General features: G+C 33.6%; 1 protein-coding gene across 1 annotated transcript; it reads right to left on the bottom strand.

Moving 5' to 3' along the window:
* Positions 1 to 22,675: 22,675 nt before the first annotated feature.
* LOC129233059 (fructose-2,6-bisphosphatase TIGAR-like) lies at positions 22,676 to 91,386 on the bottom strand. Its single transcript, XM_054867140.1, has 6 exons — positions 91,292 to 91,386; positions 77,575 to 77,612; positions 58,683 to 58,801; positions 45,443 to 45,517; positions 33,443 to 33,553; positions 22,676 to 23,783 (listed from the first exon to the last, which is right to left on the bottom strand). Exons 1-6 carry the CDS (start codon positions 91,321 to 91,323, stop codon positions 22,857 to 22,859), a joined length of 1,302 nt encoding a protein of 433 aa, XP_054723115.1. The 5' UTR covers positions 91,324 to 91,386; the 3' UTR covers positions 22,676 to 22,856.
* Between the last annotated feature and the right edge of the window lie 39,352 nt (positions 91,387 to 130,738).

The raw sequence follows: 130,738 nt of genomic DNA, 5'->3' as shown, positions 1-130,738 counted from the left end.
TGTGCCGCAGCGCTGCCCACCGGCAACAGACTTGACCCGTAAGTTCGCGCACTGGGACAAATGTTTACAGTGCTCGCAGAACTGTAACACTATCATTATTCACACCATTCGTTTTCAGCTAACCTGCTTACACAACCGTAATAATTATTTGTTTTAACTCATTACTGAATATATTTTACAAGGTAGACTATCTTCAAACAAGAAAAATAAAAGATAAATTTATGAGTTTTGAAAACATAATGTAACTAATAATTTTCTTGATTTATTGGGGGGGGGGGGGGGGCTCGGGCCCCCTCAGGTTCCAGGGAGTAGGCGCCACTGTCATGTAGATATAGTAAATGAATAAGAATACCATCCACGAAAATCTGCACTGGATTTGAAATGTAAGAACTAAAATTTACAGTTATGTGCTGAGTAGGTATTTATTACGGAAATACTGAACAAATGGGAGTCATAAATGTTAAATATTTAGAAGAAATTAAGTTAGTGATCAATTTGCATGAGGAAAAATCAAAAAGAAAAAGAAAAGGGGGACAAGATTAAATTTAACAGTATCAAATCCTTTTCCAAACCATTATTGAAAGGAGATTACTCATTTTCTTGAAAAATAGTCACAACCCAAAAACTTTCAAAACAGGAAAGCTTCTTCGATTTGGTCTGCACATTTTTTCACCTTTCGTTTTTCTCTTTTATGGCCCATATACGATGTTTGTGTTTGTGTAAATTATATACTATTTCTTATTGAGATATTAAGTCAAGAATGTTTAGGAAAACTATGATGAAAAGTTGAAATTTCAGAAATTATTCTGAGTGTCGATCGAACAACAGATATTTGATGGAGCCTGCTTTTTCCAGAGAAGAAATCCTCTTTATTAAGTGACTAAACCGAATCAGTCGTTAATAAACCGGTAACTTCAAACCAAACTATACAATTACAGCAAACGTGACAGATTTAGGTAAATTAAAAATTTTTGCTCACACATAGTCGAATACACTATGATTTTTCATTTATCTCATAAATAAAAATAAAAAGACATATATAAATGTTTTTCGTTTCAAAATAGCCAAAAAATCGCTTTTATTATTATTATTTTTTTTTTCATTTTATTAGAGAATGGCATTCACAACAACAAAATACAGACCGACAAAATCGAAAATTGCGAAATGCCTCAGTGAAAAGCTGAAATTAGCAAAAGGAACGCATTCAAACCCTTCTCGATGGGGATAGTCGATTCATTGGGCCCTCGGGAAACATCGTTATCAGACTTTGAAGAAAGGAGGAACTCGCAAGTGGCTCGCGTTGGGAAAAAGGGGAGAAAGCTAAAGTGATTTATGGTAGAGTTAGGAAAAGTGCCAGACACTGGTATTTTTCAGATTTCTTACTTCAGCGACATCTGCATGAGGAAGTTGGAACTAAATGTCCGTAGATTGAACAAGTTTTTAAAACATCCACACTTTAAAATATAAAAATTGATTAAAATGAACTTTAAAAATTATCATTAAGACCCTCAAAGTCTTATGAATCATCGATGACTGTTTTTTTTCCCAATAGTATTACAGGATTTGTAGTAGGAAGCTAAGTTGCTCAGTTTTTAGTGCGTGTATGGTTGCTATTCTGAAACCGTCGCCAAGCGAGATTTTCATTTAAAATTAATTTAAATTATAAAAACGCAAAATTTTTCTACAATATTATCTCAATCCATTCTAGACTGAAAATCACGTCGTATGCAACAAAGATCGGGAGGCTATTTGCTGTTGATTTTGATTACGGGAGTAGATTGATTTTCCCTTGGCGCCAATCTCTTGGGACAACAGCCTTAACAACGAACTCTTCTTCCTCCCCTGCAGAAAAAAGGGCTTCAGGCTTAATTACTAACTTTCAGCATTTTAACAGCGAGGGGAGAGGACTGAGGAGACAACAATTTGCACCATAAATGCAGTGCCATACGCATTGGTGATTTACTGCCTTTGCAGTTACTCAAGCATGTTTTTCGCCAATATTGCCTCGCCAAACTATACCTAAAAGTTGGCTTTTTTACCAAGAAGAAATTCCGAACAAGCATATGAAGCGTTTAACATAGTGTTAAAGGTTCCGGTGCGACTTCAACTTTCTTGAAATCAAGACACAGTTCTTGAGAACACACAGGAGATTTATTTACACTATGTACAGGAAAGATCATTAACAACTGCTAAATTAATCATCAGCAATTAAGCAAATATCAATCAACACCGTAAACTCAATGGTTACACACGTATTTACATCGAAATACGAAAAACAGCACAGTGAAATGCCTCGCAATAAACAGAGCTACTACACTCTCAGTACAAATTCTCAATCGAAACTGACTCGTTATCATGCGTAACGGCTTTTTATAACATCAAAAAGTTTCCCCAGTTTCCAAATGCTTCTAGTATCTTCTTTTCATTCACAAACCTTATCAATTAAAAATAGGGGACCGTATACTTCAGCCGAATGTATAGGGGCTGTATATTCATTACAGGAAACTATTTACAGGTTACGTTACTACAATAATTTTAGATGAAAGATAATTTAGTAAATGCCTAATTTAGCTAGATTACGACAAGTTAATCACAAAAATAATTACTATTTGCAGAATTTGTAACACTGCCCCCTTCCTAAGGACTGCACGTCCCGGGCAGTACAATCCCAAGAAATGGTGTCAAACTTCTATCACAAGTTTACAAATATACAGATTAATTAATAACTAACAGATACAGAAAACACAATAATAACAAGAAATATTGCTAAACATTAAAAGCAAAAATTATCTACAACTTTTATGTTATCAACCATGGTTGTTTACGTAATACTCATGAACTATGGCCATAGTATGGGGCTAACCAATCATAATGTACAACCCTGGGTTTTGCATTAGGTGATTTTTGGATCCTCACTACTACGTCATTCAGTCGGTTAAGGACTTTGTCGGATGGGATTCCATAACCAAACCTTGTTGCCTTCGTTGAATTCATGTCCAGTAGACCTTTTGTCGTATCGGGTCTTCATCTTCTTCGCCGCGATATTGATTCACTCTCGTGCGAAGTTATGAACGTCTTCCAACTGGGCCTGGAGATCCTGGATGTACTCCTCAGGCGATGCAGGCGCATCCGGAGGACGACCGAAGGCGAGATCACAAGGTAGCCGTAGCTCTTGTCCGAAGAGCATCTGAGATGGGGCATATCCGGTAGTCTCGTGGACAGCACTGCGGTAGGCCAGCAGGAACAAAGGTAGCTTCTTGTCCCAATCCTGTTCATTTCTGGATACCATAAGCAAGAGATTATTCAGGATTGTGCGGTTAAATCTCTCCACCATGCCGTCCGATTGTGGGTGTAGTGGTGTTGTCCTAGTTTTCTCAATTCCCGAAAATTTGACATAGGCCCTTAAACACAGCAGAGATGAAATTCCTCCCTTGATCGGAATGAATCTGCAAAGGTGTTCCATATCTCGAGATCCAATGTTGGACTAGAGTCTCTGCTACGGTGGTAGCTTCTTGATCTGGAATGGGATACGCTTCAGGCCATTTGGTGAAATAGTCGATGGAAACAAGAATGTATTTGTTCCCATCGGCAGTTCTTGGTGGTGGACCCAGGATGTCGATCCCGATTCGTTCAAAAGAAGCTCCAACTTTGTACATATGTAGCTTCCCTCTGCTTCTTTTCTTCGGTCCTTTACAGGCAGCAGAGGCATCACAAGGATGGCACCACTTCTCCACGTCATCCTTTGCCTTGCTCCAGAAGAAGCGCTCCCAAACTTTATTGAGGGTCTTCAATACACCAAAATGTCCTTCGGTCACACTACTATGTATTTCTTTCAGAACATCTGAAACCCTTGATTGGGGAAGTAGTAACTGCCACCCAGATGTTTTGCCGTCATCAGATTCCCATTTCCTGTACATTACGCCGTTCCATAAATGGAGTGAGTTCCATAAAGCCCAGTATCTTTTTGTTGCAGGACTGAAGATGGAAACATTCTGCCACCTTTGTCGCCGACTGTCACTTTCCATGAACTCCAAAATTGGTTTTATGCCTGGGTCTTCAAGTTGATCTTTTCGAACTTGGTCATCACTCCATGGATCAGGTTCTGATGATGTTGGAGTCACTGTCACTTGATAGGCGGTAGGGCTAGTCGTTCCATACTGTTTCTCGATTCGGGAACAATAGTGACAGTTCTCAGGACAGGGTCTCCTTGATAAAGCGTCAGCATCACCGTGAGATAACCCTTTTCCGTGCTTGATCTCCATGTCATATTCCTGGAGCCGCTGTATCCACCTGGCTATCTGGCTTCTGGATTCTTGAAGTTCAAAAGCCAAGTTAACGAGACATGATCTGTGCGAAGCAGAAACTTTCGGCCGTAGATGTAATGATGGAAGTGTTCTACAGCTTTCACTATGGCCAATAACTCCTTTCTGGTGACGCAGTAATTTCGCTCTGGCTTTGATAAGCATTTGTTCCAGTAAGCGATGACATGTATGTTGCCGTCTATCTCTTGGGATAAAACAGCTCCGATGCCCTCCTGGCTCGCATCAGTGTCGAGGATGAAGGATTTTATAGGCTGAGGATATGAGAGAGTAGGCGTTGATGTTAAAGCCTCCTTCAGTCGTAGAAATGCATCTTCGCATTGTTTGGACTATACAAACTTTTGCTTGCTGTCCGTCAGCTTATGCAAAGGTCGTGCAATGTTGGAAAAACCCTTCACAAACTTCCTGTAGTACGTGCAGAGCCCCAGGAAACTTCGCAGCTGATGGATGTTTTCGGGACGACTCCAACTCTTGACCGCAGATACCTTTTCTAGATCAGTTTGTACACCCTCAGAAGAGATGATATGACCAAGGTAGTTCACTTCCCGGCGGAACAAATTACATTTGGACGGGCTTAACTTCAGATTGGCTTCCTTAAGCTTTTGCAGCACTTTCCTAAGATTAACCAGATGTTCTTCGAAGCTGCGTACCACGATGATGATATTGTCTAAATAGACCAGACAGGTTTCGTAGGAGAGTCCTCTTAACACTGTCTCTATAAGACGCTCGAACGTAGCTGGTGCATTGCAGAGGCCAAAGGGCATCACTTTAACAGGGTTCATACCCTTTAGGCAGAAAAAAATTCAAGCACTTTTCAAGTACTTTTCAAGGTAAAAAATTTTGTTTTCAAAGCAATATCATAAATTTGTACTAAAAATATTGTGTGCAGATTTCATTTACTACAAACACATAGAAATAAGGCAATAATACAAAAAAGTATACGAAAACAAAATTGCTTTTTCTACAACGAGAGACGCTTTGATGAAAGATCCACTGCGTTGAAAGTTTTTCTGAAAATGTTTGAAAAGTTTGGTCATAAAGAGAAGCAGATACCAAGAGGTTTAATTATGAGGTTTTTCAAAGGCTGCAGCAGTCAGAGGTTTGTATATTTTCTAGAATCAGCAAATTAATACTTTAAAAAAAAAACCTTTCATAAGTGCTTTTAACTTTTTATGGGAAGAAACTAAAATACAGAATTCAATGGCATTGCCAGAGAGGAGTTTTTGAAGTCACTCCCCCCCCCCCCCTTCCTGGTTTCAACATTCATTTCCAATAGTTATACAGTGGTTTATTACAATATGAGGGCGGTTAGGACAAAAACACTACCCAGAAAGTTATTTCAGTTTGCACTATTAAGTTCTAAAAATATTAGGTTTGCAAATCATTTATAAGTATGCAAATCAATTATTTGTATGTATGTATCAGTTGTTCAGCCAATAAGGCATTTCAACTGTCCTCGAATAAATTTAAAAACTAGGAAGTAAGAAAAGTTTATGAAAGTCCACAGTCCAGTCTCTACACCTCAAAATATACAAAAGCAGCTTAAGCAGTGATAAATACTCTGAATGCAAACTTGAGCATATTCAGCTTTTATTGATTAACTTGCAATAGTCAATAAATGTGCAAGTTCAGATTTATAGAGCCATATTTTGAAATTGAAAAGATTCACAAGAAGTTGACATATATTATGACAAAAATAGTTTTATTTTGAGAACAAATGGGCTATAGTTGAAATTAGAATTTAAATTTAGAAAGGCAATAAATAATATTCAGGTGTGTTTGCAATTTGTGAGTTCATAAAAAATTACCTGAAATTTTCAAAGAGCAAAATGGGGCGAGGGAGGGGGGAATAATTTTTAAAACTAAGACCCCTATTACTTGAATAGACATATGTACAACAATAACTTTTGCTATGCATACAATTCATAAAATAATTAAGTCAAAATATTCTGCATAGAAATACCATTCCAGTGCCTATTGATAACCAGCAACAGGCACTGGGCCTAGTTAGGCTGGTCCTGGTCAATTTATTAGATCCAAATGAAGATCAATGACCCTCCTTAAGCTATTCACCCCTTTGCTGATTAAAGCCTCTTTCAGTAAGCTGCTCCAAGTACCCACAACCTTAATAAAGTAGTAATTTTGAACATTTGAGGAAAAGGGGAAAATTGGAGATGTAGGGAGGTAAAAGCATAAAAACGAACACCACTGGATTTCAAGTGAATAATCATAACACAACCACCCTTGTTGTACACCTTAATTATTTTAGTAGACATAAAAAAATGATGTACTTATAAATAAAATTCAACTTAATAAAATTATATAAATCAACTTTATATTTAAAATAAACTTTAAGTTAATTTGTTAGGTGCTCAACTACTGAAATTTAAATTTTTTTCAAAAAATCTGTTATGACCAAAAATTAGGTAAAGATAATTTAAATTCAAAATCGCAAAAATAAATAAGCAAATAATTAAACAAGACCAAGATAAATTCTTTAACTCTTTAGTTATTAAAATAAAAAATAAAATAAGCGAAACTGATGTAGCAGTGTCAAAATAACTACTAATTGCCAAAAATATAAAAATATTTACAAAATGCAAAAGGATTGAAATCTCAAACAAGGGAAGCAAATTAATTTTAATGTTGTCATGTTTCCCATAAAATAAACTTATATTTTACTAAAATTAAACATAAAATATGCTAATCTAAGGTAGCAAATATGAAAATAACATCTGATTAGTGAATATATTTAAATATTTGCAAGATGCAAAAAGATTAAAATTTCAAACACGAGAAGCAATTTTTCGCGAAGTCCGAGTTCGTTCGACGAGGCATGTTTCTCATGAAATAAATTTATTTGTTTTTTATTAAAATTAAACAAAAAATATACTAATCTAAGGTAGCATATGCGAAAATAACATTTGATTAGCCAAAATATTTAAATTTTTGCAAAATGCAAAAAGATTGAAATTTCAAACACAAGAGCAATTTTCCGCGAAACCGGAGTAAGTTCAATGTTGTCATGGTTTCCAAATTAATTTCTTTGTTAATTAATGAAATTAAACAAAAAATAAACTAATCTAAGGTACCATATGTCAAAATATCTTCTGGTTGTAAAAAACATCAAAATATTTACAAGATGCAAAAGGATTGAAATCCCAAACACGGAAGCAATTTTTTGCGATGTTGCATACTGAACACGTTCAGAAAATTGCATTGGTGAAATACTTTAAAACTTTTGAGCACAATTCGCTGATTTTTGAGAGAATTTAAGCACTAAGAAACTTTTTCAAGATTTTAAAACTTTTTCAAGGTTTTCAAGCACTTGAAAATGAACTTTCTTTTTTCAAGCACTTTTCAAGGCTTTTCAAGGGCGTACGAACTCTGTTTAAACTGCCATGAGCCTTGTCCGGTTGTAAACGCTGTCTTCTCTCTGTCATCGGGTGTATCTCAACCTGCCAGTAGCCGCTCTTCAAGTCCAGGGTCGAAAACCACTTGTGTCCGGAAAGTGTGTCCAAGGTGTCGTCTATCCGTGGAAGAGGGTAACAGTCTTTCTAGGTGATTTCATTCAGCCGTCGGTCACACAAAATCTGGTGGAGCCATCTTTCTTTCGGACCAAGACGATGGGAGAGGCCTAAGGACTGGATGAGGGTTCGATTACATCATTCTCTTTCATGTCTTTCAGGAGGGTCTCAACCTCTTCCTTCTTGGCGAACGGTAGTCGTCTTGGATGCTGTTTAATAGGGGGGTGTTCTCTAGTGTAAATCCTATGCTGCGTTAAATTCGTACAACCAACATCCTCTGATGTAGATGAAGACCAGATGCTTGAAGTCGTCCACCAATTGTTCTGCTGCAGTTCTTCGATCTTTCGATAATGGCGCACTGCCAATTAACTTCGATGTCAAGGACTCAGAAGACACAGTCTCGGGGAAATTGATTCTTCTAATGATGCAGTTTACTGGAGTACAAGTTGCTAACACTTCACCTTTCCGGATATTCCTTGGCCTTTAACTCATGTTGGCGACTCTCACAGGAATTACATCCTTAGAAAGGTCCACAAGCGTAGATGCTACCAGCACTCCTTTTGGGTTATTGTTTAAGTTGGGGTATTCAATGAGTCCAAGTCGAAAACTATTTCTTTCTTCAATGGAGCCAGGTATTAATGATTCTGACCTTGAGGGAATCGATAAATCTGTTTGGGCTATTTTTTGATGAGCGGATTTTACATCATTTTCAGCGTTGAAGATGGCTATGTCTTCTCTCATCGAGTGCAGGTTATTAGTCTTGAAGTCCAGGGTGAAAGTCCAATCCAAGAATGAAGGGGTCCGTGATATCAGCGACGAATGCCGTATGATGGTAGGTGGCATTCCCAAACACTATTTCCAAGTCCACTTTACCTTCAATCTTGATTTTGTCACCTGTCACAGTCTGGAGACTTACGCGTGGCAATGTCCACAACAGTTTCAATAAAAATTCACAAGCCACATCTGTCCTAATTATTGTCACATTGGCTCCAGTGTCGACAATCAGTCTGCAGGGATTACCATTTACATGTGCGTAAATGAAAAGTCCATTACTGCCGCTACTAGAAGAGGAAATCTGGTGGTGGTGATTTCCTTCCCTCGCGTAGCTTGGCGAGCCGGACAACTCCTTCGCAGGTGCCCTTCACTACCGCATTTTCAGCACTTCTGCTCGTTTCTTTTGGGCTGTTATGCTGTTCAGATGTCTTGCCAAGTCACCGAGTTGTCTCTCAAGTTCAGCGAGGTGGGACGACCTGGAATCAGACTCATCAGCTTCCTGAGTCCGGATTAGATGGTGATCCACACGGGTTGCTTCTTGGGCGGCCTCGTATCTCATCACATATACCAAAGCGGATTTCAGGTTACATTCGCCATCTGGAGGGCCTTCTGGATTTCAGGATTTCGAACTCCATCGATGAAGTAATTCAGTGCCAGGTTGTCTCGAACATCCGCAGGACAGTCGCAAAACGCAAGATGAGAGTCTCTCCACGTCCGCCACTAGCTCTTTCAGGTTTTCCACGGTTTTCTGGAAACGGGACTTCAACAGGAGTCGGCTGAAATCTTTCTGGCACTTCTCCCCGAAGCGAAGCTCCAACGCAGATGTGAGGGCGGCGAAATCCAGGCGCTGGCTGTCCGGAAGGGTTTGAAGAATGTCCGCTGCATCACCTCTCAGGGATGCTGCAAGATGACAGGCCTTGGTAACCGAGTCCCATCCATTTGTTTCGGAAACTATCAGAAACTGGGTCTTGTACACTTGCCACGAGGATTTGCCGTCAAATGCGGCGAGCTTAATTGAAGGTCGAGTAGCCGAATACACAACGTTAGCAGCACCGCTTCCAAGCCTCACCAATTTCCTTTCCAGGTCTTTAAAGATGTCTTCTTTAAGTTGATGAAATTTTCTATCTTCTTCTTCCAATTTATTTTCTACAGCATTGCATTGGCCTTCAACGGTACTCAATTTTTCTTCGATTTTATTTTCCACTGCGATGAATCGGCCTTCAACTGCCTCAAACTTTCTAGACCAAGAGCTGACCCCCCAAAACGCGATTTATCTCTTTCATGGCTTGTGGCCGGCTAAAATAATAAAAAAATGCAATAAACTTTATCTCTAATGCCCCCCCCCCCTCCCACTAATTTTGGGTCACACGGCTGCGTGGGTGGATGAAAGGTCAAAAAAAAAAAAAAAAAAAAAAAATATTGAAGTGATGAGTTAAATGGCTAAAAATTGTATACTAACATTAAATTAATAAGAAAAAACACGTAGCGAATTTCCCCCCCAGCTATGTTGGGGCGAACGTGGTGGCCCCCAGGGGTAAAGTATCGATTATTAAACTAAAAAAAAATGATCACTTTTGTGGGGGGGAATTTTACAGGGTATTAGTTTCATTATTTTGATTGCCAAAAAATATTCTCCCCCAGTAACTATGGGTCAATTTGTCAAAAAAATTTTTTTTGTTCCTCTTTATTTGGTCCAAGTCTAGTATTATTCGAACTTACGCATGACTGTTTAAGTTGCAAACCCCCCCCCCCCCCCCAAAGTTTGAACGTTTATTCGTTAAAAAAAACTCGTAGCAATCCCCCCTCCCACACCTATGGAGGGGGTTGCTACGCGGTGTGCAGTTTTACAACATGGTGCCCCCCCCCCCAGGGGTGAATTATCGATTGATTAAATAAAAAATGATCACTTTCGTGGAGGAAATTTTACAGAGTATACATTTAATTGTTTTAATTGCAAAACAAAATCTCCCCTCCCCAGCAATTATGAGTCTACTAGCTGCATTGCCCGGTGTTGCACGGTCTACCTCAAAAATGTACGTGTATTCAGCGTTCAAAGCATTTTATACACTTATATAAATTTTCCCGTTTTCATTACATTTCTTATTGCTGCTCCACTCCTATTAGTCAAAGCGCAATGTTATATAGCCTATAGCCTTCTCAATAAATGGACTATTCAACACAAAATGAATTTTTCAGTTCGAACCCGTCGTCCCTGTAGACCAAGAGCTGAGCCCCGAAAACACGGTTTATCTGTTTTATGGTGGGTGGCCGGTTAAAATAATAAAAAAATGTAATTAAAAATTTTGACTCTAATCACCCCCCCTCCGCTCACTATTTTTGGGTCACACGCTGCATGGGTGGATGAAAGGTCAAAATAAAAGAAAAATAGTAATATGACAAGTGAAATGGCTAAAAATTATATAATAACATTAAATTAATAAAAAACCACGTAGCAAATCCCCCCTCCAGCTATGTTGGGGCGAACGTGGGACCCCCCCCCCCAGAAATGAATATCGGTTGTTAAAATTTAAAAAAAAATGATCACTTTCGTGGGGTTGGGGATGGGGAACTTTACAGGGTATTTGTTTCATTATTCTGCTTGCCAAAAAAATCTCTCCCCCAGTAACTATGGGTCAATTTGTCAAAAAAAAATTTTTTTTGTTTCTCTTTATTTGGTCTGAGTCGAGTACTATTCGAACTTTCCCATGACCTCTTAAATTGTAAAAAAATTGCAATTATTTTTTCGGTAAAAAAAAAGAACACGTAGAAAATCCCCCCTCCTCCAGCTATGTTAGAGCGAACTTGTTGCCCCCCAGGAGTGAATTATCGATTGATTAAATTAAAAAAAAGAGATTACTTTTGTAGAGAGGGGATATTTTCTCAGAGTTTACATTTGATTTTAGCAGGAAAAAAATTCCCTCCCCCCCACAAAAAAAAATGTTTTTATTTAAATTAGAAATTTGGAAATATTTTTCAAAATGAAAGGAAGCAATTCAGTGTCCGTACATCTGCTTCTACCATTGTGTGCTCAGCATGAAAAGAAGGAAGGGGAAAGTACACGCCTGTGATGATTTCTTCTTGCTGTTTCGAGGGCAGTTTCATCAATAATCAACTGTAGCCAACACAGTGAAGTCGTTACAGCTGTTGGTTTTTCTTTTCGGAGCACGCTGTACTGAAACTGAAAACGTAAAAAAAATCCTTTTTTCAAAATTTGTTTTGATGTTTTTATATTATGAGTGTTTTAAAGGGTAATTTTAAGTGTAGCCAGCCACCAGATAAAAGATTGAATGTTTTGACAGAAACTTTATTTGAAGGAATAAAAGTTTCAAAGATTCGAAAACACTGAAAACTGAAATTCCGTGATTTAGATTTATCCGAGTTCTTAACAGAAGCAGATTTATATCATCGAGATTGCAGGAACATTTTTATCAAACTAGATAGACACTATCACAACCAATATGTTGAAGGTAAATAAATCTATATGAATTACCAAATTATTATTTTAAAAATTCATTTAACACATCGGATTAACGCATCAAAATTTACAAGTAAAAAAATCGTTATTGCAATTTTAACATAAAATCACTTTTGTTTGTGAAATAAACTCATAATTACTGGGGTAGGGGGAGATTTTTTTTTTTTTTTGCAATTAAATGTATACTCTGTAAAATTTCCTCACGACAGTTATTTGTTCTTTTATTTAATCAATCGATAGTTCACCCTGGGAGGCACCGCGCATCGCGTAGCACCCCCACCCCCCACAAATAGATGGGAGGGGAATTTGCTACGAGTTTTTTTAACGCATAAGTATTCAAACTTTGTTTTTTGCAGTTTAAGCGGTCAGGCTAAAGTTCGAATAGTACTCGACTCGGACCAAATAAAGAGGAACAAAAAAAATTTTTTTTTTGGCAAATTGATCCATAGTTACTGGAGGGGGGAAGGGGGGGAGATTATTTTTTTTTTTTTTTTTTTGCAATTAAAACAATAAAATGTATGCTTTAAAATTCCCTCCACGAAAGTTATCATTTATTTTTAATTAAATCAATCGATAATTCACGGCTTGGAGGGGCACCGCGTAGCAACCCCCTCCATAGGTGGGGGGAATTGCTACGAGTTTTTTTTTTAATGAATAAACGTTCAAACTTTGGGGTTTTTTTGCAACCTAAACAGTCATGCGTAAGTTCGAATAATACTCGCCTTGGCCCAAATAAAGAGGAACAAAAAAAAAAAATTTTTTTTGACAAATTGACCCATAGTTACTGGGGGGGGGGGGGGGTATTTTTTTTGGCGATCAAAATAATGAAACTAATACTCTGTAAAATTCCCCCCCACGAAAGTGATCACTTTTTTTTTTAGTTTAATAATCAATACTTTACCCCTGGGGGGCACCACGTTCGCCCCAACATAGCTGGGGGAGAAATTCGCTACGTGTTTTTTCTTATTAATTTAATGTTATTATATAATTTTTAGCCATTTAACTCATCACTTCGATATTTTTCTTTTTTTTGACCTTTCATCCACCCACGCAGCCGTGTGACCCAAAATTAGTGGCCGGGATTAGAGCCAAAGTTTTTTAATTATATTTTTTTATTATTTTAACAGGCCACCCGCCATAAAAGAGATAAATCGTGTTTTGGGGGCTCAGCTCTCGGTCTATTCCTTCAATAGCATCAACTCGATGCTCTATCTCATTAAATTTATTTTCCATCACAGTCTTTACCGAAGTAAGATCGTTTTTAATTTCCTCTTGGTTAGAAGCTAGGTCATTTTTCAGCACCGTTAAATCACTTTTCAATTGTTCTTGATTAGCCGCCAATTCATTTTTCAATTGTACTTGATTTGCAGTCAATTCATTTTTTAATTGGTCTTGATTTGCCGTAAAACTTGCAGTCACTTCATTTTTTAACTGGTCTTGATTTGATGTAAAACTTGCAGTCAAATCACTTTTTAATTGGTCTTGATTAGCCGCCGTATCATTTTTAAATTGTTCTTGATTAGCCGCCAAACTTTCAGTCAAGTCACTTTTCACAGCATTAATTGCTTCCAGAAGTTGTTTTAATTGATAATCCATTGCGCAAGTAATCACCATAAAAATAAAGTCAAAATTTTAAGTCTTGTAAAAAAATGTCCAAAGTCACACTTACTCCAAGAAAGTCCTAAAGACGCCCCACGTTGGGCGCCAAAATGTTAAAGGTTCCGGTGCGACTTCAACTTTCTTGAAATGAAGACACAGTTCTTGAGAACACACAGGAGATTTATTTACACTATGTACAGGAAAGATCGTTAACTGCTAAATTAATCATCAGCAATTAAGCAAATATCAATCAACACCGTAAACTCAATGGTTACAGATGTATTTACATCGAAATACGAAAAACAACACAGCGGAATGCCTCGCAATAAACAGAGCTACTACACTCTCTGTACAAATTCTCAATCGAAACGGACTCTATCATGAGTAACGGCTTTTTATAACATCGAAAAGTTTCCACAATTTTCCAAATGCTTCTAGTATCTTTTCATTCACAAACCTTATCAATGAAAAATAGGGGACCGTATACTTCAGCTGAATGTATAGGGGCTGTATATTCATTAGAGGAAACTATTTACAGGTTATGTTACTACAATAATTTTAGATTAAAGATAATTTAGTAAACGCATAATTTAGCTATATTACGAAAAGTTAATCACAAAAATAATTACTATTTGCAGAATTCGTAACAATAGGTTTCTATTAGAGTGAACGATCTATATGAGTTCTAATATCGCTGGTACTAGCTCTGGTAGGTGCTGCTATACAGCATGATTTAGAAAAAAAAAAAATTGAAAGCCCACTTAGGACCTTCTCTTATCTTTACACGTGTTAAACTCAAAACTTGAAAATGTCCACTTGCATCCTTTTGCTTTAAACCGCCTCATATCTACCTTTTTGTTGAAAATAATATTACCTAAGTACTTTTTAATTTCTGTGTTATCTGCTCCAGTTCAATGACTGAATAGCAGTGCTGGTATTTTTTTTCACTTCTCAAAGGAGAAAGAAAAAACATGTTTGCAGCATTAGTTTCACCAAGATGTATTTTAAAAATATATATATATTTTTAATTTCAAACGTTTAGTTTCGTATCTTTTGTTTACAATATTTGCATTTTTTATTGGTTGGTTGTTCTGCATAAAGAACCATACAAGGCTCTTTTTAAAAATAGTTGTAATTAATTAACAAATGCTATACCAAATACTTGAGAAATACAATTTAGAAATATATCACGCAATTTTCAGAATTAATGAACTCTAAAATGTTCATGGTTTAAAATAATTAACAATTAAATTCTTAATTCTAATCATAATTGCAATCCCTTATTTTTCATTCCCTTAATTATAACCGTAATCTATTACATTCTACAGTAATTGACTCCAAACCTGGTGTGGAGTTAAAAAACAGTGAAGAACTCTTACTAGATAAATATTTCCAAAAGATCTAATGACATTAATTAGCAGCTTCAAAGAGATAATGAAATTTCTATAGGTTACCAAAATCTAGAGTCATTTACTGAAAAACCTGATTTTAAGCTATTAAAAAGAAAACTTCATCATTTTTCCAAATTATCCAGCTCCCGATTACTTAAATGGATGCAAAATTTGAAAATATATTTTGAAATTGAAGATGTATGATGGAATAATACTGCAAATACCAAAGATGCCAATAACTATTAGACATGATTAAGAAAGTAAACAAATTCAATAGTAGCAGATGTGAAAACATATATATATATATATATATATATATATATATATATATATATATATATATATATATATATATATATATATATATATATATATATATATATATGCTTTGGTGAAAGCCAGAACTAATGTCTAATAGTCCTGGCTTTTAAAGTGTGAAATGAGTTTTGGAAAAAATTGCCCTTCTATAAGCATTCAAAAAACATTGTTGTTTGAATTCATAGGTTAGAAAAGACACCATGCATGTAAATGTAACTCAGAAAAGGAATAAACATAAGCAATGCCACATATGATTTATTTTATTATATAATTGTTTTTAGTCAGTGAGAAGATTTGCTTATGAATTCTTCTTCTCTAGGTTACATTAGCAAACAGTGCTTTCTTTTTGCCCTATACCATAAGAGTAACACCCTTTTAATGTTTGTAGAGAGACTTTTTCAAAATGTGCTAGCCCATTTATGTTTCGTGAGCAAACACAATACCTTTTTTCATCAGAATTATTTGAATTAATTTGCACTATCCCTTGTTAGACCTGTCTCCATCTTTTTCAAATCACTTTGTAGTATGGGACCCCAAACTGAACTGTACCAAATCCAACTGTATTAACAATAAAATAGATATTACCAACAGATTATAATCAGAATAATGAATATTTATTAGTAAAGACTGCAACATATTTTTACAATACAAAGGAAAAACTGCAACCAGGACTTTTAACAAAGATTATAAAAACAATAAACTACAAATTACTCTCATTTTGCAAATGATTATGAAATACATTAACAATGGTTTTTTAAACTATATTTGATTTTATGCGCAATCAAATCTAATATAAAATTTACCAAGACCAACATTATCAATATTTTAAAAACACAACATACATCACAGCATTGCAATATCAAAGCTTACATCACATAAAAAATGTTTTACTTACACATTATTTAGTAACTATAAATTAATTTTAAAAAAGAAAGTAATGTTACTATAATACATTTAATAAAAAGCTTTAATTTAAACTCATTAATGCATAATATATTTCAATTTCTAAAAATGCTGAAATCAAATTTGTAACATGATTCAAATTAAATGCTAAAAGCAACACATCAAATATCACCCTGGCATTTTAAGAAAAAAACCGATTGAGTTATAGTTCATTTTACGGCAATAAATGTATTTATATATATAAAAAAAAGATGCTAAGAGCCAGTGCAAGAAGTTTTTACACGACATAATTGCTAATTTCATTATATTTGCACCTAAAAATTGCATATATGAGTAGGAACCACTTATTAATAATCAGTGGATTCTGTAATAGTGACTGTATAATATTTTCTGCCCAAAATAATGCAGGAAGAAACACAAGGCCGTTTCATTGAAAATTTAATTTGAACAAAACACTGCATTAAATACACAATGTAGAAGAAACTAATACATACAAATAAAAATGCAATAAGTTATCACTTTAAGAGGAAGAGATTTGCAAAAAAAAAAATAATAGAACTGTGCATGGTCCAAAATTATAAAAATCTGTACATAATTCACAGCTCAACCTGAGACTTCTGTTGTAAAGACATTTGCAGGACTAATATTTCAATTAAAAATAAACGTAAACCACAGCTAGAATTTTTCCTTTTTTGGGGTGTGGATTCATAAAAGTCATCATATATATATATTAGCATACAAGGATTCGCTACATGACTAAAAAAAGAGGGTTGTGTGTGTGTGGGGGGGGGGGGGGGGGCTTAACTCCTATCCTTTCCTCTAACCCTGAGCAAGAATATTAAAATTTTGTTTAGTGATTTTTCAGTGGTTCAGAATAAGCCATCAAAACTTTAGGATGTTTACGTATAATTTTTATAATCAATACACAATAGTGCCAAAAATTATAACATTGATTAATGCAACTTAAAAAAAAAATCAAGCATTATCTATTATAACATAGGAGGTCTGAAAGGAAAAAAAATACAAGAGAAGAAACAACTGAACATAAATTTTTTGGTACTGATTTCAGAAATAATGATGAAAAATTTCCATCAGGTCATGTTTTCAGTGAAAATTCAATTTTATGAGGATTTTTATGTACATTTACCATTAAAAGAACTTTCGGTCTTGAATTTCTTCTCTTCTTGCCAATCATTCTTCTATAGTGAAACCTATAGAATACCCCTTTGTGACAGCTCTCCAACACTGTACAGTAATAAGTGGAAACTTCATCACAGAAGCAATTTTAACATTTGCTTGTCTCTGTATTTTTCAGGAAGCATGGATTTGAGTTAAAGATGTTGGAAAAATTTACAAGATTATTTTTGCAACACATGAGGTGAAACAAGTTTTTTTTAAATCACATGAAAAGCATCACAGACTACGTAAGACATAGATGTTTTGCATATTTTGACCTAAAACTTGTGACCAGGATAAATCGTGGTCTCTCAATGTCTGCGTGCAGTGTTTCAATGATCAAAGGGAAGCTCACAGGGAAGAAGACAGCTTTAATATTAAGAATTCATATGATAAGCAGGGAACCAAAAAAACACTCCAATTAATTGTTACTTTTGTTCATGCTATTTCCATGGCTAAACTGCAAAAACCAAAAAGTTTAAGGTTCTGATACCGAACATAATTTATCTCAGCCTTATTCTCAGGTTTAACCTAATGATCTTACCACCAAAAAAGTTTTGTTATTGCATCTGCATATAAAATTAATTAATAACTAAGTTTCTTGAAGCTACACCGAAAGATGGTGATCGTTTTGAATACTTGTGCAGGAAGTTTCCAGTTGTTCCCCAAGATAAGCTGAAAGAGAAAATATTTGCTGCTCAGAATTTCACAAGTCTTAAGAAGGATAAAGAATTTGAGACAAGCATGGCAACAAAGGAAAGGGGTTGCCTTCAAAGGGTCATTAGTAAAAATCTGGGTAATTTCAAGGATTCAGACTATGCAGGAATATAATGACTATGCTGTACAAATTCCAAGCGTTGGACTGCTCAATGACTATTATGAAATTATATTTTCCTTTATCTGTAAATGGAATTTTCACAAGAAAATTTAGGATCAATGATCAGTCTGTGAAGCAGTGGTTAAAAGATTTGACCAAGACATCAAAGACATGGAGTGCAAAGATGGTGCAGGAACATGCTCCTCCAACTACTGTTGTACACTGGCAAGATATAGATCTGAAACTGACCACAAAAGAAGTTTTAGTGAAAAAGGGTAGGTAAATGATAAATAGATTTTTTCTTCTGTTTTTTGCTGTTTAACCTATGTTTCAAACTATCATGCAGACTATTTTCTCCTCTTGCTCAATCGTCCGTTTTATGCATGTTACACTGTAATAAAAACGGATTAAAGTAGTATGTTGGTAATTTCCTTCTAAGAATTGCACCATAATTCAATATAAAAAGTTTCATCTCAAGGGAACTTTGTGTTCGTCTCTGGACCAGAGGCGGGTCGTGGTAGTGATCCATTTGAAACAATAAAAAATAATCAGCTGCTTAAGAATCAATGTGCATCACCAAGAATAGGATATTTTCAATATACTTAAATGAAAAAGCTCAGTGTTCGGATTATACATGCAAAATTGTTTGAGGCAATTCTTTTTGAAGCATGAATTTAGATAAAAATGGAAATCTATTTTACAAAAAATCCTGACTTGATGGCGAAAAATGGATGACTTTTTTGAAATCTGCACACCAAAAACTATAAAGATCAGTTGAAACCTCTTTTGTATCTTTCAAAAACTTTACTTTTGCAGACCTGCGTAATAAACAATTTAAGAAATATTTTGAGGAGAACTAGTGCACTTAAGTGAAACAACCTTTACATGTATATTAAAATAAATAAATTCAAGAAAAAAAAATGGCTTGCTTAAAATAAAATAGGGTTGATCACAGTTATTTTGCTTTTGAAAGATTGTAGCTTAAAAAGCATTTTGATATGTTTGCACTGGAATTCAAAATGTATTTAAAAAAAAAGTCACTTATTGCAAAATTATGATCTTAAAGAAAACATAATAGGCACAAATTCTTAAAGATTGGAAAAAAAAAAAAAGCAAGCACTTATTACTTTTTGATCATTTATATAGGTTAGTAAATTTTTGGTTTATAAGATTTCATAAAATGACAAAAAGTATATGCTCTAAAAAAATCAATTTGCTAACAAAAGCATAAAAATTATTGGATGAATAGAAATTCCAAATTTTTATGTCCACTATTTACAATGCAAGTGCAGAATCACAAGTTGCATGGGATGTTATGTTAGCAGATATTCGTTTAACCTTATGTTAATCGATCGCACCTGACAGGCGCATCCCTACAGTACTTCCTCCTCCTCTGGCGTCAATTGATGCTTCCGGTAGCAGAGCTTCATGTTATCTTCCAAAACCTCCAATCATTCTGAGTTCATTGCACTGCTGAGCTTCGATCGAACATGTCCATGTCAGTTGCAGCAGTTCCATTTACCTCTCAAGTGTTGCAACGAGCTGGCGTTAATTATTATGGATATAATATTTTTATGAATTATATAGTTTCCTTTTTTAATCTCATTTTCTGCAATTACTAGGATGCTTTTGGAAAGTCCCAACTCAATAGTAAATGCAAGAAATTTTATAAACACCTGGCAGGGAACAGCAGTATGAGGAAATTCTCCTCAGTACTTTGCCTTCAAATGGCAGAAATCTCGAAATCTTTCTGAGACACAGGAAATGCATATAAAGTAACACCCGAGCTGAGAAAAGAAAATAGAGCAAGCAATGCAAAACAAAAATAATTGAAAAAATACCAAGTATAATTGAACTACTTTTTAAAAAGTTAAAACTGAGTCATGTTAATACATTTTGTAAAGAATGTTCTGCTTTTAAAAAATTGTAGTTCAGAAAGTGTTGAATCCACACACACATGCAACCTCTTAAATATTACTGTTCTTTTACCCATATAAAATTAGCATAAAACATTCCTGTACAATGCTCTCAAAGTTCTAAAAATTTATCGTCATTTGGGAAGCCTTATTTTTAACATAAGATTAGTTGTAACACAATCTTAAAATAAATTTCACCAGCTACAAATCAGTGAATACTTGATATCTCCTAAGAACTATAAATAAATAACAAAATTAAATATTTAAGCTAGAAAAAATTTAGCTCAGTTTTCAAAAAGCCGGAAACACCTCACAAGTGCAATGTGAGCAACAGTCTCAAAAAGTGCGTAACCTAACAGAAGGTTAAGTATGACATACTTTACGTTCCCGCCATACTATTAAAAGGGGCATTCTTTGTACCATAAAAAATGTTATTACTACTCAAGTGTCATTTCTTTATCGCAATGAAATTTTATTAAAGTTATGAGCTGTCACAATTGCACAATGAATACCACAATTTTTTTTCAACAAGTACTTCATCAAAAAATGGAAAGCATCATTAAAGCTCAATGATATCAAAAAAAAAAAAAAGTGCTGCAAATGTTTTTCAAAATAAGTTCTCGAATTCTTTCTACAAAGTAACCTATTTTATAAAAATATATAATTCATTTATCAATGAATGATTAATGCACAAAAAGATAAAAGTACTTAAAATGTTTGAAACAGATGAAGGACTGTTTGGCAACTGGAAACTCATAATGGCATAGCAGGGAAAAGATGATACAAGCACATACTATTTATCTATGATTTTTTTCAGAGTTCAAAGGCACATTTTAGTAATCAAATGAGATGTACTTGCATTTTTCATGCTTGACATACTTGCATAGAGATTGAGTAATATGTGAACACATATTTCATGTTTATAATGCAAGGCATAACTAAGAAAAAATAATTTTGATGTAGCTGTAAAGCAATCAAAGCACACACTCCTTTGGAAGCAATAATATTAGCAATAAAAAAAGTCAAGTAAAAAAACAATCATATCCTAATTTTTTTTCACCTCTTTAATCTGGGACAATGGAGAATTAATATTGCAAATCAAACAATTAGTTAGATTTTAATTTTTGATAATATTTCAGCAGACCAATTATGCTGCAGACAGTAATATAAAATTAATAGCATCAGTGTAAATTACACAATAGAAATCAAGCGTACAAGGGTGATTGTGCTTAAGTTTAAGAAACAAGTGGAAAGTTGCCACAGTAAAATCTTAACATTGTTACACTGTAACTGATTTTCTTTCCATTTCCTAGAACTTAAAAAAAAAAAAAAATGTCCTAATACCACTATCTAATTACCTAATCTACATTTCTACAAAGAAATATAGATAAAACCATGTATATTTTCTTGAAGAAAAATGAAAATTCTAAAAATTCCAGTGTCCCCTGAAGCACAACCACCCCAATTCTTATGCTTAAAACTACCATTTTCACAGCTTACAGCAAAATATAGCATAAAATAACGGCATCTACTTACAAGTTTGTAGCTTAGTGAAATCTACAAGAAACCATTAGAAACAAAGTAATTTCACAAGAAAACATAACAGTGGCCATAAACTATTTTGTTTAGTAGTGGATTAGGAATTGATTCACCAAGAAGCTTGTACAAAAAATGATGTGAATCACTAGAGGAATTTTTTTTTTTTTTTTTTGGCAAAAGTTCTTTCTTTGCGATAGCACAAGTCTTGTTTAAGCACATCATAAGCCATTTTATCAAAATCCCTAAACAGTTTTAAAAATTTGAGTGCTGGGGAAATAACATTGCATATAAAATCATCACAGACTAACAGAATGATAAGCTGCATTTTTCCATCATTCATTCATAAGTACACATAACCTTAATGCACATTCACAATTATATGAATTCATTTTTACAGCACCATCAATTAAAACTATTGAAACATTTTAATGTAACACCTATAATTTCAAAACTATACAGAATATAAAAATAGTTACATTAAAAATCTTAGGCAAATATCTAAAAATATTACACTGAAATCTAAGAGCAGATATAAAGTAGTTGAGTATAACAGAAAAAGAGAACAGGAAAGGAAAAAACCTCATTTAACAATAAGGCAACTAATATTTTACAATTTCTTTCACTACTCATTATGAAATGTATTGTCCTTTCAACATATGGCCACTGGAATTATATTTCTGAAAAATTGATGGTTAAAAGACAAAAAGAACAGTTACACTAATATCATATTGTTACTTTTTCAGCATTAGAAACTGAAATAATAAAAAAAAAAAATCATTAAAAGCATTAGCATGAAGCACACTTCAAATATGAAAGAAAAAGCCAAAGTAACAAGGCTTTCGGTGAGACCACATTAATTTGTACTTTGACAATTGTAGACAATAAATACTAGATTTTATGTGCAATATGAAAAGCTTAAAATATGTGAATGTGCATTAAGTTAAAACTATCATTATGATATTTACAATAAAAAACACACAAAGATTAACATCTTTTTACCAAGTAAGTAACAGTATAAATCTATCAACCTACAACACACCCAATTTTGCAGTCAACTGCATATTTTTGATTACATCCAAGTACTTATTCACAAATGAGGTAATTAAAGTGCAACCTCATTAGGGTTGAGTACATTAGTATTGAGTGTGTTGACAGAATATGATGGTATTAAATGCTGCTTATCATGAATTTGGAGACATATAATTTTTGGATGGCGATCATGCTCTTCCAAAGACACAGTAAATTTCGATAATCCTGCATTTGGGCTGATGCGAAGAGCTTGCTTTTTACCACCAGGCACTGAACACTCCAAATCTTCAACAAAATGGCGAAACAATTCACGAAGCCAACCACCATGACTCACTACAAGAATATTGGCCACAAGGGTAGGACCACTATCTACATCATCACATGAACTACAGACAGATAATCGCCGTTCATGTTGAACATCGCCATCTTGCGAAGAATTAGAAAAGGCAGAAGAAACAATGAAATTCTGATCAACTAAAGGGGACAAAGACACATTAGGGCATTCAATATTAGGCAAGTCACTTGTGCTTGAAATTATTTGTGAACGAATGGTATCATCACTAAACATGATTGAAAATTGTCTATCATCATGATCATATTTTCTACGACAGCAGTAATTGCTTTGGGCCAAATTTTCTTCTTTCTTGACTTTTAGCATAACCTCCTTTTGCTGAGAAATATCGCTTCCATTTTCAATGAAGATATTTTCACTCTTATCAGAACTTTCATGCTCAGGATTTGTACTAAAACTTAAATCTTCCTTTTTTTGTGATTCTGTCACATAAATTTTGCTATTAATTTTGGTTTGGCACTCTACATTTTGAACCATTTCTACTTCACTGCCTTCCCATTTTCTTTTCTGACCCATTGATTTTCCATTTTCTACTGCCCCTTTCATATTAACTCCATTAACAGCAGATTCTTTTACTGCTTCATATTTACTTTTCTCTTTAACCATTTCACATAAATCATGGAAAAAAGAAACTGCTCTTTCATAAACCTAAAATATAAGAACATAAATAAAATAAAAAACATAATGAAGGCATATGCAGTGCTTCAATGACCTCAGTTTGCAGAAGATTTTGGAGCACATAAAATATTATTTTGTAATAGTCTTGGATTAGAAGACATTCACTTTATTTAGGTGTAATTCTATGCAATAATGAACCAATTGGCTGTGGCAATTGAGTCACAGATTTTAATGAAAAGTATTATTAAAGTAAATCATGGACGGCTCAGGTAAAGTATAAAATTAAAAAAAAAAAATGTTGCTCAGTTAATTTAAATATATATATATATATATATATATATATATATATATATATATATATACACACACACACAACACACACACAGTAAGTGCAGCTTAATGTAATCACTTTGAGACAAATACAAAAATGATAACAGCAACCCAAAAGAATCCACAAGATAAAATGACGATTTTTTTTTTCAATTGAGAAACATTTATTTTACCACTGCAAAATAGAATTATAATGAGTCAACTAAACACAAATGTAAACTATAAATTACTAAATTAGCAGAATGGAAATATCAGAATAACTCCTGATGAAAAAAAAGGAAAAAAAATATTTTTTTTTCAATATTGTTTGAAATGTTTTTGTCCCAGCAAATTGTTTATCAAACCTTCATACTAGTGTTGTTTAAAAAAATCATCAGTAGTGCCTGTATTGCACCAAAAAAAAAGAAAAGAAAAATTAATTTGAATTTTGACATCTTGAATTCAAATTATGTTTTTCGCAATCACGAGTGTGTGTATGTAGGCGTGTGTGTTTGTGTGTGGTGTGTTTGTGTGTAGGGGGTAAGTGTATGTGTGTGTAAGCATGTGTGTGTCTGTGTGCTGGCATAAGTGTGTGGGTAGTTGTGTGTATGAATGTGTGTGTGGGGGGGGAGGTTGTGTATGTGTAGGTGTCTGTATGTATATGAGTGTGTATGTGTTTGTGTATGTGTGCGTATAGGTGTATGTGTGTGTATGCGCGTGTGTGTAGGACATGGATGCAACCTGGGGACGGCTTTCGCTATAGGAGCAGCATCGTGAGGACCCGGTCGATGGTGATGGTGTGGAGGGTGGCGGTGGGAAAATAAAATGATAGCACGCCAAAAACAGTCAAATAAAAGCAATAAGCAATCGTGATTGCTCAAAAAAAATTCTTAGACACGTAGCACACCTCTCATTTCTGTTACAGTTGGAGGATTTTTTATGTAATCAGCATCACTTTCATCTTCATCTTATGCAGCTTCATTGTTTTCTTTTACAATAGAATAAGATGCAACTTAGCATACTTCATCATCACATATAGTTGTAGCCACTTTGATGTTTTCATCTCTGGATATCCATTCAGCCAAGTTATGAGTGATGTATTGCCTGATTCTGGCTGTGCTGCTTCGTCAAATGAGCTAGTTGCACCTTTTTAAGTTTTTGGTTCCATATTATAGAGCAGAAAAAAACATGAAAAACCATAAATATTTTTCAATTATACAAGCTCTGTGAGAAAAGTTATTTATGTTTAAATTTGACTCAAAAAATTGAGCAAGAAAACATGAGGAATTAATATGGCCGCTGCTGTGATGACACTATGCAATATGGCAAGTTTGCTTATAGTAGAAGACCAATGCAGTTTGCATTTTATCTTTGTGGTTTTACTTCTCTCTATTGATCAAACTTTATTACATTTAAATTATCATAGCAGGGACTAAAAATAGTAGTTATAAATATCTACTTGTCACTTCTTGCAAAAATAATGCCCCTGGAAAGATTTATTTTAGTGTTCCAAAGCATACTACCAGGGGTTGGAGTGGTGATCTCAAAATTATCAGGACATAATTGATAAAATTTTAGGACATTTTTAGGACAACAAATACAGCACAACCTCGATATCTTGGGATGAGGGGGGGGGAGAGTTGAGATATCGCACTTTCGAGTTAGCAAGGTTAAAAAAAAATTACACTAGTAACTCTCACAATTACACACATGTACGCTATATGCATTTATATATGCACTATGGGACCACTTTGATTTACGATCAATAAAGTAGTCTTCAATATTTTACTAGATTTGAAATTTTATACATTGTCGAAAGTGCACAGGATGAGATTTTGAAATGAACAATAATTTCAACTTGGTTTTTTCACCTAAAAATTTAAAAATTCTAGTTTTATCTTCAACCAGTAGCTCTTAACATTCAAAACGTTTTCAGCAGCCCTTTTTGTAGGAGTTAAAAAAGCAGAATAATGAAAATGAGGAAAACATTTTCCATTTTCGCTTGAAAACCGACAGACGAAAAATCGAACCCCTTTCCTCAAAGTAGACAACATGTTTGACAAAAATGCATTAAGATTCTAAACTCTGGGGAAAACACAGCACCCCCCTCATACCAACACTCCCCTATTATCTTGCTCCAATCCCCTATTCACAAAATTTTGAAGAAAAGGGAAGAAAAACGTCAAGCAATTGTCCCTGCAACTGGTTTTACTAGAAAAATTGCCAAAGAAAAACAACAATTGAAACTTGCTTCTGTGCAAAATTTTTGAAATATCAAGGGTTTCGAAAAATAAATTTCGAGAAAACTATGGAAAACACACAGGGGTTTTTTTATAGAAAATGCAGGGGAAATTTCTTTTTCGAGACATCAAGGGTTTCGAGATAAGGAGGTTTGAGATATCAAGGTTTGACTGTATCAAATTTTTTTAAAACTTAAATGCAATTTATAAGCTTGATTTTCATAGCGGAAGATAAAACGTTTCAAATTCAATCTTGAAAAGAGCAATAGAATGCATTCAATCTTTTATTCTTTAGGACAGTGACCAGTATGAAGTAAAAATATACATTACATACCAGTAGGATAAATGTATGTCCAACTGCTTCTTTACTTGCCTTGTTGTTGTTGAAAAAATATGCTTAATAAGGAGGGAGTAAAAGTAGGGAACAAGTCCAAAATTTATTACGTACTTTACTTTCATCAGATAATTTGATACATTTTGATCAAATATGCCTGTAAATTACAGATAAATCATTTAAAGATGCAAATGAATAATTGTTTTATACCACAACTAAAGCTAAGAAAACCTCCGCTTACGAAATTTTATCTTGGAGTGAATTTGGAACAAAAGCTTTGAATTGCTTCATCATATCCAATTTGTTTTCAGTAGAAGACAAAGATCATGGAATTTAAAATATAGCTTGATTTTTCAAGCTACTTGTTAATGTCTTATGTCTATCGGATTCAGCATGAGACAATACCAGTGAAAATCCTTGATTATCAGTATTGGAAAGATAATGTACAAACAGAACAAAATGCTTTAAATTCATCCTTTTCTGCACAGCATCATGTGCTGATTTCGCATCTATTTCTGTCTGCTTTTTCCAACCACAAGGAAGAGAATTTTGTATTCTGTGGCATTTTAATAAAATAAATTACCAGTTACATTTTTAAAGCAAAAAGCTAGTGACTTAATTTAAAAATTATAAGTGTAAGAAATAATCTAACTTCACTGAACAGAAACACAAAGCAAACTGACTCTTCGTACTGGAAGAACAAACTAATGCTCAGACTACAACACAAGCACTATAGAAATAAATATTACTTCCCACCTGGAGACAACCCATTTAAATTTTGCTCTAAATACATTTTTTGAACCAAGTGTTTATGTTTGGGTTCTTATTTTGTATCTTTTTTGCAGAGGAGAACTTTGTAACTCTTGAAGCAAGAGTTACAAAGTATAGATAAAAGTTTTATATTGAGCATATGTTTTGGTTAACTGCATCCCTCCCCATCTCAAAAAAAGAAAGAAAAAAGCAGCAGCAGCATAGGTTTTTCTTTCTTTTTTAGAAAAAAATTCTCAGGATCTACGAAGTTTATTTTGTCCTAAAATACAGGCATTTTCATCATGAAAAGTTTCAATTTTAGGTTGAATTTCATTTTGCTACGCAAATAGGGAATAAAATATGAAAATTTTAGGATTTCTAGGACAACTCCTACCCTTGATACTACAAAACACAAAGCATTGATGAATGCAATAAGAAGGGATGAGAAAAAGAACAATAAACTATCAAACAAAGCTCTCATTGGTGTTGTGAGGATCACTTTTCAGCAAGTATACATGTTCATCCTGATTTTCATGTTAAATATGAAGAAATAGTTCTTGTTTTTGTTTTCTTTTGTGGTGTGAAAATAAGAGGAAAAATTTTTAGCAGTAAAAATATCAAATTTGGACTAATTTTTTATGTTATTTAATAGGACAGTTATTAATTTCTAGATTTATAGCAAAGGTAAAGCAATGGTGAATGCACTTAAACATTTAATTGACTTTTATCACTCAATTTAGCAAATTATACAGTTCACTTTTAAAAACCATAGACGTCAATTCATCTGTTTTTATACCTTGTACACTGGCAGCCAAAATTATAAGGATAAAAGAAAACTCATCAAATCTTGGCAGCATTTGGTCAAAGTTATACAAATTTAACAAATGGAAATTAATGGTAAAAGGAACGTTTTTTATTACTTCTATTGGAAATATATAAGAATTTTGTGTTCATAGAATAAAATTATAATTTAGACACCCCTGTTATATGGACAAAATTATAAGAACTATTACATTAATTTGTGTGTTCTATAAAGCAAAATTTGGCTTGTTTTTTGTACTGCACACACACTATATAACAATATTAATGTTTAGTAAGCAATTGGGGACATCACATTCTATTTTTTCAGTCATGTCGCTAGCTACTAAACTTAACGTTAAGTAGCAACAAATAGAGTTTTCTCAAAACTACCGGCAAATAAGAACCACAAAGACAAACAGGTAGGAAACCTGCTGTTTCTGTATGTGTGAAACACATAATAAGACCAGCTTCCTAAAAAAATTAAACATCAAAAGATATTAGAAGGGAATTCAAGTTACAATGCCTTTCTCGAACTTTCACCATGTTTTACAAAAAGAGAAAAAGTTTCATATGAAACTAATGTCATGACCTAATCTTTAAAAAGGTCAGAACAGACTAAGGGTTGAGTGTGCTAAAAATACATTGTTATAGGTAAAATGTGGGATAATGTGATCTTTTCTGATGAGAAAAGTTATTAGAATGGACTCGACTGTTTTTGCTACTTTTGGTATGATCTCTATAAAGGGAAAAAAAATTATCATAGCGTACATTTGGATGCAGCTCAGTAATGGTTTAAGGAACATTCACAAGTGGTATTTGACATGATAGACCAGGATCCCTCGCCCTTTTTCATTACTCATTACTAACAAGCTAATTTTCCGTTAGTAGCTTCTTTTTGTCGAGACGCCCAACATTAGCCAGTATAAAAATTTTGTAAGCGGTAGCTAACGGGGTAATAAGGACATAGTTATAAATATTCAATAACAGCCAAATCAACAAACTGTTTTTTTTAAATATAATTCTCATAATAATTATCTAAATTAGCCGGGGGAAAAATTGTCCAACAAAACGCACGATTTAATCAAAGATGTCCCACTTTTGCAACATGTACTATTTACGAAGTCATGAAATATAATTATTAACCAGCTGAATTTTTTTTTTGGTCAGTTAATATTTATACAATTTAAGACACACATTGTCCTACAAATTATGTGGTATGCTTTTCTGGTCCGACACTCCAAAGTTGTAGTACAAATCCCAAATATAAAAATAATTACTATCAAGTTGAATTTTTGTGAGTAGTTTCATTTCAATGAAATGCCCAACAGTTTCCTTTGCAAAAATGCTCAATTGTGGTAACTAAGAGGAGCAGGTAAATAATATGTTGATTTGATGATAATAAAAAATGTATTAGTAACTGGGGTTTTTTTTTTTTAATTCTCAAAATAATTATTGATATTAGCCGAAAAAATATTTGTCCTACAAAATTCAAGATTTTATCTACGAGGTCCCCCGTTTCTAACATGTATCAATAATGAGGTCATGAAATATAATTACTAACCAGCTGAATTTTATTTGATCAGTTTAATATTTATACGATTTAACACCCACATTGTCCTACAAATTGTGTGGTATGTTTTGCCGATCCTCCAATGTAATTTGAAATTCATACAACTGAAAATAGATTCATTCACTACATTTTACAATCAAAGTTCAGGTATATTGGTACACATGCGCACATAATTGTTAACTGTGTATCAGGTATTTTACGCTGGAGCCGACCATAACCGTGCTAAGTTATTTTATGTTGACCACGTGTTTATCGCGCTGAAATAATTTCAATTACTTTGTGAATTGCTACAAAATAATGGAGTGTTTTTTATGCAATATATTGTGCGACAACCCTTGCTTTCGAGAGAAATGCGAAAAAAATAAAGACATTTTCGCAAGATATTTTTGCTTTCTTGTCGAAATTTTCTATCAGCTCGAAAGAATCAATCACAAATATTGTAATGTTGTACTACCAGAAAATTGGAATGACGACACAATCGGGTATCATTCCTTTTGCTATAAAGAATTTAGAGTGAAATCAAAATATTTATATTATGAAAGGTAACTCGATTGACTATTTTTTAATTTTATTTTTAAAATATATGAAAAATAATTTATTAAGTAGAAATTTTCACACAATTATGTAAAAAAAAATGGAGTATTTCCATGATAAAATTATTGTTTTTTTTTTTAAACAATCACTTTAGTAAGTACATTATACTTTACATATTTTTCTAAAAAAATGGAGCATAATGCATATAGTACAGTAAAATTAGGCCAAAAAGAAAGGCCAAACCCAAATATCCAAAGAAAAATGTTGAAACCTGTTGCAAATTACTTCTTACCCTTCCCAGCAAAAAGGGGTAAAAAATCCCATCACTTTGCTTGTCGGGTTTTGGGGGAAAGGGGGGGGGGGGGCGAAATAATCTTTTTCTTTTAAAATAAAAATAATTTCTATTACTTATAAAGTTGATTTATTTCAATAAATATATTTTCACTTTACGTTCTGTTTCACATAGGAAAACGAAAATAACAATTATTGTAGGACTAGTGATATATACCTGTTTTCTTGTAGGACATTGTTTTATTTGGGTACAAAACACACTAATTTATCACTTGATATTAGTGTCCTACGGTTACTAAAAAAAAAGGGTCCTGTGGTATTGACAACTTTGGAATGTGGGACCAGAAAAGCATACCACGCAATTTGTAGGACAATGTGTGTTAAATTATATAAATATTAACTGACCAAAAAAAATTCAGCTGTTAGTAATAATATTTCATGTCTTCGTAAATAGTACATATTGCAAAAATAGGACATCTTTGATCAAATCGTGCATTTGGACAATTTTTTTTTTCTGCTAATTTAGATAGTTATTATGAGAAACAATCAGTTAGTTATAAATATTTGATAACCGCCAAATCAACAAACTATGTCCTTATTACCCCTGTTAGCTACCACTTACAAAATTTTTGTACTGGCTAACATAGGGAGTCTCAACAAAATGAAGCTACTAACGGAAAATTAGCTTGTTAGTAATGAATAACGAAAAAGGGCAAGGGATCCCGGTCTATGAGTAATCACTTGAAAACGCTTGGCTGGAATTGTGGAGCTGCTGAATTTCGCAATTTTGTGGAGCAACTCCACAAAATGCGGAGTAGTTGGCAACCCTGGAACATTGATGAGAAATAGATTTTTTTAAAGTTAAAATTTAATGTCATACGGGCAAACCAAAATTTTGACCCTAAGACAGACAATTTTTCGTATCAGTTTCATAATAACAAAGTAAAAAATATGATATTAACTCTAAAACCCTTTTAGAGTTAATATCATATGTTTTTTAACAGTGTATGGAAAAAAATTAAATTCAATACTTTAAAGTTTGTTTTACATCAAAACAGAGTAGCATTCAGTTCAAGTTTAGTACCATGTAATATGGAATTCGTGTTATAACAGTCCAAATATTCGGTTTGTCTGCCGAATATGCAGCATATCGAATACTAATCGAATATTTGGTGCATCTCTATGCAGAACACTTCCTGTTGTTTCATTCCTACAAAAAGAGTGCATCGCTATTGCAAACCATAAAATGATACACAGAAAGTTAGTCTTGTCTTGGTTTGCCCTCGTATTTCTGTAGATTGAGGAACAAAAAAGGAGGAAAAATTGAAAGTTTATAAAAAAGCGATAACAATAAATGAAGGCTGATTACAATATCAGACTTTTTTAAACAAGTAGTAATATACAACTGTGTCAGACTTTGTGATTCTGATAGAATCATAACATTAACCATAATCACACTAAGCAGCGCCTACTGCATATATAAGTTAAAAAATAGATCACATTATATTCTCTAGAAAAATCTTGATAAGAATAGTTCAAAGAAAAATTTGATTGGAGCTTTTAATAATTTGAGGCATCGACAAATATCGAAAACTTGCCAATACACTTCAGATTTCAAATTATGTAACTTACTATAGATTATCCCAAAGTTCTAAAATCTTTGTATAATATGAAGTCAAAAAACAAAGCTGATTTTGAATTAACAAACAATTTTAGCTACTTAATTAAAAACACAAAGAATTTTAATGCTATAATTAATCTAAAAAATAAAGATTTCTTTGTGAAATGTGATTACAATAGGCAAATTAATTTAGGACAAAGAGTACAGACAAATGTACTAATCCTATCACTACAAACAATTTGTGCAAATAGAGACTGCTCCTTCTTTACCTGTAGGGTTGTTTATCTTACGTAGCCTAAATTGCCTATAAGAAAAATTCAAGCAATGTCAAATAAATAACCCAAGAGGCAGCAAAGCAATCTCTATTAGTGAATCATACTGCAAATTGAGGTACAATACTTTTGCATAGAGAAAAAAAAGCACAGATAATCCACAACAGCATATAATCTGCACAGCATTAATTTTACATTTCTAATGGATAACCTATAAATAATGTGCAAGAACTTATGGTAATTTCATTAGCTCTTTAATCTTGTCAAAGACGATGCCACATTCCCGGGTTCTATCTCTGGGAAAGCGATAGATGTAAGTTTTAAAAGAATCTAGTAGGAAAGTCATATCTAAGCTAGACTCCTACTGTGTACGTTTATAAACTTTGCTGATCAACTTTTAACTTTCAACTAGGCATCTATGTTAAAATTGTTACATTACTAATAATTTATGAATATAAAATAAAACAGGAATATTATGTTATTTACATTACATAAACGATATATTATTATGCTACATAAATATAGTATATTACTTTTGACTGTTTTCAATAATAAATGAGTAATATTAATATGATTAATACATATAATTTTTATATTACAAATCTTATACTTCAAAAAACAAATATCAAAGTATCATGATATTTTCAAAATAAAAATCGATATTTATTTTGATTTCAAAATATGTATCAAAATAAATATATAGTGACATATGTTGGCAAACCCTGATGCAAGTGCTATTGATCTTAAAGCTATTGCATACAGTAGTATTGTTTTTTACCTATTTTGAGGATTATCCGCAAATTCGCTTGGTTACCGTACCACCCCATTCTGTGGATAAATTTGGAGTTAACTGCAGGAGGATGTAACAAAAAAAAAAAAGTTTTGCTGCAGTTCGGTGCAGCCATAGAAGCATTGCATGAGACAAAAACCAAGTACATTAATATTTTAAGAAGTATATGAAATAAACCTGTTGTATAGTTTCTCCACCAGGAGGAGTATAGTGACCAGTGTTCAGCTTTGATTTTTCTGCAGCATCTTTCAAGTACTTAAAGCTTTTGCCTTCAACAATTCCAAATTTCTAAAATATAAAAAAGAAAAATAAATACATAAATAACACTAACAATAAGTAGCATGATAATGAGTAAGACCTGGTTATCAAAAATTTTATTGTATACTAGATTATTTGAAGCTAGTTTGAAACAAAAAACAGCACATAGAAAATAAATTCAGCTAAGATAACAAAGTACTGAAAATGAGAACTACCACAAATCTCACTACAGACTCTTAAAAAACTATTACATACATCACTCCCAAAATGCTCAACAATGAAGATCAACATTGTGACTTGACCTGGAACAAAATTCTTGGATACATTTACTGGGATCAAAGTGAATGTTCCTTAATTAGATCTGGCCTTTTTACAAAGGTGTCTTTAAAGGAGATACTATTTGTTTTAAAACAAATAATTGGGTGTAAAATCAGGGTTCATACTCTATTTGGATAAAAAAATTCCATGACTTTTCCAAGACTTTTTCATGACTTCATAAAAATTTTCATGACCTTATCACACGAAGAGAATAGTACCATTTAATGTCAACCTTGCCCATTTTCGGAAATGGGCTTTAGAATAACTTTTACGTGAATACCACTACCTCATTGGAGCACTTACTTGTGAATGAAAAAAATGAATGAATTCTTTGTTTAATTTTACGCATTGTCTCACTTGCTTAAGTATTATCGTAAGGTTTTGGAAACCATACAATTAATTCAGTAGGCATGCCATCAAATACCATATCATTTTAAGTGAAGGATCCGAGTTATCCCACTTCCACCTATCACAGAAATTGTGGTAGTCTCCCACCATCGGAATTGAAAATTGTCGTTGTCCAATCGAATTCTTCGAATTAGCCATCATACACCGATGGAAACAAAGTTCTCTGATTATTTTTCAATCATCTACAATACTGTGGTTTTGCACACTGGTTGCTTTGAGAATCTAAAAAATATAATACTGGAGGTTGCAGAAGATCGAAACATCATCAGAGAACTTGGTTTACGCCGGAGTAAGGCGACAAATTTGAAGAATTCTACTGGACAACAAAAGTATACAATTCCAGATTTAAATTTCCAAGCTGAGCGATTACCATGAACTCATCGATTAGCAGAAGTGGGAAAACTCGGCTCCACCTTTTGAAAAGGAAATTTCAGAAAAAACTTTGAAGGAAACGGTGCTTGATGGTGTACCTACAGAATTGTATGGTTTTCAAAACCTCACGTCATACTAAAGCAGTGAGACAATGGGTAAAACTAGACAAGAGAAGAGTCAGATACAGTTTATTGTGTAACCAAGAGGGATGAATTTATTTGAGCCAGATTAGAATCCAGAAATCTTACGCCACATGACTAAGGTCGAACATTGTCAAAAGTCAAGACAATAGTTCAACTTGCCTGTCAACCTCCTTATTGTAGTCAATGTAATTACAGTTTGAGGGCTCAAAAACCATTCAAATTTATTTAGCAACTTCTTTTGTTTGGCGATGTGCTTTACATGGGCTGTTGCAAGATACATTTATATTTTCAAATTTTTATATTTGAAAATAGTGGCAAACCAACTTTTTTGTACTAGATAAGAAATGCTTTTAATATTTATTCTTTAGGTATCTATGTGAGGATTATTGAAAATTAAAACAAATTTTTACAAATAATAACTTGTAACACTTTTCCTCAAAGTATGGCAACATCACGATGCGATTCAATTTTGGAGCTATATTGGTCAAATTCAAAGCAAGTATGGAACTTCAAACTATAGTTTACAATGAAAACTATCTTATGCGGTTCGTAATCTACACAAAAAACTTACTCTCAAGTGATATTACATCAAATTTTAATACTCTATGAAATTATCATTTTTTCCAGTTTTTATTCAATAATAGTCAACCTCAAGGAGCGTGCGGAATCTCAAGATATTTTTTGCTATCAAAATCCTTTTGCATGACCAAATATCTCTACAAAAGGCAACTATTACTTAGCATTTATCAGATTTTGATTTTTTTCTCTCCATCTTATTATACATGCACTAATGTATTGGGAATGGTGCTAACTGTTGACTTCGTTGACAATTTCCCTCATTTGCATATTGTTGCCTCAGAGCAATACTAAGACATCTAATCCTAGGAATAACTATAAGATATCTTACTGTTGCTCTGAGGTGACGATATGCTTCTGTTATGGTATATGGCGTTATTCTTGAAAATAACTCAGTTTTCTGCACAGCAACATTTCTCATGATGAAAACATCCAACCATTAATGCTTCCCTGCAAAAATGAGCGTGAACCACCAAACAGAGTTTACATTTTTGATTTAGCATACATGCATTGCTTTAAACTTATATTATTGGGAGATTTTTAAATTCTTTTTGTGCCACCTCAACATGTGGAGTTTTTTCATGCATAAAAACAGGTAAGTACAATCAGTGTTCACACTGAACTATCCGTAGCTAGGTATTCCATTAATGGAAAAATTAAAGAAGAAAAAGAAAAGGACAAAAGGTCAAAATGCTTACTTTTTACATGTAATAAGTTAAGAAGGGCGAAAAAAACAGCATTTATTACTGTATAGCACATTTTTCTTCTTACTCATATCTGTTTAATGTTTGATTTTTAAAGCTAAAACTGAAAGGAAAACTTTGTCTTTAAACCCTAGAGTGAAAATATGAAAAACCTAGAATACTCTTGAGTACAACCACCCTTTACTTCTATCAAGGAAGCCTTTTTTTCTGTAACCCCAACTTGAATGCAAGCTAGATTAATGCATATTAGAAATGTACAGTAATTTGAATATTTAAACATTAATGTTTAAGCATGCATTGGATACAAGCCTTTTTACCTTAATTTTAACCCATTAAAATCATTTTAAGATCCGTTAATTACTCATGCTGGTCATTCTTCAAAAAGTGTAAATTTTCTGTCACATGCCTTTTAGTGTAAAAACTTTAAGGAACAATTCATTTAACATTGCTTTTTAATTTCATCAAAAATATGTCGATTTAAACCTGCCAACAATTTAACAATTTTTTTTATTTTAAAACATGTGAATTTTCACTTCTCTGGCATGTAACACACCTGGTGTGACTGTTTATGTTACTTAATGTAACTTGTTTTATTCCTTTCACAAGTGTCTCAAATACTACTAATTGTTTAAGATTATACATATTGTGTTTTAGTTCGTTTTAGTAGGACAAGTAATCATGTCACACAATAAATTCTCACCTCAGTTAACTCAACAAAAAACGCCATTTCTCATTAACACGTGACAGTAATGACAACACATTTTATTTTCCATGATACAAGGGAGCCCCCTTATTTTTTTCAGTCATAAAGAAGTTGTGATGTTTCTATCGAAAAACAAGAAGATAGATTTTGTTTGAAAAACTAAGAGTGGATATTGCGATATCTCACTTCCGTGAATTTGAATTTCAGAGATGTAAATTAATGTAAAAAAAAGTGAACATGTTTTAAATATGTTTAACATGTGCAGATTGTAGCAACAAAGAAAAAAATATTTCCCTGAAAAATGTATCCATTAGGCCTATATTATTGGAAAGTTCCTCACCTCTGTGACAGACCTTATCAATGTCATTATATATGAGGTGAAAATAAATGATGCAGGGAAAATACATCAACATTAGGCATTTTTATCAAAATTATAAATTGCCAGTATATTCTCAAATTTACTAAATACTATTTTTAACACACATTTGAATTAAAGAATAACTAAAAAATAAGTCATACTTTAATTAAGAGAGCTTAATATTAGATTCCCACTAATCATTTAAATAGCTCATTGTTTGCACAATTAACAAAATTACTACTTTGATAGTAAATTAGCCTTTATTTTTAAACATTAAGAGTTTTTTCTTTTTTTTATTTCAGTAAACAAAGCATTTTTCTTTTCTTTTAAATTTATGAGTAAAATGATTGGAACTTAACTGGGCCATTGTTTATGTTTACTTCTAGTAGGTAACACTTTCATGTAAGAATGAAAAAAAAAAAAAAAACGTTTTGAAATATTTACGTTCAAAAGTTAATTTTCTAGAGAATGACCCATATCATATTTAAAATCTGAGAGTAAAAGTTAGACAACTGTAGTTATTTCAGGGTTTATACTAATTTTTAAAAGTGAAATTTAAGGACTTTCTAAGGACTCTTAAAAAAATTTTAAAGACGCATCAAAAATAGATAACTTTAGGTACACCACTTCAAAGTTTTCCAGTGGGCAAATCGCTTTATACATATTATATATACACATGCACAAATGCATAACATGTAGATTCCAAAGTGCAGGGAGAGGTGCAATTGACTGTGATGATCCATTATGAGTGAATTATATTTTAAAATGAGAGAAAAAAAAAACTGAAAATCATGCAGAAAATGGATGATATCAAAACAGTCCCTAGAGTCCATGACATTCCAAAATTCAACAAAAAATGGTTAATTTACCAGTTTCAAATACGATATTTTTACCCTATTAATTATGTTTGAAATAATTGGACATCAATACATTGCACATATTGTTCTAAAAGCATAGTTTTTTTTCTCAAATTTCAGTTTCAAAAAAGTTCAAAAAAATGGGGATAGCTGTAGAAAATTAGTAGTATATTAAAGCATTACTTTTTAGTTTTTTTTTAGCAAACATTATTGGAGCGAGGCAAATTGAAGGAAAAGAACTAAAATCTCTTTTTAAGATAAAACTATTAAATAACTTAAACTACGGTTTTGTTATAGCTTTTCGTTTGTTACTAACATACCATTTTGTACAAATTTGCTGTATTGCACCATTTTATGCCAGTTTCATTACTTCTATACAAATGTGATTTTAAAGAGAGGCAGCCATTTCTAACCCCTATAGAAATCATGAAATTCTAAAACATTTTACAGGCTGTAAAGCTTAAAACCTTTAGAGATTCATCATCAGAGACCATGCCAAGTTTCAATACAATCCAAGATTAGGAGTTGGATCATTTTTTAAATTTACTTTTCATTTTTTCTAAAATAAATTTAAGAAATAAAAATATTATTGAAATAATGAATAAAATAAGCAGATATAAAGTAACATAAGGTGAAAAAACCTTCCAACAACAAAAATGATTGAAATATTTTCAGATTGCCTAAAGATTGAAATCTTAAACAAGGCAGGAAATTTTTTGGCCAAACACATGTTTGACGTCTTTCACATGTTTACCAAGCATACCATTTTGATAGATATCACGGAGGATGAAGATTTTAGGGGGAAAAGAGAAAAATAAGAAAACTAGTTAATCACGTTAAAAACAACTTTTTGACATTAAAAACCAAACCCTGGCTGTGAGCAACTATTACCCTTATAGCACCATGACCAAAATAAGACGCTTTTGTGACCCTCGTGTGCGTCACAAGTGAAGTTGTCGACAGGTGGCTGCAACTTGGGAATATCAGTTTGTGGCGAACATACACAGTGTGACGACACTTGACAACAAAATTGCAACCCGGGTCACCCAACGCCCGTTCCGTGACCATGCACAGTAGTCACAGCAACTGTTGCGACCCGTCTGTGACCTACGTGTGAAGTTGCAGCAATGTTGTGACGCTTTTGTAACCCTCACATGCGTCACAAGCGATTTCGCAAACAGGTAACCTCAACTTGCGAATGTCAGTTTGCGGTGATGTACACAGTGTGACGTTGCAGTGACGACAATACTGCAACCCATGTAACTGAGTGCCGGTTTCCCGACTCACATTGAAGTCACAGCGACCGTTGCGACTCTGCTATGACCTTCATGTGAAGTTGCAGCAACATTTATTCATTTAATTTAAAAAAAAATTAAATTAAAAAGAGGGCTTTACATGCATTTGAAATCACTGATAGTTGAGCTTAACAGATTAAGTCCACACTTTAAACCATTACACTAGGGAACCCATCTTCCCACACCGGGGATCGAACCGTGCCGCCCGAGTATAAGCCAAGAATCCTAACCACTAGACCAGCTGGGAGTTGTAGGAAACAGAGGAACAAGATATGAGGTGCTGACTTTCACGAGGCAGTTACATTAATTAGTCGCATCTACGTCACGGTAACCACCCTTGTAAGTCACAATACAGCTTTACCGCGATGTCATAGAAAGGTCACAAGAAAATTGACCTTCCTGGCACAGAAGTCACGCAAGTTAGTCGCATCCACAATGATGTGGCTACTCCTGTACACAATACCTCAACGTCATTGAAAGGTTGCATGAAACTCACTGTGACTGCGTTTAAAGTCGTAAATCCATCACCATGCAAGTGACTGCACAACTGTTGGATTTTAAAGCTACCACAACAATTAGTGGTAATGAAATAGTCGTAGGTGAAAAAATATGAATTGTTTTAAATTGTTTTGCTGGAAGAAAAAGAAAATAATTTAAAAATAGATGTAAATAAATTCTTAAAAATTCTGTTGGGAAGAGAAACTATTTTAATAATTGTTGTGATAACAAAAAAAAAAAAAATAATAAGAGCCGTTTCTATGAGCAGATGTCCCTTATAACAGTAAGGGGACCACAGGTCAAAAACCTTGACTAGGCAAATCAAACCGTACAGAATAACAATGAAGAATGTTTTTCAGTGAATGGAAAAGTTTGCGATGCTTGACAAAAATAAATTTCAGAAAGTAATATAGGGGTGAAACGCGTTACCAATAAATGTGATACCAAAAAAAAGAAGAGAAAAGAAAAAGGTCCAGAGTGGGATTCGATTGTACTATCTCTGGAGCACAAGATCGCGCCTTAACTAACTAGGCTAGCGGCGGCTGGTCAAGAGACTGACATTTTAAACTCATAGGGCGCCTAGGAGACTCCATGGCAACTTTAAATCAATTTTTCTCATAATTTTCTGAGTATTGAGTCTTATTACTTTAACTAACGTAAGGTACTAGCGGTCCTCTTTTGTTGGCCTAGAGCCATTAATTTTTTTTGTTCTTGGAGAAATTCCTAAAGTTTTAGAAGGTTTATAAAAATTTCCAAAACTTACTTCCTTCTTTTTTCGAACTTAGAATGTCATCCCGTTATTTTACCGGCGCACAAATTGTTCCCCAGAGTCAATATTCCCTGCATGCGTTTGTTGACCCACCACGATGATGTGACGTCATTGTAAAGATGTTGAGTAGATTTTTGCTGTTTGCATATGGGAAACAATTTACTGGAACTTTAATGATACTATTTTAAGAAATGTTTCCTACTGATATTTTTGGGGGGATTTTTTTATTCAGTTGTTGGGGAATGTGAATTTTTATTTACACTTGTTAATATTTTAATGTTTTGACATATTTATTGTTCAATAAAATGTTTATTTAATTGTTAAATATGTGTCTGTATGTCCTTTCTTCCCGAGCAGATCATTCCACAAATTTTCAGTTGGGTTTTGCTTGCTTAAAACCTGCTTTTATTTCTTTGAACTTCGGGTTTTGATTGAGTTATCAGATTGAATTCCCAACATCTTTCACCACAAGAAAAATTGACGCAAATCTCCGACCCCACGGTCATGCCGTCTCCTTGTCAGCCGTGACATGTTGCACTATTAGGGTACTTACACTAGTGCTATTCCGTTAGTCTCTTGCCTCATGGCTGCCCGATGTCCGAGTTCAAAGGAATATATGCTCGTTTCGTCACCCCAGAGGCGGAAATGCAGCAGGTTTATCAGTTGCACTTTGTTGATGGGTTAAATTATGCAATATTAGGTTATTTGTTTGCTCGTGAGTTGCTTTCTAGTGAAAATCTAACAAATTTTGGCTATTGCTAAATACCCTACATTCCATATGAGAAGTAATTTATCAAAAGGGAACAAATCCACTGTTAAAAAAATTCATTTTATGACATTTTCTAAATCTTTCAAATGACCTTCATCAAATCACCTACTCTCAAAAAGTCCAAACGTGGAAAATCCTATGTTGTTTAAGGGTAAAGTGCAACTTTTTGATCAAAAGGTAACAAATCCATCCCCTGCATGTTTTATTTTGAACAAAGGAGGACGTATCTTGAAAGAATCTGTAGTACGGAGACTTTTAGATCCAAAGGAACACTTGTCAAAAATCCTAAAATTTTAATCCACTACTTTTAGGTGCATGTACTTCAATAAGAGAATATGAGAAGGTGAAATATTCGAGTTTTGGTGAAATTGGAATTTTCAACATTCATGTTTTGGTTCAAAATGCATATATCTAAAATTAAAATGGCGATATCTCCTTGTTTTTTTTACTCAAACATTTCTTACTCTGGGCCATGAGTAGTTGTGCTTTTGTGCTCAATTCTGTACCCAGAAAAGCTGATAAAACTATTTTGCGCTTACTCCACAATTCATTTTTCTCACATCCTGAACATTTTCGGAAAATGGATATGTTCCCTTTTGATAAATTAGTCCTCATACATTAGCAATTGCATATTAGGGTATTTAGTACATCTTAAGCTTTTCATATTTAAAAAGTATCACTTTAATACTAGAATTACAACGATCTTTGTATACCTAGAATTACGGCCGGGGTCATTTTGACCCTTTGAAAAGAAATCTGCTTAGTTACCTACATAATGTTATATATTTGCAAAAAAATTAGTTTAAAATAAACATATTTATACAGTGGAAAACTTTTAACACGAAGCTTAAGGAAGCAAAATATTTCATGCTAAAAGATTTGTATTAAATTGCACAGTATACTGTCCATGTATTTTTTTTTTCTTTTTCGTCAAAGTGGTCAGAACGACACCTGCCAAAACTTCTAGGTTTAGGTTCCTTTAGTAAAGGTTTTAAAACAAATACCATTTTCTTGAATACTTTATATTATTACACAGCACAATGATTTAGGAAAAGCCATGGAAGGATTACGCTACTAATAAAAATACGGAGGAATAGTTAGCAAAAAAAGTTTGCTTCGACCCCACCCATAATTCTAGTGTTAAAGTAATATTTTCTCTGACAAATTAATATCAGAGAAAAATGTATCGTTACGGGTATAGTTTACATGCTCTTTTGATAGCAGGGCAGTTCCATGTCAGATCAATCACCTTCTTGACCTCACCATTTCTGATTTCAATGATATTTGATGTGAGTGACATGCATGACAAGATAAGTAATCCTGCGAATTTTTAGAATTCTACTTTAAAATTTTATGAAATACAGGGCTGTTAAAAAACTGAAAAAGAGCGAAAAAGAAACGAAAAGTTGTGACATTCAAATGACTGCAACTTCTCTCCTTAGTAGAATAAAAATTAAAAAACCATTATAAAGCTAAAGAATAGAGCTTTCTATTGATATAAAACATGACTTGCTTGTGACAAATTTAAGCTTCAAGGTCATTCACCGTGACTCTTGACCTTGAATATCTCAAAACATGCCTCTTAAATTTCTTCATAAAAAAAAATTATAGCTGTAGCATTATTCTTTTGCCACACCAAAATTTAGACTGGGATCGCAATCGCAACATACTGAAAAAAAAAAAAATCAGGAATGTTAGTATGTTTTGCATTGTGCAATTCCAGATGTCAGGTCAGTCACCTTCTTGACCTTCTCATCCTTTTCGATTTTCATGAAATTTCGTGTTCAAGGACACATGACAAAATAAGTAATTCTGCCAATTTTCAGAATTCTACTTCAAAACTTTTACGAAATACAGGGCTGTTAAAAACGTTAAAAGCGCGAAATAAACGGAAAGTTGTGACATACAAATGACTAACATCTATCGAAATTTGTCGAATAAAAATTGAAAAATCACTGTAAAGTTAAAGAATAGAGCTTTCTATTGGTATAAAACGTGGCTTTCTCATGACAGGTTTAAGTTTCAAGTTCATTCACCATGACTTTTGACCTTGAATATCTCAAAACAAAAACCCTTAGAATTTCTCCAAAAAAAAATATAATATAGCTCAAAAACATTTCTTCTACTACACCAAAACTTAGGCTGGGATCGCAATGGCAAGGTACTGCAAAAAAATCCTAATTTACATATTTTTGTTACATGTTTTACATTAATTCTGTTCTAACAGTTTTATTTTTTTGGGTGCATTCTTCAAAAGTATGCATATTTTGACAAATCAACAGGTTTCTTCACTAAGATCTAGAATATGACAGAACTTTTATTTGATAACCATAATTTTTATCTGTAATTAGCAACAAATCTTGGAAATAAAAAACAGCAACTTTTAGCCTATGACAAAGCTTACCGTATAATGGCAGAGTTTTGTTCAACAACCAATGTTTGAAATTCTATCCCAAAATTAATAAAAATATTTGTTAAAGTACCAAGGGACCGGCTAAGAGCTTCAAGTCATCAACAGTTCGAGTTACAGGAAGATGTATGTAAATATTCCCGAGTTTTTTTTGCAGTGCGTTGACATTGAAATCCCAGCCTAATTTTTAGAAGACAAGTGTTAGAGCTATAATATGTATATTTTTAACACTAGAAAGACGGAGGGGCCTGTGTGGCCCCTCGAGTAGTTTGTTGTTTAATAACTCGGATAATATCTAACGGAACTTAATGGAATTTTCTGACTTTTCGTTATATGACACTATTTGAATGCTTGTTTAATCATTTAATCATTCGCCTCATAGTACTGTTAATATTGATCCTTATACCTAGAAATACGGGAGGGGCCACAGTGGTCCCTAAGCATTTTGACAATTAAAAAATTTATTTTTTTCCTTTCTCCTAATTGTTGTAGCATAAAAAAATGCCATTCACTCTAGTTTAACCTGTAACTTCCTCTTTATGCAGCCGATTGGATATCCAAATGCTATAAACAGTACCGACTGCTTACCATCCTAACGGTGGCCATTGCTCTTAGAAAGGAAAACTAATTCAACCTTTTGCCCAGTATAGAGAGAAAAACTAAAAATAATTAAATACTAAGTTTTTATTTAGTCATGAAAGAAGGTGTATCAGGCATGTGGACTCCCTCAGGAAGAATTTTTAAAAGAATTCACTCCAAAAATGGGTAGGGGCCACACTGGCCCCTTCAGTCTTTCTAGGTATACAGAAAATGTCAGTCGTTCTAGTGTTAAAGAAATACTAAGGTGGCGTGTTTTGAGACATTTAAGGCAGAAATTCACGGTGACCCTTGAAACATAAATCTGTCATGAGAAAGCCATGTTTTATACCAACAGAAAGCTCTATTTTTTAACTTTACAGTGGTTTTAAATTTTTATTCTACTGTAATTAGGATAGAAGTTACAGTCATTTGCATGTCACAACTTTCCGTTTATTTCACAATTTTAACGTTTTTAACAACTCTGTATTTCGTAAAATTTTTGAAGTAGAATTCTGAAAATTGACAGGATTACTTTTTTTTCATATATGTAATTTACGCGAAATTTCATTAAATTGAAAAGGATGAGGAGGTCAAGAAGGTGACGGACCTGACATATGGAATTGCCAAATGCGAAACATGTGAACATTCTTGATTTTTTTTCAGAACCGTGCCATTGCGATCCCAGTCTAAGTTTTGGTGTGGGGGAAGAATAGTGTTAGAGCTATAAAATATATTTTTTTGAAAAAATTCCAAGGAGGCATGTTTTGAGACATTCAAGGTCAAAAGTCACGGTGAATGACCTTGAAACTTAAACTTGTCATAAGAAAGTCATGTTTTATATCAATAGAAAGCTCTATTCTTTAGCTTTATAATGGTTTTTTAATTTTTATTCTACTATAATTAGGAGAGAAGTTACAGTCAATTGAATGTCAAAACTTCTCATTTTTTTTCGCACTTTCACTTTTTTAACAGCCCTGTATTTCGTAAAATTTTTTAAGTAGAATTTTAAAAATTGGCAGGATTACTTATCTCGTCATATGTGTCCTTTACACCAATTGTCATTAAAATCAGAGATGGTGAGGTCAAAAAATTATTTTTTTTTTGATTGGTTTGACATAGAATTACGCAGCATCATATGATATGCATTAGATATTACTTACCCTTTCTCTTAGTCTTCTATCATGCAACAGTGCTGCTTTGAATGATTTGTTCTGTCGTATGATACTTTCTGCAGTCTACAAAGCAAACAATGTTTTTAGGAAAATAAAACTGCTTTCAGTACATAGCAATGATACTATATATATGTAGATATATATTTAAATGCTCATTTTTCTGTTAAAAATAGGTATCAATTATAATAAAAATTTGCTTGACTATCTGGAACAGTGAATATAAGATGTCTAGAAATACAAATAAATTAATACAAAAGTGATCACCAGTGACAGGCTCTATGTTTGGCTGGGAAGGTTATCAACACTTTATCAAACCCCAAACAAAATCCAGAACCTTTTTAACCACCTCACGGCAAGTACGTATTTTTTTTTAAAAATGAAGGGGTCATTAAAAAGCAAATATATGTAGAAATTTGAATGAAATTTTTCATGAAGACAATACTTAATCTTTGCAGAACAAAATAAAAGATGCATGTCTTAATTGTTCTAAAAGTGTAAAATTACAAACAGAGAAGAAATTTTGCAGATAATCCAAGGTGGTGTGAACCCCAATTACTTAAAATTCTATTCTAATACTCCACTACATACTCGCAACTTTTTCTCTTCAGAGTGAATGCTAGAAATTGGTTGAAGATAGGAACTTTTCTGCATAGAAATAATAATATTCCTTCAAATGATTCAGTATCTCTGTTTTGGTTTATCACAGATTTTAACAGAAGGACTTTCAGTTTAGTAATGACCTTTGCTTACAGACTGCTTCAGTACACCTTTTTGTACCTTGTGCCGGCTCAAGATACATCACAGTATTTCGAAACAAAATGAGGTTTCATACCTAACGTAATCAAAATATTTAACTTTGAACTTAACAATACTTTGGTAAAGCAGCAGTTACAAAGTTAATATTGCAATAAATTTCAAATTCACTTTTGAAACTTTTTCAGAAGATTAGAAGTAATATGGAAAAAACAGAGTCTATATATTTTGAAGTTGAAGACTTAAGTGCTGTTCTGGTAAGTTGCATCTGACATTGACAATTTTTCGGGTAATAGGTAAGAGTAATTGGCGCTGAACTGAGTTGAGTTACTTTCTTAGTCATTTTGCAAAAGTATTCCAACTCGAATCTTGGGCAATTACCTTTTCCTATTACCTGAAAAAGAGATAAATACAGTCAATATTAGAAGTCCAAGAAGACAAGAAGTTACCAAAGAAGCACTATAAGTTCAATGTAGACTTTGTTGTCATGCAAAACAAATGTACTTTTACCTAACGACCCAAAAGCAAAAACAAACAAATCTTATCTCATTTTCACTATAGAATAAGACATTCCAAAATTTAGAATTTGAAATTTATTTACATTTTATCTTTCTTTGGTTCCAATGCATCAGATAGATTTGACAACTTTCTAACAATATTAAGAGGTAGGGGAGAGCGCCTTGGGACACAGTTAATTTTAAAGGATCTATTTTTAGTAGCCATGTTTTTTGTAATCTCTAAGAGTAACCTTCACCACTAAATGGTGCCATAGTAACAATCAGCATCAAAAGAGTTAAATTGATGATTTTGTGAGAGAAAGAAAATTTGATGACTCCAAAGTAAATATTTTCTTAGTTTTAATTTCATTTTCGGTCTCTGTATTTGTAAGTGTGTCAACTGAATTTTATTTTGTTGTTCAAGAGAAGTACTTTAAATATTTTGGTTATATAATGATTGTGCACTTAGATTGACCACCATTTTGGTTTTTCTTAAACCACCCTATGATTGTACCTCTGGACAGCCAAACCTATTTTACCATAGGATACGTCCCAAGGTACATCATATGCATGGTTCTTAATAATTAAGCTGGGAAACATGGGGAAAATGTTCTAATATGATGCAGTTTTTTTAACAAATTTAGTGTTAGATAATAATTCATTATTTATGATTCGTTATTCATAATTTAATCCATTACCATGAAAAAAATTTTTTTTTTGTTTTTTGGTGCAAAATTGGTTTAAGTATATGGTTGTTTCCTGAATCATGAAAAGTGTTCCATAGTACAACAGGGTGTGTTCTAAGGTACAATAGGATGTTGTACCTTAGGACAATTTAGAACTCTTACTTGAAATGGCTGGCAAATATTTTATCTTTAAACTGTCTAAATTTAAAAAAAATATATTGTAGAGACATGTTTGGATATTTTAATGTGACTTTTAGATTTTAAATTTAATTCAAATAATTGGTGTTAAACATTAAAATATGAAAAGCTTTCCAAGGTACAACACTCTCCTTTAGCTTAGAGCAGATAATGTTTGCATCACAGCACAACAGAATGGATTGGCAAAGAACCCAACTAATCAAAAATAGGATAGCTACCAAAAGTAATTATGTCAATTAAAAAGAGAGTGTACAAAATCTTTGTAAATGTGTCTATTTACGTCACTCTAACTTCTCCAAATGCCAGAGAATTGACGATTAAACAAGGGAACGATAGATTTGTAACTTTTCAGACATCATGTTTAGAAGTGTTTTGTTTCCCTATGACTTAAATGAGCGGAGATATTCATTGAAACTTCAATTCTCAGCAACATTTCATGAGCTTTAAAAGTATGACCGTCTGCTGTTGGAATTGTGCCAAAGTTGGTAGAAAACGAAGCTGCAGAATACTTGACCTTGGTGGAATAGCTTCTGGTTCAAATGGTAATTTTTATTAATGCACTGCTGATTCAGGGATGCCAAAGTCATGGCAGAGACTGCACCATTGAAACTTTTAGTTTTGTAAGTATTTCTTTTGCTTTTTTTTACGGGGGGGGGGGGGGGCTTTGTGATATTTGAGAGGGATGCAGCATTGTTCTTGAGAGCAATAGGCATTCCTGCGCTGATGTATTAATGTTTTGCAGCATCACGCAGCAAAGCCTCCCCCCCCCTCCCCAAGTACACCTCAGAAGTACTTTGGTTCTTCCGGAGAACAGAGATGCAGTCTGCGGCAGGCAGGTTGCACAAGCAGCTGCAGGCAGTGAGATTAAGGCAGACACCGAACTAGTCGCCCTAGAGGCTGGTTATTATGGAAAATTAGTAGTTGCCACTCACCGTGGTAAACTAACTTGCAAAAGTGGCAATTAAAAAATATGTCATTGATTACCACTTCTGCCTAAGGTCACTTTCAACTAACTAGCACATTCCAATGTTATCATATTTGCACCCCCCCCTCCCTGTTCTGAGTTTATCTAATGTATTTCTTTTCCCCACCACTAGGAGAGGAGGGAGAAATTCAGATGCAAGATTAGGAATTCAGTTTTTTTCACTTTGAACCCTGCCACCTGCCTTCCAAAGAGAGCCATTCGCCAATCTGTATCTTCCTGACCCAACACAGGCGTGCATTTTTATGTTGATTGAAAAAATACCTGCTCAGTGATCAGGCAGTGGAAAACACAATATAGAAGAGGATAAATTCACTTGTAAAAATATTTTTTCATTTACTTACTTTGAATAATTTTTTTTATATAGAGCTGATTGTAATAATCACATTATAACTTCATCATTGAATCCATAGCTATAATTCAAATTCAATTATTTTGGGAAAAAAAAAAAAACCCTCTAGTAAACATTGCATTTTCTCCTTTCAAGTTTTTTTGAAAGCATTTGCTTAATAATTGATTATTATTTGAAACACACTAATAAATTAGCAAATGGGTGAGAAAAAAAACCAAGTGGATGAGAAAGTGGTTCTGCAGATGAAAATGTTCAATAATTAATCCTATTCAACAAATGCCAGTTAATGATACTTTAGTGCTATAATAATGAATAATTTAATTTTTTATATCCTTGTTTAATTTTATTCAAGTTTATGAAATGTGCATGCTTTACATAAATTCATTTTTCATAAAATTTTGAATAAATAGAAATATGTCATGCAAGATTTGTTACCCATCAATTATAAACTAAAAGTATTTTACATGTACCTTCTAGGATATGCTCATGAATAGCTGAAAGGTTACAATTTTATAGAAAACAATGCTTAACAGAGCACGCCATGGCAAGGAAAGTGACAACTCAAAATTTGGAAAAACACGTACTAGCTATGGATTTTGAAGTTCAATTTTGATGCTCTTTCCTTCCACAAAACTCCCAAAGCTCGTTTACCTTGCACACAATGAGCTTGCGTAACTGGTGCACAGTGGCATAAAAATGATATAATCAATTAATAGAGACACATCATTAAAAGTTCATAGTTTAGAAGTAAAATTTTCAAACTTTAAGTGTGCATTATTAATCAAGGGAACAAAAGCTAACCCGTAAACATCACACTATCAATTGTTTGTGCATATTCTAACACTTGAGACTAAATTGCTTAAAGCTACTATTGCACAAAACCTTGATTTTCTCCATTGCTGCATTTTTGGGATGTGTCACTTTCCTTGCCGGGATGCAATGCTATGAGTCTCTTTCACAATATGGAAGAAATTTGAAACAGCAGCAAATTTAAAAAATGACTGCCAATAAAATTGAGTATACTGGGCGCTGGCTACTAACTAAAGTTCCCAGTTTTCACCTATACAGCTAGTTATGTTACAAAATTACTGTTCAATATAGTCCTTAAGAGTATTCATAAAATACACACAAATAAAAAAGTTTTTATAAAATATTGCAGATTTGTAAGACTGGAAATTAGTTGACAAAGTGTCGACTATGTGCTCTGACACAACAAGCATCAGCACTGTTAAAAGCAGCAGCTTCTGTGATTTACTAGAACAAACATTAAAGAAGCAGCCTTTTTCGTGTGTCAACACCATAGAGCAGAAATACTAAAAGAGGGAGCGATTACAACGTCTCAGTGAGAAAAGCTTGAGGCAAACCTGTGCCGAAGTCACATGACTAGTTTGGGAGGGTAGTTGTGTTCTGGCATGCAGTCGCTCTGTTGGTGTTAAATATTTATTAGACGACGACGCTAGTAGGAGCTACAAACTCAATCTATATCAATTGCACTACAAATTAGCACTGAAAATCTTTTTTTTTTTTGCAATTTGGAAAACAATAGTATTTTTAAATTTAAATACTTCAAAGAGCTAAAGAAAAAAATATTTTCTTCTTGTTACCTTGGATCTTTGCCTGTCCCGCTATTAGAAGTCAGTAATATTTATGAAAAAACCTGAGCAAAATTTTTTCAGAAAAGGCCAGTTTTTTTAAACTCCAATTAATTTTCATTGTGATGTGTAATATTAAAATATGTATTTTATTATAATATGTAAGTTTCATTCCAAGCATTTTTATAAATTGAAAATATATTTGCACAATGCAAAGGCTGCCACAAACGTATGTATTTTATGTACAAATATTATTCATTCAAGTAGTTCTAGTGGTTCCAATACTGGTAATTGGAGCTATTTTGTAATACCAGTATTTGCTGGGGTAGAATACCGGTATTTTCGATATTAGCAATACATAATAGTTTTTAATTAAATAGTTTTTAACTTAACTAATTATGGATATCTACTGGGATTTTCAAGATAAATTTCTTTTTCGATGAGACAGTTCCAAAATCAATCTATTGAAGTAAAAACTTGGCTTCAAAAGCAAATTTATAGACTACCAGTGAATAAAAGTAGCAAAAAGATTACAAAATGATATTTTCATCACCATATGGTGTGATGAATCGCACTTTCGCGAGTTTGTAACTCATTTTTATTTTCTCCATTTAATAGCCTTGGCCTCTAGTAAAAACTAATTTTAAGTGTAATTACAAATGTATTTGTGCTATGAAAAAATTCTAAAAATCAATTGCAGCAATTCATTATGATTTTGTTTTTAACATTTGTCTCAACTATACTGAGTCTTGAGAAATATTTTTGTTAGTATAACAAACAATTATTTGTGGTCACTGATATTAGCGTGCTGTTCGGTTTCACTATTCAGCTATATACCAAGCGAGATTATTATGATATCTTGAACATTTGCAGTGAGGTAAAGCATAATCAGTTGAAATATATTTTCAGCAACTTACATAATTATAAAGAATTTAAATAAGAAAAGGAAATAAAAAGGAGCTAACAAGTTCAAATTCATCGTAAATATTCAAACAAAAGGGTTGATAAAAAGCAAACACAAACCTATTCTGACAAAGAGGAAATCGTTGAAAACGATAATAATACTGAAAAAGAAGTGTCACTCGAAGAACAGTTACTATATATATTAGTAACTGCTTAGCTAAAAAAACTACCACAGTACAAAAGAAATACCCACACCCATAAAAATGATTTTTACAAAACCAACAAGTTAAAGACCGAATTATTTGAAGATGAAGGACTTCCAAGCAATTACAGGAGGTGTATCATGTATTATTAACAGTACCATTGGCCTGCGTAAATTCAGAAAGAATATTTTCAACTGCAGTAAATTTTTTCAATTAAATGAGTTCCAGGCTTAGTGACAATAAAATAGATGCATTATATTTCTTGCTATTATTGACTTTTCATTAGTCAAACCTCGTTAACACGAACTCGCTTGACACGAATTTTCGCTTAGCGCGAAATAAATGCCATTCCCTGTCAGATAAAGTTACAAATTAGTGTTAGATCAATCACTTAACACCAAGAGATTTAGACGAAATCTTACATAAGACAAAGAAAATTTTAAGGTCTTGAAGAAAAAAGTGAAAAGAAAAAAGAAAATTACCATGCTTTTATATGAAATAACTTTCGAAAGTCGAAAGATCTGCACTTGAACGCAAGTGACATGGATGGCAGCGAGAAAATTTCTCTCCTTATGTAGGAAAATCGGGAAAAACCACGTCGTTCAAGAAAGTACGAACTTTAGCTGTAGACTATGTTTACAGTAAAAAAATGGGATGGACAGTGAAATCTTCAACAAGTGGCTGACAAACCTAGCTGTAAAATTTCATCATGAAAAAGAAAGTCTAATTCTGGACACCTGTTCTGCCTGTTGGCATAATTAAAGTTAAGTTTAAAATCCAAAGGTTAAGATATTTAAACTAAGCCAACATTAACTGGCCGTGTAATGTCAAGTTGGAGACAAGCAAAAAACATGTTTCAGAAAAATACATTTATAAAATATGACTAGAATTTTTATAACATCCCCATAAAATACACCCCCAAAATATCATAACAAAAGTGGTTCCAGTAAATAAAAGAAAAATGTCACCAATATGTCGATGTAGTCGCTGGCTGTTCCGAAGGATCTACTCGAAGACACACAAAAGGTCCGCCGGATCACACTTCAGGAATGTCCGTAATGGAAAGGCAACATTAGACAATTCGTAGATCGGTAAACATCTCAGGTAGACACATAGGAACTCACTTCCCCGGCAATATTACAGGGGTCTGTCCAGGATTTTTCACAGGGTCCGTATTTTGTGAAAAATCAAATAATTTTGTGAAAAATGAATAAATTTTGTGAAAAACCAAAAAATTTTGTGAAAAACCAAAAAATTTCGCGAAAAACCAAAAAATTTCGCAAAAAAAAAAATTTTTTTTTTTTTTGTTAAAACGAAATTTTAGAATTTAGAGATGGCACAAACTGCATCAATTAAACTTAAAGTTGAGAATTTTTCCTCTTCTACGTTGAGAAAATCGTTCTGGATTTTTTTTCTGATATTTGACGGGGGGGGGGGGGGGGGGGGGGGGGCATCGCTCTTTCAAGTACCAATATTTATCTACCATTCTACATTATGTTAAATTATACTAGATATATTTCTGTACAGTACTTAAAATAATTGTAACAAAAATATAAATAAATAAAATAAAATTCAAAATAGGGTTCAGCATTCAACTTTTTGACCCAAGACACTCTTAAAAAGCACAGAATTTGGTTTAAAACTTCTAAATTCCGTGATTTTAACAAAAATAAAAAAATATTTCAATCGTTTACCTCTTAACAAAGCGTAATAATCATTAAAAATTCGAAAAATCGGATTCCCATAGCGGATGCAAAGAGATCGCAATTCTCAAAGTGAAGGCATCAAAAGTATAAAAACAGCTTGTAAAAGAAATATTTTTGATAAAATTATTTTTAAATTGCATTTTAGAGTCCTATAATAAACATATCATTAATATCTGTGGACACAGTTGACCCAAAAAATAAAATAAAATAAACCATCTATTTAGCATTTTAAGTTTTGACTCATAACAGAAAATGGAATTTTGCTTTAAAAACTTGAAATGAGAGTTCTAACAGAAATAAAGAGACTTTTCATTTATTTGAATCCTAATAAAGCAAAGTTAGCTTGAAAAAAGAACAAAATGTGATTCTCATATCGGATGTTAAAAGATTGCATTTTTCAAAATGTAGACATCTAAAGAAAAAAAACGGTAATTAAAAGAGTTTATTTAAAGTTAATCATCCTTGTTAGCATCGAAAAATCAAAACCCATATAAATTTCTCCCAAAAAAACAATTAAACATCGCACCGCACCGTAAAAACGCAAATATTGACAAGCTGGCAAAATGATGAGAATATTTTCTAATCAAGTCATTATAAAGGTTCAACGCCAGACGCTAAGTTGTGATAATTTTGAAGTTGGTAACACTATCTGAAGCGATCATATTTTTTCCTCACCCTTACTATCCCTTTGCAGTTCTAAGTTCATTTCGCAGATATATATTATTATTGTTTATTAAATCATAAGCGGAGAAAAGTGCTTACCAATGCTTTTTCAGAAAAGTTTACAAAAACACCACTGCTAATTAGCTGTGATAAAACAAACAACCATTATATTTATTTGGCAGTAGCCATTTTTTATCGCTTGCAGCATTCCAAGAGTGCCGATATTTTTTTTTTTTTTTTCAAAATTAGCCGATTTTGTGTAAGCTGATCCCTCTACTTTGACTTAAAAAAAGGTTCCAAAAATTATCGGTTTATACACAGAAATATGCGTTATTTTGCTTTCAGATTTGCTCTTTCAATAAACAATTTGACAGATCCGATCTTGTTTATCAGAATTTTGTGAAGGGTCCGTTTTGTTTGATCGGAATTTTGTGAAAGGTCCGTTTTGGTTGATCAGATTTTTGTGAAGGGTCCGTTAACGGACCCAAATATCCTCTGGCCAGACCCCTGTATTAATTAGCCGGACACAACACAAATGTTTCTTCACCTGGACTCATACTAATTCCAGGACTTGGAAGATTTAATTTCACATACCACAAAAACCCCCGCAAGCATCGCGGGGAAAAACCCCCCCCACACGTGAGCCGGACTAGGCTTCACGATCAAAACAACAACTGGGGATCGTTGAGAGAAGAGAAGAGAGAGTGATCGCTGCTCCTGCTCCGAGTGCTGCCACTCGCCACATTATATATGTTTCATCAACCAATGAGATTCCACGCCTCGATGACGTCACCACACTAACTTCTACTTCGACCATCACTCATTTGTTTATTCCACTGCCGCGAATATTCGTACTCCTCTCCATAGCACGTGCGGTCAACAAGTGGAATTAATTCGAATCAATCAGGTGACAACTCAACTCTTTCTGAATCGACACATCGGGACATGCAATCTTCGATGGTTTCAGTAAACAATCGCCATTAATTATGGCGTGGGGGAATCGTCGATTGAAGTGTTAGCACCAACTAGTTGACAAGTTCTACTTTTACCAGACTGGGCTTAAAGTAGGTACACTTAACTTAAAATTATTTTCTTTAAATTATCGGCTGTGGACCGAGAATAAAAATAAAATAATATTTATGCCAACACTGCCCATGTATTGGTTTAAAGGCTAAAAGCAATAAAGTGTTTTTTACCCGTCAACACTGCAGCGAAAATCCAGTCTTGAGATCAAGGAAAAATCAGATGTTTGAAAATGCATGGTGATAGAGAAATGGTCCAAATAGCCATTGCCTCTGTTCCGAATTACTTGTGTTTCTTACTTAAATATAAATGCTTGGGTATACATTTTTGTACAAAGGTACTTCGGTTAATATATTTTCTGAGATACAAAAACAAAAAAAATTGTCTGCTTAGACAAAAACCAGTAAACATGGAAACCCGTCAATGCGAAATTCGGTTAACATGAAATATTTTGGCGTCCCCTTCAAGTTCGTGTTAACAAGGTTTGACCGTATGACATTTGTTCTTCATTTTATGTTTCTTCTCAATAAGTAAATAATGCACCTTTTGCACAAAATAATTAAATACGGCAAGAAAATATTATATTTTTGAATGTTTTTAAGGAAATTCTAATACCTGTACCAATACCAGTATTGCAAGCCCTAGTTACTACCCATGAAATATAAGCAATTGAAAGAATAGTCAGAAAACTTTGTGACTGGCAGGGTGAAATTACTACACTTGATCTTCATGTTGTCATGTTTGTTTGATTTGCTATTTAAGCTGTCTGCTGTTCACTCCCCTTGATTTTACCGAATATCTTTACATCCAAAAGCTCACTATTTCGCATTGAAAAAAGGACTCCTTGAAAACACACCTCTGAAACACATGTACGCATTTATCTGCAACTTTGTGCGATAAAACATTGTTTTTATCTTCTTTTATTGTTTTAACTAGTTTACGTAACGCGCAAACTTCTCTGAGTCTCAGATAGTAAATCCTGGCAATATTTTTCTGTAAACCCCCCTTCAAGAATCAGATTTCTTCTACCCCAAGATATGCACCATGCTCAATTCAGGTCACAAACACATTGCACTGTTTTATAAAATATGGAGGTTTAATTGCCAATTCACCATTACTTCAGCAGAAGAAAAAGGGATTAAAAGATATGTATATTTACTGCTTGTGTGTATTTAAAAGCTTGAGTGACAGCCTCTATAACTCAAAATGCACCATATGAATTCTATATTTCAGAAAGTACAAAAAAATTGACAATGATGTCGGCAAAATGGCATAAGATAAATCAGCCGTTTGGTATTTATCAACGAAATTGTGACCTCAGCTCTTTTTGACAATCAAGTGCCACACTGTATTAAAAACATTTTAACACAATTATATGCAGTCATTGCTGTAGTTACAAATATGTGCATTCCCCTAAACCCCAAGGTGACTTCCCCAAACATTTCTTTTCATCTACCAGCACTAAATAACCCTAATCACATGAAGCTTTTCTACCCCAGAAAAAACCTGCTTTAAACCACATTGCAGTTATTTTCCAGGTAAAGGTAGATCTTTCTTCATCCTGCTTTACCCAGAATGTACTGCGCGGAACGAGTGCTAGGTATTACCGACGAGTAATACCTAGCACTCGTAGATAGGTATGAGAGCACTTGCTAGGTATAGCCGCTAAGAATGCTGGACAAAACCGTTTTCTCGGGTGCTATGTCCTACACATGTGAAGGGTGAATTTTCCAACTGATTTTTCTGGAGATGGAGCAAGGATATGGGAGATAAAGCTTGATCGCAGAGAGATGACAGGTGACCTTGCAACGGAAACACCGTTTATATCATTTGCAGAGGCAGCAATTGGGACTGAAAAGTGTGTGTGTAGGAAGGGGGGGGGGGGGGGCAAAAGAAAAAACGACAACTAAAAGCCGAATTTTGGCGGCAGCAAAAAAAAATTAAAGAAAAAAAAAGAAAAAATACAAAATTTTGCTAAGGATGGTTTTTAGAGCATATGAGTGGTAATTGATGCAAACTTTACAGTTTTACTCACATATTAAGATTTTGATGAATTATGTACACAATAACTTTCCATAAAGAAACACTTAGACATGAATTGAATTGGTCATTTTAAAAAGGGGTCAACTCATTTTTTTAAACTCACTTTATGGCGATTTCCCACCCCATTAACTTCAACACATTAGTTTCATGTGAAAACGACTCAAATCTATTTTTCCGAGGTAGTTTGGTGTAAGACTCCCCACCAGTGTACATTTTGAAAAAGAGTCATCTTTAGGAGATGACCCCTTTTCATAATGAGCTCCTCCATGTTTTCGCACACCTCAACAACGTGAAGATTTTATCGTATCCTCCTCAAATTCTAAAAAGTTCAATGTAAAGTATGTGACACATCAGGATGTAGCAGATTTTAAAAATTGGTGGCCAGATTTTAAAAAGAAAGATCAGTGAAGTAGAAGTTACTGAAAAGGGGTTTCCAAGGAGCAAAAGTTTTTTTTTTTTTTTTTGCTGTAAACCACTTTTACGAGTTTGTGTTTACAAATCTTGAACCTGGTGTTGCAAGGGCAACACCATTCATTGATTTCTTAGTAGAAGAAATGTTTTGCCTTTTAAAAAATACAGAAATGCCAAAGCTTTTTATCTTAGACCCAGCAAACAATCCCGCTCATCAGGAGAAAATTCTAATAAATGAAAAAAAAAGGATTTAAAAAAATTATATCAAAATATATCAGATGCTCATAAAAATATCTAGCAGAAAAAGTACGATTGGCCCGCTACATCAATCGAAGAAGCAGCTGAAGAATTTTGGTTAGATTTTTTTTTGTCATTTAAATTCCTCTTTTCATTTTTCACTTTAAAATTCAATATTTTGTAAGAATAAACAATGATTAACAATTTCCAGGCTCATTTGTTTTGAAAAACCTAAGTTCATTTTGAAAACGGGTCATCTCCCGTTAAAAAATGTTTTTACACAATTATTAAAGGAAAATTTCGGGATCGTGTCAATTTCAAATAAGTTTCATCACATCTTAAAAGAAAAATTAAATGAAATTTAAAAAATAGGGTGAATATACGTTTTTTCTTTCCCTTGAAAATTTTGAAAAAATGGAGTTGACCTCTTTTCAAAATGACCAATTCAATCAGACTTTCATTATTTACACCAAAGTATTTTGAGAAGTCACAAAAATTTGGTAATAATTTCATTAAGCAAGTATGGCTTGTTTTAGGTAAACTGATTTACTAATATCTAAACCACCAATATATAAACTATAAGTTACTGCTCGTGCTACATAATATTTCTTAAACAGATATACAAAGTAAAACAAATAATTATGATCTGAAACTTTTGCTTTTTTAAAAATCTCTAGTTTTTTTTCTCCTAAGTTGGAAAATAAAATAAATAATTGAACCATAGAAAGTGCCTGCCCACCCCCCCCTAATCAATGCCACCAATCATTTGTAATTGGTAAAATCAGCAAGAAAGCGCCAAGTAGTGAGAGGCGCACTCTCGCTAATCCTATCTATTACAAAATAACAACCTATTACAAATGATAGAAATTAAGTTTTTGCTTCAAGGCCATCTGCCATCTCTTTATGGTCAAGCTGTAAAAGTCTCACGTTAAAGCAGCTAATATAACACAGTTAAGGAAGTAAAAGCATGTAGAGATACCTGCATGGCTCTTGCAAGATCACTAGCATACACATGACTGTACTGCTGGTACTGTAAATGTACACCCAAAAGTTCAGCCTGTTTGAGTCCTGCTTGGGATAATGGAACATCTAATTGACCTGAAAACCAGTTTGAAGAAATCATTTTTGATTCTAAGTAAGAAAATTGTACTACAGTCAAACCCCTCTATAGCGAACCCGGGATATAGCGATCTCCCGGTTGTAGCGAACCTTTTAATTGGTCCGAACTGAAGCCCTATGTCATTAATACAATTCCATATGCTTATAACGATCCAGAAACACGAAAAAATCGGATATAACGATCCTAAAATGTCTGATTTTTCAAGTTCTTCTTTGCACATGCCCCAATGAAATTCATTAGCGATTGTTCTCTCAGCAAACTCCATCTTCTACAATTCTCAACCCTTTTTCTAGGAAATCTCTAGTCCAAACCACATTCCTCATTTATTGTTCCTTGCAAGAGAAGCTGCTTCTTCAGGAGGGGGGGGGGGCGAGCCGGTTTTCAAGCTCCCTCAATTTTCTCAACTGGTTTTAGTCAGAGGACGAGATTATTGGTCACTCGTGCGTTTGCTCTGATTTTTAGTTTAATTTCCACTGCGGATAATCGTGTGAACTAGGTAGAAATCATCATGGCCAGGCGAAATAAAGGCAAAGCATTTTCTGTTGAAGAAAATGTGCAATTAATTCGCAAATTAGAAAGTGGCGAAACCTAATCCTCACTTTGCAAAAAATTTTCGCTCTCAAAATCTACTGTAGCCACTATTTGGCAGAACCGTGATGCAATTGTTTCTGCCTATGAAACAAACATAAACGGCTGTAAAAAAAATGCGAAAAGCAGTAAGGGAAAATGTAGACGAAGCGTTATTTAAGTGGTTCACTCTGCAGAGGAACGGAAATGTACCGATAACGGGAGCCATTCTGCAGGCAAAGGCAAATGAATTTGCCGAACATTTTAATGAAAAAGGGTTTGTCTGTTCTAACGGGTGGTTGGATAGAATCAAGAAACGGCACAACATAACGAGTGGAAAATTTGTGGGTGAAGTTGCAAGTGTGTGCTCTTCTGATGTGAAGGATTGGATGCAAAATGTGTGGCCGGACATCATTCGAGATTACGACGAAGAGGATATTTTTAACGCTGACGAAGCGGGCTTATTTTATAAGCTGACTCCAAATCAAACATTGAAGTTAAAAGGTGAAAAATGTGTCGGCGGAAAACACTCCAACACACGGATAACCACTTATTTGTGCTAACATGACTGGCTCTGAAAAACGAAAGTTGATGGTTATTGGAAAATCGAATAAACCCAGGTGCTTTAAGAATGTGAAGAAACTCTCTCTAGTTTATAAATCAAACAAAAAATCTTGGGTCCATTTCTGCTGCAAAAGCAGCTGTAAATATTTTGAACAATTTTTTTGCGACTGAAAACATTGACAAACATATTGTGGATTCTTTTGCAGTAGTTGAGAAAAAAATTGATATGTATATAAAATTCAAAAGTTTTCAACCGAAAATAACGTCTTTCTTCCATGCTACTGATAAATAAAAAAAAAGTAAAATTTTAATTTGCTTATTATTGAATAAAATATAGTTACTAGTTATTTCTAAAACTTAATTTTATTACCCTAACTACTAATTAAGTCATTGTGCAATTATGATGATTATTATTGTAAAATATTACTGAATTTTGACTATTTTTTGGAATATCGGATGTAGCGAACCCCCGGTTATAGCGATCTCTCAAGTCGGTCCGTTGAGGGGTTCATTATAGCGGGGTTTGACTGTAATACCATGCTGAACTAATACATTCTTGAAACATTTAATTTTATAATTGGTTTGGGCATTATAAGAAACATGTTTAGCACATTATTTGTTACTAGCTTATAATCATTTCATTAAAATATAAATTTATTGTAGAGCACTTCAAAATTTTATTTCTCAAAGATAACACTTCCAAGGTATTTGCTACATCTTTTCATTTTGTACAGCAATATCTACCATGTGTATTAAAAATAAATAACTTCCATGTTTGAGGTTTAAGATTTAAATTCATATAGCCTTAAGTCTTTTTTCTTTTAAATGAGCCTTGAAGTTCACAAAATTCCATGTCAATTCATCCAGGGGTGGACACCCGAGGTTCTCAGATCTTGAAACTTCGTGAGGCTGTTCTATACATGGATATAAGAATAACAAAATTTTTATCTTAAGATGGCTATTACTTTTTGAATGGCAGCACTTTAAAATTTTCCCAAAAACTTGTCCCGTTTTGCAAAAATCGCAAAATCCAGCAACTGTACATACAGTTTTCACTATAAAAGATTTATTTTTCGAGATAGAGAGTAATTTTTTTTTTTTTTTTTGTATTTTGATTGGTATTGTACTGTGAAGTCATATATAATTAGATTTAATGTTTAAATCAGTTTAAATAACTAAAAAAATCTTTAAACAGCAAAATTTAGTTTCATTTCGGACATTGACTTGTGCTCAGAAAGTGCTAAATAGCATTTTTAGCCCTCCAAAACTTCCAAAATCCAATATATTCTCGGAAACTAGATTAAAAGTGGTACAAACTTATGCAATAAAATTGGTTCGGTTTGGAGTTTTATTCAAGTTAGTGATGATCAAAATATACTTTTGAAACGCACAAAAACCTACCAAAGGATTTTCTACTCTCTACTAGATTAAAAATAAAATAAATAAAATCAGGCACTCAGCACCATCAATGCATGTTAATTAGATAAATCACAATGAAAAAAAAAATTAATATATCAGCTTTTCTTTATACTTATTTAGAACGAATGCTGAAGTTGGAGAACTCTCAACTTTTGAGGTTGGGTTCTTCTATCACTCATCAGATAAACAGAGAAATATCGGTTTTTAAGGGGGAAGTGGATGCATTTATTAGCTCTTAGAGCAGTCAGCTTCATCTTCACAAGTTTTAATCATGTTATAAATTAAATTCTTACAATTTTTTCACAACGGTTTTTGTTAGTCCCAACTACTTTGTTTTTTTTCTAAGAAATTTATTGTCATAAAACCAACTTACAAGTTTCAGAACCATACTTTATCTTATAGATTAAGAACATTTTCTCCCTCTACTGTACTCAGTCACTTGGTTTTGTCTTCACTGGTTGCTTGACAATTGTCCACGTGAAGGTTGGGTAGACTAAAGCTGAATCTTGATTACTGTCTGCTTGTGTGACCATTGTTTTCTTCTATTATCTTTTTTTTTTTTTTGAACAAAAGTTTTCTGTAGTTACAACACAAAATGTGACTGGGTGTCAAATTCATGTATTTGTTTTTTTAATACACTTGAACCTCCAATGGGAAATTTATTTCATCTATGATGGTTTACCAAAACTTTATTTTTTTCTGCCAAGCAGAAAATGTTACTTTTAAAGTTAACATCATCAGTAAGAAGTCTAATTTTTAAATTGCTAATAAATTAGAAAGTGATTAAAGGTGAAAATAAAATTATTTTAATAAGTGATTATTTTGTATTCTATGCATTAATGTTTAAAGTTGAAAAACAAAATATGCTGTCGATTGTATTGTTAATAAAACTATAAAGGTTAAAGTTTACAAAATTTCGCCTTTTTTATTTGTCTTTGCATTTTCTGACTTGTATGACATTTATTGAATATTTTTTATTGTTACTATGGAGGAGAGGAGATTTGTAACATTTAAAGGGGTATGCCATCAACCTGGTGGGGGAGGGGGTATCAAGCAATTCTTTGGGAAGCAATGTTTGATTTTGACATGCTTTTAAATAAGGTTTTTACTCATACATGATAGAACTAGAGGAAATTCAAAAAACAAAGGATCTTTTAGAAAAATCTTTAAAATTATTTTAATCTTCAAAGTAGATCAAAATTTCGTACACCGAAAAAAAATTGGTAATACAAGAAAATTCTAGGAAAAAAAACATGTTTAATTCATTCAAAATTGCTTCACAAAGCAAAAGTAGTTCATTTTTACATTTATTCTATAATTGGAGGATATAAAAAGAAATTGGGAATCAAAAGCTAAGAAATGCGTTTTTTTAAAAATAATTGACATTTTTTTCAATTTACCGAGCTTAAATGATATAAGAATTGTGATTAATACAGTAATCAATTCCTGGGTACGAATACTCAAACACCATTTACTCGTATAGTAAAATACCAAAGATGATTACTGTAAAGTGGATGAGGTTAGCCTCCCAATTTTCTTAAAAATACATAAAACAGTTTGCTGAATTATTACGAATCAAGAAATGTATTATGAGCAAAATTTAAGGCTTTTATGATTGGAAAGAGGCAGACAGGCCCGCTCACATGGACTAAGTGGCATTAAAATCCTGATGGTGAAAAAGGGATAAGCTGTTCGAATAAGAAAGTCGGTTTTTCTGCCTAAATACTCTCAAACTAGGTAGATTCATTTGTTCCACTGTCCTTGGGATTAGCCAAACTTTAAGTAAAGATAATTTTAAGGTAGGAGAAAAAATTTAATGCTATTTATAGACAGAAAAGTAGTTTGTAATTAGATACAGTCAAACCCCGCTATAACGAACCCACAGTAGACTGGCTTAGGATATCGCTATAATCGAGGATTCGCTACATCCGATTTTTCGAAAGTAAGACCACACTTGCTAAGAAACTTCTGTAATGAATAACTTGATCACACATTTCTTTTTGTGAAAAGGATAACAAATAAATTTTTAATGTTAACTATGGTAGTCAGTAATTAAACTACTGAAATGTATCTTTCTTTTATTGATAATATGAGAAGGAAAATGTTATTTTTGGTTGCAAGCTTTCATATGCTTTCGTCAGTTTTAATGGCAACTTTTGTAAACAAATCTACAACTTGTATATCTAATTTCTGTAGTCAAGTTTTCTCAAAACACTGAGAGCTGCCTTAGAATTACAATTCTGCCAGATTGTGACTCACTACAGTAAATTTAGAAAAGAAAAATTTGAAAATAGACTTTTGCAGCTTTCCCATTTTTAGATGAAATTTAACTTAATCCAATAGATTTTTTTAAAAAAATTTCTTTATTTAACTATGATCAGTGTGAAGTTCACAATACAACAGAGTTCGTACTCAGTTTCAGAAATAAAATGAAGGAGTTTTGAAGGAGTAAAATGAGATTTTGAAGGAGTACTAATGGAGAGTCATTAAATGATGTCACACTTTTTTTTCAATATATTTGACCATCAGCACCCTTTATCACAAAGTGTCACACTTCACCCCAAACTTCTCCTCTTGTCACGTTATATTTTTTACAAACATATTGGTACACTAACTGTGTGATGTCACTTTTATCACCCTCTCTCTTCCCCTTGTCACAATTTCATGAGCCTGTCTCCTCCTCAAAGCATGACATCACTTGTGGATGACCCTTTCTACAATATCATAACTGCAATTAACTAAACAATTGTTTTTTTTTAACACAATCACTTAATGTAGTACATTTACTTATGTAGTTTTAAATATTTAAATAATAATTAGACAACTTGACTTTTGCTGCTGAGAGTGTGGTGGAGAAAAAACAATAATCATAAAACTTGAAAAAATAGCCAAGCACCATTTAAGCATGTTTTACTTCACTTATGAAATGTCTTAGTCTTCTAATAAAAATTTCACCTTCAACTTTTATGAATTAAGTATGATCAATATGTAAATCGAAAAAAAAAAATGCACAAAATTACTACATTAAAATCGCCTTAGTGACGAAGTTAGTTGTCAATCGAAGTATTTTAACTTTTTGTTATACAGGAAGATTATGTAGTTTTGAAATAAAAAAGAAGGAGTTTTGAGGGAGTTAAAACCGAAATGAAGAAGTCTGAAGAGCCCTTCAAAAATTTTTTATAAATGAAGGAGTATTGGAGGAGTTTTGAAAGAGCGTACGAACCCTGTACAATATTATCAGAGGAACAATAGGCGAGAAGTGTGGTTTGAACCGGAGTATTCTGGTGAAAAGGGGGAATGAAGATGGTCTATTGCAGAAGATGGTGTTTGCCTATGGGAAATTTGGTAAGGAACATAACTGGGACAAATGCAATGAAAAACTGAAAATTTCAGAAATTTTTGGATCGTTATAGCGTCTACAGTATCTAAGGTTCATTACAAGCATTTCAAAATACATTTAAAACATAGATCTGCAGTTGGGACTAATTAAAAGGTTCAATACACTCGTGGGATAGTTATATCGCAGGTTCGCTATAGCGAGGTTCGACTGTAGTAGTAAAATTCAGGAGTTTAAGAGTCCTTGTTTTCTTTTCTTAAAATTGGAGTTTGTAAAGAGCAGACAAACCCTAGTGTGATCAAACACTGAGGAAACTGAGTTAAACAAGATGTTACTAACCATTTATATATTCCTAGAATTCCTTTTGTCAGCAAGTGAGATTTTAATAAAATATCGAATGTCAAGCTGTAACAAAGAGGGTGTTACAGCTTTGTTCCTTCTGTTACACATGACCTCTCTGTTACGGCTATATTTCTTCTAATTAGTAGAAATTTTTCAAAACTAATACAAAATAAGATAACACTATTAAATTTTACTTGTGCATCTTTTATTTTGAAACTCTTTAATATTTGCATACAGTAAATTTATTTAAAAAAATTTAACAGAAGGGAGAAATTAATTTCTGGAAAGCTTTTTAATTTAAAAAAATAAAATTATTCGTTGGATAAAGAAAATCACTGCACACATATACTCAGAAAGAATGAATCTTCATGCATAAAACTATATGAAAAATCACTAAAGTTTTAAGTTATTGCTGTTTTAAAAAGCAACAGGGTGGCGACAGGAACTGTGAAAAAAAGTTCCCTGCCTTTCCCTGATTTCCCAGATTAAGTTCATCGAATTTCCCTGATTTACGTTACCAATGATAATGGTTTTCTTTCTTTGCTCTACTTGAAATCCATTGTATGTTTGTATAAAATGCAGTATTTTAAAGGTTTTAAGTTGTGTAAAGTTGTTGAACTAAAGATATATTTAAAAAATGTGCTACTTTTTTAATAAAATGGTTAAAAAACATATCAAGTCTATTTTTTTTGGGGGGGGGGGGAAACCTACAAAACAGTATATTAAATTTTTCTACATGGAAAGATTATAGAAAATTATTTAAAAAAAACTTTACTTCCAGAAACCACTCAGCATAAGAATTTTAAGAAACTATTAAAATTACTCTTAAAAACATGTGTATTTATGATAGAAGTAAAGAGTAATTGAAATTATTTTGAACTAAGTTTTCAAACAGTATAATAATTGTTGCAAGAATAACAAGTAATAGTGAAAGAATAGAAGTAATGTAGTTATTCTTATATAACTAATTGAAATATTTATGCAAAACAGATGAAACCATTTGACATCCATTCATAGGGAGTTTTTCTCTAATCAAGAACATAGGTTTTAATGAATGAATACACAGCATTTTAACGATAAAAAAATAAAGATACTTAAGTAAGTTAACTATTTTAAATGATTTCAGTATGTAACGAAAAAAATCTTAGATTGCTTTTGTAACAAATAATTTTGAAATGCAAGGAAAAAAAAAAAAGAAAAGAATAAAAAAGGAATTAGTTAATTTCAAAATATATAAAAGAATACAACTCGGTTATAAAATTAAAGAATCACTTAAGTCTGAAGAAAAGAAAACATTTATAATCTGCGGTGACAACAAATAGTATAACGGCAAAGAGCAAAGTTTTTTTATTGAAAGTTCAATTTTAGCAATTAAATTAAAAATGCGAAGTAATAACATTTAAGCTTTTATAGTATTAATTCAAAAACCAAAGATTTCTTCTTGAAATTGTGATTACAGTATGCTAATTACTTCGAGAAAATGAAATAAAGGCAAAGGAGCTAAGACATTAATGAAGGCTTCCTCTTTGCCTGTATGGTTGTTTATTTTACGTAGCATTGAAAGCGTAAAAGGAAATTTCAAGCTAGGTAAAATAAACAACCTAACAGACACAGAAGCAATTTTTGGAAGTTCATCCTGTGGTTAATAAGTAAGATTCAATATTTTGACGTTGAGGAAAAAAGATGCACAAATATGCGGCAGTGTATAATTGCACCTCATTAATTTTCCTTTTTATTTTTGAACAGATAATTGGCGAAAAATGCGTAAGGAATTAGAGTACTTAATTTTGTAAAGCAAACAATTTTTTTCCTTCATAAAATATAAAAAAAAACCCTGATTTTTTGTTATTTTTTCAAAATTCCCTGATTAATAAAGTTCCCTGACTTTTCTCTCATCTCCCTGATCTGTCGCCACCCTGCAAAATTTTTAAAGAGAAAAATCAGAAATGTCTCTTATTCACCTCAAATTTTAAACATATGCATGTCTGTCAAAAACAGTCATTCAATCTGGAAAATTCAATAAATTTCCTTCAAAATAATATCAAACACAATGACATTGTTTTAAGCTCAAGAAACCATGTTGTGGTTTCATTTGGCGTAAAATGACAAATTACTTGCAAAACATAGGCTAAAAATCTTAAGAATGAAATGGAAAACTGAGGCACAGACTACCTGTGCCTTAATTTTCAGTGCTAGAGCAATTGTGTTAGACCTCTCAGCCGCTTGGGATCCTAATATGGATTTAGGTGCTTTTTTAAACTTTTGTTTTTCTGTTTCACTTTGGGTTGCATTTATCAACTTTAAATTTGACCGATTCATGCGGAAAGAGGGTAGAAAAAAAACTCTCCGATTCAGAAAGTCTGCAGACTTGCTCAAAAATTTGGGATGGGCGTCGCAGTGTTATGTGACTAACCGACCCCTTATTTCTTAAACACTAATAAGTCCTCTTTCTTTCGTTTAACTGTTTTGAGATTTGGCAAGTTATATTCAGACGTTATAACATATTAACTGGTTTATTCCTCAGCAAAAGAAGCCAGTTTATGTAATGGTGTGATATTGATTGAAACTTCTGTTTGTGGGTTGTGGTGTCTAACAGGAAAAGTGTCCAGATTGTTAACCATGGAAATTTTCACTGATTTCTGGAAAACAAAATTAACACAGTTTTTAAACAGGTTAACAAATGTAGGGGGGGGGGGGGGTAAAGGTGAAGACTTACCTCTTTTGAAGTTAAGAAATGGGAAATTTATTTTGAAAATTTAAGATTTTGAAAATTTTAAGTACACAAAAATAGCACAATGTATTGAATAATAAATCTTTTACTGAAACATTATTTTATTTTTTGCAGCAAATTTGTACCTTTTGAAAAAGTGGAAATTTCACTTTTTTTTCCTGCAGCAAAGTGAAATATATAAAATTTTAATAATGAAATATTATTTTCTGCTCTATTATTAAAAATATATTTGCAAACTTGCCAACCTTCGAAGAAGAAAAAACAGGAGATTCCACTAGAAGTATATAGGTGATTCACCAGCGACATATCTTCACAACAGAACTATTAAATTATGCTTTTAAATAACATGAATACTAAATTTAAAGTGAAATGGGGATTTTTTGCTGATAAACTAATTGGTAGCAGATAGAAAAACATACTGCAAATGAAAAAATAAATAGTAAGGAGTGAATTTGCTTTAAGTTTTGTATATTCCTCAGTCTCAACCAAAAAAGTAGCTACAAAAATTTAATTACAAAAATCCGAAAAAAAAATCAATATATAATGAAAATAAAATATAAAATGAGTGGGTAAAGGGCAGCACATGTTAAAATAACTTCAAACCTTCAAAATAATTGAAGTATTTTCAAGATGCGAAAGGATTGAAATCTGCTGCAATTTTCGGCAAAGCACGCGCTTCGTTGAACACGCAATGTAAGACGCAATGTAGCTTCCAAAAAATTGTTTACTAAATGAGATATTAATTGGAAAAATTCTTATTCCCTGACATTGATCGACTAGAAAAGGGCGCCATCTATTGAGAAGAAAGTGAAACTTTTTGATAATTGACTGAAAAAACTGCAAAAACGGGAGAAAATAGTAAAAAACGGGAGATGGAAGCAAAAAACGGGAGTCTCCCATTAAAAACAGTAGCGTTGGCAAGTATGTATTTGACCAAATGAATGAGTAAAGCCGCGACTCCACATCACCGGAAAGTCGTCGGAAACGGACAACGGAAACAGAAAAACCTTCCCACTTCCGGTTGTTTCCTTTTCCGAGCGGCAGAAACAAGACGGAATCGAGAGTTGAAACATTTTTAACTTTTTCTGTTTCTGGCAACGGAATCCGCTTCGCAACAGCCTATAGGAACTCTTCACATTGTCAACAACGTTTTTCTTCAGAAATATCGACGGCTAGTGGATCCATGAAGATATATTTAGAAGTATTTTTAGAAGAGGTCAGGAAATATCCTTGCCTCTTCGATAAAAAAAAAAAAAAAGGAAAGATTATAAAGATGTCCAAATGAAGAAGAGTTTGTGGCCTGTCATCGGCTCCAAATTCAATTTGAGTGGTAAGTTTATTCGCTTTATTTGAATGGTATGAACTATGCATTTGCAATCAACAATCAACTGCAACAAATTAAATTTTTGCAGGTCCTGTAGCAGAAACAAAATGGACAGTTCAAAGGGACCGGTTTACTAAAGAAAAAAGAAAAGTCAGGGACAAGTTTGGGTACAGGAAAGGGAACCTTGAAGTCTATGTTCCCAAATGGTTCCTGTACCAACAAATGGAATCTATTCTGAATGTGTGTTCATCAGAAAATACAAGAATAGTTATTTTATGCAGGATTTGGAAATATATCTTTCATTCCTTTATTTAGCCTAATAAATACATTGATAGCTTTTTTTTTTCTGCATATAAAATTAAATTTTGTTTCACTTATCTAAATTTTTAATCAACTTTGATCTCTAATTTTCGAATTTAACGATTTAAAAATTGAAAGTTACTATTACAGGGTGCTGGATCTAGGGGAGAGCAAGCGATGCAGCAAACGCACCCTATTTTTTGTGTTGGAGGTTTTTATTCTCGTTAAAATTTGATACTAAATCCTGTTGGGAAATGTGTAAGTGCAGTGGTTTCAATGTTTTGGCCCACCTTGTAAAAATTATGTATTCAGTACTTCCACTCCGTTTGATTATCTCTACCTAAAATGTTGCTAATTTCGAAAGGTTAATTTGTATAACGCAGGCCAATCATTTAAGGGCACTTGAGAAGATAATTGTCCCTAAATGACGGGCTTTGTAAAGTCAATGCATCTATATGAGTGGATATGGTTTTTGTTTATCCAAGAGCAGAGCTGTTACATTAAGAAAATGTAAACTCATCATTGCAAAATCTTTTTTCTTTCTTCGATCCATCTTTCCCACTAAATACACAAAATTAAAGTGAATGTCTGGAATCCTTCACCAGATGGCGCTCCAAGATTCCGCGTAAGAATTTCCGGCCAGTTGAACGGAAATACAACGGAACGGAAAATCGTACGTTTTCCGTTTCAGTTTCCGTTTTCGTTTTTCCGGTGATGTGGAGTCGCGGCTTAAGTAAAAGAATAAATGAGTAGATAATAAAACAATTTAATAAATAAATTAATGAATTATTATATGGGACAAAAATGAGTGAATGAATAAGAAAATAAGGCTCTGATGCTGTGAACATGAAACCTGTAACATCTATTAGATCAAAAACATTTGGGGTCATTCCATGTCAAATCAACCAAAAAAAAAAAAAATATTTTCAAATTTACCATCTCAGATTTTCATGAAAATTTCAGGGATTATACTGTTTGACATTCTAAATTCAGATCTACTTTTTAAAAAAATTAATCTCTTTTGGTTATTGAGTTATTAATCTTTTAAATCTGTAAAAAAACACGTTTTTTTACTCATCTGTTGCGCTTAAAAATGCTACAATTTTAGTTGTATGGGGTCAATACAGTTGGTTAATAGCTCATTTTAAAAAGAATTGCATGAGCTTTAATTTGACATGCAACTTGCATTTTTAAATTTTTAAACTTTAAATTTTTTTAAGTAAGTGTCCTTTAAAAATTTTGAAAAAAAAATACACGTTTTTTAATAAGTTTTACTTGATTTATCCTAAAAATTTCAGAGTGGGGACATGATGGGATCAGCAGTTATAGCAAACAATGCAATGGTGCTACTTAGCATTTTTGTTTAAAAATTAAAAAAACAATAAATAAATAAAAAATACTTTTTTAAATGCACAAAACTATTTTCAACAATTTAAATTTATTTCAAAATTTACATGTTTTAGTGTTTTTTAATAATATTATAAACATTTTGTAGTAAAACTATGAATAGTTCAATTAATTAAAAAACCTTTACATTTCAAAAAAATCTTAAATTTTGGTTATCTTTTATTCCTTTGAAGTTCAGTAAACAGAACTAGCACAGAAACTTCGAGGATGTAATTTTGAAATGTATAAACACAAAGTAGAATTCGATACATAAAAATACCTTGTGGCAGATAAGTCTCATCTCCTCAGTTTGGAAAGTAGCTTTTTACTCGCCTTTGAACTTTCAGATTCTGAGAGATTGTAAACCCTTCCAGTTTGTGTTGCAGGGTCAACTTAGGTTAGTATTTCTGTTTTATTTACAACCAATACATCAGGAATATGAGGGTACTTAAAGGATGGAGAAGGTCCATGAGGCTGTAAAAAACTTACTTTAACCTCCTCATTTTCAATTCCTAAAACACAACCTAGCCACTATTCATTATTATATACACATGTTACAAAACCAACTATATCATTCAAGTCCAAATCATCAGCATCATCATGTTTGCTTACTATCTCTTCTTTTGTGTGGTGTGAAAAGGAATAATATTTAACAAAAACTGCTTTTGTTTTTTCGTCTGTAATTGTGGAACTGTTGAGTTCTTTTCACTGTTATGGCTTCTTCAAACCTTGTTTTCAGAAATGCTAATTCTTTTTCGTAATCTTTTTCTGTTAAATATATGAAATTGATATTTTTAATATTGTCTTTAGACCATTCATATAATTGACGGGGGGGGGGGGGGGCGGGGCATAATCTGTTCATTATAGACCATACGAAGACTTGCTTGTGTAGCTAATCGCTTAACTGAGCCGCCTATATCATCACAAGCATTTTCCCCAAGGTATGATGCAAAAAAATTCCATTCTGCTTCAATAGAAAAATCTGCAGTATGGTGACAGAGGTTTACGAAATTCTATTTATTTTTGTACTGGGATGTAGCTCCATCTGAGAAATAATGAATTTTGTCTACTCTTTGCAGCAATTTTTGCTTTAAGTATGCTATCATAAGCCTCCGGAACAAATGCACAGCAACTGTATCATGGCACATGCAATCAGAGATAATAACTAAATTCAGGTGCTGTATTATGGCATTTTCCATGTAGTATACAACAAAAGGATGTATCGTTGATTGTGGATTGTTCCAGTGGAATCCTTGTGCAGCATCTTGTAGAATGAAAGAGTAGTTCTCAGCAAAATCACATAATACAATACATTGATTTTCAACCAGATTTTTTTCATATATCTAATTGCAGATTGTTTGCTAGCAATAAAAGAATGTTTCAGCAGTTTGGGTAAGCTATCAAACAAACAATTTAAGAAATCATCAGTTTGTTTTGTTATTGCTTCAAGGTGCAGTCCTATTATTTGCATCCACTGCTTGTATGTTACAGTATCAATGCTGTTTTACTCAAACAAATCTTCAAAAAGATATTTCAAATTATTAGTATCTGGACAGTTGTTACATTGACGGAAAGAACACTTGTCTGTAGGAATTTCGCAAATCATTAAACTAAGTAAGTCTTTATAAGTTTTGATTGGTTTGTCTCTGTTAATCAATTCTGGTAACTTACACTGAGCCATCATCAATTTTGCATTCTGGTGAATAGCGCATACACAAACTGAATGTGTTCCAGCTGATCCAGCAAAAACACAATTTTTCAGACGAAGTTCACATAATTTGGAGAAGCCTATTTTTTTTATCAGGATAATGTTCTTTGAATAGAACATAAGATTCTCTTAAGGTATTTAAAATTAAAAACTTTTGGAGATGAATTGCTCTTCCATCCACTTTAATAGAAACAAAGTCTTTCTTACCAAGCATCTGACGACCGATTCATCACATTCATAAAATTGTTTCACTAAATTCGCTGTCTCTGGGCTTAATGCCTTTCCGGGTTTTAGATCAGGTGCAGACATTATTCCTTTGTCTTTCATGAGTTTTTTTTAGCTTTTCCAGCAATGAAATTTGTCACTTTAAATTCGCTTTCTATTTGCTTTAAGGTCCAACTTTCTGGAAGTGTTAAAATTTGCAGTTTTAAGCTTTTGTCAGTTGTACTGGAGAATTTCTCTTTAAGTCGGCTATTTATTTCACTATCATAATCAAACTTTATGAGATCATCTGATTTTTTTAAGCTTAAACCAAATAGTTGAGTTCCTAAAACTTCAGTGATCTTAGTTAATTTTGTCTGGGGGTACTTTTCACTGAGACGAATTTTTTTTTTTTTTTTTTTTTTTTATGGGAGTTTCATCAATTACTCCAAGACTTATTTAAAATTTCAATAGCTTTAGACTATTGAAATTTTAATTTCTTTTTCTGGAGTTGAAATTTCAGTCTCATGATCTGTTTCACTCAGAGCTTCATCTGAACTTTCTTTATAATCTGAGGTAACTAAAGGTAATTTTTGTACAGTTTTGCGGCAAGTATCACATATTTTATAGCCTTCAATTACTTCCTTATGATGCTTTGATACATTTTTACTCACAGTTCTTAAATTTTTCTTGTAATAGTCATGTCCAGGCTTCTTAAATCTATTGCAGCAGTACAAAGAAATAATTTTTGAAATCCCTGCTTCAGTCATGTTTTTTTTTTCTTTAAAGCTTGGTTAAAAAGTCATTATTAGATTCCAATAATCACTCTTGAAAATTTGCACAAAAATATTTTAAAGTAATCAACTTTTATAACTATTAAAATATGAGAACATCTATTGAAAAACAAACAATTAAGCAAAATTTAAAAAAGCACAATTATCAATACATCAAACACAACCTACTTTACTATTTGAAAGCCAGAATAAGAATGAACAGCTTTCTTCACCTATTGGACTTAATGCATCACACACCTGTTTGAACATGTCAGGGAATGTTTCAACACGTGTGTAAACAAGCTGCTGCATGATCTGCCTGTTCTTTAAATGGTTTTAATGCATTTCATTTTTAATTTTTAATTATATTTTAATTTATATCATAATTTTGAAATAAAATGTTGCCAAATTAGAAATTGCTTAATTAAAAAAAATATTATTTTAGAAAAGTAAAAGAAAATAATCTAAAAAAATGTCTAATAAAAAAACATATATTTACAAAAAAAATGTCATTGCATTATTTGCTATAACTGCTGATCCCATCATGTCCCCACTCTGAAATTTTTAGGATGTATTTATTAAAACATATTAAAAAACATATTTTTTTCAAAATTTTTAAAGGACACTAAGTTTAAAAAATTTAAATTCTAAATTTTAAAATTAAAAAAAATTAAAAACTTAAGAGAAATATGCAAGTTGCATGTCAAATTAAAGCTCATGCAATTCTCTTTAAAATGAGCTGTTAACCAACTGCATTGACCCCATAGTACTAAAATTGTAGCATTTTTAAGCACAACAGATGAGTAAAAAAACATGAGTTTTTACACATTTAAAAAAATAATAACTCATTAACCAAAAAAGATAGGTTTTTTTTAAAAGTAGATCTCAATTTAGAATGTCAAACAGTATAATCCCTAAAAGTTTCATGAAAATCTGAGATGGTCATTTTGAGTGATTGGTTGATTTGACATGGAATGACCCTTTGAAGTCCTGTATAAGTTCAAGAATACAGCCGTCCTAAAATGTGGATAAATGTTCTCCTTGACCTAATCCCTAATTTTTAAAAAAATCTGTCACTGGAGTTAATTAAAAAATATTAATTTTGTTTTTCAGAAATTCGAAAATTTCCACGGTTAACACTTTGGTCACTTTTCCTGATGTGCACCCCAATGCACAAACAGAAGTTTCAATCAATATCAAGCCATTACATAAACTGGCTTCTTTTGCAGAGGAATAAACCAGTTAATATGTTATAATATCTAAATATAACTTGCCAAATCTCTTAGCAATTAAACAAAAGAAAAAATAAGTTAAAGAAAATTTACTACAATTCAATGCAAATACAAGTTCAACTGAATGCCCAATCCAAAGTTGCGGGTGTGACATTTACACTAACTAAATTTGTCACCAGCAAAAATATTTTAGGGTATAGGTTTCAATTTCTGTATTTCTCAATAAAGACCACTTGCAGGTACATTGATGCCAATTTGCAAGTTGATTGATATTTTATTTATTTTTCAAAAAATTAATTTCTACCCGTTGCGGGTGTGATATAAAAAGGACATGCATTTTCACGTTGCGATCAAGACATTCAAAACTCTGAGTTATATCGACCCATGGAACTGTTTTTTTTTAATGTTAGACAGCAATACTTAAGTAATTATTCTATAAAAAAATTTAAATACTCTCAATTATTTTCACTGTAAAAAATATTCAAAGTTGCCCTTGCGGGTGTGACTTGTGTGGCCAATAAAATAACAACATACACAAATAGTTATCAAACATTTTATGATTAACACAGTAATAAATAAAAGAAATTGCAAATAACTAAGGAACACTTTTTTACATAAATCTCATTTCGAAATCTAGAATTGATGATTTCAGGGGTGTTAGTTATTCTTATTACAACGTTCTGTTTCTCCCATGATATGTCTGGCTGATTGGGCCAAATGTATACATGTTGTTTTTTTTTTCCAAGTATTCTACTTCTTGTATGTCTTCTCCATCGATTTGCTTGATTTGACCAACAAAATTTTCTTAGTTTTTTTTTTTTTTTTGGGTGGTATTAAAACTAATTCTACAAAATCTCCAATGACATTTATATTACCACGGGAGATCCTTCCGATTAAGGCAGTAATGAAACTATCTTCAGTGCACTTTCTGCAGTTAGTGCCACTTGAATTGTACCTATATCGATCGGTACAACATGGTGTACCGATTGTAAGTTTGGTACAGCTTGTACATGGCCGCAGAGTGCATCAAGCATTTTTACAACATCTTCTGTGATGTCGCTCTCCGCAGAATAAAGTAATCTGATTTTTTTAAGAGCCTTTTCTGCTCAAATGGCAAAATCCGATGCAGAATTGACTGTTGCTCTACGCTGTAGAACAACAAGTGACACCATTTTTTTTGTTACCGCTCCAACACCATCCACGGCTACTTTTCCCATGAGACCTAGCAAAGTATGACCAAGCAATTTTAATGTTGTAGTCTTTATGGCCGTATGACATTAATGGAAGATTGTATCTGTCTATGAATTGCATTACCAAAGGTTTGAGCTCTTCGAAAACTTCCCATCGACTCTGCTTCTACAGCTGGAGATGGTGTGGCAACTTTTGTCGAAGACTTCTTTCTCTCTCTACAATTCCTCTGCCTCTCTTTCTGTTTTTGCCTCTGCGATTTCTCTTCTTTCTTGGCCACAGATGTACTTTTTTAAGTTTTTTCTTAATTTCTCTTCTTGCTTTGTTTCTTTCCCTTTTTTTTTGAAAATATTCCGAATATTTAGCCGAGTTTTCTTTCATCTTTTTACGATGATTTCGGAATCTTTCAGTGCTGTTCATTCTTCTGCAAAAAAAAAAAATGTTTAAAGTGAATAAATATAGCACTACAAGTCCAAAAATATAATGTTGAACATGTTAATTTTTTTTTTTTGAAATTCTTTGAATTTTTTAACCTCAAATGAAATTAAGAACGTTAAGCTTTAATTCATTTGAAACTTTAAATGACAACATTTTATACAAAGTTAATAAATATTTTAATAACAGTTTCATTACTATTCTTATTATTTCATATTTATTTTGAATTTGAAGTAAAAAATAATCTGTCCCTAATATTACATTATTTGTTTTAAAAAGTAAAGGGGAAAAAAAGCCAAATGCTGAAAGCAAAATTATACATTTTTATCCATATTAAAAAAGATAAAATATTGTTTGGTTTTTTAAAGTTTTATTTAAAAAAAATTCTTACTTTATTGAATAGTTGTCTTCATTTTAAATCAAGAAATATAAAAATGTTTCTTAGGAGAACCAATAATATAGAACACCAAACTGAATAAATTCAACTGCACATGCTCTAAAGATACTAATTTTGAATTTACTGGGGTCTAGACAAATAAGTCAAAGGTCAAAGTTTAGGTCAAAGGTAAAACATTGATGCTGTCATCTACATGCTTTCCAGGATTACATTTGTGTTTACTTTAAAAAGATGTTGCGGGTGTGACTAACTAAATGTCATACCCGTAACAGGAACCTGTCACACCCGCAACACTTAATAACTCCTATTAAAACATTAATTTTTTTTCTGTTCGTTATTCAAAGTACTTTAGTAAACTATTTTTGAATACAAAGTTTCAAAACTTTCAGGCAAATGAATTTTTCTTTGGAAATATAAATGTATCTTTTTGTTGCTGGTGTGACACAATAATTAAGAATTATTAAATATGCTTACCTTTTGTAGTGAAGATTTGTAGACATTTCTCTTCAGGAAAAAACTGTTGCTAATGAATGTCAGATTATGTGTGAAACTTTATAGATTTGTAGAATTATTTGTTCAGCTGTATTAGACCATGCAACATAAGAAGTTTTGGTGCAGTCTAGTTCGCACTAATATAGTTCCACTTAAGTAATTAAAATAAGTATGTTAATGGCATAAATGAATTTTTTTTTCAATAAAATATGAAATAGTATAATTTTAACAGTGTGTATGCAAAATTTCAACCATATTGAATGAAATTTGAATTTTCATTCTCATGTCCACGTTTTTTTGGATTGGGCGTGAATGTATTTTAAAATTTTTTGAATGCATTATAAAAATTGCTTACCTTGTATGACATTATCTTTATTGTGAGCAGTTTCACCACTGTAAATATAAAACTTTAGTTAATAAAATATACTTCTAAAATATCTAAACAAATTAGACTAACAGGATTGCCACAGAAGTTCAAGAATGAAATTCCCTGACATTTCCAGGTTTTCCACTCGATTTTAGAAAAAATTCCAGGATAATGAATGTCAACTTATGTATTTTAATATCGATACAATATAATTTTCACTGTAAATAAACCTATTTTATTAACCAAACAATGCTTTAAAACATTACCAATAATTGTTATCAAAATTTGGGTTAAGTTAAGACAAACTTAACATTTAATTACAAATGCTTTGAAAGACCAGATATTTCCAATTAAAACTTTTATTTTTAAATCTCTGCAATTGTGTTATGAAAAAGTTTGTTTCCTTCTCAATGCAAACATTTTATTTTGCTTAAAACTTCGTTAGCACTTTTTTTTTTACGCTTTTCCTTACTTGGCAACTTTTCCTATTGCAAGATATGTGCTAGGGACCATGCTAGCATAACCATGCTAGCATAACATCCGAGCATATTGTAAGAAATCTCGTTTGATTACAATAAATAATGTAATGAGTCCATCGCTCATAAGTGTTACTGTCTACATTATATTTTACTTCTCAGAATGACAAATAATTTTATTTAGACTACAAAAATAGGAAGTTATGTGCACCCTCACCACTTAAGACATGCTAAAAATGAATTGAAAGATTTTTCAAATTTGCTTAAATGTTCTGTAACAAAAAAAAAAAAAAAAAAACCGTACAAAAACCGATTATCATTTTGTGCTATGTTTGCAGCATCTTCAGTCTAAAATACTTATCGAAATTAGTATCTATCCCATTATTATTGTACCTACATTCAAGCTAAGTCTGAAATCATTGAGTAACGATTGTTATTAAAACCATGCTTTGCTCTCTAATCATTACTATGACCCCTCCCTTCTATAGGGTAATTTGGGCTTAGTAGATTTATGTTTGCCATTTATATGCAAATGAATCCATTAACATTAAATTTGTAGAAAACTACTCCGGAAAATCCCAATGCTAAGCTGAAGTAAGGCAAAAGAAAACTTTTTATAGGACTAGAAAGTTTTAAGTAGGTCATTTTCAGGGGCGGATACTAAAATTTCTTTGGAGATGGCACTCTCCCCCCCCCCCCCCCACACCCCACATTCCAATGTTTCATAGTGCTTTTCTTGGCACATCCTCACACATTTCTTTTTAAATGTCAATTACTGGTTCTATCAAAGAAGAATTAATAGACGAATGGCAGTATTACGTTCCTTTGAGTTCCAAACTAGTAATTTAAACTGCTGCTCTGGATTCTCCAGTATTACTTCTTTAGCAAACAAAAATGCTTTTATTCAAATAAGATTTGTGCCTTTTGTCTTCTTTTTTAAAAAACTAAAACCTTTCTTCATGTTATATAGAGAAGTGAATGAAAAAAAAAGAAATATAGTTATATTAATTTTTCCTTTGGGGAAGAGGGGGTGGGCAGGCTCCTTGTGCCTCCCCTCCCTAAAATCCACTACTGGTCATTTTTAAACCCAAATTACCCAACCCCCCTACTCAAGCATTCATTATTTTTTAATTTATTTATACACCACTAGTCCTAACATATGCTTTTAAATTAATAACATTTTTATCACTTGCTGGGTTGTTGTCTACTGTAAGATAAAATCAAACATTTTGATTTTGAAGAAGTGTACCTTAGGATAGAACTTAATTTGTATGACAGCTAAAGCTCAAAACTCGCGGTCGCCAGTCGCCAAATGCGACCAATTTTCAAATTTTGGCGACCATTATTTTCACTTCAGTCGCCAATGTGGCTACCATTCGCCAATGCAACCTTCCCTGACCTATAGTCTTGACATATGACCTTTCCCCAAATTCTTTTCGGCTATCGGATCGCCGGGGGTGAAGGAGGGAAGGGGGGGGGAGTATTGTCCAATTGTGGCTAATTGTGCTATGTGTTCATATTCTGAATAGAAAACAAAAATCGCAATCACGACGGCAAATTTTGATTGCTATTGAACATGCTATTTTGAAAACTCGGCTTTCTTTACACGCGATCGTAAATATACACAAATTTTATACACCAATTTAGTAAATTATGCTTTTTTGATCTTAAATTCATTTTTCAACTTTATTTCTCCTTAACAAATGGCTATTTCTTCGTTTTGCGGTATTTTTAAACTACGCGTTTTCAAAATGGCGTCGCTTTGTCATTGTTCATTTTTACCAGTTAAGACGAAAATGTCCTTTCCAAAATAAAAAGAATTTTAATCTTGTACATTTGATTTACATATGAATAAACAAAAATGGCGCCTTTGAGTCAAAATGCACCGAGACAAGGTAAAAACGATATCGCTAAAAAAAAATTTTTTTTGCAAGATTTTTGATTTTTTGTTTTAATCTTATTGTTTGTTTTTCCTTTTTTTTCCTTTTTAAAATATACAACCTCCTGGAGGAGAGGACATATCCGTTTATTTACTTTATTTCTCCTTAAAAAAGTTATTTTTAAGTTTCGCGGTAAATTTTCAAAATGGCGTCCTGCATTTTCAAAATGGCGCCGCGAGAAGTACAATCGTATTTATAAAACACATAAATAATATTAACAAAAATGGCACCCTTGCGTCTAGAGAAGGTGGAAAGAATACGGCTGAAACCCTTTTTTTCTTCTGCTGGATCTTTTATTTCATTTTTTGTTTTTTTTCGTTTTGCTTTATATTGTTTACTTTTCTTTTATTTATTCATTTTTTGACACTCAGGCTTCGATTTTTATAAAATTCTGCATGCATTTGTAAAAACAAAAAAATATTTTGTAGAATCGCAAATGGTTTAGGTTTTACATTCTGTTCAAGTTTTTGGTATTTTGTTGTTTTCTTTATCAAGGAACTAACTCGTGTTTTGGTTGAAAGTTGTGATGTTTCTAGAAGTTTTGAAAGCTGAAAAAAATTAATAATAATAATATTTTTATTTATTTATTTTTTTATCGTGATGTGTTTTGCTTAAAGATGAATTAATACAGATTATAGTTTGCAAAAGATGTGTTAAATAATATCTGGGCAGGGGTGCCCGTTCCCCCCCAAGTTCGATCCCCCCCCCCTCCAAAATTTTTCCTCAACCCTCTTTTCCTTTTTTATTTTTAGCTCGCTTTTTATTTTATTTATTCTTTTATTATTTTTAATTTACTTATTTATTTTTAATTATTATTTTATAAGAAACGTTCTTTGCTACGCCAATGACATATACACACATACTAAATAAATAAACGTAATAAAATAAATTAAATAATTTAAACTAAAATAAAGTTTGGCTATCATTTTTTGAGATTTGGCTACCATTTTGTGAACATCTGGTAGCCATTGGCTACCAATTTAAAATTTGAGTATTGAGGTATAATGACAGCTCACGGATTTGACTCCTGTAAAAATTCAGAACAATGAATGTGTCCTGAAGAACATAGGGAAACATTTTTTTTCATTAGAAATGAAGCTCTGTATACAGGTACTTGAGAACATGCTTTGTCCAAAACTTTAAAAGTAACTCCTTCTTTAACTACAACTGGGAGGGAGGAAGGGCCTCCACCAAGAGGAGGGAGGGGGAATTTCTGAAATGGGGGTGCACAGGGCCTGATTACCACACAGGCTAACTTGGCCTAGGCCTGGAGTTCCATGTCCCTAACGTGCACCACATTTTTGCATAGCATTGCAACGATATGAAAAATACATGTATTTTTTTAAAAATAAAAAAATATGACATTAATTGGAAAAAAACTTCTTTGAAGGGGAATTTTTAATCATTCTGCCAGTAACGAATTTACTTGGTCATGATTATGAGGGGGCCCAAAGAGGATTCATAAATGCACATAAGTGATTTATACATAGTTGTGTGATTAGACAAAGAGGTCTCCAAAAGTGCATTCATGCTTTAAAAATGTAAATCAAACACTGCATAGTCTTCAGAGGGCCTCCAAATTAATGTGGGCCTAGGGCCTCACTTTTAGTTAGTCTGGCCTTGGGGTTGCCAATATATTTTTAGTGGTATAATAAAAAATAAATGAATAAATTTAAAAAAAAAAGAAAAAAAAAACAGGAAAACCTTAGCGGTAGTAATAAGTTAAATACGTTTGGTCTCTTTGATACTTTTATCTATAAATGACAATTCACAATCGCTATAAAATGCAACTTACAACAAGGGTCGACGTCAGGTCATGTCAGCTTAGTTGGAGAATAGGGGTCCGGCTCGAAATTGAACTCGCGCAAGAGAGTAAAATATCCTAATGGTGAAAGGTATAGAAGGGGGCCTGTGAAAAAATTGGCCTATGTCATTTTTTCCTGGATCCGCTTTTGCTCTTGGCGACCCTTTTTATAACAATTGGAATAAAAGTGACAAAATATTTTTCCCGTAAAATTATTTTAAAAAATGGAATCTTAAAATACCTTGAGGAGCATGAAAGACTCTACATTATTAAGATTATCAAATCAAAGGTCTAAGACAGCCGAAATGCGAGTTTCAAACATTTTTTGACGAAACATAAAGTATTCTGTACGCTGTACAAACTCACGCTTTCGGTCCCCTCAGTTTGAAAAGAAAATAAGTTGATAAACACCAATGTCGAAAGAATTCCGGTGGTCGCCAGAACCTCCCCCCACTCCTCCTAATATCATCGAAGATAGTGTAAATTTTAAATTTTTGGGCTTCAATTTTGAATAACTTCATAAGAGACCAGCCGAATCCACTCCCGCCATAACATGGAATTCCAGTTTCGAAAATTCGCTGGAGGAAAGTATTCGAACCTCTCCCAATTTTTTTTTTTTTTTTTAACATTCCCAAAGATGGTCTTTTCTGGGAAAGTGCCCCGCCCCCTCCTCTCTTTCGGCATCATCAATGAAGAATGTTTTAAATGTCGTTTTTAGTGCCTAAATTTCGAAAATTTTCTGGGTGAGCCGCCTGAAAACTCTTTTTCCTAACATCACTGAAGGTCAGCAAAAATTTCGTTTTCGGAACATAACTTTCGAGAAACTGCCGGTGCCTTCCTCTTTACCAAAAAAGGCTTTTAAGACTTCAATTTGAAAATTTTCTGGTGAATGGAATCTATCTCGACTTAAAATCACCAAAGATCTTCTTAAACGGCGTTTTCAGAGCTAATATATTTTTTAAATTTTCAGAGAAGAGCCCCCGGAACCGCTCTTCATACCATATACTCGAAAATAATTTAAAATTCTGTTTTTGGATTTCCACTTCCGAAGAATTGCAGCAGGAGAAATCCTGAACCTACCCCCCCCCCCTAACATCACCAAATATTGTCTAAAATTGAGTTTTTAAGACTGCAATATAAAATTTTCCCTGGGAGAAGCCCCCCGGACCCCCCTATTTCAGACTCAATTTTAATCTTTCCATTAAGTTTATATTGCTAATACTTTAATGACTCCCAGAAGCCATAAAGCTAAGTCCTCTCTCTCTCTCTTTGTATTGATACATGCGTTTGAAAAAAAATTAGGGGCTGCCAAGTTCGTACTCGACCCCTCCCACCAGGTTTTGGCCCTCGCATCGAGTCTGGGGGTCGTCAGGGTATGGCAGTATAAAAAAGGGAATGTTTCTGACAGGGTCCAGTAATGTATGTTTGTGTCGAAGAACCCATCACGTTCTAAGACGGCCTAGTCTTTCACCCATGAACATCGCTAGATAAGTTTCATATAACAGGGCAATTTAGTTATACTTGTTATGACTGCAGAAAATGACATACTAGCCAAGCAGTGTTATCATTATGAAAGTATTCAATCAAGTTCCGGACATTATAAAAATACTTAAATGGACAATTACAATCACAATTTTCCCCCAAAATAAGGTTTAGCTAATAATGTATCAATTTGTTCACCATTAAAGCGCAGAAGTGCTCCTACCTGTTAAATTTTGTTTAAATAAAACACATTTAGTTGTTAAGCATAATTTCCTCATATTTAAGTGATATCCCCAATTGTTAGGTAAAATTCAATATCTATAAGAGCTATGGGGCCGCTTCATCTCCTAATGCCAGGGCCGATTTTTTCAACCACTCCGCCACTGATTACCAACCTTGCATGGTGATGTTACGATGCATCACAATGTACTTTTTTTAAAGAGCTTTACACATAACTGCTTGCTTAAATTTTACAAAATATATTCAAGATGAAAAAGTATAAATACTATGAACAGATTCTAGCACTAGCAAGAAATTCTGAAAAGAAAAATAAAAACCTTGCGTTTAAAGTGAAAAATAGCAATAAATATTACAGGCATGTGTTTTGAGATTAAAATGAAATTATTTTTTCAATGCAAAATGATGCGAGCCTAAGGAAGCAATCTCATCTTCTTGCATTTAAAAAGGGGTATAGCCCAGTCAATAAAGGTTTCGTGTCGCAACTAATTTAGGGAAAGCTGAATTTTTGCAGGATGTTAGCACACCAAGTATACACTAAAAGAAAACACAAAGTCCCGACCCGCACCCCTCTTGTTTTTCTCTCCCCCCCCCCCGAAACATTGTAAGAGCAGTACTATGATTATTCGTTTTTTGTGTCGCAACTAATTTAGGGAAAGCTGAATTTTTGCAGGATGTTAGCACCTAAAGTAGACACTAAAAGAACACAAAGAACCGACCCTTCTTGTTTTTCTCCCTACCCCCTACGAAACATTGCAAGCGCAGTACTATGATTATTCGCTTTTCGTGCAGCAACTAATTAACAGAAAGCTGAACCTTTGCAGGATGTTAGTACTTAAATTACACACTAAGAAATACAAAGTCCCGATCCCTCTAACTCCTCCCCTCCCCAACCCTTCCGAAACATTGCAAGAGCAGTACTATGATTATACGCTTACAGCTCAAAAATTAATCATGTTACTGAGGAGTTTCTTTTTTCATTTCACTCCTAACAATATAAGAAACCAGTGGTGCCCAACCTATGGTCCGTGAGCCACATTTGGCTCGCAAAGCTGATCCACGTGGCCCGCTGTTTTGTGAAATGTTACAACTCGAAGAGTACTATTAATGACAATGTTCCAAATTTGGAGCCAAATATTTCGAAATTGGTTTATGAAAAACAGGTTGCATTTAACAAAAGAAGCATCAAGTTATGATAAGAAAAATTTGTTTGCAATTTTCCTTCCTTTTTGGTATTTTTCCACATCATTTAGAAAAGAGTAAAACATTTTGAAATTTTATATGTGCTCTAGCCCGCGAGAACGATTTTAGTATGATCTGTGGCCCTTATGGGAAGAAAAAGATTGGGGACCATTGTTATAAACAAATTATGTTACATTCACTTTTTATGTAGATAACTAAGTTTCACTGTTTTACTAACTTAACCACATACAGAAAACTCACTACAAAAATAAATTCAACAAACAACAGCTTTTTATAATTACGTCTTGGAAAGAAATGTTTGAACAAAACTTATTAAAACTTATTAAAACTTATAATACAATGATGATCCGCAATAGTCATTTAGTTGAAATGGAGCATCGATGTAATTATGTTCACTTTAAGGATTTACAACGGAAATGCAATATTTTATTACAAAAGTTTATAATTTGTTTCTGTCGCTGATAGTCTACAGAATAATGTTTGGTCCAAAAATATTGTTACAATGCATTCCACTACAGTGTCCACAAATAGACGTGCAATCAAACCCAGCTTTATGACTACAGTTTGTAACACACAATGTTTTTCAATTGCAAGATTATTAGCAGGAGAAGTTCATTTGGAGCAAGGGTAATTGTTATGGGCTTAGGTCAGTTTAGTCAGTTGCTTGAAGTATATTGCCAACCCCATTCTTCTGCTGGAAGTTTAAAACTTAACCAAGTATGAATAAAAGTTTGTGTATAAGCAAGTAATAGCAAAAATATCCCTAAAGACAAATTTTGATTTACCACAACTTTCTCCAACTTCAGATGCTGCTTATCAACATCTTTTTAGGGTTTACCACCAGATTCAAACTTAGTTAGGATTTAAACTTCCCCCAGAAGAGTCGGGTTGTCAATATACTTCAAGTAACAGACTGCTTCCTAAGCTCATGGCGATTACCTCTGCTTTAAGTCAATTTCTCCAACTAATATATCTTGCAATTGTAAAACATTATGAGTTACAAACTGTATCTGTCGTAAAGCTTGATTCGATTGCACGTCAGTGTGTGGACACTGTAGTGGAATGCACTGTAACAATATCTTTGGACCAAACCAACGAAATATTATAAGATGACCCATTATAAAAAACTAAAAAATAATAACCAAAAGTAATATTAAAAATTGATAATATCTGCTGCGAGGAAATAATCAGTTGAAATATACTACAGTGAAACCTGTGAAAGTTGACCACTTGCGGTGCACTATTTTAGTGGTCAACTTAAACAGGTGGTCAACTTATAGTGGTTAATTCATATGATATAGGACTAATTCTGTACCTGAAAAAAGCAGTCAACTTAGACGGGTGGTTATTTTACAAGGGTGGTCAACTTGTGTGTGTGTGTGACAGGTTTTACAGTATTCCTGATTTATTTAATGCAAGACTTAAGTAGTTAGCCAAACATTGACATTATTATGCAGACTACTATCAGTGACACAAACGAACTATAAACTTTGGTGACAAAAAATTGTACAATGGTAGTAAAACAAAGTGAACGTCATTATATTGTTACTCCATTTCAACTAAATGACTGACATTACATTATTACCTATAAATGTTGTCCAAACATTTCTTTCCAAGACGTATATAGATAAAAAGATATAATTTGTGAAAGTTACTTTTTATAGTGAATTTTCTGTATATGATTAAGTTATTAAAATGGTGAAACTGAGCTATCTACATAAAAAGTATATGTAATATAATTTGTTTATAAGAGTGGTCCCCAACATTTTCTTCCCGAGAGCAGGAGTAAACAATCGCATACAAGTAAAATCGTTTTCGTGGGCTAGAACACATATAAAATTTCAAAATATTTTACTCTTTTTTTAAATAAAATGAGAAAATACGGAAAAGGAAACTTGCAAATCAATAATTGTTGTCATCATTACTTGATGTATATTTTGTTAAATACAACCTGTTTTTCAGGAACCTATTTCTAAATATTTGGCTCCTAATTTGTAACATTGTCATTAATCGCCTTTTAGAGTTGTAATCTTTTAAAACAACGGGCCACATGGATCAGCTTTGCAGACCGGATGTGTCCCGCGTGCCATAGTTTTGGCTCCACTGGTTTATAGTATTGTTAGGAATGAAATAAAAAAAGGAACTTCCCGGTAACATCATTAATTTTTGAGTTGTAAGCGTATATTCATAGTACTGCTCTTGCAATGTTTTGGAAGGGTTGGGGGAGGAAGCAAGAGGGGGGTCGGGACTTTGATTTCTTAGTGTAGTATTCACTCTAGGAAAAAAAAGGGCAAGGTGCTGGCCTTTGAAAGGGGCACTTTTTTTAAAAAGGGCACTATTTCAACGCGGTGTCCCCCCCCCCCCCCACCCAAGACCAATGATGCACCACTCAAAAAGTACTGAGCGCTCCCCCCCCCCCAAAAAAAAATTAAGAGGAGAAATAACACTTAAAACACCTTGCAAAAATTCAAACAGTCTAGTCTGCACCATAATCACCCCCCCCCCCCCCCCCTCGATCGCCGTCACCACTGACTTTAGTATTAAATATGATTTCATCCCGAAAACGCACTTGTCTGCAGAATAGGGTTAGCTCACCCCCCCCCCCCCCCCCATACAAATGCCAACTAAGCTAAGCACATTTTCCAGACGCCATAGGAACATTTGGCAAAAACTGAAACTTGGCTTTGGGTGTTTTTCAACACTTTTCAGGCCATAATTTTAACTACCTATAAGAGTAAAAAAAATTCTAGGCATTTCAAAACCCTTTGAATTTCAATTTAAGAAGAACAGTGTTTAATTACTGATCTCCCCTTTCTACCAAAGAAACTGCCTAGTAATGTGCATTGTGCCATTGAGTATTTTAGTAGACATCAAAATCGTGATGAGTGTAAATTTTCCTTTTTTAAATATACTACACTTCAAATAGAATAATTAACTTAAAATACTATGTGCAGTGCTTCAAAATGCAGTGGTAGCAAGTTGCAAAACTAAAAAGACTTTATTTGAGCTCTATTTCCTAGTCTTGGAGTTGTTCAAATTCATAACACAAATGTGTTGGCAGATGTATGCGCTCCTAAATGCAATACATAAGCAGCTTGGACCAAGCTAAGATTTTTATCTCAGACAATTTTTGTGAAAATTTAATACATCGGCATTTTAATTTTGTGATTTTTTTAAAAATCGATTGTATAATATTTATAGAGGAAAAAGAAACAGTGCAAGATCATTTTAGTTAGAAAAAAGCACAAGTATGTCAAAAGTATGGTTTTTATTGTGTCAATAAGTATTTTAAATAATCTGTTATATGAATCACACACACACACACACACACACAACACATATAAAAAGATAATAAAAATTCTTAGCAAAAAGGAAAGAATTGAATGAACGCCCAGTCAATGCGATATTTTTCCATTTCAAACGGTTTTTAGGGCGGGGGCTGGGGATGGGGGTTAAAAATCTAAGATATTAAAAAAATACCCTTGCATTTTAGCCCAGTAAGCTTTGGACTATGTTCTTCTTAGGAAACAATCAGAAAGTTAACTTTCCAGAAACAGATGTGAAAAGATTGCTACACAATCACTAGCAATGTGCTAAAATTAGCTAGGCCTAATTTCCACGTGCAAACGAAAAACGGACACAAAGGGCTGAAATGTTAGGAAACTGTCCTATTCCCTTTCTCATTGTTGATTCTCAGAAGATCAAGGATGGGAAGGAATGAAACAAAGATCACTCCCTTTCCAGAGGACCCTACTCCTTCCCACAACCTTTCAAATACCCACCCTCAGTAGAAGGAAGAACATGCCTTTGTTTCCTACTGATAAGCCTGTTTGAATTCTGAGAATCTCATCCCCTCTTTGCCTAGGTATTTGCTTCCCTTTTTTTTTATGGGGCCGTTTTCAAGGTGAAATTCTGGGAACAAGGATAAGACATGAGCGTTTTTGCAGACGATTGCTGGACAAATAAAGTTGCCCCGATATCGCGGCAGGTCAAAACGATGGTTGAGGCATCTTTTTAAAAACACAGGGTGCAATTTCTTATTTTTGAAAAGGGCGGGGCGCATTTCGCGACCTAAAAGAAGGGCAGGGCGCATTCTGCTGATATGGAAAAGGGCAGGGCGCTGCGCCCTTCAAAAACGGCCTAGCGGGAACACTATTTTAGTGTATAGTTTAAGTATTAACATCCTGCAAAAAAAAAAAAAAAAAACCTTATTTTTTGCGACTCGAAAATCGTATAATCTTAGTACTACTCTTGCAATGTTTCGGAAGGGGTGGGGGATTAAGCAAGAGGGGTGGGGGTCGGACTTTGTGGTTTTTAGTGTATACTTTAAGCACTAACATCCTGCAAAAAAACAACTTTCCCCATATTTTTTGCGACACGAAAAGCGTATAATCATAGTACTGCTATTGCAATGTTTCGGAGGGGGTGGGGAGGAAAGTAAGAGGGGTGGGGGTCGGGACTTTGTGTTTTTTTAGTGTATACTTGGTGTACTAACATCCTGCAAAAATTCAGCTTTCCCTAAATTAGTTGCGACAAAGTCTATTTTTTTACCTTCATTGACTGGGCAAGTAATTCGAAGTATCAAAACTCGTGTATGCAATCTTTATATTGCTGTTTTAGGATTTACGCTTTTTTTTGGTTCGTCAATTTATTTTCCCCTTAAGAGCTTTAAAAAAATTGCATTTCCTCCAAGTTTTGGGGAAAGTGAAGTTCTTTATTTGTTTATGATCCTTCTACACAGACTCTCCTCGAACTTAGTTTGGGAGGGGGCATTTTTTTAATTTGCCGAATTACTTTGAACTTTACCGAATTATAAAATACAAGCATGAACACAAACATTGTATCCAATGAGAAAAATCATTAAACTTCATTACTCAAAAAAAGAAGAAAAAAAAAATTCAGTGGTCACCAGACTTAGATAAAATGAAAAGCTTTCTGCGAACACAAATCCTAACTGGAAAATTTTCTGCAAATAATTATTTTGCCTCACTCACCCTTGAATAAAAAATTAAATTTATATTCAAATATGAAAGAGACAAAAAAAAAAGTGCTTTAAATCATTACATCATTTAATTTTTTTTTACAATAACATATAGTTTGCTTATTTTTCACCAACTGAAAAACTGCCAAAACCATTATTTTTTTTTTACACATGTGATTTAAAATGCTTTTGGAGAAAGGCTTTAACAGAAATAAATTCTGGGATTTTCTTAAAAATTCCCTTTAAAAAAAATAAAATATATATATATTTTTTTTTTAAATCAACGGTAGCAGTTTGAAAAAAAATTTCTGCAGAGCCAAAAATTTTCTGCGAACGCAGTTCGTGCGTTCGTCTATAGTATGTAAGACTGGTGGTCACCAAATTTATCGAATCGTCAGAAAAAAATTGTCGACTAAGAACATTTTTAGTAGGTTGCAGGGACGTCCCACCATTGCACCCCCTTTTTCACCAGCGTTTTGAAACAATTAAGAGATTAAAACGGCAACAATCATAGGCCGGTGTCTATACATCGGTGTTTGGATTAGCAGTTGGTCCGGTATCGATGCATCGGTTTATAGAAAATTTTTAAAATGATTTAATGATGTAGTATGTAACCGGTTTTTTGCTATGCATAGCCTAGCCCTATACTTGATGTCCTCTTAAAATAAATTTGAAAGAGAAAAAATTTGAGATGAGAAATTTAGTGATCCATTTAAGGTATGTTCACCAATGAGGAACAGTGGCAACAGCATGCAAAAGAGCTTTAATTGAGTGGGATTTTAGCAAAAGTCGCAGGTGTAGCGCTATCTCAAGCTCTAATACGAACTTCGGTTATAACTATAATGATGCACTAATTAATTTATCAATTAGTGCCAGAACTATAATTAGCCAAGTGACGGCTTATAATGGAAAAAAATTTAAACAATCCCTATTTTTCAATTTTACTTTGCAGAAAAACCTCAAACATTCAATAATTTTTGGGAGAAAACAAAACCAATTGAATTGCTTTTTAGATATCATGCAACAAACTATGTTAAGAACTCCTGCAAATCTCAAGTGCATAAGAAGTCTTCAGTTTATTTTTTACCATACTCAATAACATTTTTATACACAAATACATACACAGTTTTATCTCAAATTGGTTGAAAGTTGTAGCTTTATAAAAATATTTGCTAATGACCTTACAGTGTCAAAAATCAATAGCAACAAGCATTTAGTACATATGTGATGGAGCAAAACAAAGACACAATAAAACCTAAGGAGAAAATTCTAACAGCATATGATTCATTCTAAAAATCAAAAATACAATATAATTGGAAAATAAATAAAATGAAAAAATATTTGAATAACTGCCAGATTAAATAAAGCAAAATAAATATTCAGCACATCAAAACTCAAGAAAGTTAATTCAAGTTGAACTTAAGCAAACGAATTGACCATCCTCTAGCGTGCTCGATTGTAAACTCAACTTTTATGTGAGTAGTACTCAAGTTGTCAAAAATACAACTAAATGAATAAAATCAAGAACACAAGCAGAAATCAAAACTCTTTAAGTATGGAGCCATATGAAAGAAATACTTACTGTCTAATCAAAGTTAATGCAAATACTACCATGTTTTCTTATTCTTAAACAAAAATTCCAAATCATTAGCACTGAAACACTAGATTTTAGAAGCCCGTGTGCTTAAGAAAGGGACATTCTACAGCGCATGTGCAGAAAACGTAGCGGGAAAGATTTTTTTTTAATTGGCAATGGTATATATATAGGCATCCGTATATTGTACGGACAATTCCGTAATGCATACGGATCATGAGTATTACTTAAATGAATAATTCGTTCGTTGCTTATTATAACCCTTCTGAGAGCAAAATATTTTTAAAAGATGTGTTTCGTTAATTAAAGAAGAATTTTTGAGAAACACCAGTGTTTCAATTCACACGGTTAAACTCCATCTGCTAGAACTAACAGCCGGCGAAGTTTCGTCCGGGCGGAAAGCGAAAGCTGGTCGAATTGTTGACGTCACTCAAGCAATTCCGACTGTTTGCGAGTTTCATCTCTCTGTTTCGACCCAAAAAGCAATCCGCCCGAAAAATAGACATGGGAACCGGTTCGCTAGCGCTCACTTAACTAGAGAGATCATAGGGACTCTAGATCCGAAAAGGGAAGATTGGGCGCCGAGCATTTTGGGCGCCGGGACTTTGGGCGCCGCTAACTTTGGGCGCCGAGCATACTGTGCCCAATATTGCCGGGGCCCAAAATCCGGTTATTTTTCGATATCGTAGATATTTCGATTCGATTCAGAGTCACAACTTACTTCAACTGTATTTATGTCGAGGTCTGCATACTGAGTGCCTTACCTCCATTATTTTATATACCGATAGATGGCAGCACCATCACCGGATCGAGCAGTTAATGAGAATTTAAAACTAGTCCAAGAGCTAATAGCTACCTGGTACTAGCACCCCCAGAGGTATCATTTCACTTGGAGGACATTGAGACCACGAGCATATTTAACGTCGCCCAGTCCCCTTTAATGACGACGGTGGGTCTTCGACCAACAAGGATCGAACCCGAGGCCCTCCGGCCCCGAGTCCAATGCCTTACCGATCAGGCTACCACGGCCCTCGTAGATATTTAAACCGTCGCCAAATTTTTGGCGATAAACCGCTAATTATTTTGAAGGGGTGGGGAGCAATTTCAACTCTGCTTAGGAGCCGCGTAGAGCAAAATTCGGTTCTGCTCATATCTTCTATAGTTGGGGCAAAGCTAACTTGGCTGTAGTGTGAAGGAAACGATCAGAGGCTGACTGGGTCCCCCAAGAGGGCGCCAACCTTGACTCCTAAAGGGCGCACGCACATCGGGAGGCCCGGATCGACGGAGAAAAGAAAAGGGGGGAGGGTACACGAAGACGCACAGGTTCGAGAACGTACTAGTCCGCCCCTGGTTACAATTGCTGCCAAGTTGAGATTTACTTTATGTGAAAGTTTTAAATTAAGTGCCGATTTACACGATTCCCGCTTTCGGACATCTGACGTCATTTTGAGCTCGAAAACCAGTTTTCGCGCCTCCAAAACCTGCCTGACTTCGTCGGGAATGGGTTGTGGATCGTCCACAACTCCAAGTCAGAAAAGCGAAGTCCGACGTGCAATGATTGGCTATTGATGTCACATGCTTTCGTTTCTATAGTAACAATAAACAGTGTTGCCAATTTAGCCCTTTTGGGGCTAGATCTAGCCCTTTTTCGGCTCGTTGAGCCCCGAAGAAGAAAATCTAGCACCTAGCCCCGAATCTAGCCCCTAACGCTTTTTTATTTTTTCAATAATGTTTTTGGCTGAGTTAGTTTATTAACCTTTAAAAATACATCTCCCATTTTTGCAACATCAGAATTTCTATTTGAACTTCATACGTAAACTGTAACCGACGTGCCAGCATCGGTTACAGTTTTCCTAGATGAGACAAAAGGTCGCAGACGCGTTGGCATAGCGCTAGCAGTCGATTTAACTGGTTGATTGACATTTTTGAGCAATAATAAGTATTAATCATCTGTGCAAGTAGCTACGTTATCAACCAAAATCGTTCCGCTATCTAGATAGGCCGACACATCAGCTTAAGTTTAGCCATTTTGGATCAGATTTTTCATTGTTGCGCTGCTAGGGTTATCACAGCCAAGTTTTGGATTTCGCCAAATTTGCCGAAAATAATATATACGAGCCGGTGCATCAGCTTAAGATCAGCCTTTTTGGATCGGAGCGCGTGTTAGGTTGTCTTTTCTGGCGAGTAATCGAGTTTGGTGATTGTACACTGCAAGCGATTCTTAGCGGCACGTGAATTGTTTATTAAGGCGACACGGGGCTAACATTTCTAAATTTTCTATTTTTCAATGAAACTTCCTGAAATTTTATCAGACAGTGTGTCTACTATTATTAAACACACTCACAAAATTTAATTTCAATACTTCAATAATTAATTTTTTTTTTTAATTTTAAAATTTAAAAAAAATCCCATTATTTAAAACAAAGTGCGCGCCAGAATTTTACATTTGCACACTAAATTGCAGTTTTAAATTATTTTTAAGCTTGTATTAACATTTTGTTAGGAATATTTTATCATTTTTTTGCTTTAAAATATTTTAAATCAAAAAAGATACAATATTACACTATTTATTGCAAAAAAAGACCCTGTATAGTGTCAAAAATGTCTTTGAAAAACAATGACAATGAAAATTAACTGAAAAAGTGCTCCCGACAAACTTTTCCAGCCATTCATATAGTGCTACTATTCAATTTTCAGAAAGATAGTGTTAAAATTGAGGCGCGCACTTTAATATCTGCAAGGGTTATCTTACGTAATATTACCTTTTGAGAAAAAGGGAATTTTTAGTTTTTATATAAAAAAACTTACTTAAAAGTAAAAATTTTTGTTTATGTTTGTAAAATAATATAAAATGATAAACTTCAAGAAGTCTCAGTTCATAACAATACAACATTTTCATTGATTTGGACACTATTCTAGAAGAAAATTGTAATTTATCAATGTCATTTTTGAAAATTTTAATTTTCTAAGGATTGATTTGATATTTGCTACAAAAACTTTAATTAATCCCTACAAAAAATGATCACGACATATTTTTATTATTCTTAATTATTGAAAAAGGTTATTAATATTTTTACTGTTTGAGCAATGTTCAAAAAAAAATAAATAAATAAATAATTAAATAAATAAAATAATAATTATATTTGACGCTGAAATTTATCACAAAAACTAAACCCAACCAGACTGTTTTTAACATTGAAAAATGTTTTAATCCAGAATACATGACTGAGCATTATAGCAAAATATTTTAATGAAATTGAAAAATCAGCGACAAATTCAGTTTTTTTAGTTTCGCATAGTTTTCATAAATAGACGTAATGTTTTACAATCAAAGGGTTCATTGTACAAAGTTACCACATACAAAGAAAATATCATGCAGCAAAATAAATATACTTTGAGTAAAATGTCTAAAAGAGCTATGCATCATGTTAAAATCCTCCTGCACAATAAGTTATTCCTTCCCTTTTGCTATTTTTGATAGCTTCAGAAGACTTTTTGAATTTTTTGGCAATCCGTTTTTGCCGAAATTCGGTGGATTGTCTCGCGTTCTTTTGCGAGGCACGTCTTTTGTCCTTTTTCTCGGCGATGACTTTCGAATTTTCACTGTACATATCACGGGCAAGTTCCAGCGATTTAACGCATCCTAAATTGAAGTCACTTACAGCAGAAGTGACAGCCATATCCAAACGTTTCTTAGACACAAAAACCTCCTTTGGACATTTGGCCCAAATGCAGCTATGCAAACATTCATTTGCATTTTGCGTTTTTCCTTTTGTGCACCGCAGAAGAAGTTCTGTAGATGCTAGCCTCTGGTACACTGGAATAACTTTTTCGACAATTTCTTGTCTCAAAACAGTCTTCATTTTTGAGTGCTTCTTTGGAGTAGTGCCTGTAGCTAATGCCCTTTGGAAAAAGCACCAAGATTCTGCACCAGGAGGGCATTTGCTGTGCTGGGGCTTCTTGTCAGTCGACATGCAATGGAACAGTGTAGCGTAAATAGCTGTTTTCATTTGCTCGACATCAGGGGCATTATCTTTCACAGCTTTGCGATAAAACCCTTGAAGCTTGGTGATAGTGTTGTCCGTCAGACTCCCTATTTTTTTCCCTCCAAGTGTAACACCTTTTGTTCTCCATTCTTGGACTTTGTTACGAAGTCCCTTGCCAACTCTTTTTGCCACATGGTTCAGGCATTCTTCTTTTTCAATTTTAATACCAGCACCATAAACTTGCGCAGCATTTATTGACTCGAAAGTTGCAGTGTCGCCATCAGCAAGAACACTGGTATACCGAAACTTGCCGGTCTGTATGGAACGCTGCCAAATAATTAAAGCAGCGCTTACCTCCATGCTGTTTGAAGTGCCTCTGAAATTTTTCTCACAATATTCTTTGTGGGCATCGTACCATGCCTCGAACTCTGCAGTGTCCTGCCCGAGGTCTTTGGCTGTGAGGACACAATCGTGACAGTACTTGGATAGTATTTCAAAATCTATTACCAAGCCTGTCACAATTTCTATAACAATGCCTATTCCATACAATGAGGTGTGGCCACGCTTCTGCCACGTTCCGTCATAGGACACACATATATCCATGACACTGTCATCGTTGAGTTGTGGATTTGTTTCCATGTACGTATTCCTCACTGCTGCTCGTGATGCTTGAAGTACATCAACCTTAAATTGAGACTTCAGTTTCGCAAGAGCATTAAAACAGTTTCTATAAGACTTTGTGTCCATAGCTGGCATCCCCAACACCATCGAAAACGTCTCTAAAGCAGCATGACCCCTTCCAATTTCAGCGAAAGCTTGAGCAATTTTCTCATTGATGTCGAAGCGTCGACTAGGGTCAGAGCGTTGACTGGAAAAAGACGAGCCAGCAACATTACCACATGTAGTGCAGTGCAACTCTAATTTTGAAGAATATCCATATGTGGAAGATGAACAAATTTCTAAACTAAGAGATTTGCAGACAGTACATGATATAGTTTTCAATAGATTGTTCAAAGAACACAAATCAATTAGTTTATAATCCGGATTTGAAATTGGCGAACTGTTTTCCCTGGATGAACTGCTTTCAAAATTTTCTTCCGAATTTGCGGAAGTAGCATGTGTTACATCAGTAACACTTTTTTTTTTTCAAATTGTTCAGCAAAGTCTTCTTTCGCTTGGTCATATGACCTTTCGGTTTGTGCCAACGAGAACAAATGCTATGCATGGCACAGAAAGAAATAACAAAACGTAATGAAGAATAAAAACGTAACAAAATAATTCAACAGAAACAAAACAAAACAAAATAACAAACAAAAACTACCGAAGCTGACTAATAACGAAAAACTAGCAGAAGTAAATATCAAAATCGCGCTCCAAAGAATAGCTTGTAAACAAACAAACGGTTGAGAACAGTTACAAGTTACAGTTAATTTATGTTGCCAACTAACAAACTCAAAATAAAGTTTAGTAATTAGATAAAGTTCTTTTTTATTGCTTGAAAGTTCATAAAATCATTCAGAGCTCAAGTAAGCAGGAAACAAAACTAAATTTGACAGCTGCTCCAGCGGTCGCGAAATGTAAACAAAGGGGCGTGGTCATATACAAAAATGCGCATAACTCAGCCAATTTTGCAGCGATTGACAAAATTTTTTTGCCAAATTGCTCAGACAGAATTCTCTTATTTTATTATGTAAAAATCCAAAAAACTATATTTTGATCGATTTTCGCGAATTTGAAAGCCCTGTGTCACCTTAAATAAAGTATTATTTTCAGCAAATTTGGCGAAACCCGAAACTTTGCTGTGATAACCCCAGGGACGTAACTAGATCATTTTCGAACAGGGGCAAGACCTCGTTTCGGCGCCCCCCCCCCCCATACAAAGTAAAAAAAAAAAAAAAATCTCCGAGAAACTTCATAACGTCCACAATAGTGCCCCTCACGTACATTAAAGAGAAAATACACGCTCCCTATACATACATACATATATACATACATACATACATATAATTATTATAATTATAATACAAGTGAAGAATATTGAAAAGACCAAACCCAAAAGCCCATAGATGCGCAACGCAGCAAAAATAAAAAGCCAAGTGAATATATAAAATATGCAAGCCAAATAACAAGTTTTAAGCAATTCTTAAGAATAATAATGATGAGAAAAAGAAAAATACAAGCAGCAATTAATAGAAAAAGTTGAAAGGTTAAATCAAGATCTCATCAACCGTGGAGGATTCAATACGTATGGTCAAAAGACCAAAAAATTAAACTACAAACTAAAAAGTGGGTGTTTAAGCTCCAGTATATATGCACGACAGAATATCATATTAAGCTAAACGCACCACATGGTAAACTATATACAATAAACAAGAACTTAAACCTAAAATCAAGATCTTAAATAAATCTTAAATTTAATTCTATCAAATTTCAACGCAAATGGAGCAGAATCACGGAAGAGACGGTTACATTTGAGGCAGTGCGAAGCAAAGGGATGCAAGTGGCAAAATTAAAAATTTGGAGATAGGTAACCAGTATACATAGTAGGTGAACCCCTCCTCTGTCTTGGGGCAAGAGATAGTACTAGTAGCCCTGGTAGGTGCTGCTGTACAGCATGATTTAGAAAAAATATCAATGAAAGCCTACCTAGGCTATACGCGTTTTACTCAAAACTTGAAAGTGTCCACTTACATCCCTTCGATTCTTACTGCCTAATATGAGTCAAGGACGAATTTTACACAAAATGCATTTGCAATTCATACATGTCTTGTAATGTAACTTTTCGTTACACCGTGATGGAGTACTTTAACCAGTAGAACAAATAGATAAATAACATTCCTTTTGGTTTCATTTTTGAATCGTTTCACCACTGGAAGCCATATTTGAATTTGGCAGTGATAAAGGAATCCGCTGCCTATAATGCCATAAGCCTTATAAATGCGACTTTTACGTAATTATAAGTTTTTATATAGCTTTATCACTGTATTGCTTTTTTAAAAATAGCGATAGGGGGTAAAAGTCATTAAGTATTTTATTTATTATTTGACATACGAAGTTATTCAAGGAAAAATATTTTTGTTTCTCCACAAGAGAGTAATTCACAACTTGTTGCAACATTGCTTTAAGAAAATAAATTAAAAATTATAACTTCAATAAAACAAAGATTTTCAATTATTTGTTTTTCAGTATTTTAATATACTACTATAAAGAAATTCGCAAGAAAAATAACAATATTCAACTACAAAAGAGCAACATATCGCAATAATGCGTGAAATAATTTTAAATCAGATAAAAAATTTAGTAGGTTGTTTGTTTTTGTTTCTTACTTGAAATTAATTGAATATTACTATACTTGGCTTATCCTGACTTTAAGCTGACATCTTCCTATAGTTCAAAAGGACAGATTATCTTATTTAAACTCTAGCTTAATAATTTTATGTGCAACACATTTTAAATTTTCGCAGTCTGTACAGTTAAATATTAATTATTACAAAAGATAATTTTTATGAAGGACGCACGTCCCCCAACTCTGGTATATAGTACACAGCTGAGAAACAGTTAATAGAAAAACAGAAACCTAATGTGCTTGAGATCAAAACTCTTTCTGTTAACCTTTTTTTTTTTTTTAAACACATATCTTAAAAATGTTAAATATTATATGTTTTCAGTTGAGGTTATTTTCATTTACAGTACAACTTCATTTTTTCGAACTAGCGGGGACCAAAGGCAATCCGGATAACGAAAATCCGGGTAATTTGTAAAACACATTCGTAAATAAGCAGACTTATATTTTATAACAGCAAAAAACGCTGTACCAAAATTACTAAGGATTGTTACTCGCAAACACTTAATCATTTATAGTTCAGCTGCTGTGGTGTAGGAATGACACTCCAAATATGCCATGTTGTTTATTAGATGACTATAATTTATTGCACGTCCTATGCAGGAGTTGTGTATTTAATCAAAATAAATAGCAAATATTTGGTACATTGACAGTTTCGTTCCGGCTATCATAATTTAGAATTATATCATTTCAGTGAAAATATATTTTTAACTTTAAAAATTTGATCTGAATAAGCCGGAGATCTGGATTAACCGGAAGCAAGATAAACGAGGTTCTTCTGCAATTATAAATATGCATCAAAAGTACCAAAGAAAAATTCAAGTTTAGAGCCGTAAAAAATAGCTGATTTCTGACACATTGATTGACGTTGATGATTTAAGCATATTTAAAATATTGTGTGGGTGGAAAAAATAGATGGAAACTAAGTCGAAAATTCATCGTTTTAGTTCAGTTTATCTTAAAAATAACCCTAGTATTTTCTAAAGAAAAATTGGCAGCCTCCCGAACTTTAAATTGAATCTCCATTATTATAGTGAGAGATTTTTTTCCAAGAATGAGAAAAATTATAAAATTCAACAAATTTGTATTACATCATTCAAATTATATAAACAAAGCCTTACCTGCTCTCCTAACGTCTTTAGCATTTAACCTTTAACCACGATGATAAATAAGATGAAGATTGTTGGGGGCCTCTTTTTCGTGGTCTTTCACTCTCTTTCTGAATTCAACTTCACATAGTTTTTTCGACATATCTTAAAATTGATTTAAAACTATACAAGATGAGCAAAAAAAAAAAAAAAAAACTGAGAACGGAGTAAAAAGCAGAAAAAAGTTCGTGATACGAGCGAGAAGATACTCTTTAGAGAATGGTTCTGTTGGGTAAAGATAGTGGCTCCAATTCCTAAGCCATGGGCTACGGCCAAGGGAACAATGTAACGATTTTCCCTTAGGCCCTTGGGGTGGGGTAGACAAGTTCTCGTCATTGCGAATGCTGAAAGGAAGACATCATGTTTACAGCTTTATGACGTTTAATTGTAGAAAAAGGACATATGAGCATTTCCGTTGTTTTGTATTGGTGTGTACTTCCCTCAGCTTAGCTCCCATATTCCTCCTCCGAGAGGAAAACTCTTAGATAAGCTATAACAAGTATTGGTCACTCTGAGAAAACACATTCATGCTATTTACTGCGCCCTCTTTCTCTCTCTCTCTCTGTCTGTCTATCCTTCCCACTCTTTATCCAGATAAAACCATGCAAACTTACTGCCAGCGCCTGCACAGCGTGTTTTTTTTTTTTTTTTTTTTTGGGGGGGGGGGCTTCTAATAACTTGTCCTTTTTTAAAAAATTAAATTTAAGCATTTATTTAGTCAGTTTAGCGCCCCCAAAATCTGGCGCCCGGGGCACGAGCCCCGTCTGCCCCCCTCTAGTTACGTCCCTGGATAACCCTAGCAGCGCAGCAATGAAAAATCCGATCCAAAATGGCTAAACTAAAGCTGATGCGTCGGCCTGTGCGGCTCTAGTTCCATGGAGCATCGGTTGGTGCACCATTGACGTCATTAACTGTCAGCGATCAACTGACTGAGTTCGACTAGAAAACACATATCTATTTAAACATTTATAAAAAATTTTATTAGTTTTTATTATTGACCTTTATCAACTATTCAGTTAATAGCTAAACTAAACTTAAGTACTCTGCTACAAAAACTGCTACATTACTATAAATATGCTATACTTTACTAGGGTATAAAAGTTGTATCTACATAATAACTTAGGAAAAAACGGGTAACTGCGCAGATACTACATTAAAGGCTTAGTATTTGTCACTTTGCCTTAGAAATATGCACCAATTATACCCTAAAGCTTTTTTTAATATTTTGCGTTCGCAAATGAACCAATAAAAACTTGAGGTTTAGGTAAACTAAACTACTAATGACCGGCCAGCGACAGTAATTAAATTTTGATAAAATGTGCGGATACCATATTTGTGCTTACGGCAGTATACTACAGATGGCGCTACTGAATCTAGCCCCATTCGTCCATGCTTTGGCTTGATCTAGCCCTTTTTTTTAGCTTGACTTAGCCCCAGTCCTTTCGAAGAGTTGGCAACACTGACAATAAACCTTCTAAAATCAGGGAAAAGGTAGCCATCTTTGTGTCTACGGTAATGATTTTGATAAAGTGAATTTCAAAGTGTAACTTCGAAATTGAACAAAGCTACGTAAATCATTGATAATCGCGCGAAATGAATGAGCCTCTTTTTTATGAAGGACCATCATGCACTGGAAAGAAAAAAAAAGCGATTTTTAACATGCTAGGAACTGCAGCGTAGCATCTATACGAATTAGTTGGGTAATTCTTATCGGCAGGATCATTTCTGTATATTCTGTCATAAGAATTATCTTGCTGGCAAAAAGAAGATATTATAATTTTATTCTTGCTTATGGAGGCAATGAGAAGATTTACTGGATTTTCAATTTTACACCTGAAACCTTTTCAAGTAAGTACCATTGTGATTGTTTATCATACAAATACTTTGTGATATTACTTAGATTATTATGTAATAAAAATAATGACATTGTTTTCATTAGTAGCTAGAAGTGTTTAAACAATGTTTTATGCAATATTGTAATAGCTTCATTTCATAACAAATGAAGAAATCTTTAAATAATTATCAATCAAATGTTGTTAAGTCACTTTTTTCATAGGAACTTCCAAGTAGGTACATATTCTCAACGCTTTGGCTATTGCCACGGAAAGCCCGTGACGCTAAACAACAAAAACAGCTATTGCCACAGAAGACCGGAAGTACATCCAGGAGTAGTCTGTGACAGCAGCTGTGGCATTGTGCCGCGCAAATATTCTCCTTCTGATCCTGTGACTAAGCAAGCGTTATGAGGGGACCGTATGTTATGCATTTTGTTATTTAAAGGTGTTATTGAATGCGTTGCGCTCTTTTACAGATGACAAAGTTTACTTAGCGGAAAATGACCAGTGTATTTATTAAATTGCTTTGAAGCAACGGATTTTTTTTCATTCCTTGCTTCTCATAAATGAAATTTCAGATACAGTGGACGCCAGTTTATTAAATCAGTGGTTAATCGAATCAGCCGCTTTAATGAATCAAATCCTCAAAAAAAGTGCTTTATTGAATTAGCCGCTTCATTGAATCAACCGCTTTGTGGAATCAAAGCTGTTTCGATCAAACGTCATTCAAAAAGCGGCGGTGACTCACTCTATTTGTAATTACCACTTGATTTTTTGCGTATTGTGATAAAATTACGTCTCCCCCCCCCCCCTTCCACTCTCCCCAAAAGAAGGACGTCGATTGTTTGAATTACACGCTATACGAATAACACCGTTTTGCCGATTTATTTTATTTTGTTGCTTTCAATCCTCCCTCCCCGCGCGCTCATTGGGTAAAAAGGAAGTGGATTTTTTTTTTTTAAACTACACGCAGAGCATCATAAATGACAGAACTGTGTAAAATTTTTTTTTGTGGATTTGATGTTATTGAGTTACTTTTCAATGCCCCCCCCCCCGTGCAAATGAAAGGATATCAATGAGTCTTTTTTTTTTTTTGCCATAGCATTTTCAATGAAAGAACTATATAATATTTTGTGGATTTGAGATTCATTGTATCTTTCAGTGCTCTTCTACCCGATGGCGAGCGCAAAAAAAAAAGTAGCGAAGGACATTTTTAAAAATGATATGTGTAGTATTTTAAATGAGAGAACTGTGTATAATTTTGCGGATTTGATTTATTTACGCTACTTTCGATGTTGCATTCTCTTCGCCCAATTAAAGTTGTTGAAATATTTAAGAAAAATGTCCATTAAAAAGCTTTAAAATTAATTAATTTTTGATCAGTAACATGGATTGTTTTGCTTGAGTGTTATTATTAATCACACTCTTTAGATTTAAACTGCAACTTTCATGGGCGATCATATGCAAAATTTTAAGGAAGGGGGGGGGGCTTAGAAATTTTCCACATGGTTTAGCAGAAGACTTTCCAGATCGAAACCGATTTCAGTACAGATTAGAGATATTAAAATTTGACACTTTTAACAACTTATTCATTAATGGGTGGAAAAGAATTTTTTTCGCAAAGAAAAAAGCACTAAAAGCAAGGAAGTTCTCCTTTCTAAGGGGGAGGGGGGGCTTGAGCCCCCACTTTTCCCCCTATATGGGCGCTCTTGGCAACTCTCTTCTCTCTCTCTCTTATTTGTGTATGTGTGGACACATTTTTCCGCTTCTGGGGAATTGCCAGTTTTGTCTTAAAATCAGACATTTTTCACCAGCGGCGCCCATCCCCTCTACAGTAATGGTGCACCTCCAAATACGAAGACCATCTAGCTCAAGAAAAGAATGAGATTGCACCCCCCCCCCCCTTAAAAAAGAAGAGAAATACTCCAGAAAACATTTCTAATGTTCAATGACACAGCCTGCACCATTAACTATTACGGGGTTGGGGGGGAGCAAATATTCCTGTTTTCACATTTCACACATATACATCATACTTACTGAGACCACATTTTACACGTACATCATACTCAGGCCGCATTTCCCAATAATAGGCTAAATATGCACTCCTTATGCACGAATTTAGTGTTAACCACACATTCTTTTTAATTATCATTCTTGAAAGTGAAACATTAGTATTCTTTCCTTATCCATAGCGACATCTTTTTTAATTTCAATGAAAAACAATAAGTGAAGACAAGAAGCGGGTGCTGATTGCAGAAAAGCAAGAGTTATTTGCGTTTGACCAGCCAGAAGTCGCTACAAGATTGGAGTTCGACTGAGATTTTCAGTGCCTTATTGAAATTTACTAAATTGGGGTTTCTTGAGTGATAGACATTTCTCTTTGATGTTCTTAAAATATTTAGATTTAAAAATTAACTTATGTACTTGTTTACTTGTCTCGGAGGCAAATAAAAATGAGTGTCGAGCGAAAAAGGCGGAATAATTTTTAAGTAAAGAAATATGCTAAATTAAAAACCGAAGAACATAAAAGAATCTTCAAAAAGTTTTTAAGATGGGCAATTTTCAAAAGCGGAAACTTGCAAGTAAAATCGAAAAGTGAGGAGTGTGGTAAGAAATTCACTTGAGTGAACGTAATGACTGGGAGATTAATCAAATAGACGGAAGAAATTATTCAAATCGTGGATTCGTAGATGAAAAAACAAAAGAAAGAAAGAAATGAAGGAAAAATCATCTGGATTTTGACATCTTGAATTCATATTATGTTTTTCGCAATCACGTATTGCGATAGGACCCTGTTAGTTGGTTTTCTTATCTCTACAAATGGAATGGAACGGAAATGGCCAAGAAATTCGCACCCGTCATATTATGACTGGTGGTTTTCTAGCATAGGTATCTCGCGGCCTATCCAAAAAAAATAAGGAATAGCGATTGGGATACGCTAATAAACATAAAGATTTTATGGCCGCTATCCATCAACACAATTATCATAAAGATTATTTACCGCGTATAACGTTATATATCTTTATCAATCTTAAATAATTGGAATTTATAAGCAGGTTTATGTAAAGTTTTGCATCTTAAGATCAACTGTATGGTGTTTTTTCCTGAAAAAACGTAATTTTACACCCTTCCCCCTTCCTTTTTTCTTCTTTTTTTACCTGCTTGAGTTAAGCATCGGAAATTTTTTTTTGATAAAATCAATCCGTAGACGATTTGTAAATACGACAACTAAAATTTCGCTCCCTAAATAAATATGAAAACAACAGTTGTCGTGATAATCTGGAAAATCAGATCAACATCAACTCAAGATAAAAGCAATTCGCGATTGTTTCATTAACAGGATAATGCTGCTATTATAAATAAAGATGACAGCTCTGATAAAATGATAAACGCACCCTAGGCCCGACTTACTAAAAGTGAGGCCCAAGACTCACAATAATTTAGAGAAACTCTCTATTCTATCACTTAAAGTTTAACCAAAATATTGTTTAACCTTACCGCAGTGTCGGTACTAGCCCTAGCATATAGGGCCGCGGAGCAATGTGAAGTCGCACTGTTTGCCCACTGCTTTTTATGTTCATTTTATAAGTTAAAACTTTTACAGCTCAATTAAGCTGATTGGATATTGACCCCGCCCCCTTCCCACTCAAATAAAAAAAATTTGATTACTTGCCAAATACAATTCTTTCTTTTCAGTCTTCAAGGATTTCTTTTACAGAATTACTAAATAAGAGAAATACTAACAAAGTATCAAAACAGTTTTTTCCGTTTAATATATCATTGATTTTTTATTATTTTCTTAAAAATACATGATTCTTAAATGCTACGCATAAGTATTTCAAGAATTTGGAACCCTGTATAAGAAGATGAGCAGGCCTGCTTGGCCTGTGCGGTAATCAGGCCCTGAACGCACAAACTATTGAAGTTCAGAGCTTTGATTCAGCTTCACAGGCATAAAATAGCTTAATTAGATATTCGATCTCAAAACACAGTTTTGATCAAAACAGCACTAATACCTAATTTCGAAAAAAGTTCCAAAATCGTTCGGAATAGACTCGTATATAATTTTTTTTTTAAATTTTTTCAATTAAAATGAGTTACTGAGCAAAAGATAACGAATAATGAAACAACTCAAAGGAAGTTAATTTCTCCTGAAAGTAAAAATGCTGTCTTGAATAAACCAGGCAGCATAAGCAGGCTTAGACAAATCTCGATTAATGTTTATTCCTCCATTTTCTGTTATTATACTTTCCCTTATAGGTCTAACTCTGAGGTAACCAAACTTAAGACTTCCACGGACCCCCTCACGATAAATTACGAACTTCGCGGACCCCCCCCCCCGGATCATTAAAATAAAAGATGATTTGACACAGTTAAATCTATTTTTTTTTCAAATATATTTTCACGCTTTTTTGCCGTAATATTTATTTATTCATTGTTATGTATGTTTTTCAGCGCTCTTGTCTGGTTTTCATTTCTTACATTATCATTTTGAGTAATGGAAGTAAAATTCTATTTGAAATTTAAGTGGGAACAAAAATGTTATCATAAAATTTCTACAACAAGTTTACTAAATAAAATGAACTTTTGAAGTTAGTGACCAAAACACTGCTAGCCTAATTTTAGAGTGTTATTTTTTCATGTGAGTTGTATTTTATGGCGTATTAAGATTTGAACTATTAACTGTGGTTCGGGTAAACCTATCCTGGCAGCGTCGTAATGCTGTGTAATGGATGAGTCTTGAAAATTTCGGAGCAAAATTTTAATTTAAAGTATAATATCCAAGCTGTACTGTGTGTGTGTGTTTACATCCGAAAGTTCTGACGGGGGGGGGGGAGCCGTTGCGTTCTGCATGCATATTTAAGCAAGAACTTTTTATTCCTCATAAATGAGATTTCGTTTTGAATTAAAATATCGTTACTCGTTTTTCAATCTCAATTATATTTAACGTTTTAGCTTGATAGCACCGCGGACCCCCGAGGGTCCTCAGACCACAGTTTGGGAGACTGGTCAAACTCATGTTTAAACCATTTCACAAAAATTCATCAGCGCTGTCAAGGAATGGAATGTTTTAAAACTTCAAAGGATAAAAGAGAAGAAGTTTTATGAAACTACTAGGGAGCGCCGCCTCTTGCTCGCTTAGCTCGCCAAACCTCATTTTCCCCAATCTTGTTCCCATTTTATAGAATGATAAAATACGACCATGCGCGCATATCTTACAATAACATCTAACAAGAAAGAAAATTAGGCCTCACTAAAAAAAAAAAAAAATTAAAGGAAAAATATCAATGAAACGATTTTTCTCCAAATTCGCGGAATCGTCAGCAAAAATAGCCGAGTAAGAAAATTTTTTTTTTTGGAGTTTTCTTTTTTTTTTTGTTGCGTTTTTTTTAAATCCAGGAAATTTTGCTCCTAATTATTTTGAAGGGGTGGGGAGCAATTTCAACTCTGCTTAGGAGCCGCGTAGAGCAAAATTCGGTTCTGCTCATATCTTCTATAGTTGGGGCAAAGCTAACTTGGCTGTAGTGTGAAGGAAACGATCAGAGGCTGACTGGGTCCCCCAAGAGGGCGCCAACCTTGACTCCTAAAGGGCGCACGCACATCGGGAGGCCCGGATCGACGGAGAAAAGAAAAGGGGGGAGGGAACACGAAGACGCACAGGTTCGAGAACGCACCAGTCCGCCCCTGGTTACAATTGCTGCAAAGTTGAGATTTACTTTATGTGAAAGTTTTAAATTAATGGAAGGAAAGCAACGGATGTTCCTATACAAATACACCGAGCCCGCGCTGGGCCACTAGTCAGTTTGGTCGTCGACTTCCCTTCCCCCCATCCCGCATAAAACTTTTAACTCTCCAGGGGCGTAAATAGCGCCCCCGCACATGGGCGCCCACATAGGGGGCAAGCGGGGGCTCGAGCCCTCCCTTAGAAATTAGAACTTTCTTGCTTTTAGTACTTTTTCCTTTGCATAAATGTAAAAACAATTCTTCTCCAGCCGTTAATGAATAAGCTATTAAAAATGTCAAATTTTAATGATTCTAATCTGCCCTGGAGTCTGTTTCCATGGGGAAAATATCTTGCTAAACCATGGGAAAATATCTGAGCCCCCCCCTTACAATTTTGCATGTGGGCGCCCTTGCCCCCGCAACACCCGAGATGTGGGAGGGCGCACGAGGTTTGAGGGCTCGCGCTCCAGAAAAAATACGTTTTCATAATTATTTATTCATTTTTTATGAATATTTATTTTTGCCTGATTCATTGTCCTGGGCTTTCTGAATAAAATCTCTAAAAAATTTGATACATGCTTTCATTTCACGCTTTTTTTGTTTCAAGATTTTATTTTACTTATTTATTATTATTTATTTATTCATTTTTTTTTTCAAATTTTTATTTTAAATTTAATTGCAATGTGAAAGATTTAATTTTGTTTCAAAAAATCTATATCTAAAATTTAACACAGAGGCGTATTCTTAATTTCGAAAAATTGTAATTCATTATCGATATGATTTACATCACTAACTATATTTGAGCAAAATTAACTTCAGGACCTTTATACCTTCCAAAAAACTGTAAAACTATTAATGTTGGGCCAGAGATGAAATGAATTGACGATGATGTTACGCATTTTGAGATCTCACTCGGCTATAAAGGCAGATCCAAATTTATAAAACAGAGTTGGCAGAGCTGCCAAGATCAGCAAAGACTTATAGGGGAGAAAAATTTACCCTTCATATAATTTTCAAGATCCATTACAACAAAACATTACAACTCGCAACTGTTTTGAAAAATTAGGAATCGCTTATTATCCTCACTTGACCAAAGTTGATGTTGCTCTGATTTTTCAGATTACCTTGAAACCGGTTGTTTTTAATATTTAATTAAGGAGCTCAATTTTCGTTGTTAGAGATTCAAATTACCTGCGGTTTGATTTTATTCCTATTTTTGGGCGGCTTAGCTCAAGCAGACTTTGCATTAAAAAAAAGGGTTCTTTTGGTAAAATTACGTTATGGGGAAAAGCACCTAGATGAACTTTAAACAGCTAAATTTTATCTTAATACAAAATTTCCAAATGACTTATTCCCATCATTTATGATTGATAAGAAATAAAAGTACACAACGTTATACCCTGTAAATAATCTTTGTCATAAGTGTACTCTTAGATATGGGCCATAAAATCTCTATCTTTTTTCCCGCCATTCAAGTCACTATTTCTTTTTTTCTTTTTTTTTTTTTTCTTTTTTTTTTTTTTCTTTTTTTTTTTTTTTTTTTTATGGATATGCCTCGTAGTGTAGAAAATCACCAATCGTAAAAGAAGGATGCAAAACTTTTGTCCATTTTCATTTCATTCTATTTGTGGAAAAAAGAAACCCAACGAGCAGGGTGCTGTTGCAATTCGTGATTGCGAAAAACATAATTTGAATTCAAGGTGTTAAATTCAAACAAATGCTGGATGCTTAGGCGGCCAGTTCAACGCAATTAATGACTCTAAATGATCTCTCAAAAATTGGGACAGTTAGCCGCAGTAGACTTCCTCCCCTCCAATTCAAAGTTCCATTGGGCCAAGTTGGCAATTTTTAGGAAAATAATAAAGTGAGAAAAATATAATACGCACACCACTAGCGCAGATAGAATTTCTTTCTGTTTTTTTTTTTTTTGATCAAAACTCAAAACAATGCATGCGTGTAAAACAAAAAAATTAGAATTGGTAATAATGTCAAAATAAGGACCCTGGTGGGTTTCCCCCCCCCCCTTCCTCTCTGCGCCACTGAACCATACTTATAAGGCAATTCTTTATTTCAACACGTGAATTCCCCAATAGCATTAATTGATCGATCAATAATTTTTAACTTAAAAAGTGGAGGGGCAAGAGCACTTTGCTGTTGAAAGTAACGGGGCAGTCGCCCCTTTCTCCCTCGTATGAGTCGCGTATATTGTTTAGAAATATTTTGTTTGAAAAATATATTTTGATATTTTTCTATTATTCTTGTTTGAAAATATTCTTGTTTGAATTTATTGATGGGTAAAGCTCTATAAATAAAAATTCTTATATAAGGGAAAACAAGTGAAAATGTGGGATAATTGAATGAGTTCAGCTCTTTCTGAAAAAGAGATGGTGGTGAGAACTTTATTAGTTCATATTTCCTTAAAATTTCATTTTTTAAAAATAAAAATTAGGTGATCGATTTTTACCTTATAAATGTTTATGATCAGGAAAGGGTCCCTTCTACTAAATGAAAGATATATAGGAGAGAATAAAAATTTACATTAGAGTTAGGAATAAAATTATATCTGGACTTTATTTATTTATCATCATTATTATTATTGCATTTATTTATTTATTATTATTATTATTGGTTACTGCAAACTCTTTTAAAACGCGGTACCTATAATAGAAATTTAAACTGCACTCTGTGCCTAGCTTTAAAGAAATTTTGCTAATTAGACATTTCTTATCTTAAGAAAATGTATCTCTGATTAATTTCTTAAAGTTCGTTGATGAAATCAATTTGAAACAGTTTTTGAAATAAACGGTTGTTAATCTCATTTAAGACCAAAAATTTTGATTTGAAGCCTAGATTTCTAATTCTAGGTGCCAGGTCTAAGCGTTTTGGATTACGTTGAACCTTTTATTTCCTGTCTTATTGTGATTAAGATTAATAAGACCCGTGATTGACTCAATTGATGAATTTGTAAAAGTAATTTTTAAATGCAAATCAACTTTGTTTTTGAAAATCTACGAATATCCTATCGGCAGCGTGTTTAATAACAAGTTTTATGTTTGGATGTGACATGTAATTGACTTATTGAAAATAGCGTCCACTTAGGCATCCATCATGACGCCTAAATTTAAGTACTCATTTCTAACACTAATTTGAAGGATATTTTATCTAATGACTTGTGGATAAGTTAAAAAAATTTTTTTTCCTATTTCAGTATCTGTTACAAGCGGCATTGCCCCTTTACTTTTGAAAGTCTGCGTCTGCCCCCTCCTTTTTACGACTACGAGCCGCCCGTGGATGTGCTCTTAATTTTTAAGAAGATTTAGGTAATGCAATCAAAAGTCGTGGAGTCACATTCATTTTAGGGTAAAGAAGGGGTTAAGATAGGATGTTGCAGACATATTCTCAAATCTCAATCCTAGTACTTTGTGTAAAGACTTGATATGACATCCCCCGAAAGAAAATTCTGGCTGCGCTAATGTACTACCGTGAACACTTTTTACTGCATTTTTAAAGTTATATGTGTTGAGTGTTTTAAAGAAAACTTTGTTTTCATAATTTCCCCCTTATTCAACCCTTCAACCAAAAAATTTTGTATAAACTACTTTAATTTCACAAAATTACAATTTAGTTCGTCTTGAAACCACTGAAACACGACTCCATGTGAGAAACTATCTTTTGTTTTAAAATAAAACCACTTTCTTTCCTTTTTTGGAAAAAAAAAGAAAAAAAATCGAATCCTTGATTTGAATTTTTTTTTTTCATTTTCACTAAAAAATAAAATTTCTACAGCATCTTGTTGCTTATCAATTCATATATTAAAAAGCAGAAAAAAAGGACCAAAATTGGAAAAAAAAAATCACAAAAATTATTCTAATTTAGCCATTACCCCCCCCCCCCCCCCCGGCATGGAAGTCATCTGTCTCTCTTCAACTTCTAAGACTAGACAGTGACCTTGAGTGACCCCGTGATAACAACTCTTTTATTCCTTTTATACCACAAACCCAAAGAATGCAGGGGGTAGGAGGGAAGTCATCTACAGGTGTGGAGCGGAGCGCGTTTCAAAAGAAAGCTTTTGTCTTCCTTGCTGCCGATACCCCGTCTTTTAGCAGACACGTGGGAACGTTCTCAAGAGACAAGAAATGAAATAGGTGTAATTTTAAAAAAGAGAAAAGCTTAAGAGAGACTTTTTTGCAAGCTAAACACATACTTCATACTTCCAAATGTTATTATCTTGTATTGTCAACTAAAAATTTAAAGATTTGAACAGAAGCTGTATTTTATGTATATGACATTGAAAGTTAAATGGACTTTCCTATTCAGTTTTGTATCGCCGTTTCGGTTCCTCGAAATGTGCTTCATTATTGTAAAAATAATGAAAATTCATCGTAAATTTATGAAAACTCACCTCTTTCAAAATAAACAAACTAGTTTTGACAAAATAAAGGCATACAGTCAATTGCCCATACTTGGGAGTTTTGAATTTTTACCTTTTGTAACACATACACATTAATCATATGTTTTCCATTTCCATTTGAACGAAGTATTCTTTTTTAGGATGGGCCTTAGTACTTCTCCGAAGGACAAGATCTTGATTTGTTAATATGTCCATTCCTAATATGGGACACTTAACATTTTGATCTTTAATATGTATGCAGCAAAAGATAATCGTTTGGGACACCAGCTATCATTTTTATGAAATTAATTTTACAACTCAATAAAGCAAAAAATATCACTAGATAGAAATAATAAAATCTTTTGTGTTGTCGCTCAAAGATTTCAGAATGTATACTTGCCCCTGAAATTATTGCATGTCTCCCTAGTAATATTAATTCTTTTGAATTAACGTTTTCCTCTATATCTGGAAGCATAAAAGCAATTGGGAACCCAAACACTGAATGCGGCTAATTTTTAGCTCTTCGTGTTCCTCATTTCACATCTTTTCATATTCATTTTCATTACTTCATAACACGTAAAATTCACAACAAATAAATTAGTCTAATCAATAAATAATTTGGGACACATTTTCATTAGTAGAACTAACATATGTAATATTTTTAGAAAACGTCTTTTGCTTATCAATTAATTCCAATTTTTTTTTTTTTTTAACAATGACAACTTTTCTGTCCTGCTAATGTATGACACAATTATTGTCATCAGAATAATCTTCATTTTTTAAAATTTTGTATCTATGCTTTTTTCTTATAATGCAATTATGTATACTTTATTTCCACAATATTTCTTATAGACACTTTTTATGCCTTAGTACCTTGGAACAGTGTCCCAAGTTTGGAGTGTATTTGCAATTTCTGAAATTTATGACTAAATTAGTTAAACCGAATTAGTTAAGTGGAAATGAATTTACCCAAATAAGGCACAGGTACATTAGCCGAGATGAAATTTGAAACAAATTAAAAATAATGCTGCTCAGTTAGCGTAGGTTACCAAAATTATTTCCATTCTTAAAAATCGCATTTTTTTTTTTAATTTTCAAAATCATTAAACTAATCCAAAAAGCTAAAACATCAAAGTTTAGCTCTCATAGCCTCAAAAGATTTATTTATTGTATCACCATTATTTAGAGGGCAGGCGTACCAGCCCTCTAAACTAAATTCGGCAAAATGTCCCAAGTTAGGGTACTGTCCCAAGTATGGGCACTTGAGTCTAAGTAATTTAAACTGAGCTTTATTTGGGCAAGCAAAAATTTGTCAAATTTCACGTTTACCTCGAAAAAAGATGTGTTCCCGCAAACAAGGGTGGACACAGATTAGAATGTAAGAAGGTGGGGGGGGGGGGTGTAATTTGTGTAATAATACATTTGCATGATATTCTACATCCATCCATTTCGTATGCAGTTATTAAATTATGACCACATACAATCGATGGATGGTAACATTGTCCAATTGGAGGGGGGGCGTTCACGACCCCCATGACCCTCCCCACGTATCCGCCCCTGCCTTCAAATTTTCTTTTTTATGTTTATTCATGAAACCTATTGTACAATATTGAAAATTTTTACAAATTGGCAAGATTTGCTAATACAGAGTTGTATATGCTTTTAATTCTTAATTTTATTTAACTTGAAGGCGAAAGAGAGGGTGGGGGTCATGTGAACACGGGGCAAAATATTTCATTAAAAAAAATATTTTCAACTGTTCAAACTTTGATACAGATTTTAAAAATTTATTTTGCTGTCTTGGCCTTGGGCCCCTTAGAGGCGTGCCCCCCCCCCCCCCGTGGGGTTTGCGGGTACGTAGATTTGGGTCTGGCTACGAGACTTTAAAATTTAACAGTGAGCAGAGGAAAAAATTTTTCTGAATGATGCCATTGCTGTGCAATTGAAACTGACACAGTATAGGTTAAAAACCATTCAATATGTAATTGTAGATACATAGTATATATTTCATATTAAGGAGTGTGTGTTGAGTTTTAATTTTTCCTCACATTTTTACCAAAACATTACGAAAATGTATTCTTGAACTGTTAATGGTAAAACTAGAGTAAAGTTTTTAAAAATTTATTTTGTATTTTGTAATTTTTTTTTCTCAGTTTCTTGGGCTATGGGCCCCCCTTAGAGGCGTGCCCCCCCCTCACCGCGTGGTCTGCAGGTACATAGATCCGAACCTGCTTGTATTTCATTTATTTATCCTGTTCATATGTACCCCAGGTTTGTGCACAAATGTCCCTCCCCCTGGCTCATGTAAACAATTGAAGACAATTTTATCAAATACTGTAGACTCTCGTTTTACGTGGGGGTTACGTTCCTCGAAAAGGCTACGTAAATCAAAATCGCATAAATTGAGACTTAATATTGGTGTTAAAATGTGGGTTATGTTCCGTAGATAAAAAAAAAGACTTCATTCTATTGATGACTAATTATAACAAGTTTAATCTGTACTTATATTGATTTCTGTGTACAACATGTATAAAGAAAACACAAATTAATTTAGTGTTAATGAAAAGGAGCTGGTTATGATAGTCTTTCAGCAGTCAAGAATTTTTCTCTGTAGTTCTTTGCAGAGCATTAACACATCCATGATCATTTTCATGATAGAATCTTCCTTCACTAACAAATCAGAAAGATCTATTGTAAAGGAATGACTGAAATTTTTCAATGTTAACGTCTTTGCTTCTGTGTCATCGATGTCGGTATCCTCGTTGCTCTTGTCCTCCTTTGTCACTCCTAAAAGCTTTTCTTCCAGTGAGTTCTGAAGTGTGTGAGTTTAATAATTTTACTTCTGGAAAGAGCTCAGGAACCAATCACATATAAGATGTTTCCAGTGGCCCAAGCTCGATTATTAGCACGCCAAAATGCAGTTTATTGCGTGTAATCTGAAACCTTTAGGAGTTTGAATTTTGAAAGAAGGGAAAATTCTAATCTGTTAGTATTGCCCCATCAGCGTAAAACCGAAACTCATCCGCGTAAAATAAAAAAAAGGTGCCAAATCTTAAACCGCGTATAATCGAAAACGCGTAAAATAATCCGTGTAAAACGAGGGTCGACTGTACCATAAAGTAAATATGTATTTTTTAAAAAACCTTTAAAAATTTCATGACACAAAGAAAAGTTATTCGAGCATAGGGGGCCCTTTGTGCTGAGAAATTGATAATATTTTTTGAAAAATAAAGAAATATATTTTCAAGGACGCCCACATGCAAAATTTTAAGGGGGGGGGGGGCTCAAAAATTTCCTATTTCCTAATCACACCGTTTTATTATGCATATACCTCACATTACTTATTTTAGAAAATCAACAGTCATAATATGTCGGGTGCAAAGTTCTTGGCCATTTCCATTCTATTCCATTTGTAGGAACATGAAACCCTACCAGTTGGGTCCTGTTGAAATTTGTGATTGCAAAAAACATAATTTGAATTCAAGACATCAATCTCAAATGAATGTTCTTTGTCTTTTTTCTTTTTCTATTAACTTATTTTTTGTTGTCACACTGATCCTCCAATAATTTTTTCCTAAACTATTCTTTGGTAATTATAAACTGCTTGTTAATGACGCTGTGTCATCAGTTAGACTTCTGATTACAATGAATTACGATCTAGCGAATTTTTGGTGAATTTTTCTCCGTTAAATTAGGAGGGGGGGATGATCGAACTGATTCATATGGCATTTGGCCACACCTACCATACATATATATATTAATATCATGGACATTTCGTTGGCCCCCCGCATCTCTACCTTATAGCATCCAGTTTGAGAACACCTGTGCTATTGTGTTTTGTCCCCCCCCCCCCTGTTGTTTGTATTGGGTTTGCACTTTTTTTGCCACCTTCCTGAAAAACTTGAAAATAACTGCCCTGAATGATTGCCTGTCAATTCAAGATGAAAAATTAATCTGCAAAAAGATGATGCATACTTGTATACACTTGTGCTACTAGTAATGCAGAAAGAAAACGCACATACACGCGCGCGTCGCAAAATGATAAGATAACTTGCCTTTGTATAAATGTTTATAAACAAATTACTTACAATGTACCAAAGTGCCCTTCAGTATGGTTTCCCCCCCCCCCCCCTTCCGTACCTGCTAACTATACTATAACATGGCTTAAGAGGTTAGATATGGAGCACTGGAGACGACCTCTGTTTCTTGACTTCAAGACTAGGAGCCGCACCGGACCTGATCCAGCACCCCCCAGATCGAGGTATTGATTTGGAACGAGAACTAGGAAAACTTCGTGATCACTATAAATTTAACGTACACTCGTCACCATTGCGAACATGGAAGGTCTTTGACCAACAACGGCAGCTTTCGAATCCGCGAATCTCTAGTCACGAGTCCAAAGTTTTTACGACTTTCCATTCACGACTATTCACGACATTCACGACCATCAAAGTATTCACGACTGTCCATCTCCCACATTATATGATGCAAATTTATAAGGGGTTAAAACATTTCCCTCTCACTAAAAATTACACTACGTACTCTCATTTAATGAAGTAATACAGAAATTAATTCAAAAACAATTCCAGAAATAATGTGCGTTACTGGCCTAGTTTAAACATATATGTAAGATTGCTCATCCTCAAACAAGGAGGACGCGAGTCCATGTCAGCCTAATGGGAAACTCTACCAGCCCCTTGACAGGGCCCGGTGCCCTAACTGACAAGGGGCTCGCTTTGGCTCTCAGCGCCTTGTTGTTGCCTCCCCCCCCCAGAGCGAGACTACCCAAAACGAAACCAATACCAAAATGCAAAATCAAACGACCCTAAAAACTTTCAATGGCATCCCAAACCAAAGCCTGATTACCGCGGGGCACAGGCCCCTGCTCTTAGAATTCAGGGAGGCCCAAAATCTCCTTAATTTATCATGCTTTTGCTAATTAAAAATAAATAATGATTTCACTCAGAATCTAGAGTATAATGATGTCATTGATATTTTTGCAAAAGCGAAGACAAGGAAAAAATATCTTTATTTGTTGATAAACATTCCCCTTAAAAAATAGATCTCTTTGCAAATCTCAAAGACACTCCAAGTGGAGTCTGTATTTACCATTAAAAGTTATATCATAAATACCTTCGATATTGACGGTAAACTGGCGAAGTTTAACCCCACACATTTCATATAATTATCGTAATATCTCTTCTACTTTTTAAACGTTGTGATATGAGGTTACCACTAAATTTAGCATGGCTGTGTTAATACGCAAGTATCGAAATATTTTTTATACATTCAGAACAAGCCGAAATGTAGGGGAGGGGGGGGGGACAAAATGAATTTCATGCCCAGTGTCTTCAAAAATCTTAGTCGAGTCCTAGGGGGGGCCCTGTAATACAAATGAGCCCCATGTCCAATATCAGAATGATCGAACTCTGCCCCAAACACTTAAGTAATTTGAATCTATAGATTTCTGCACATGCCAACTTTACAAAATTGAAACGCGTTTTCGTATATATAATTCTTAACCCCCCACCCCCGTACTTAAAATCACATGTGAGGCAGTGAGAAGCAAAGTGATGTAAGTGGACATCTTCCAGTTTTGAGTAAAATGCGTTTAAAGATAAGGTCCTTGGCAGGCTTTCATTGAATTATTTTTCTAAATCATGCTGTATAACCAGGGGTGTCCAGTTACGGAGAGGAGGGGGGGGGGATCATGGCGCACTCTGCGCTAGTGAATTTTTTTTTGGGGGGGGGAGGTTTTTTTTGATGGGGTGCGCTCTTGCCCTTAGGGGTGGCCATCCCTGGTATAAGAACAAAACCTATTAGGGCTACTAATACTATCTCTTGCCCTAAGACAGAGGGGATAGGTTAGAGGATAGGTTCTCCTACTGGTTATCTCCCAAATTTTTAATTTTGCCACCTCATCCCTTTGCTTCTCACTGTCTCATATGCACTCTCAGTTTCATAAAGTAATTATTTTTAAACATAGATTAAACATTTGCCATAATTTTTACTTAAATACTGCAGTGCTAAGCACAAAGGTCGTATCTGCACTTTTTATCAAAATTGAGTTACGATCACCTTTTTTTACTTTGTCACATATTTCACCTATCTAAAATGTTTTATGGTAATATGACAATGGAAAATATTTTTTTTTTAAAGAAAAAGTTAGATTTAAATGAAATACATGGAAGCGCAGAACTTTAAACGGCAATTTCTCGTTTTGGACTCAGCGGGAGATACATACAACTTTTGCGTTTAGCACGGCAGTATAGCTATGTGCATGGGCGCCCTTAAGAGGAGTCTTTTGTCTCCCTAGGCACTGGCACAGCCAATGTCGTAAATAAAGTTTGAGCATAAATATCATTCAAAACATTTCAACATAGTGAATGAAATTAATTAAAACCTTAACTTTTCAGAATGACAACGATGTTTTTCATTCATTTATTTATTTATTTAATAACAAATCTCCTTCTCTCTGATTGGTGATGAAGAAAACAAAAATGCGAATTCCCTTAAAATGATAAAATGTCGGTTTCATATTAAAACAGAAAATTTTCACGAAACTAAGCATTCTATTGACACTTTTTAAACAAAAGACAGTATTAGATCTGTTATTCTAATTTATCTAGGAGGTTAGTACTCAACGCAAACTATATCGAAAAAAAAAAGCGACTATGTGTGTAAAAATACATTAATTTTATGAATAGACGGAGGGGCAATGGTCCCTAATGAACCTTCTAATTGCCGGGCCTTCTGCAAGGCATTAAAACTATCTTCCCTTTACTAGCACTTCAAATCATAAATAAAAATAATATTCAAATCATAAAATCTTCAAATCATTAAAAAAAAAACACTTAATCAAAAATAAGTGTGATGTAATGTACAAAATGTATTTGTCGGCATAAAAATCTTTTAATATTCAGTGCACAGGGGCGTGCACAGAAATTTTAGGGCCTATTTCAAATGACTTATACGAGCCCCTCTCTTTGCCCCTACGTTCCTCGAAAGAATTTCACCCCTCATATTGACAATATCGGGCCCTCTTCAGGCTCGAACCGAGACCAACAGGCATCCCCCCTCCTCCCGTGCACGCACCTGCCCAGGGGCGGCAAATAGGGGGGTCGAGAGGGGGCGGTAGCACCCCCAAATTTTTTGAGAGGAATGATAAAAAACGAGCCAATTCAATTTACGTAAATCGCGAACCAATGATCATGAAAAAAAAATCTTGCTCGGTCTCCGTAATGGTTGAAGAAACTCAACATATTTTCAGACATGAGTAAGTGTTTTAAGTTTGTTTTAAATAATTAGAAATTCATCAAGCCTATACCGGCCTTTTCAGAACAGAAAAGATTGATGAAGAATCATGGTTAATTTTAACTAAAGACGTAAACTTCATACAGGCTAAATATTTCATTCTTGTGTGCTCTGTGTAACGACAGTTGTGAGAGGCCAGAGTGGTGTGGCTGCATGATTTTCACTAAATGCCTTGGTATTTTACATTCATTGTTACGCTCATCTTTTAAGTGTGTCTATTTAATAAGTGTTCATCACTTTCTTCTGCTAGAAACACATTTCAACTGTTGAAATCATAGTACACTTTTAATTGATAAGTCTTAAAAATGCGTACTATTTAAGAAAAAAAATCTCATATCAACAAATATCTTTTCTGTGAGCTCTTTAACAATGCAATCTTAAGGTGACACAAGAGGGCTTTTACGAGACAACACGAGATAGTCTTTTAAACCATAAAACCCTTCTCGATAATTTCCAATCATTGATTTTGGAAAACAACTCTTTCAATGATGAAGAAGTTAATGTCCTTTAACATGTTTTCATAAGAATTTTTATTCGTTTTGTTTGTATTGCGGAGAGTTTTTCAACAATGCTTTACTCTATCAAAACATCTTCAATCAGCTAACCTTAATTTTTGGACTGTTCAAGCTTCAGTTTAAGCTACAATTGAAACCATTAATAAATTTCACGTGGATGTATATTTCAACCAAGCGTGAATCTTTTCAAAAAAATTCTTACTCCAGAGAATTTTAAAAAGTGCAAAGAATATTCAAATGAATTTAGAAGAGGTGACCAAAATGCACACATGGTGATGTAAAGTCAAACCTTGACATGGCACATGATGATGTAAAGTCAAACCTTGATTTAACATATTGTATAAAATAATAGATTCAGTTTCTAATGAAATTAACACAAGATTTGATGATAAATATTTTCCTGTATTGTTGGCTCTTTATTATCTGGATTGGATGCTGAAAACAAAAATAAATTGTTTCAATTATGAGTAAAATTTATAGCATGAGGCGAGAAATATTGTTTAGAAACTAGCCTAGAATAGAATATTCAATAATGAAAAATGAAGATTATCACAATTTTTAAAGTTACCTGGGTGATTTTGAAGAGCAAGATGTGAAAAGTTTTTTTCATACGTAACTTTGTTACTTCAATTATTTTTCAACTATTCTAATCAGTTCAGCTAATAGAGAAAAATCGTTTTCGTGTTTCAGGAGGTTGGAGAATTGTTTTCGAAGCACAATGGGTAAAAAAAAAACTTAGCTGAAGAAAGAGCATAACACGGGGCACTGTTGGATTAGTAACAAGATTTCCTGTTCTTCCTTTTTTTAAAAATCAAGCATCAAAACTTTATCAAAAGGTGAAAACTGTAGCACGAAAACACTTGGTATGATAACATATTCTAAAACGAACTACAAATTTTGTCATAAAAATTTAAATTGTTTTAGAACACTTATTTTTATTAATTCTAAACCCATACCATGATTAATTGCTGTTAGCCAATATGTGTTTTGGTTCCATACCGTGGTAATTCATATTTAAGAAACTCGACCCCCCATATGAAATGCTGAAATGCCCCTTATGAAAATGGTCTATAGAATTCTATAAAAAAAATTCTTTAGAAATACCTATATAGAGTCTTATAGAATTATGGCCCAATTTTCTATAGGCCGTTTTCTATAGAATTCTATAGAGAAAAATTCTATAGGTTTCTATAAAATTAGTTCTATAGAATTCTGTATACTTCTTATAGAATTCTGTAGAGTTATTTTTATTGAATTCTATAGAACTGCCCTATAGAAAATTGGGCCATAATTCTATAAAACTCTATACAGGTATTTCTTATAGAGCCTCTATAGATCTTCTTATAGAGTATACAGATCTTCCTATACAGCCTCTAGATCCTATTAAGAGTCTCATAAAACACAATGACAATGCCTTACATAAACTGCACCTAAAAATATTAGGTGCAGCAATTTATTACAACGATTACACATTATTGTTAGATAAAGACACTTCATAACACTGAACAGTGGTACCATTTGGGAGTGCTAATTAAATATTAAAACCCCTATCACTATAAAAAACAATGTTAACTCGTCCAAACTTTCGGTTATTGTTACTTACATATAAATTTATAACGCAAAAATCACTAGTAAATTAATGTCATTACTCAGTCATGAGCTTTATTTAGTAAAATCAAATGCTACTTCCGATGCATAATGCAGTTCATTCTGGATTTAAAATTCAAGTTTTGTTTTATAACTAATATTTATAAGTTTTTTCATTCCCAATTTGTTTAATATAACAATAAAAATATAAATATAACAAAACAACACAAAAATAATACATACTTTTAACGAATTCGGCAAGGTTCAGCCATTTTCATCGCAAAACGCTTAGAGGATCGCACGTGCAAGATGGACGCTATCGCCGGCGCCGTTCGGGGCAGAAAAGGGAAAACAGACTGGCGCATGCGCAAAGAGATTAAGAGAAATACTGCTGGCAAACTCTCCCGACAAAATACGGAGTTGCATCTTGGAATTTTGATTATTTTATTTACTAAACCTTGACAAGAATTTTTACGAAGTCTCACATTTTTAGAATTAATTTCAATGTTTAGAAGTTTTATTATTACTATTAAATTACTTAAACATTGTAAATAATAAATAATTTTTAATCTTTTATGAGTATATTTTTTTTATTTAATTAAGTTTGATTTTTTTCGTCGAACTATGACAAAATGCAACAGTATTATTATTAAAGACCATACTACAATCCGCCCTTGTAATAAAAAATATGACCTTAGCAAATAATTAATTGTTAAAACAATTATTCTTAAAATTAAATAGATTAATTAGGAATTAAACCATTTCATTTTAGGGATTAAACTTCCTAATTAATTAGGGCTTTTTAGGCTTTCCAAACTAGAAGTATTATATAAACACTAATAAAAACTATAGTTGTAAACAAAATGAACGAATTCTCAACTTTTTACAAAATTCTACAGTATAAGGGAAGTTTTCTGAACAAATTCTATAGAATTTTATAGAATTTAGTATGTATAGAAACCTTATGCTCAAATTCTATAGCAGTTTCTATAGAACTTTATAGAAGAAATTCTCTATTGAAACTTCATTCTCAAGTTCTATATGGATATCTATAGAATTATATAGAAATAATTTCTATAGGAACTTTCTTTTAGACTTCTATATAATTTTCTATAGAATTCTATTAAGCTCTATCAACCATTTTCGTAAGGGGCCGCCCCTGCACCTGCCCCAGCAACATGAATTTCAATCTTTAAAAGCAATCCTCTTATCCTCTTGCTCACCTCAAATCGTATATGAACTACAATTTAACTACGAAGTAAAACTGGATAAAAAAAAAATGCATATTATGCATTACTCGGCAATGCATAACTCGGAATGTGTACATTATTATAACGTACACTTTCCGAGATAGAAAATAAGAAGTAAAAAAATGCAGTGAAAATAACAATTTTAATGAACACCCAGCCCCCAATCATAATTTGTAAAATATCCTCAAACAATTTGAAAAACAATTACGAGAAAAAAATGTGAAAAATAATGGATAAAATGTATTTAAGAATATAAAAAACAACACAATTTTATTACATAGACGACCCCCGCACATCGCGTCAGAATTAATACGTACAGCAATGCAACACGCGGAACGTTGCGTACGAAAAACGAAGATTTGGCTGCGCCTATTGACACGGAAAGCCCGTGGCAGTAAGTAACCAAAATAAGCTAATGTCACGGGCGACGGAAGTGTGAGGGTTACTATAATTGGCAATTTATCGCTTTTCTCTTTGCCAAGCACAGAATCTTGGGGAAAGGGAAAATCTTTGTTTTTCGTACGCAACGTTCCGCGTGTTGCATTGCTGTACGTATTAATTCTGACGCGATGTGCGGGGGTCGTCTATGTAATAAAATTGTGTTGTTTTTTATATTCTTAAATACATTTTATCCATTATTTTTCACATTTTTTTCTCGTAATTGTTTTTCAAATTGTTTGAGGATATTTTACAAATTATGATTGGGGGCTGGGTGTTCATTAAAATTGTTATTTTCACTGCATTTTTTTACTTCTTATTTTCTATCTCGGAAAGTGTACGTTATAATAATGTACAGATTCCGAGTTATGCATTGTCGAGTAATGCATAATATGCATTTTTTTTTTATCCAGTTTTACTTCGTAGTTAAATTGCAGTTCATATACGATTTGAGGTGAGCAAGAGGATAAGAGGATTGCTTTTAAAGATTGAAATTCATGTTGCTGGGGCAGGTCAGGTGCGTGCACGGGAGGAGGGGGGATGCCTGCTGGTCTCGGTTCGAGCCTGAAGAGGGCCCGATATTGTCAATATGAGGGGTGAAATTCTTTCGAGGAACGTAGGGGCAAAGAGAGGGGCCCGTATAAGTCATTTGAAATAGGCCCTATAATTTCTGTGCACGCCCCTGTGCACTGAATATTAAAAGATTTTTATGCCGACAAATACATTTTGTACATTACATCACACTTATTTTTGATTAAGTGTTTTTTTTAAAAATGATTTGAAGATTTTATGATTTGAAGATTATTTTTATTTATGATTTGAAGTGCTAGTAAAGGGAAGATAGTTTTAATGCCTTGCAGAAGGCCCGGCAATTAGAAGGTTCATTAGGGAACATTGCCCCTCCGTCTATTCATAAAATTAATGTATTTTTACACACATGGGCGCTTTTTTTTTTTTTTCGATATAGTTTGCGTTGAGTACTAACCTCCTAGATAAATTAGAATGACAGATACTAATACTGTCTTCTTTTGTTTAAAAAGTGTCAATAGAATGCTTATTTTCGTGAAAGTTTTCTGTTTTAATATTAAACCGACATTTTATCATTTTAAGGGAATTCGCATTTTTGTTTTCTTCATCACAATCAGAGAGAAGGAAATTTGTTATTAAATAAATAAATAAATAAATAAATAAATAAACATCGTTGTCATTCTAAAAAGTTAAGGTTTTAATTAATTTCATTCACTATGTTGAAATGTTTTGAATGATATTTATGCTCGAACTTTATTTACGACATTGGCTGTGCTAGTGCCTAGGGAGACAAAGGACTCCTCTTAAGGGCGCCCATGCACATAGCTATACTGCCGTGCTAAACGCAAAAGTTGTATGTATCTGCCGCTGAGTCCAAAACGAGAAATTGCTGTTTAAAGTTCTGCGCTTCCATGTATTTCATTTAAATCTAACTTTTTCTTTAAAAAAAAAAATATTTTCCATTGTCATATTACCATAAAACATTTTAGATAGGTGAAATATGTGACAAAGTAAAAAAAGGTGACCGTAACTCAATTTTGATAAAAAGTGCAGATACGACCTTTGTGCTTAGCACTGCAGTATTTAAGTAAAAATTTATGGCAAATGTTTAATCTATGTTTAAAAATAATTACTTTATGGAACTGAGAGTGCATATGAGACAGTGAGAAGCAAAGGGATGAGGTGGCAAAATTAAAAATTTGGGAGATAACCAGTAGGAGAACCTATCCGCTAACCTATCCCCTCTGTCTTGGGGCAAGAGATAGTACTAGTAGCCCTAATAGGTGTTGTTATACCAGGGATGGCCACCCCCTAAGGGCAAGAGCGCACCCCATCAACCCCCCCCCCCAAAAAAAGAATTCACTAGCGCAGAATGCGCCATAATCCCCCCCCTTCCTCTCCGTAAGTGGACACCCCTGCTTATACAGCATGATTTAGAAAAATAATTCAATGAAAGCCTACCAAGGACATTTCGGCTTGTTCTGAATGTATAAAATATTTCGATACTTGCGTATTAACACAACCATGCTAAATTTAGTGGTAACCTCATATCACAACGTTTAAAAAGTAGAAGAGATATTACGATAATTATATGAAATTTGTGGGGTTAAACTTTGCCAGTTTAACGTCAATATCGAAGGTATTTATGATATAACTTTTAATGGTAAATACAGACTCCACTTGGAGTGTCTTTGAGATTTGCAAAGAGATCTATTTTTTAAGGGGAATTTATATCAACAAATAAAGATATTTTTTCCTTGTCTTCGCTTTTGCAAAAATATCAATGACATCATTGTACTCTAGATTCTGAGTGAAATCATTATTTATTTTTAATTAGCAATAGCATGATAAATTAAGGAGATTTTGGGCCTCCTGAAATCTAAGAGCAGGGGCCTGTGCCCCGCGGTAATCAGGCTTTGGTTTGGGATGTCATTGAAAGTTTTTAGGGTCGTTTGATTTTGCATTTTGGTATTGGTTTCGTTTTGAGTAGTCTCGCTCTGGGGGGGGGGGGGACAACAACAAGGCGCCGAGAGCCAAAGCGAGCCCCTTGTCAGTTAGGGCACCGGGCCCTGTCAAGCGGCTGGTAGAGTTTCCCATTAGGCTGACATGGACTCGCGTCCTCCTTGTTTGAGGATGAGCAATCTTACATATATGTTTAAACTAGGGCAGTGACGCACATTATTTCTGGAATTTTTTTTGAATTAATTTCTGTATTACTTCATTAAATGAGAGTGCGTAGTGTAATTTTTAGTGAGAGGGAAATGTTTTAACCCTTTATAAATTTGCATCATATAATGTGGGAGATGGACAGTCGTGAATGTCTGCTCGGTAAAAACTTTGGACTCGTGACTAGAGATTCGCGGATTCGATAGCTGCCGTTGTTGGTCAAAGACCTTCCATGTTCGCAATGGTGACGAGTGTACGTTAAATTTATATTGATCACGAAGTTCTCCTAGTTCTCGTTCCAAATCAATACCTCGATCTGGGGGGGTGCTGGATCAGGTGCGGTGCGGCTCCTAGTCTTGAAGTCAAGAAACAGAGTCGTTTTCAGTGCTCCATATCTAACCTCTTAAGCCATGTTATAGTATAATAGTTAGCAGGTACGGGGGGGGGGGAACCATACTGAAGGGCACTTTGGTACATTGTAAGTAATTTGTTTATAAACATTTATACAAAGGCAAGTTATCTTATCATTTTGCGACGCGCGCGTGTATGTGCGTTTTCTTTCTGCATTACTAGTAGCACAAGTGTATACAAGTATTCATCATCGTTTTTCAGATTAATTTTTCATCTTGAATTGACAGGCAATCATTAAGGGCAGTATTTTCATGTTTTTCTGGAAGGTGGCAAAAAAAGTGCAAACCCAATACAAACTACAGGGGGGGGGAGACAAAACACAATAGCACATCAGGTGTTCTCAAACTGGATGCTATAAGGTAGAGATGCGGGGGGGGGGGGGCAACGAACTGTCCATGATATTAATATATATGTATGGTAGGTGTGGCCAAATGCCATATGAATCAGTTCGATCATTCCCCCTTCTAATTTAACGGAGAAAAATTCACCAAAAATTCGCTAGATCGTAATTCATTGTAATCAGAAGTCTAACTGATGACACAGCGTCATTAACAAGCAGTTTATAATTACCAAAGAATAGTTTAGGAAAAAATTATTGGAGGATCAGTGTGACAACAAAAAATAAGTTAATAAAAAAAGAAAAAAATCAAAAAACATTCATTTGAGATTGATGTCTTGAATTCAAATTATGTTTTTTTGCAATCACAAATTTCAACAGGACCCAACTGGTAGGGTTTCATGTTTCTACAAATGGAATAAAATGGAAATGGCCAAGAACTTTGCACCCGACATATTATGAATGTTGATTTTCTATAATAAGTAATGTGAGGTATATGCATAATAAAACGATGTGATTAGGAAATAGAAATTTCAGGGAAATCAGAAATTTTTTTAATTATCAATAATATACAAGGGCGCCCATACAGGGGGCAAGGGGGGGAGACTCAAGCCCCCCGCCCCTTTGAAATGAGAAATTCCTTGCTTTTAGTGCTTTTTTCTTTGCAAAAATCTATAAAAATTTCTTTTTCAGCCATTAATGAATAAGTTATTAAAAATGTCAAATTTTAATATGTGTAATCTGTACTGAAATCGGTTTCTACGGGGAAAATATTTTGCTAAATCATGAGAAAAATTTTTGAGCCCCCCCCCCCCCCCTTAAAATTTTGCATGTGGGCGTCCTTGATAATATATTTCTTTATTTTTCAAAAAATATTATCAAGCACAAAAGACCCCCTATGCTCGAATAACTTTTCTTTGTGTCATGAAATTTTTAAAGGTTTTTTAAAAAATACATATTTACTTTATGGTACAGTCGACCCTCGTTCTACACGGATTATTTTACGCGTTTTCGTTTATACGCGGTTTAAGATTTGGCACCTTTTTTTTCTATTTTACGCGGATGAGTTTCGGTTTTACGCTGATGGGGCAATACTAACAGATTAGAATTTTCCCTTCTTTCAAAATTCAAACTCCTAAAGGTTTCAGATTACACGCAATAAACTGCATTTTGGCGTGCTAATAATCGAGCTTGGGCCACTGGAAACATCTTATATGCGATTGGTTCCAGAGCTCTTTCCAGAAGTAAAGTTATTAAACTCACACACTTCAGAACTCACTGGAAGAAAAGCTTTTAGGAGTGACAAAGGAGGACAAGAGCAACGAGGATACCGACATCGATGACACAGAAGCAAAAACGTTAACATTGAAAAATTTCAGTCATTCCTTTACAATAGATCTTTCTGATTTGTTAGTGAAGGAAGATTCTATCATGAAAATGATCATGGATGGATAATGCTCTGCAAAGAACTACAAAGAAAAATTCTTGACTGCTGAAAGACTATCATAACCAGCTCCTTTTCATTAACACTAAATTAATTTGTGTTTTCTTTATACATGTTGTACACAGAAATCAATATAAGTACAGATTAAACTTGTTATAATTAGTCATCAATAGAATGAAGTCTTTTTTTTTTTATCTACGGAACATAACCCACATTTTAACACTAATATTAAGTCTTAATTTACGCGATTTTGATTTACGTAGCCTTTCCGAGGAACGTAACCCCCACGTAAAACGAGAGTCTACAGTATTTGATAAAATTGTCTTCAATTGTTTACATGAGCCAGGGGGAGGGACATTTGTGCACAAACCTGGGGTACATATGAACAGGATAAATAAATGAAATACAAGCAGGTTCGGATCTATGTACCTGCAGACCACGCGGTGAGGGGGGGGGGCACGCCTCTAAGGGGCCCATAGCCCAAGAAACTGAGAAAAAAATTACAAAATACAAAATAAATTTTTAAAAACTTTACTCTAGTTTTACCATTACCAGTTCAAGAATACATTTTTGTAATGTTTTGGTAAAAATGTGAGGAAAAATTAAAACTCAACACACACTCCTAAATATGAAATATATACTATGTATCTACAATTACATATTGAATTGTTTTTAAAATATACTGTGCCAGTTTCAATTGCACAGCAATGGCATCATTCAGAAAAAATTTTTCCTCTGCTCACTGTTAAATTTTAAAGTCTCGTAGCCAGACCCAAATCTACGTACCCGCAAACCCCACGGGGGGGGGGGGGGGGGGGCACGCCTCTAAGGGGCCCAAGGCCAAGACAGCAAAATAAATTTTGAAAATCTGTATCAAAGTTTGAACAGTTGAAAATATTTTTTTTAATGAAATATTTTGCCCCGTGTTCACATGACCCCCACCCTCTCTTTCGCCTTCAAGTTAAATAAAATTAAGAATTAAAAGCATATACAACTCTGTATTAGCAAATCTTTCCAATTTGTAAAAATTTTTAATATTGTACAATAGGTTTCATGAATAAACATAAAAAAGAAAATTTGGAGGCAGGGGCGGATACGTGGGGAGTGTCATGGGGGTCGTGAACGCCCCCCCCCCCTCTAATTGGACAATGTTACCATCCATCGATTGTCTGTGGTCATAATTTAATAACTGCATACGAAATGGATGGATGTAGAATATCATGCAAATGTATTATTACACAAATTACACCCCCCCCCCCCACCTTCTTACATTCTAATCTGTGTCCACCCTTGTTTGCGGGAACACATCTTTTTTCGAGGTAAACGTGAAATTTGACAAATTTTCGCTTGCCCAAATAAAGCTCAGTTTAAATTACTTAGAGTCAAGTGCCCATACTTGGGACAGTACCCTAACTTGGGACATTTTGCCGAATTTAGTTTAGAGGGCTGGTACACCTGCCCTCTAAATAATGGTGTTACAATAAATAAATCTTTTGAGGCTATGAGAGCTAAACTTTGATGTTTTAGCTTTTTGGATTAGTTTAATGATTTTGAAAATTAAAAAAAAAATGCGATTTTTAAGAATGGAAATAATTTTTAACCGACTTCAAAAAGGAGGCGGTTATCAATTCATACCGTATGGGTTTTTTTTTTTTTTTTTGTCAACTCATAGCGTCTCACCTAGTGAACCGATTTTGATGATTCTTTTTTTAATGGATAGGGGATGGCTCAACTTAGGTCCCATTATTTTGTTTGACCATATTAATTCTTTAGAAAAAAAGTTATGGGCAAAAAACAGTAAATTTTATGCACTTTCCCTATTAAATGATTAAAATGATATTGTAGCGAAGTTCGCACTTTTCATCCGTGGATAACGGTGGCTCAGTGGTAGAATTCTCGCCTCCCACACGAGCGACCCGGGTTCAAATCCCGATTAGAACAAAGTGAATTTTACTAAAATTTCGTTTCTACTGTTTCCCGTATTTTCTCGAATTTTCTATTAATTTCTGTATCTTTCCAAGTCTGGAAAGTTCCAGCACTTTCTCAAGTTGTATATAAGGAGATGTAACGTTCATTCGTGGCTCTGAATAAAGATCTCGAGTTGAGACTAACGAGTATTCGCTTCATTTGGCTTTCACATTGTATTCGCTATCTTCATCTATGCGACAATATGAAACTCATTGTTATAAAAGTTTGGTGCCATATAACAGTAACATTAATAGTAATTGTAATGATAATTTTGAATGAAGGCTTCTCTGAAGCAAGCATCAAATTTCTTCAAGGGATATTTCGATAATGGGAAATCTGGCGCTGTCGTCTCATTTTTGACGTAAATAATTTTATTTTAGTAACCCTGCTGATTTATAGTAACCTTATGTGAATTATCAAAATCTTCCTTTCTTCAGTGCTATTGCTCCATAGTAGGGGTAAACCTAACCTGGAAGCGAGGTGATGCAGTGATTAGGATCTGCTTAGCCTTCACAATGCTACCATTAGGTTTGACTCAACTACTCTGTAGTATTTTTATCGTTATCATCTATGCCGATAACAGATGATCGGGGCTAAATAAGAAAATACAGGATTGCATCATGATCAACTTAGATGCTGTGGAATGTAAATTAGTTAGGAAAAACGTAATACTTAAATGGTTATAATTAAATTAAGTACGCATGATTTCCAGAGAGGAACAAAGATAAGTTTTTAGTGCCAATCGCTTAAAGTTTGACGCGTGTCAATAGTTTTTTTTTTTTTTTAGTATGGAGCATTTTTAAGAAAAAAATGTGAAGTTTCGTCATGGTGACTTCTTATTATTTCTGAAATACCTACATTTACACTAAAAAGAATGAAATAAAACAATTTTGAAAAAAAAAAATAGAACCGACTTCAAAATTGCTCTAAAAAGTGAAAAATAATTTTCTTCTTTAAACACCATCGATAATTCTTTTAAACATAATTTTTGAAGTTGGCGCAAAAACAAAACGTAAAATCCAGTGTACCATGTTTCGTTCATATTTTTTTC

Source organism: Uloborus diversus, unplaced genomic scaffold, assembly GCF_026930045.1.
Source record: "Uloborus diversus isolate 005 unplaced genomic scaffold, Udiv.v.3.1 scaffold_153, whole genome shotgun sequence".
Classification (NCBI taxonomy): Eukaryota; Metazoa; Arthropoda; class Arachnida; order Araneae; family Uloboridae; genus Uloborus; species Uloborus diversus.
Note: the sequence above shows the minus strand (reverse complement) of the source record. Positions and strands in the feature narration are given on the sequence as shown.

What these genes read in the sequence shown, in the direction of transcription:
- LOC129233059 (XM_054867140.1), bottom strand. Translation starts at nt 91,323, where the DNA reads ATGGTAGTATTTGCATTAACTTTGATTAGACA. An exon ending in GCATTAACTTTGATTAGACA is followed by an intron (nt 77,613 to 91,291) that starts GTAAGTATTTCT and finishes TTATATTTACAG; the next exon opens with TGGTGAAACTGCTCACAATA. An exon ending in TAAAGATAATGTCATACAAG is followed by an intron (nt 58,802 to 77,574) that starts GTAAGCAATTTT and finishes ACTGGTTTTCAG; the next exon opens with GTCAATTAGATGTTCCATTA.